The sequence below is a fragment of the Triturus cristatus genome, chromosome 11 (assembly GCF_964204655.1).
Source record: "Triturus cristatus chromosome 11, aTriCri1.1, whole genome shotgun sequence".
Lineage (NCBI taxonomy): Eukaryota > Metazoa > Chordata > Amphibia > Caudata > Salamandridae > Triturus > Triturus cristatus.
In genome coordinates, this window is record NC_140594.1 from 322,693,235 (window position 1) to 322,837,413 (window position 144,179).

Here is a 144,179-nt window from a genome sequence, read left to right on the forward strand (position 1 = left end):
TACCTTACCAATCCACATCCGCCAGGCAGGCAGTGGCACCCAAGATTGATGGACGGAGCGTCCATAGATGGATGGACCAAGAGGAATGCTGAGATGCAACTCCCCAATTTGACCATAACATAGTAACTTAGTATCATTCATCATCTTTTAATTAATTTGTTTCATTTTTTCTCTTCAATCATTATCACTGTGTGTGTTGTTGTTTATTATGTTTGCTCTTTTCTTAATTTGACCCCTACTACAATTTTTTCATTTTCTTAGCTAGCTTCAAAAGGAAGCCCGGTACAGCAGAACAAAAAAAGTATGTAATTTGCGTCTCTCTGAGGGCAGACAGGCAAGGCAATTGCATAATAATAATAATTAATAATATACTGCTGCCCTGTACTACTAGTCTAGTCCTACTTATCATTAACCATCAAGTCATCATCATGCATGCATTTCCTTTTTCTCCCTTAACAGATTTATGATGGTCGTCTGCCAAGATTGTGTGTTGTCCATGTGTAGTGTTTGTCTTTGTCAAACCTTTCCCTCAAATATCCCTTCCCAACCATTCATCAAACCCTAACCCTCTTCCCCCGGGCTGTGTGATTTATATTAAGGTGTGACTAAATTACATTTACACCAATAATTGATCACACACTTGCTGGGGTGGATGTGGTGAAAGCAACACTAACTCAAGGCAGGGTGAGGAGCTTCTTCTGCTCTAAGTATATATACATCGGCCACACTGGCAACAGATAAGATTGACCATTGCCCACCCATGCTCAGTAGTATTCGCTATTCTCTTTATTTTCGAGAGGAACATCATTATTAAACCATTATTAATCATTAACAGCGTGAGATCTATTTAGGGTATTGAAGCAAACACGCCTCCTATAAGCGCCCGCTCGTGGGATATCGAACGCGGACTGTTGCAGGGGAAGTTCTACAGTTTGCTGTGCTGTTACCTGGAAGGAGGAATCGCTGCTGCAGAAGGGAGGACCCAGTCAACACCTCGCGGAACCCGCTTCGCGGGTCCCGCATCGCCAAGGTCGCCCAGCCGAGTGTTGTTACCTGCAGGGTGTGTGCGCGAGTGACAGGGCTGCGAGCGCTGGGAACCGGGACTCACTCTCCCAGGAGCCCCGGCGATCCCGAGGCCAAGTCACCTGGCCCGCTCTCCCTGACCGCCCCGCCCCTCATGTTCCTCCTAACCAACGCCTACAAGAAGTGACGTGCCTCGCTGCGCGGGAGCGCGCGGGAGTGCCCGGGGCTAAGCCCGGGCAAAGGGCGGGCCCTCTGTGGCCCTCAGAGGCACGAGAAGGCGAGGCGAGGCCACCCCCCTAAGGTTCGCCGTCTGGGATTAGTAAGGTACAGAACTCTATTAACCCTCATTACCCCCAGGTCTTCTGCCATCTGCCTGTGGATCCTGACACATACCTTGGTCAATTGGCTCGGTCGTTTGTAAGAGGTAGGCATTATGGTAAGGAAAAAGCCCGCATCTGCTGCGACGGAGCCCCTCAACACAATGCTCTCATATGTGGTTCAAAAAGTCAATAAGATCAACAATGAGAGGAGGCAATCGCTAGGCTTGAGCCAATCGCCAGTTCTTCCGTTAGAAAGCCCGCCCGCAAGGGCATCTGCTCCAGAGTTACTGACCACACCGCCAGATCTTCCCCAGTCGAATAGCCTAGTTCATATCCCACAAGACTTGGCCAGCGATGCAGAAGATCCTCATGTTTTGGTTAACTCGTCGGCCAATAACGGCAATACCTCAGAGCATAATCACCAGTCATTTTCCATTGAGGAAGTACCGTCACCGGGGCAGCCCGTTCCACGGCCAGTGAGAACCTGTAGAAAATCTCACTCAAAGAGAGGGGGGAAACAACAAGGCAGGAGAAAGGCAGCTACACCACCCCCAAGACGTGAAGGGCAACAAATTGACTTTGATGCCGATGCAGAATCCAGACGTATTGTTGATGATGAACTCTTTAATCGGATCCAAGATATGATTGATATAAAAATTAGGACAATCATCAAGCCCTTGATTGGTAAACTGGATAAATTAACTTCGGAGGTTAAGAAGGCGGGGGGTGCACAAAGCAATCTGGTGGTAGAGGTGGCCAATCTATCTGCTCTTGTCACAAAATTGGCATCGGGAGCCGTAGAGGCTCTACCAATTGAGAGTGTCCCACAGCCTACACTGCCAGAGGGGCCCTTAGCAGTAGCTTCAACTCTATTAACGGCTCCCAGTCAGGACCTAGCAGGCGGAGCCGCGCCGACATCATCATCAGGGGACATAATTGGGACAATACATGAGGATATATCAGCCCAATTTATTTTGGAAGCCTCCCCAGTTGTGCTAGTACTATCAAATGTCCCAGTCTTAGCACAAAACAAAATAGAATCGAAACAGGACTTGAAGGATAAAGCTCTTCATTGGCTTACTACAAACATGACCATGGCCCCCCAAGGGATGGATAGTTTAGCAAGGGATATTGTTATGACCAGGAGGGTACCTTGGATTGGGTCCAATCCCAAAAAATTTAAGGGGGACTGTGTGATTATAAACTTTGCCAACACAGAAGTCCTCCCAAAAAGTTTGAATAACATCTTCCCACCCCAAAGGCGAAGCGGCTCTATAGTCCCGCTCACCCTAAAATTCTTCTATAGTGAGGCTCAGCTCCCTACCTTTTCTAACCCTACTAGAGTTAGGAGAGCGAATAATGCCCCAAACTGGGAAGGTGGTTTTAGACATAGATTCCCCAACGAGCGCCCTGGGCCTATATTTAACTTTGAGCACGGAAGATCTAACCACGCGCAAGAGTCAAATTTGTGGCCTCCCATGCCACCAGACCCTGCCGTCAATGGTTGGGGCCCGGGTTGGATGGGCTAAGATCCCATTGGGCGAATCAATAGGTTCGTACCATGGGCGAGAAACGATTACTTTCCGATACGCCCAAATACCCCTTTACCTATGTGGAACATCGCAGCTATGGGTCAAGGTCAGGCAGCTACCCCTTTTGATTGGGGGGGCGGATTGGGGAATAGGTATGCTCCCTTAGCGGATCTAAACAACTGCGATTGACTTAAACCTTGCAATGTCCGAGCAAGTGAGTCCATAACTAGACCCGAAATAAACCTTAGCCAGTGTTACACCAATGACGGTCCCCGCCTGCTTACATTTTATGAAACACTTGAGAGTTATGTCCCGTTGGACAACCCTGGGCTATCATACCAGGGGGAGGGTTGCATAGCGTCAACCCTGAACATCGTTCCAACACAGAACGCACCTGAGGTAGCTCAGAACAAGGCGGTCAGATCCTTAAGCTTAGCTGAGGGGTGTTTGTTGGGGGAAAAAGAGCTGAAGTTACCTACCAACGCCTGTAAAATTATAACATGGAACATAGCTGGCTCATCTGCAAAACGACAGGACAAAGCATGTGTGAGCTTTATTTCTAAGCAACATATAATTGCCCTGCAAGAAACGTGGGACATATCGGCTAATTTCTGGTGGGATGGATTCACCTGCTTCTCTATCCCTGCAGTCCCTAGCCACATGGGCAGAGCTAAAGGAGGTTTGGCCATTATGTTTTCTCTAGATCTGAAGGGCACCTATAGGCAGATAAATACAGATTCCGTAAACATCCTAATGGTTGAAAGGACGACTAGTAACAATTGCAGGACGATATATATTAATTTTTACAACTCTAGGAACAGCGAACACAGTGGGAGTAATGTCGCTAACCTAGATAATATCTTAAATAAAGTGTTTCAGAATATCTATTTAGTTTATGAGTTTATCCTATTAGGAGATTTTAATATTCATCTATGTAATCTGGGTTGTATGGGAAGAGGTGACAATGTAACTGAGGGGGGCGAGGAGGCCCCTCGGGGCCCCCACTTTGAACACTCTACAGAGGGGCTTGAGTTAGAAGAATTATTAGCAAACCATGACCTTTATGAACCCGATAAGGGCGTTAGGGCGCCAACCTACATTGGCAGTCACCATGGCTCAGTGATAGACTACATCTTTGTTTCACAAGGTATTTTAAACCGGTCTATGGTCTATTGTACAGTCATAATACCCTACAGTGACCACAACCCTGTACTACTTGAAGTGGCCTGGGGTGGCCAGATGGGAGCACCGCCAAAAGCACTTAAACCAGCACACCCCCTGAAACCCTGCGACCAAGACAGACGACTGAAATGGGCCAAAGTGATCCCGGATAATTTCTATGAAATAAATTTTCCAAAAATAAAGGACAAAGTGGCCATCTGTCAAAAATCGGGGGCGCAAGGTAAAGAAATTATAGAGGCTTTTGAGGAAATTTGTGGCCAGGTGGCTAAGGATCTTTTAGTCAAACCAAAAAAAGGATTTTCTGGAACAAAACGTTGGTTTGATTCTGCTTGTTCAAAAGCGCACAGAGCATTGTTGACAGCGTTAAAAACCTCTCCCAGGGCTGGGGAGGATATTGTTAGATTAAGGAAACGCTACAAGGTTGCCATTAAGAACCGCAAAGAATCCCTTAAACGCGAAGCATGGGAAAATCTACTCTCAGCTGCAGTACTGAAGGACAGTAAAAGATTCTGGGAGATCATTAGACAACCGTTATTTTCTGAAGACAATAATGCTCTTATGGACTGTGTGATCACCGACGACAAATGGCTAAACCACTTCAAAAATGTATATGAGGGTGGGTCCAAAGGAACTGCAGATGTTTCAGTACCTGCTATAGTGGCAGACCCGTTGGTCTTCAACCCCGAAGAAGTAGAAAAAGCCCTGATGGCCACAACAAGACATAAAGCTCCCGGCCCTGACGGTGTTCCCGCTGATTTTTTCATGTACTCTCCCAAATTGTGGTCGGCGGTATTGTCGAAAGTGTTTAACGCAGCCAACAACCATGTACCCAGTTCTTGGGCCACATCCACCATAGTCCCTATCTATAAAAATAAAGGCCAGAGAGATGATCCCGCCTCCTATAGGCCCATATCTCTTTTGGACTCAACGGTAAAAATATTAGGCAGAGTTCTTCTAGCCAGACTTAATGACAACGTTGAGAGCCGTGGAGGGTTGTCTGAATTACAATATGGATTCAGAGAAAAAAAGGGGACGATCGAACAATGTATAAACTTACATCTATTAATTTCTAAATATACAGTGGCAAAGGAGGGCTCCATGTTCCTTGCATTTATGGACCTCTCCTCTGCCTTTGATCTGGTGAATAGGTCGAAATTGTGGCAGTTATTGTTGGAGATGGGCATTGATGAGTCTTTGGTTGTGTTTATGGCTAAACTGCACCAGGAGCTTTTTGCAGCTGTCCGAGTCACAAATGATGGCAGACGTACCCCCCTGTTTAAATCCCTTAAGGGGGTGCGGCAAGGCTGTATTCTAGCCCCTGTATTATTCACCATCTACATCAACAGGCTGGGCAGTCACCTGCAGGGACAGGCAGCCGACGTTCCGCATGCAGGAGATGTCAAAATTCCAGCGCTCCTGTATGCGGACGATGCAGTGCTGATAGCCCGCACTGGGGTAGGCCTACAGCATCTCCTGGACGCTTTTGGTAGCTTCATGGAGACGCTGGACCTTAAGGTCAATGCCTCTAAATCACACACGATGGTCATGGGGCGTGAATGCAACAAAAAAAGACACAAAACATTTTTTTGCAGGGGAGTCCCTGTCACCAACGTGTCCACATTTCCATATTTGGGGGTAATATTTGACCAGAAAGGAACTTGGGGCCCTCAGATAAGAGCAAAAAGATTGGCGGTAGTGCTACTGTGCCACTATAATTTTTATGTGTGTAATTTTGTGTTACTCTTTTGCTAAGAGTGTTGGTTACAATTGTCTTTTTGTTCTTTCTTGATAAAGCAACTCCTTCCCAACTCACCAAGCAGGAGTTAGCAGCCAGGGCACAGCAAAGAAAGCTGGAGGCCATCTGGAATGAATATTGCTGGCTGGTTGTCCTGGTGGAAGAGGCGGAGGAGGCAGCAGCTGCAGCTTCCTCCAATGTCCCGGGCCCCAGCCAGGCCCCCCACGTGCCTCCGGTGGTATGGTGCCATGCTCTGGCAGCCGCCTGCCGCCCATCAACATCTACTGCTGCTCCCCACCCCTGTTAGTCCTGTAGGAACATTCGGTGCCGCATGCTCCTCAGGATGGCACGCCTGGAGGCCAAGCTGGAGGAGGTCCTAGAATGAAATAGCCGCCACCAGCACCCCCGCCACTAGACGTCATCTCAGTCTTTGACCCTTGCCCCTTTTTAAATCTTTTTTTGGGTGGGTGGGATGTTGGGATTTGGGGAAACAAAACTTGGGGTTTACTTTTTTTTCTTCAACTTCAACGTGTATGGACATCTATTTAATTTACTGGACATTGGTTGGGGTGAGGGGTGGGTCAGGTGTTTGCAATGCATATGATGCAAATCTTTTCTGGGGGGGTTACTCTTTTATGTCACCTTGTTTGTTTCCTCCTTTTGCTGCAGGGCCGCAGCCAGTTTTTGAAATCTGCCAATACTTTAACGCACCAACAGATAGATGCAGTACCCTCACTTGTCCTATTATTTTCAGTCCCTCCTCCTAGTCTATGCATTCTGCGACTGAAACCCCTTTGTAGTATGTACTCAGAAGGATGTGGGTGTGTGAAAGAATTAATTAATTTCCATAGTATATATATTATTGACTCCCCCACACTTCTTCTGGCTGCATGGTGATGGTTTGGTTTCCTATCATAAGGTGCCATGGTGGGTGGCGATAGCAGTAGCAGACAGTTGCATTTGCAAAAAAAGGTTTTGAGACATTCAGTCACCTGAGAGAGACTAGAGAAAGAGTACTTAGTAGAAGTACAGTAAGTAGTAAGTACACAAGAAGAAGACTTCCAAACAAGAAGAAGGTGATGATGAATGATATTAATAAGAAATGGTAAAGTAAAATAAAACAGGGATAGCCTAGTACAAGTTACAACAAACTGAAGTTGGCTCGACCTATGAAGTGGACAAGCCTAACCTTTAGCGCTGGAAGGATGATAAATCGATGCCGGCAGGGAGGTTCTTGAAGTGTTGAAACCCGCAGTAAGGGCACATAACCTCCTGGTTTGTACACCCTCACTCGCCCCCTACTTGAACTTTGTCACATTCCCATATCACAGGTTTTTATTATCAAAGTTCCGATTTAATTTGATACATTTTTATCTAGGTTCATTTAAGACCTGGCAGAAGCCTGAGCAGGCCCCACCGTGCTGCTGCGACAATTTTTCGGTGCAGGATACTCTGCACTTTGTTATGTTTTGTAGTATATACCATGAGCAGAGAAAGAAATATTTGTTGCCTATTCTGAAAAAAGCTGGTTGTGTCCAAGTAAGACCAGCCCTGCTCTTTCTACAACTACTACCTAACATACATGTTACTTTTTGTATGGCAAACTTTCTGGTAGCCGCAATGCGGGCGAAACCTGTTAGCCATAGCTTACTTTAAAACTTCTCTTGTTGTTTGAGCATGTTTACGTATAGAAATATTTTATCCATGTCTAAAATTTTTCTTCTGTTTGTTTATTAGGTTTTTTTGTGTGGGAAATGTAAATAGATGTATAGTAGGCATTGCATTGCAAAGTAATTAATTTTTCTTTTGTTTTATTTATTTATTTATTTTTTTTGTTCTTTGTATGACTTGTAATAAGTCGAATAAAGATATTCTGACTGACTGACTGACATTATTAATCATTAATTGCCGGCATCGATTTATCATCCTTCCAGCGCTAAAGGTTAGGCTTGTCCACTTCATAGGTCGAGCCAACTTCAGTTTGTTGTAACTTGTACTAGGCTATCCCTGTTTTATTTTACTTTACCATTTCTTATTAATATCATTCATCATCACCTTCTTCTTGTTTGGAAGTCTTCTTCTTGTGTACTTACTACTTACTGTACTTCTACTAAGTACTCTTTCTCTAGTCTCTCTCAGGTGACTGAATGTCTCAAAACCTTTTTTTGCAAATGCAACTGTCTGCTACTGCTATCGCCACCCACCATGGCACCTTATGATAGGAAACCAAACCATCACCATGCAGCCATTGCTTCGCCTAAACATCAGTCACAGGTAAGAGAAGAAGTGTGGGGGAGTCAATAATATATATACTATGGAAATTAATTAATTCTTTCACACACCCACATCCTTCTGAGTACATACTACAAAGGGGTTTCAGTCGCAGAATGCATAGACTAGGAGGAGGGACTGAAAATAATAGGACAAGTGAGGGTACTGCATCTATCTGTTGGTGCGTTAAAGTATTGGCAGATTTCAAAAACTGGCTGCGGCCCTGCAGCAAAAGGAGGAAACAAACAAGGTGACATAAAAGAGTAACCCCCCCAGAAAAGATTTGCATCATATGCATTGCAAACACCTGACCCACCCCTCACCCCAACCAATGTCCAGTAAATTAAATAGATGTCCATACACGTTGAAGTTGAAGAAAAAAAAGTAAACCCCAAGTTTTGTTTCCCCAAATCCCAACATCCCACCCACCCAAAAAAAGATTTAAAAAGGGGCAAGGGTCAAAGACTGAGATGACGTCTAGTGGCGGGGGTGCTGGTGGCGGCTATTTCATTCTAGGACCTCCTCCAGCTTGGCCTCCAGGCGTGCCATCCTGAGGAGCATGCGGCACCGAATGTTCCTACAGGACTAACAGGGGTGGGGAGCAGCAGTAGATGTTGATGGGCGGCAGGCGGCTGCCAGAGCATGGCACCATACCACCGGAGGCACGTGGGGGGCCTGGCTGGGGCCCGGGACATTGGAGGAAGCTGCAGCTGCTGCCTCCTCCGCCTCTTCCACCAGGACAACCAGCCAGCAATATTCATTCCAGATGGCCTCCAGCTTTCTTTGCTGTGCCCTGGCTGCTAACTCCTGCTTGGTGAGTTGGGAAGGAGTTGCTTTATCAAGAAAGAACAAAAAGACAATTGTAACCAACACTCTTAGCAAAAGAGTAACACAAAATTACACACATAAAAATTATAGTGGCACAGTAGCACTAGCAGTTGTGGTACTATTATCCTCCTCACTTCCTCTGCCTCTAAGATTTGGATGTGATGATTAGACTTTCAGGCACTATGGAGTAGAGTAGAAGTATTCTTCTTCTCTCTTTCTTGTTTAGCACAATTAATCTTGTAGGCTTGCCAGCTCAGTCAGCTTGTGCGCTAGACAGACATACGTGTGTCGCAGATTGATGTTACTTTACTACTGTCTGCATGTGGGGCAGCTGTACTACACAATTATATATTTTTCCATTATGGCCATACTCTGTTAAATCAATGGCAAATACTCAGACAATTTCACTTTCACCCTGACTACTGCAATAAGGCACATGATGATGGTTAATGATGACATGCTTAAGAATGATGATATACGGCGGTAAGACATCATGTCACTCACGTGATGATGATGATGATGATGACATACTGAGTGATTTGTAAGTATTAGTTACCATGCAGCCAACAGGCCACCCATGGCTGACACACTCAAAAATGACATGGGTTGGGACTGGAGCGGAAGTGGGCCTCGGAGTCCGAGAGGGAGGAGATTAATGATGGATGGGTAGGGTATAAACAATAGTCATGCACAATGTATATGTTGTGCTTGCAAACTATTGTGAGTCAAGGGAGTATTCCATTTTGATATACAAGTACAACCTCAAGCCTTTGAGTCAAAAACCTTGCAAAAAAATAGTCCTTGTTCTTCCCAGGTCTTTTTTAATTTATCAGTGCATTGCTCTTATAGCATTATTATTATTTTAATCTTAATCTTCACCCTTGGCTTTGGTACTCTGGCACAGTTTCATTTTTTTTCACAGTCTCTTCATCCAGTCTGTTTTCACCTACTATCTATGATACCATTCAGGCATCCATCCATCCAAACATGGTTATCATAAACCGGCTTTCACCGACAACATACATTTGTCATAGATATAACCAACCACCACCCATGGGTCCTTGCTTTCCTTTGAGTTTGACCCCTCATACCTCCCAGACGATTCCACCGCCTATATGCATTCCAGGGCCCCTTCCTTCATCCACGCATCCTTCTCTGCCAGTTATACATGTCGTTGACTCGTCTGACTCTTTGTCTTCATCATACAACTGTCTCTGCTGAGTTGAAGATAGAATAGAATAGGCCATTAGTTACTCAACCCCGCCGCTAATTCTTATGTTAAGAAAAGAGTGTCTTCTTCAACTGTTCATTGTTCACAACAACTTAGTCTCAGCAGAAGTACAGTGGTGCTAGTACTGAGTGTACACCCTTGCAGCGAGTGTATTCATCATTCTCAATAAGCAAGGAATATAACTTACCACCGCCTGCCACTGCTGCTGGCTCACCCCCTGCAGCTACCGTATCCTTCGCTCCCTCCAGAGTGGCATGGCCCTCACTGCTGGCCCCGGCACTGGTGGTCAGTATGCCTGGAAAAAACAGTTCACCTTTTTTTAGATTCCATATACGCCTCCCCTATTTATGTTTTTCATTAGCAAGATTGAAAATACATAATTAATAATACATACACCACACACATCACTATCTACAATTCAGATACTAGAGTGGAGTAGACAGTATGTCCTATCAAATAACAATATCCGTGTTGGGCATTTTGATGGTGACAATTTTTGTAAAAGCCTCTCAAGAAGAGGGCAACCCAAGGGAATGGACTCAGTGACTAGAGCTATTGGTGCATCTCATTTTTTGAAAAGAAGAAAGAGTGGCCAACTGGGTGGACATGAGGACTCTCTTAGTTGGAAAATAAAGGTGCAGTCCTCCTACTCCTCATTCTTTTTTCCAGCCATTCTGCATGGTAATCAGTTGTTCAGTGTTCACCATCAACAGCTGCTGCTATTTAAAAAAAAAGTACTAGGCCTGGATTTGAAAAAGTAAAATATACCACTTTGGGATGTCCTGTCCAACGTGAGAGACCACCATTACCAATTGAGCATGATGAGACAGTAAAAGAAACTAAAGCTTTCTCATCTCACAAACCTGCGGAGAATACCTTACTTGGCCATGCAATCTGCACAGCAGATTAGTGCTACTAGTACTAGTAGTGGTAAGGAATCCTTACTAGTACGAGTAGTAGCCTAGGACCAATGGGTTCTCTGAATCTTACAGTATCACTACTAGGCAATCCACATATAAGGGGAGAGGGAAAGCTGAGTGAAACCCAGAAGAAAGCAAGCTACAGGCAGACTAATACAGAGTCAGACCAGAGGTTAGTCATATGCAGTTTGATTTGATGTAAAATAAAAAACAGACACTAGAAACAATATTAGTACTAGTACTTAGTAGTAGATAATGGAACAAAAAAACAAGAATTTAGAAACAGATAGATTGAAGAAGATTTTGGAAAAAAATTAAATTAGGAAATGGAAATAATAGAGCGGTAAAAGTTAGGGAAATATTAATATATAACAACACCAGGAGGAGGACTTACTGGGGCCAGCAGCAGAGCCATCTGTGCCTGAGGCCGCTTCCTGCTGCTCCTGGGAGACCCCTCGAGCTCCCGCACCAGCTGCTCTGCCAGCTGACCAAGTCTTCTTCTTGCCCCTGGATGCTGATCATGTAAGACATAATTAAAGAGACAAAAAATGATTTGTGTTAAATAAATAAATATAATTGCTCTAAAAATATTTTTAGAGCGAAAACGGCAATTGCAATAACATTGACCTATCCTAAAGATCAACTTATGCGACTAGTAGTAGTCGACTAGTATGTATCGTAGTCGAGTACCATCCGATCATTATTATTCCACAGTTCAATTCCGATTCCTGAATCCTAAACATACCTAGCCCGCCTATTCCAGACTTTGGAATGAATTACAAAAAAATTATATTTGCTTCTACTAAGTTCCGATCTCATTCCCAATCATCTCTGTCTCCAAATCAAATGCCCTTTGACGGGCCAATTACTAATTCTGCATTTTTATTCTTGTTAATGCATAGCTGGACCCATTAATATTGCATGCACCATTGGTTGGTTGTTGTTCTATTCACTCACTATATAATGAACTACAAAAGGTACTACTAGGACTGAAGTCATATGACAGGAAATGTCAAACAGGCCACTAAATTACCAAATAATACTAACTACTACCACTATCTTAGTGAATGAAGACAGGACCGCCTAACAGGACAAAGTAAAGGACTGGAGTCTTTCCTATATGCATTACCTAACTTAAATTCTCTAACCTTTCTTACATAACCAGCCCAAGAGGGCGCAAAGTTACAAACAAGTACGATTAGTTATTAGCGCCGAGCATGAGCACCTATCTGGAAGTAACAATCACATAATAATAAGATTTTTAAACATAAGTTACCTGCATGTAAGCAGCAGCAGCATATTAGCTATTTGCAAAAAAAAAATATTCGCAATAACACAGACCAGAAGAACACAATATAATATAATAAGCTACTCACCAAGCCCCGGTACCTCCACACCTAGCAGGTCCAGCAGGTCCTGGTCCAGGATGTCAGACCACCGGTTTGTCAATTGGTAACGGGTGCGCCGCACCCAAGAGCAGTGAAACACTGCCCGGCACACCCTCTCCCACCGCTGGTGACGCTCCCGGAGCCCGTACCCAGACCCAGTGATGAATACAAGCCCCAGCTAGGCCCGCAAGAGACAAGGGTTCGCTCTTCTGTAACGAAATCTATAAGGAAGTTGGCACGGAAACTGCAAAGTACAAAAACAACGTTTATTAACCCTTAAGGGTGGTCCTACAATCCACACAACACTCTTCAGTATTGCAAGGAGTAGCACAAAGAACTTACATACACAGTCCCCTTATATACACAACAGAGGGGCTCATGAGGGGGTGGATAGCGCATGAAGTCGAAGAACATTACCATTTAGGGTCATTCTCGATTCTAAATCAATACATGGGCGGAGCTAACACACTCCTTGAGCCCGCGAAAACACATGGTCAAGCAAAACTAATTATAACAGACGTGGTCAAGTCTGGACATGCGCCAGATGGACAAGAGGACTATTTATAAACTGTTGCTAGGCAGATTATAAGAGCAACTAACACAGAGGTCGGACTCTCCTTGTGGTGATCACGTGGCAGCATGTCAATACAAAATGGAGTCCGGACTTCGGCCAACGTACTGAAGAAAACACGATAAAAGGGAAACATTAATGTTTTCAGTAAATGCTTAATCACATTCTGCTTTAATTTACAACAGACGACCCTTTCAGCATTTACTGAAGACATCCGGTTTCCAAGAATAATCATCGTATATGTCAATTACCATCATTCCTTTAACCTCTTTAGCTAGACCCTTCTGGCGGGCAACTTCGGCAATAGCTTTTTTATCTGGAATGCAGAATGAAATGCATACAGAACAGCATAATGGTCCACATTGGATACACATACAGAGAAAAAACAGAATTGCTATGATAATACAAAGACCAGTTAGGACCTTCCAACCCCAGGCAGTAACCAACGCCCAAAACCATCCAGAAAAGGACCATGTGCCGTTTTCCGTGTGGATTTCGGCGGCTATTTTGTGCAGCTTATTAATAGCGTTATAAACAGATGGCGTATGATCAGGGATAAACACGCAGCAGCTACTTCCAATAATTTTACAAGCTCCTCCTCGATCAGCTAACATCACATCTAATACCATACGATTCTGCAATGCAACAATTCTGGTAATTTGGAGTTCTTCCGTAAGATTCCCAAGAGCAGCAGCGGTCTGATTAGTCACAGCTTCTACCACTCTCGTTAATCTTCGGATTTTCCTACTATTCAAAGCAGCTCCAACAAAGAAGAACAGTCCCAAGTTGAAATCAATATACTGTTGCAAGCTAGTGTCCGTCTGATCAACCTCATTAATTGATAAAGTACGTTTATATCTATTTACAGTCACATTATTCAGCAATTTCAGGTCCTTATGATACGATGCAGGTGCTAGGAATACAGGGGGTAATAGGAATGATACATAGCATACCCCGGACCACCCAGCTGGCAGACGGTAATAACCTTTATTCCCGCACACAAAGTAGGTATTATGGGATGCTAGGAAGGTGCTGTTATTTAGTCCATCGATATTTAGAACAGTTAAACAATCGCTGACGCCGACAGGGATAAAACCCACACTCTGGACACACAGGTCCGCTTGGGCTTGTGCCACTTGGATTACGAACTTATCCTTCCCCACAGTGTCTCTAGTGTTTGTGAAGATGTAGGGAATGGATTCATTGTCCGGTCGGTACTCTTCCCATTCCCAAATTGTTCCATTTGCTTGTGGATATCCATTTCTGTCCTGATGACATTCTTTATTAAGTCTGAACAGCAATCGTCCCACTGTCGGTTTCCGAGTAGCAAATAACAAAGTGTACCATGCTCTACAAGAGCCATTGTGAGAGAAAGGAAGTGGTATGAATGGCGTACCTCCTTTCTTCTGATGAGCTGGCATCATCCCACATATCCAACAGTTCGTAGCGTTCGTAGCAACGTGGGTATGATGCAGCATCTGGATGAAAGTGTTATTCAAATAGGACTGCCGATGCTTCAATTCTTGATACGGCAATGTATAAAAGTAGTGCTCCGGAGGCACCGGAGTCGTCAACACAAGTGTGTTCCGAGCAGGTGTGACCTCCTCCACAAACCATGTTGTTATGCCAACAATAGCTATTGTTAGCATGAACCCCAACGCACAAAAGATTTTCTTCTTCTCCATGTCAAAGGAAACAATACCCTGATATCTTCCTGAAACTAAAAAGTCTGTCAGAACTCTTCCCCTTGGGCAGCGGTTGATTTCTTCACCAACGGGCCAAGACGGGTGTCACTACACTAATGCAGGGCTGATCCCCCCCCCTTGCCTCAGCGGCTCTCCGTTTCACTAACCCAAGGGCCGTTCTGACAGTATGTCCCGGTACTGAAGATCTCACTTCCTCGGTCGCAGATGATATCGCCTTCCTCCAGGAGTCGTGTGGTCCGAAAAGAGCTCCTCAGTGTCGTTTGGCTTTGCAGCACGGCCTGTCTCTGCTGCTAGAACTTCTCGTTGATCGGTCAGCACGGCAGACTCCACCAATCCGGGCGGCACCTTCCGACAGTGCAAGGAATGGATCCAGTTCTTCCTGTTCGAGACTCGCACTGCCGTCCTCGTCGCAAGAAGAACTTGCTCAGGTCCGGTCCATCTGGGCTCCAGACTGTTCGACCTGTCGAAGACCTTTATCATCACATGATCTCCGGGCCGTAGACCATGTCCTTCGCCAGTAGACCGATCAGGGAGCGCCTCTCGGACCTGTTGATGAATAGAAACCAAGTTATCCGTTAACTGTGCCAGATAATCACTCATCATCACACAAGGTACATCATACACAGCCTTAGGTCTCGGTGGACCCCAAATATTCATTGGGCGCCCAAATACAATCTCATAGGGCGTAAGGCCGGTTCGAGAGTGTGGCACCGACCTAATGGACAATAACGCCAGTGGCAAGGCGTCTGGCCAAGTCAAAGATGTCGAAGCTTGGATTTTGGCAATTTTAAGCTTCAGTGTACCATTGTACTTCTCGACTAGTCCTGCAGACTGGGGGTGGAACACGGCGTGGAACTTCTGGGTGATGCCTAGGCCCTTCAAGACATACTTTATAACATCCGCTACAAAGTGAGGGCCATTATCACTCCACAGAAGTCTACAGACGCCGTATCGCGGGAAAAACTCTTTCAGCAATAGCTTCGCTGTAGTCATCGCAGTATTGTCTTTCGCAGGGTACGCCTCAACCCACTTACTAAAGGCGCAAACCACTACTAGAACATACTTCAAATTATTACAGCGCTCAAGCTGGATGTAATCCATCTGCAGAACCTCAAAGGGTGCAGTGGGCGTCGCAAATCCTCCTGCTGGAGTTCGTGTGCCTTTCCCTGGGTTATACTTCAGGCAGATCATACAGGTCTGCACCACCCTCTTTGCTGTGCTAGCAATCTCTGGATGCTCCCAGACTTGGGTAAGCAATTTCACAATTGCGGAAGCTCCAACATGTGCTAGCCCATGTGCCATTTGAACCATAGGTTGTACGAAAGCCGTGGGTAACTTCCATCTATTCATCTGTTTATTTCTCCAACAACCCTCGTCATCCAACTCTCCCTCGCTAGCCCATTGCTCCCGCTCCTTATCAGAAGCGGTTCTTTGTATCTCTCGCACTTCTTCCTTTGCATCACGCCATCTCTCCACCTGTGATTTCACTACATACATGGCAGTAGCACCGGGCTGCATCGCAGTCTCCCGTGCCACTCGGTCTGCTAACGCATTCCCTTCTCCAACTTTATCAACTACTTTCCTATGGGCGCTACACTTAACAATAGCAATTTTCTTTGGGTACGTCAATGCAGTTAAAAGATTGTGAACTAACTCTCCATGCATTATCTGTACCCCATGTGACGTTAGAAACCCTCTCTCCTTCCAGAGTAGACCGAAATCATGTGCTACTCCGAAGGCATAGCGGCTGTCTGTGTACACATTCACACACAATCCTGTACTGAGCTCACACGCTCGTGTTAACGCTATCAGTTCCGCTGCTTGAGCTGACTTCTGCGGTATGCGTGCTGTCTCCACTATCGTTTGTAACGTGGTAATTGCATATGCTGCTGAAGTCGTACCATCTGGCAGCTTCAGGCAGGATCCGTCTACCCACAGTTCTCCATCTACCTCTGAAAAGGGCGTATCCTGGAGATCAATACGACCCTTTGTCTGTTCCTCAGTCACAAGAATACAATCATGCGCCTTCTGCGCCTCAGGCTGGGTCTCGGGGTATGGCAACAATGTGGCCGGGTTTAATGTCACGCACCTTTTCAACGTAATATGAGGAGCCAAAAGCGTCAACTCATATCCCGTTAAACGGGCACTGGTCAAATGCTGCGTCTTTGTTTGATTAAGCAGGGCATCAACAGCATGGGGGACTAACACCAACAGTTTATGGGACAACACAATTCCTTCACTTTGGCGTATTGACACAGCTGTCGCCGCAACCGAGCGAAAACACCCTGGCAATGCGCGGGCGACAGGATCAAGTACAGCCGAAAAGTATGCACAAGGGCGTTGCTTATCACCATGCATCTGTACTAAAACTGATAATGCACATCCATCTTTCTCATGCACATACAACGAAAAGGGTTTTGCATAATCAGGGGTCCCTAACACTGGTGCTGAACAAAGGGCCTGTCGTAGTTGCTGAAAAGCAGCATCACACTCATCTGACCAAGGGATTGGGATAGGCGTGTCCTTTGTCAAGAGAGCTAACAATGGCTTAGCTATGTGTGAAAACCCCAATATCCACTGTCTACAAAAAGAAACAAGACCCAAAAATGCACGCACATCCTTCTGCGTGGATGGTCTCGGTGTGTCCAAGATTACTTGGATACGGTCTGGTGTGAGTGCACGCCCCTCCTTAGACAAAAGGTGACCTAGATAAGTCACCTTTGGTCTACAGAATTGCAATTTCTTCCTAGATACCTTGTGATTGTGGGATGCTAAGAAGGAAAGTAAGGATAGTGTGCTTTTCTCGCACAACTCCAGGGTGTCAGCCGCCAGCAAGATGTCATCGACATATTGAATGAGGGCGACACCCTCGAGTAAAGCAAAGGAATCCAACTGTCGTTTCAAAGCCTGACTGTAAATACTAGGGCTTTCTGTGTAGCCCTGGGGAATTCTACAAAAACGATAAGATCTATTGTTTAATGTGAACCCAAAAAGAAATCGGCTATCAGGGTGAATGGGAATAGAAAAGAAGGCATTTTTCAAATCAATCACTGAGAACACGGTCGCCGTAGGCGGGACCAGGGTGAGCAACGTCGTGATATCGGAAACCACCGGGTACTGAGGTATCACGATCTTGTTCACTTCCCTCAAATCAATTATGAACCGATAGACCTTTGCATCCGTGTCCTTTTTTAGAATAGGGAGAATCGGACTGTTACAGATATTATAAGGAACTTCTTCCACTACTCCTGCTGCGATTAAATCTTGCACAATCTGTATGAGAGCTTCCTCGCCCTCCTGCGAAATACGATACTGCGGGAGGCGTGGTAGCACCGCCCCCTCCTGGACACTAATGTGGACCGGAGGAATCACCATTTGTCCCACATCCGTGTTCGAAGTCGCCCATAAAGCGCGGGGGAGGGTAGCCAACAAAGCCTCCTCTGAGATCGTACACATCCGCTCAGATCGGGGGTAGTTGTCATTTAGAATTACTCTCACACCCTCGGGGGAACAGCGAATCGTAGCCCTAAAGTGTTTTAACATGTCAAGGCCCATAATGTTATCCGGTGTATACGGGGCAAGCAGAAACGAACAGGGCGCAGAAAAACAATCAACCTTAAACGCAAGGGGCTGTGAAAGAGGGCTTCGAGAGAGTGTACCGTCAAACCCTACCGATGTAACCATTGAGCCGGATGGGGGAGCCCCTGGAGCCAAGTACCTAGACAATGCACTACGTGTCGCTCCTGTATCCACTAGGAACTGATCAGTAGAACCTAAAACCTCAGCCGATACATAAGGACCCGTCTGATCGACCGGCACCTCAACTGCTTCAGACCCCCATCCAACGCATTCCTATGCATGCTGAGAATCATGATATCCCGAGTGATCGACGTCTGATACATGATACTGGTGCTGACGATCGAAAACGTTTGAGCTATCCCGGTGCTGCCCCGCAGTGTCGAAGCGGACATTATCATTAGAATTCCCTCTAAAGTTCGAGAAGCCCCCTCTGCCTCTCTGGCCACCCGGGGTGTGCCCCTGCCGTGAAGCATGCAACGCTGGGCACTCCCTGGCCCAATGGCCCAACTGCTTACAGTACGCACATTGGTTTTTATTCAAATCAGATCGGCCCGAAGGGGGACCATATGATCCGCCCCTTCCCCTATTATTATTATTACCCCGGCGGGGCGGGCCATATACTTGTGCTAACATTACTTTTGTTTTGAGATCTTTCGATTTCTTCTCCTCCTGGCCCTTCGCCTCTTGCTCCTGACGCTCATAATACTGAGCGATGGTCAGAAGGGCCGTCGGTGTCGCGGAGGACCAAGAACTCTCACTCGCTTTTAACCGGGCCGCAACTGCCGGCAGCAGATTAGCCACATATTTGTCCGCGAAAAGGTGGCGGCCTGTGTCGTCGGTAAGCGACTGGCCACTAAAATCATGGAACGTTTCTTCAAAGCGCGTGAAGAAATCCGCCACTGACTCATCAACTTTCTGCTTACATGCCGCCAACATATTCCAATCAATCTTTTTGGGGGGGATTATTGTTTTTAATTTAGCGACAATAGCAGCAGGAAGATCTAGAATATTCCGGGGTGGTTTCTGTGCGGGCTTCCGCTCCCTATCCTCGTCCTCAAGGTCAGACCACCGGGCCTTAAAAGCAACTATATCATCCACCTTTCGGACAGATCGCCACGTGTCCGGTGGTAGGATAAGGCCAAAGAACAGATCTATATCCGCTAAGGTCATAATGCAAGAATTCAAGGCCCCCTCAACTTCTTCATAGAAGGCCGCTGGATTCTTGCGGGGGTCAGGCAATGCATTCTTTAATGCCATAACATCGGCCCTATGCCAAGGGGTATAAACCCAGTTATACACGAAATATCCCTTAGCATCGGCGGAGTTGATATCGGAACTAGTCCCCGCTCCTTTAGGAGGAACGTACAAAGGCGCCGCTTCTCGCATTGGTTTAACATGCACTACAACATCCTTATCTGACTGGGAGGTGGATGAGTGGCCCCCTGCTGCAACCGAATCCTGCTGCTCCTCCTCAGCTTGTTGACGTGCTTTCTCTCTAAGCGCCAGCACCTCGTCCCGTAAGGCGAACAGTCGTCGAGCCGCCTCTGGAGCCTTAGGGGGAGAAAAAACACCATCATGTAATGCTCTAACCTCCGATGTCACCTCGTCAGGCTCAAAAACACCGGAATATTTTCGGAAAGCAGCAATTACTTCCTCAGCAAAATGAGACAAAAAATACACCCTCTCTCTATCTTGCCATGACCCCCAAGTTTGAAATAAGTCCTCTATGGACATCCTGCCCTTAAGTGCACGAAAGGAAAGTTTCCGAAGGTCAGCCATGTTCTCGGCCGATAACATAGACCGTGTGTCTACCTTACCCGAAGCCGGGCCAGAATCTTGCGGCCGTGGAGCAGATGCGCCAACATAAGGGGGCGGAGAGCGATCTAGTAAATAAAAATCATCATCAGGATTATTAAGGACAGGATAAAGCGGCTGGCGAACGACATATTGACCCGAAACTTGGAGCCTACGCTCTTTCTCTTGTCTCTCCGTCTGCTCTTTGTCCTCCCGACTCTTCGCTTCTTGTGCTCGCACATGATCATTCTTTCGTTGCTCTTTATCAAACAGCGCTTTCTCACGTTTCTCTCGCTCACGCACTTCCTTCACCCATAACCGCACACACTCAAACATATCCTGACGAGCACGTCGCTTACACAGACACTGTTCCACATACTCAATCTTACGCATATCAAACGATCCATACAACGGCCATCGCAACTCAGGATCCTTCCTAGTATATTTCCTCCACAATGTGCTGTACATTATGGAAGAAAGACCATGCTTCACATACATATCCCTATTAGGAGTCCCCTCTGGGGGAGCTGGAGCAGATTCCTCGAGGTTCAACCGGTTTCCAAAGCAGCAACACCACTTACGGAGTGCGCTAAAAGCAGGCATGCTAAGAATAATGCAAAATATGCAGTATTATCAAAAAAATGGCACTTAATCGTTGCGCCGTTCCAAGTTTACACAGCTCCGGAGAAATTTCTCCACATTACCTGCCTATATGTGTTGCAACGCATATATTTCACAAAGACAAATTCAAAATATGACTAGTCACCATCAATCAAACTCAAATAGCCAACCCAGGCTTCAAAACTCGGAGCAAGTACCGTACAACGGTTCTTACCAATCAAGAGTCCAGGTTCCAACTGCCAAGCTCCACAATCGCCCAAACGGCTCTCACGGCAGGACCGACAGAAGAGGTCTCAGTCGATGACCGGCGCCACCCAGACGGTCAGCTCGGAAGGGAAGGAAGAAAAACCTCGGGATGCCAGGGCTAAGACGCCACTGGCAGTGATCACGTCCCCGGCAAAACTCCTCACCTTCGTCGCGACCAGTCCTTCGAGCATCCGAGTCGCCGATGAGCCCCACGTGACGGGCGCCAATTGATGAATACAAGCCCCAGCTAGGCCCGCAAGAGACAAGGGTTCGCTCTTCTGTAACGAAATCTATAAGGAAGTTGGCACGGAAACTGCAAAGTACAAAAACAACGTTTATTAACCCTTAAGGGTGGTCCTACAATCCACACAACACTCTTCAGTATTGCAAGGAGTAGCACAAAGAACTTACATACACAGTCCCCTTATATACACAACAGAGGGGCTCATGAGGGGGTGGATAGCGCATGAAGTCGAAGAACATTACCATTTAGGGTCATTCTCGATTCTAAATCAATACATGGGCGGAGCTAACACACTCCTTGAGCCAGCGAAAACACATGGTCAAGCAAAACTAATTATAACAGACGTGGTCAAGTCTGGACATGCGCCAGATGGACAAGAGGACTATTTATAAACTGTTGCTAGGCAGATTATAAGAGCAACTAACACAGAGGTCGGACTCTCCTTGTGGTGATCACGTGGCAGCATGTCAATACAAAATGGAGTCCGGACTTCGGCCAACGTACTGAAGAAAACACGATAAAAGGGAAACATTAATGTTTTCAGTAAATGCTTAATCACATTCTGCTTTAATTTACAACACCAGGCCTGCTGCCTGCTGCCAGGGTTAAGGGGAAGTGGCCTTGGACAAAAAAAACAGTGCAGCCACCTCCGCCTCACTGAATAAGGCCTCTGGCTGCACCCATTGTGGGCGACGCCTTCTGCAAGGAAAGCGGTAGCGGCTCTCACTCCTCTTTCCCTGGCCCTTGGTGTTCTTAAGGCTGTTTGCCATGGTTCTGGATGGGCGGGGGTGGAAAAGAAATGGTAGGAAGCAAGACAGTAAGTAAAAGAAATGAACAAAGTAAGTAATGGAAAAAGATTGAAAAACGCACTAAACAAGACACACAAAAGGTAGGAAAAAATGCAAAATATACAATCAGCAATAGAGAGGGATAGATAATAAATAAAAAATATTTTAAAAACGTTTCTAGAAACAAAGGATTTAAAAAGATATAGAGAGGATAGAAAAACAGGCCCAGAACCATAGAAAAAAGTAAAAATACAAGATGGCCATGCCCATTGGCGACTGCGTGGTGAAGTTTGCGCATAATTTATCCCTGAGCACGCAAAAAGCGTCCCCGAAAATGCAATACGCATTCCCGAACAGGAAACAAGCAACTCCGCATGCTTACGGAACTCCATGTAGCTCGCAGAGTTTATTTGCGACTTCACGGTATTCCGCGGAGCGCGACTACACGAACTCCGTCCAGGGTTAATTTTCAACTAAAGAAAAATTGTATTATATGTTGTCCTGTACTTTTGGAAGGAGAAGTCTTCAAAATTAACACAACTGCATTATGTATAAATCCTATGGGATACCCAGGCAAATCCTCAAACCTTGGGTAGACTGTCAACTTCATTTCTTTTTATTTGACAAAGTGCTAAACAGGCAAGCACTGGTGGACAGGGATGGGTGCTTGCCTCGCCCCCAGTTATGCCAACATGTTGGTGGGCTAGTGGGAGGAGTAGGTGCTCTGGGTTGGTGATATGTCTTGATGGACCAACCAGATAGTTGTGTGGCTTTGGTACATTGACAATGTTTTCTGTGTCTGGAATGGCCAGGAAGAAAACCTTTTCAGATTTGTAGAGGCCTTGAACTCTAATATTGTAAATCTTCACTTTGCCCAGACCTACAGTAGCTATACAGTAGACTTTTTGGATATGCTATTTACAGCAATAGGGAATTCCTTACATTCCAAATTGTTTTGGAAGGTCACTGCAGGCAATTCAATTCTCAATGCCCATAGCAGTCATGCTCACATAGGTAATTTCTCCAAGCAAAGTGTAACTGCAGCTCTGAGGAAGATTATGTTGAAACCTGCACACAAATGAAGAGGAGATTTAAAGCTAGAAGCTATTCAGACAATCATTTGAACTTAGCTAGCAAGAGAGTGGACAACATCAGTATGAACCTCCCAAGCCAGTTGACGACAGTCATTACCCTATTCGCTTCATCACAAAATATTCACAAGTGTCTGAGAGAGTGGGAAGTATCTTGAGAAACAGATGGGACATTCTCACCCAAGGCCCCATTCTATCTAACAGAATTGTCTCCCACCCAGTAATTATATACCATCAAACCTCATACCTCATCAAAAAGGAATGTTAGTGCATAGATTTTTTCAACCTAAGGAGGGTAAACAGTTGGAACAACCTGGGCCATGCGTGTTCCAACTTCGCACATGCTACCGTGCTTGCCTTAACCATGCATATGCCAAGACAGTTCATATGTATGGCTAAGGCAGTGCGCAGTCTAGTTGCTGGCTGGCGGAAGTAGGAAAGATCAGGAGTTTTCAGGGCTGGGGGTAGTTTTCAGGGCTGGGGGTAGTTTTCAGAGCTGGGGAGGAGGTTGTTTTTCAGAGTGAAAGGGTAGTTGTGGATATCAGGGCGGAGGCCATCTTAGGGCTCAGGGTGGGGGGCAGGGATCGTAATTCTTTTTAGGGCTTGGGGACAGGGTTTTTTTTGGGCTCAGGGGTGTCGGGCAGTTTTTAGAGCTTATGGGAGCGACATGTAGTTTATAGGAATCAGGGGGGTCAGGCTAGTTTGTAGAGCTTAGGGAAGGGCAAGGTCAATTTTAGGACTGGGGGCAGGGATGTTTTGAGCCCTGGGGGACAGGGTTGGTTTTCAGGAGGGAGGGGTTAGTTTTGGGCTCAGGGTAGGGGAAGGGGGTTGAGACTTACCTGTCTAGTTTTAACCGCAAATATGTATTTACCGTTCATGCCTTAACAATGCATAATTCATTGCAAAGGTATGAATGGTAAAGGCATATTCGTGGATAAGACTAGCGTTGTTGAAACTGCTTGAAACCAGCATGCACGGTAAATGCATACGTGGTTACATCACACAACCACTAAGGAGGGCACGTGGCTTCCATGACCGAAGGGCTTTAAAACCTGCAAATGGTATAAGGCTTCTAAATATAGCAATAATGTGGAGTAACTGATTTGAACTGGGATGCAAAAATCCTGGAAAATAGCCAAATGTATCACTTGTAACACTCACTTTATAGGGTATGTATGTCATTGTCTGACTTGTGGAAAGTGGTACATTGGGTTAGCCATCTTTTCGGTAAAGAAATGTATTCTTGAGCATTGACGGGCTATAACAAAGAATGATACAACATACAGCACAGGAAAACATTTTAAGGAACAACATGCGGGAGACTGGAGATTTGGCAAATTCATTGGCTTAGACACTGTACTTGAACATCCAAGGGGGTAATAGATTGACTATTCTGCAGAGGCTAGAATCCCATTTCACCTTAGAAGCAGGCAGTATGTTTCTTGTAGGGATGAACATGGATGAAGTGTTATCAGCACATTTATGAGGAAATATCAAAGTATACATTTTGCTTCCCTCCCTGAGCAGGGTTTTAAGAGTATTTGCAGCTGAATTTTAACATGCACTGAATAATTGCATAATTGGGTTTTGCTTTGTTGATTTTGGATAGATTTTGATTTTGTGTTTTGTTAATATTCTTTCTTTTCTATAGATGAATTGTATTTTCAAACACATAAGGAAATCAACCAACTGACTATTAGTTGTATCATTTGAAGGACAACCAAGCAAAAAGTCATAAATTGAGAATATGAATTGAATGTCTCTATCAGGATACTAAGGACATGTATAGCAACCAGCACAAGATTTGTATCGGACTGCTAGTATGTTTCTTAAGTTTATATACATTTTAGTTGTTTTAATTTTGATAATTAGGCCGGCTAGTCATTTGACAAATTCTAGCTACTATAGCTGATATTTTTATAGCTGTGATTGTTCCTCAAAGACCTGGGTCAGAATGACTTGGAGTTATTAAAGAAATTTGTTAGGCTGCTATAGCCTTAAAAACAAACATGACAGTCTACCCAAGGTTTGAGGATTTGCATGAGTATCCCATAGGATTTATACATAATAAAATTATGTAAATGTTGAAGACTTCTCCTTCCAAAAGTACATAACAATATGCAATATAATTTTCCTTTTGTTAAAAAGAATATTTAAAGTATGTTGGATGGATTTTGAATTGCATTATGATTTGTACATATAGCTTGTCGGGGTGAAGCAAAGTCTGTTTTCTATGTTAATGATGGCAGTAGTCATTTAAAACTTCAGCTCTAACAACTAGATTTCACATGATCAAGACCATGACTGATTAAAACTGCTGCTATGAGAAGTGGCTCTGCTGGCTCATTTTTCCCAAGTTAAATGAAGACATTGGTGCACTGAGCAATATTTTTGGGCAGTTACGCCTGCAGCACAAGCTTCATTCCGGCGGCTGGGCATGTTTCCAGCATCTTTCGTCTTGTGAATGAGTGTATGCATTTCACAGAATGATCAAGCACTATCCGAACATAGTATGCATTTTAAATATATCCAGACCTCTTTATGACACTGATGCAAGTATCAGTGAAAACTACAAGCAGCACTGAGGAACCTTTCGGTGCTAACTTAAAAGGGTGGCTGTGCCATATGATTGTAATTGAGAAGCCAGGATGTTGTGGGCAAATTGTGCAACATAATACATGAAGTATGGTTTAATTTCCTGAAATTGTTATGTCTATGCTGGCACCATTGACTAATGTGGTTTCAATATGTGTCCAGAAAATTGTGGCAATGAATAACTAAAATGAGATAAGGCATTGTAACCAAAGTTTAGGTGATTGCGATCATTACCATATTTGAAAAAGTCATTTTGGGTAAATTATGTTGTATTGGCAAGTGTGCGCCTACAGAATTAATTTGGATGAGAGTCTTGTCTCCTTTTCTATGATTTAGTAATTGTAAAAGTAGTGTCAATCTACATACATGTCATGTGACCAATGTCGCTGTGGTCGGCCTAAATGCATAGTGGTGGAAGAACAATACAACACATTTTTAACTGGGGTAAGTGTCTGCTTCGATCTTTTGGAGGAGAAAGATTGTGTGAACCTCTCTCTCTCTCTCTCTCTCTCTCTCTCTCTCTCTCTCTATATATATATATATATATATATATATATATATATATATATATATATATATATATATATATATATATATATATATATATATATATATAGTTACAAAAACAACAAAGGTTACAGGGATGTTATAGTTAGGGTTAGATTTTACTCATACAAAACCAGAGAAATTAAGCTGTTTTAGTTACCTGAGTTAACGATAACTCGCACCCCCACAATGCACTGCTTATGACCTCACATATTACATCGCTCATGACATGGTCGGTGACATCACTGATGTCATCTCAAATGACATCACTGATGTCATCTTAAATTACATCACTGATGACATCAGTGATGACATCATCCACAGCATCTCTGAGGCACCCACTCGCACCCCTTTAGGAACCTTTTATACACCCACTGCCACTCCCACACAACCATTCACAAACCCATTCAAAGAGCCATCCACCATCTGCGGGGGGCCACGTAACCCCCCACATTTCAGTCAATTAGCCTCCACTTTTCTGACCTCGTTTTTGCTGGCTTGAGGAGTCTGTGCAGTTTACCACAGCTCTACCAAGTGCTAAAGTGCTTGTGCACTCTACCCTAAACATGGTAATATTGGTTCATTGCCAATTGAAATATTTAATTTAAAGTCCCTAGTAAAGTGCACTACATATGCCAAGGGCCTGTAAATTAAATGCTACTAGTGAGCTGGCTGAAGAGGGTTGAAACGCCGAAACTGGTCCTAGGATGCTTGTTTCCAATCCAGGGAGGTCCTGGCTTGACAGTTCGGGCTGGACTGTTCCCACAAGGCACAGGGTCAAGACTGATTTGCATAGGCTGGGTGCAAACTGGAATGGCATGGTGAGCAAAAAAACGATGGATTTAGGCCCAGATCTCTGTACTGGGGTGAATGTATGACATTGTTCTGCATTCTGTCCATCAACTGTTGTCTTTGCACTAGTGAGCCTACAGCACTTATTGTGTCAGTCACTTAAGTAGCCCTCTATTCATAGTTCAAGCCTGCCATTGCAGAGTCTAAGTGTGCAGCTTACACTGCCATTTCAGACTGGCAAGGTACACCTCTTGCCAGGCCCAAACCTTCCCTTTTTATACATATAAGTCACTTCTAAGGTAGGCCCTGGATAACACTGAGGGCAAGGTGCGATGTAAGGTAGGACATGTACTTTTAGGTTGTAATGTCCTGGTAGTGAAAAACTTTCAAATTATTTTTTCACTACTGCAAAGCCTATCTCTCCCTTTGGAGAACATTGGGATTATCTTGTTGCACTTTTAAGTGTAACTCATAGTTGTAAAAAGATAGATTATCTAAATTTGGTGTCTCTGGAGTCACAATTTAGAATCACAAATTATGGAGAAGTCATATTTTAAATTGCAATTTGAAAAGTGAAATATTTAGAAAGTGGGCACTTACTTACTTTAGCCATTTAGTGCCCACTGCCTGTCTCTGATACATGTCTGGGGAGGGTAACAGCTGGGCTTTGTGTATTCCCCCCAGACAGCCACGCACAATAGGAGCTTAGGTGTGACTTGATGGGTCATCCTGGGGGGATGGGAGGGAGGAGGAGGGCACAGGCTGGCACTTATACCTGAATAGGCTGTGTCCTGTCCCCACACAAAGGGATGCATATTCACCTATAGTGAGTCCAGAGGCAGGGCAGGAAGGGAGGACCTCTGTGCACTTCAAAGTCTCCTCCACTTCAAAGGTACAACTGGTAGTATGTACTGGAACTCTGACACCATCACGTCATTACATTTCTAGGCCTGTGCAGACTCTGCCAGGAAGGAGGACTGCTTTGTAGTTGAAGGACTGCCACTCTGCTGAACTGCTGTTTTGCTGGACTCCTGGCTTGCTGTGCTGCCCTTCTGATTGCTGTTTCCCTGCCTGGGTGGGAAGGACTGGACCTGTATTACTTGCACCTAGAGTCACTCCAAGGGCTTGCTGGCTTGCCTCCTGATCTGAAATCCCAGGGACATAAAGGACTTCCAACTCTTCTACTGCTGTACCTAGACTCTGCCTTCTGTGAGTCTGCACTGCCAAATGGTGCTACCTCAGTCCTGGACCTTTGGAAGTGAGGCCTAAGGTGCTTGCTCCAGTGGAACCAATGCATCTGCTCTTGAACCAGTGCATTGGTGCTGCTGTGTGGATTGGAACTGGTGCATCGCCTCTGATTGCGTGATCACAACTGAAACTTCGGATCCAGCAATGTGCAATGCTCTTGTCTTGGCATCTTCATTGAAGGCAGCCTCGATGATGACACGAGAACTCTGCATCGCAGCCCCTGTGCCCTTTGAAGACAATGCATCGTTGCTGTTAGGCTGGTCATGACAGTGCTTCGCTGCCTTTGTGAGGATTGACATTGACTGCATCCCGCATCTTGATCTATGTCGATGCATCCCGGATTAAGGTACTTTTGTTCAATGGGTCTCATGGAATCTCTGTATTTGGCCCACACTCGATCACAGTCTACCTGACCTTTTTGACTTTGTCCCAGTCTAGCACAACCAGATAACCCAAGTAAGCGCTTATTCCCCCAAAGGACTATTTTACAGTTTATTTTTTCCAAAATTCATATCTCATGTTCTACTTATTTGATTTTTATCATTTTGATCTTGTTTTATTTATTAAATTAAGCTTTATTTTTCTAACTTGGTGTGGAATCTTTTTGTGTGAAGTTTTCACTGTTTTACCCTTTGAAGTGTTGCAAAAATGATTTACACAGTGCCTCTAAAGTTAAACCTGACTGCTCTGTGCCAAGCTAACAGAGGGTGAGCACAGGTTAATTTAAGGTTTGCCTGCCTGTTACCAAGACTAGGATTGTAGTTGCTGCTTGCCTAGGTCTCATACCTCAATGAGCCAACAACCCAATTTCTAACAATAAGCAATTGATTATGCACACTTTACCCATGATAAAATACTAGGGATTATTTAATTTGCCTCTCTAATATATTTTTAAGAATGTTCTTGTGCACATATCACTGTAAAATTACATAGTCTCCTTATGGCATAGTGAGCAGAATGGGAGAGTATGTAGATAGACACTAAAGAGGTACTCCCGAACCCTGAATAAGACCGAGCGGTTAAATCTTGTTGGCTGGCATTTGGATAACCATTACTTTCACAAATAAAGAGAAGAAACTGCTAACAGAATCATTGAAGTGCCGCTAGTTTGTTTGAAATTTATCAGGAGGTCTGACCTTCCAGCGAGCACCAGGACACACAAAGTGCACGCTACACTACAGGCTGATTTGAAAGGATGTATATATATGTATTTATTACCTAGTGGCAGTGACCAGTAGGTAGTTAAAGTTAGGTTTGCTTTTCCAGAGACGGATAATTTTTTGGTATGCTAATAACTTTTACAAATATTCACGAAACTTTACCCAAAAAAATGTAATCCACCTCAGATCCTTCCTGGAATGTTTCGGGTGATCCGTCAACTGGAGGATGAGAAAAAAGGGTGCTCCCAAAACACAAAATATCCATGGTTTTCCATAGACTTCTTTAGGAGAGGCTATACAAAAACTGCTGAACAAAATTACACTAAATTCAGCAGGGAGGTAGATCTTGGTCTGCAGTTTGTGCTTTTTGTGATTTGGTATAAATCCGTTCAGTAGATTTCAAGATATTAAGGGTAAAAAATAATTGTATACTTCGGCAGTTGGGCTCGCAAGAGTCTCAGAGACTCTTGCTAAAGCGTACATTTAAAAATAGTGTTTCCTTCTGGCCATCTTGCCCCATCAGGAGTCAGACTCCCGCGAGAGTCAGTGCTTTGATTGGCTGCCAGCTACATGAGAAAAATGTTTCTGGCAGCCATTAAAGGACTTGAGTCTTAGTACCCTGTCCGGTATTTGTACAAAATATCTATACATGGGGGCAGGGTAGAGATACGCTGACATCCTAGACCCCATTTTAGGGGACCTAAAGAGACCCCCCACGTGACAAAAAAAGGCAGCAAAAATTCAGCGATAAAAAAGTAACCAAAATGGCAGCCGGGCCGCATTTAATTATATTTTGCCCTGGGTAGCCTACTCCCGGGGCCAAAAGCAATTTTTATGATGAGGGGAGATGCACGGCCCCCCTCCCTGGCCCTTTTAGGCAATGGGGAGCCCACGTCCAGGGCTGATCTTATTATTATTTATGTGAGGGAGGCCACTTTCCCCCTTCCCCAAGACTTGAGAGTCCCCTGGGAACACATACCTGGGGCCAACATAGATTTTTATGGGCCTGGTGGCTGCGCCACACCCCTACCCAAGACTGAAAATGGCTTGAGGTGCAAACCCTAGGGGCCGAATGTTCAGAAAAGGGGTAGGGGGCCATGCACCCACCCTCTCTGAGCTCAAGAGGCCCTAGGGAGCCCACACACAGGACAGACCCCCCTTCCCAAGCCCGGAAAGGGCCCAGGGATCCCACTCCCAGGCTGAATATTCAGAAATTGGGGAGGGCCCTTCCCCCAGGGCCAATTCTTTTAAGGTAGTGGGGTGGCACCCCCCTGTCAGACCAATTATTGGCCCTGGGGACCCCTTCCACTAGGGCCGGCTCAGCTGCTCACCTGCCCTCAGGACATTGCACTTTCCCTGCCCCCAGCAGTGTGTACAGGGAAACCTGCATTTGCTCTCACTTGGTGGGAGCATTAAATGCAGACAGAAAAAATTGCTGGCTCCCACTGGATGCGAGGAGCCTGCTGGGACTGTGGGAACCTTGGAGCCCCCCCCCTGCGACACCCAACGAGTATATGGTGGGTGCCCTTGGTGGGCACTGGGGCACTCACCTTTAAGATGCAGGGCTCTGGGGGATGGGGTCCCTGAAACCGAAATTGGTCTGAGGAGGGAGGCTGGGTGCCTAATCCCCTTTTATGATGCTGTAGGACCCTAGGTGATGGGGTCCCCATGGCCATAATCAGCCTAGGGAGGAGGCTTCATTCACTTCTCCTTCAAGTTGATGCTGGGCTCCAGGGGATAAGGTTCAGGGGGCTGAAATCAGCCCAGGAGATGGGGCCACACCCCCCCTCCCCTAATATTAATTCTGAGTCTGGGGCAGGTGGGGTCCTCTTGGCCAAAATCAGCCTGAGGAGGGGTCCATTCGTACCCTCCCTAAAATTCTGCCAGGTCCCGGGGCCAAAATCAGCCCAGGGAGGGAGGCTGCATGACCCCTCCCTCTGAAAGGTATGCTGGGGCCCAAGGTTGGGATTACTGGGGTCAAAATTGGCCCTAGGAGGGGGCACATACCTCCTGTCCATAAAGGTTAGGTCAGGCCCTGAGGAATTGGGTACCTGGGGCCAAAATCTTGCCGAAGAAGGGAGCTATGCGCGTCCCTCCCTTTAATTAAATGAGAGGCCCTGGGGATGGAGCCCCAAGTGCCTAACAAGGCTTGGGGAGGAAGGCTACACAGGCCCCTCGTCTTTATTTAAATAAGTGGCTTTGGGGAATGCCTTCCCTGAGGGTCGATAACAGCTTGGGGAGGGGGATGACGCTGCCCGCACACTTTAATGAAAAAAATGGCTCTGGGGATGGGGTCCCCAGGGCTAGCGCTTCTGGCCAACACCGTACTGTGCACAGCCAAAGTGTGGGGTAGGCTGTATGGTGGGTGTTGTCCTGTAGCCAATGGCAGTGTCTGGCGGGAGTTGCATTCATGCATGTTAATTAATTATTACTTTACCTTAAAAGAGCACTAGAAATTAACTGAAAAAACAAAGGTTAAAGTAACATTATAATTAGGTGTAATAAAAATATGAGTTTTTGATTGAACAAAACCTTAGAAATTGACTGAAAAAAACAAAGTTTAAAGTAATGTTACAGTTAGGTGAATTTCTCAGTGACAACGTTAATGTTAGTACTGATAATCGGAACAGATAGCCTATGCTAAGTGGAGAACGAAGAAATTAAAATGGGTTATCTTGTTCCGCATGAAATAATAAGCCACAAATTAATGCAATTACTTGCAAAAGGTAGTTGAATATTCTTGGTGGCTTACAGTGTATCAGGAGTCTACTTTGCAAACCTATAATGGGGTAATGCACGAGCAATGCAAAGTGAGCTGGGAGGAGGGTGAGATGATAAGGGCTGGTTCTCAAAACCAGCCCTGCAAAACAAATACCAAAAACTCAACCATCATAAAAGAACCTTCACGCAAAATCTCCTCAAACAGTTGTGTAAAAGTACATACAAAATTTGTTATTCAACTTCCTAAACAGAAGAAAAAGGTTAAAAACCATAAAAAATGTAAAGATTGACTTTGCACATTATTCTTTTCACAAGTGACATGACACCCACAATTTAGTTCCTGAAAAATTCAAGGGCCAATCAACACATAGCACTGAGAGTGGCTGAAGCACCCTTTGATGGTGATGTCTAGAGTGGTCACTTGGATGCAAGAGTGTTCTCACAGTGCAATAAGGCTGTCACATGATACTTTGAAGAGATGCTTTGAGCTCAGGAATGGAAATGCTGTTGGATGAGGTTCAACAGGGCTTTTGCAGGGAATACTCTTGAAATTTGATTGGAAGGATTATCATAGCATAACCAGCAGGCAAGAAGAAGTAGTTGTTGATGATTTATAAATGGCCAAATCAAATTAAGAGGGAAGGACTGCGGTGACATGAGGAAGCATTTCTTAGTAGTAGACAATTCCTTAGGATGTGGGTTGAAAGAATTTGGAACAAACTGACTGATAAAATACTGCAGAGACCAGAAGACCATTTGACACATTTTCTTAATCACGCTGCATGGATAAGGGAGATAGGTAAAAAGTGAGAGAAAAAATGTTTTATTACACATCATTCGGACACACGTTGACCGCTGAACATATCCAAATGTATCTAAGGAAAGTAAAGTGCAGCTGATATGATGTCAATGGGTATCCATAGCGATGTTGTTTATTAAGTGATTTTTCACCTTGGTTTTACTATCTTGAGGGCTTTGGGATCACTGTATGAAGAAGGGAGTATCTCCCATCGTCTTTTCATTTCTTTCTTTGCTCTCGCCTGATAAAGATGAAAAATACCCCTCTGCAGGATGCTGTTTTCTCCTTTCAACTGCACCTGCTAATTCTTCCATCATGAGGTGAAAAGTATGAGTATCCCAGGGCAGCTGGAGTCAGCAGGTAGGAGGACTCTGAGGCAGGGGAATCGAGGAATACAGAGTATCTCTAAAGCAAGGTGATCTCTGGGCTTCAAGCTGGGTAGGTTCTTGGTAGCAGAAGCAGACAATCCAATGAAACTAATAAGACTCTGACCCTCGCTTGCCACACCACAGGCAGAAGACAGGAGGGAGACAAATATCCAGACCTGGGGGCGGAGTCCACCAGTAACTGATTTTTATAGCAAAGGCCCCTTAGCATGAGCCTGGAACTCCTATCCTAGGGCTCCAGGGCTCTATTATTACCTCACTGGACAGAAGAACTGGAGGCTAATCTGTGATGAAGTATGAAAACCTTCTTCATATGAATTCTAGCACCCTCTGTCACTTTCCTGCTGTGATTGGGAGGTGCGATTATGTCACTTCACATAGCCGTCCAGTGGAGACCTACCACCCAGTCCTTTTTCTATAACAATGACACCAGCCCAATGTAATAAATGATGCCAACTCTAGCATTTGTTGACCCTGAGTAAGATAATCCTCAAAGGAGCTTTCACTTGAGGGATGTAGAAGGCCGGTTATTGCAAGTGACCAGTAGTGCAACAGAGGTAAGACAAAATCTCACCATGTGGTAGTAGTCTACACCCTCCAAGCCACCCATAACTGAGGGGGCATTACCCTATGTCCCTGACCCCATGTCTGGAGTTAGGGTAGACCTTCGCTGGTGGGTTTACTCTCTTGCTCTTTTCACCTGCTGCAATAAGGAGACAACAAGTATATGCACAATACCTTATCTCTGGCTGGAGAGTGGAAGTACACTCGTTCCAAAGGCCTTCATTAAACCAACGACCAGGACGCAGCTCAGCTGCCCCAGCCCAATCTGCTTTGTCACAGCCTCTCCCTTTCCCTGAACTTAATAATGTGCCCAATTAACAGAGAGTTGTGCAAATGGATCCGAGGAGAATAGTACAGATAGTCACTCCAGCCTCAGGGAGTTCAAAGGGTTCTTCACCTGATGAATTAGATAATTGGATAAGGGGATGTAAAAATGAAAACCTCAACCACAGAGTAAACTGAGAGTGGATTTGGAAGAAATTATTATAGGTACAATAAGTCCAGACAGATTGAGTACTTACCGAGATGAAGAGTTATTATTCTTGTGCAAAAACATTACTTGGAGAGCAAGAAATCTTCATAAAAAATTGCAGAGGCTGCTTGTGAATATGGAGTAGACATAGAGAAGTCAAGGGTGCTACAGAAAATGTATATATTGGATTTTACTGAAAAGGATTTGGAGAGTTTGAATGCATCTGGCAAAAGATTGCAAATAAAAGAATTGATGAGCATCTTTAAGAAATGGGGAGATGTAGAACGGTGGAAAGGTAGATGGGTGAAAAAGAAAGAAGAAATGATTGCTAACAACAATGCATCTTTATTTCCATTCAGAGAGTCAGGACAGGCAGAAATGGTGTGTCCGATGAGAGAAGTTCCAGGTGGTGGATATGTTCACGTTCCTTTGGCAAGACAGGTTATACTATCCTTTACTAATGATATTCCTAGATTGAGGGAAAAGCCAGTTGAGTGGTACAAACTACAAACAAGTAGAGAGGTTTGTGAAGGTTTCAAAGGTTTTGTTAAAAGATCTAGATGGATTGTTTGAGATTGTTGTTCCAGCTGATTTGTGGACTGAGTGTAAGATTGTTATTGATTGGGCAAAAGAAGAATATCCTAGAGATGCGAAAACAGGTGCACCTTCAGATGAGGTGATGAAGAAACACAATCAGGTAATAACTTACCTGAAGGTTAATTTATGGAGAGATTTGCTTTGTAAATGAACTGTACCATCTGTTGTACACCTGACGGTATCGCTTTCCAGACACCAGTTAAGGATGTTGCGTTTAAAATTATGTTAGCAAAACAAGGGACAGAAGTGGATGAGTTGTTTTCACTTCTAACTGAAGAAAATTTGCCTGCAGAGTTGAGAAATACAGTAGGTCTGATGTATGGGATTTTACAGGGAAAGAAATTGGTCTGGTGAAAGGTGTGGATCCTATTCAGGTTACGGTGAAACCGGGTGCAAATTATCCAAACACACCTGGCACAGTACAAGATGAGTCATGAAATAACTAGGCCTGGGCGAAGCACTACGCTACGCTCGCGTAGTTTGCGAAGTTCGCGCTACTTCGCACTACGCGAACTGCACGTAGCACAGTGCGAACACGCGTAGCGTAGTGTTGCGTAGTGCTGCGGTAATTTTTTGCTTGCTCGCGGTCCTCAACGTCAAGTTGGCGACTGCGAGCAAGCAAAATGACATCCCGGCGAGACTTTTTCCTTGTTCGCGATCGCGAGCATGGAAAATAAACCTCCCGGCGAGATTCCCAACGCGAGGAGGTCAGGTTTCTCATTGCGAGGGGTCGCGTATGCTCGCGACCGCTCGCGATGAGAAACTACCAGTTCGCGTTGAGAAAGCTGCCGCTCGAGTAAAAATCTACTCGAGCAGCAGAAAACTACAGCTCGCACTGTGCAAGATGCCATTTTCAATGATTGCACAGTGCCGGTTGCTTGTCCGCACTGTGCAATCATTGAAAACAACATCTTGCACAGTGCGAACATGTTACTACGCAGTTCGCGAAGTGCTACGCGTAGCTCGCGTAGTGCGAACTTCACTTTGCGTAGCTTCGCGAAGCGCTACTTCGCGAACTACGCCCACCCTTAGAAATAACAGCAGGAGTTATTCCTGTGATTGACCAAATGATTGAGCAGGGTATTCTAAGAGAAATACTAAGCAGTCCTTGTAATTCGCTTATTATGGGAATTAAAAAGCCAAGTGGAAAATATAGATTGTACAAGATTTACGGAAAATCAATAAGATTGTGGTACCCTGTTGTCCAGTAGTACCAAATCCAGCAGTGATCCTTTATCAATTTTCCTCTGATGCAGAATGGTACACAGTGATTGATCTGTGTCAAGAATTTTTCTCGATTCCTTTTCATCCGGATAGCCAGTATTTATTTGCTTTCCAGTTCGGAGATCGTGTTTTGGCATGGTGCCGATTTCCTCAAGGGTACACAGAGCATCCTTTAATTTTTAATCAGATTTTGAAAAAGTGTTTGGAGACCTTGGTCATGCCAGAGAAATCAGTTTTGGTTCAGTTCATTGATGACCTACTGGTGGCATCAAAAACACGAGAGGCATTTGTGACAGATACAATTGCTTTACTGAACCATCTGGCAGAATTTGGGCACAAACTGTCACCAGCAATATTACAGTTTTGTAAACAGGAGGTCCAATATTTGGGACACAAAATAGGGGAGGGAGTTAGGAAGGTGACAACAGAACGGATCAGTGTGATTCAGCAAATGAGTCCTCCTAAAACTCAAAAAGAAGTGCAAATGTTTTTGGGAATGATTGGATACTGCAGACAGTGGATCAGAGGCTTTTCACTGATTGCAAAACCTCTACAGAGGCTGACATACAGAGAAGTGACTGATCCGATTGAGTTGGACGATGAAAGCATGAAAGCTTTTATTGAGTTACGAGAGTGTTTGTCACGCACCTGCATTAGGAATGCCAGATTATACAAAGGATTTTGCGTTGTACTGCTGCGAGAAAGATGGGTGTGCACTTTCAGTTTTAACTTAAGGACATGGAATGGCAGGACGTCCAGTGGCATATTTTTCTGCTACTTTGGATTCAGTGGCTGCAGTGTTACCAGGCTGTTTAAATGCATTTGCTGCTACTTGTGTGAGTTTGGAGCAGACTGAATCAATTGTGATGGGTCATCCAGCCAAAGTATATGTGCCACACTCTGTCAAGATTCTATTAACAAGAACTAGAACACAGTACCAGACCTGTAGTCTGCTGACTAGGTATGAAAGAGTAATCTTGGGTGCTGCGGATGTGACTGTGGTGAGATGCACGACAATAAATCCTGCAACACTGTTACCTAGCCCATTTTGTGAAGTAGTGAAAGATGAAGCAGATCATGATTGTTTGGATGTTACAGAACTGTGCACAAAACCGAGGCCAGATATCAAGGACACACCACTAGAGGAATCAGATAGTGTGATGTTTGTTGATGGATCATGTCTGAGAAATGAAAGAGGCGCATTGAGTTCTGTCTATGCAGTGTGCACAGTGTCGGCAGTTCTAGGAGTATCCTGTCTAGAAGGTGTAAACTCTGCGCACATTGCTGAACTAATAGCTCTGATTAGAGCATGCAAAATTGGCAACAATCTGAGAGTAACCATATTTACTGACAGTCAATATTGTTTTGGGGTTGTTCACGACTTCGGTCAGTTATGGATGCAAAGGGGATTTTTGACTTTGTCAGGTTCTCCGATCAGGAACAGTAAAAATGTGAAAGATTTATAGGATGCTTTGCAATTGCCCAAAAGGATTGCAGTGGTCAAATACTGTGCACATAAGTCAGGAAATGTTTATGTGACAAACTGTAACAGATACGCTGATCAAGTAGCCCGTTTCTGTGCACAAAATTCAATTGCAATAAACAGAGGTGGAGAAGAAAAAAAACAATTGCCACTTGATGTTTTCCTCTTTGGAAACATGGGATTAAATTAGGCAGTTGCAGGAAGAGTTAGGTGAAAGAAAAAAAGAACTTTGGATAAAATCAGGCTGTAAAAACAGAGCAGACGTTGAAATATGGGTGTACAGAGATGAGAGACCAGTCATGCCAGACTGTTTACTTACTCAGATGGCAAGGATATACCATGGAATTGCGCATGTTGGAAGAGATGCAATGATTAGGCTCTTCAAGCAAGTCATGGTATAATCCTAAATTCAGAGTCATTGTATAGAGTCTATGCCAAAGGTGTGCTACTATAAGTCAGCAGAAAAATCCAGGCAGAAAGACAGTTGTTAGTTGGGGACGAATTGGAAAAGCAGCAGGACCCACTCATGAAATTAAGAGAGGCATGGGAAACCGACGTTGGTTTACTTGAAGATAATGACTGGGTGGAAGCTGTGCAAAGCCCTAGGGAGGTGGCAATCAGGGCGCGATTTAGGGTGGTCCAGTTGAGAATATCACACAGGTCTTACTCCACTAGCACACTCATGTTCAGGTTGGGACGCACTCACACAGAGGATTGCCAGAGGGGCTGTCAGCAGAAGGGCACCTTCTTCCATATATTTTGGGACTGTCCGATTATACAGCAGTTTTGGAGCAGGGTGACGTGAGCAATGTCAGAAGTCCTAGGGCTTACAATACCTATGGAGGCACTGTGGCATGTTTTATGTCTATTGTAGTGAAGACAGGGTTTTGCCTGCACACATTGCTATGTTAGCAAAAGCGTTTTAGGTGTTAACGCCATCTTGCCACTTTGCTGATTTTGCACACGACACTACTGGTAGCTGTTATTGTACGTAAAACTGCTTGCTTGCTTTTTCTTCACATGAGAACAGGCTGTCTTTCACATCCCTATACGTGCACCGCGACCTTAGTCTGAACACTGTGTACAGAAACCGTCAAGGACAAATAACAATGTATTCTGTTGAATTCAGGTTGATCGGCCCACGCTCTAGACACAACAAGCACACAGCTGCAAATATCTGAAACTCGGGTGCCTTTAATATTGCATTGCATGCATGATGCTGGCACTCTTGGAGAAAACCTTTCCAGACACAATGCTGATCCTGTGATGTGATTCACCTAAGCTGATCTTGGAGGTATGGGGTTCCCCATTCAAACCTAGAGACCTTCTATTATTATTATAAAACTAGCTTATTAGACAGGGGAGGGTGGTACACAAGGTATTATAGGACCTTTTTCCACTGTCATTATAATATGATTTCTCCCTTTGTTTTCTATGGAATTGTAACAATGCTGATGGTATTATTTTTAATCATTTGTTTGCTTATGTTAGCCAAAATACTGCATCTTAGAGCACATAGTTAAAATAAACATTTTAAACTTTTCCGTGTCTCTGATTACTCACGTTGTGGACTGATGCGAGAATGACAACGAAAAGGTGTTCTTGATTCCCACCATTCCTGAGAGTATTCTAAGTCGCTTGTTCTGGGTTGTCTAATCATTGATAGCTGCGCTACAGTACGGAGAACGAATGAAACACTGATGCTAGTCAGATAGGGGTTCTAGGTACTGAGGTGAGTTTTTTGGTACACCACAATTCACTGAGGTCCTGGTTTCTTGCGCATAGTTCTGTGCATGAGCAGAATCCCCACAACACTATCTGGGGAACAAACGTGGCCTAAATATAAAAAAATCTGGTTACTTGTGGCCGCACTGGTGGGCAAGAGAAATATTGCTGTGGCCTGGGGGGCCAGCCAACCACCGACAGTGGCGTGTTGGAAAATGGACATGGGTTGGTACTGTGCAGCAGAGAAAACAATATATGAGAGTCAAGGCTGCTCAAAGAAATGGGAAAAAGTATGGAGCCCATGGGAGGTATGTGGGAATATGTAAGGGAAGCTGCGATACATAGCTAGGAGGGGGTGGGGATTAGGATTACTTTGGGTACAGTTATCATGGGACACAGTTCAGTCGGAAAAGAAAATATTTTACAGAAGTGTCCCATGTGCTGATATATATGTAATGTCAAATGTGTACTGTGGTAAAGTTGTTTTCTAACACTGATGATTATTTAATAAAAAAGAAGTTAAAAAAAAAAAAGCACACGTGCACACCCTAAAGTTCATGATTTATTTTGTGCTATGTGCTTTACAAATACATTAACAAGTCAAGTCAAGTCTATTACACGGGCCAGTTCATCTTCAAGACATATCTGCAAAGCAGGGTCAGCTAGAGAGCAAAACGTAAGGAAATGGTGAGCATTGTTGGAAAACCACAGAATTAGCCTCTTACTCTGAAAATAAATTTAAAAAATACACTTCATCGGTTATTTCAGAATATCTGAATTTGTGATGCAAAATAAAATGGCAGATTGTTTCCCATGAATGCTCATAATTCTGCTGCTCGAAAGGATGTCAGTAAAGGATTTTCAGGGTGATCATGAAGAAAGATAGTAGTTTAAGGCAAAGGGATTTTCATGGAGAAACTATCTTCCCTTTGAAGTAAAAAGAAAACATTTCAGTTGAAAATGCACTTTTGTGTTCGTTTTTCAGATCAAAAATGTAACCTTGTAACATTTGTACGTACAGAAATAGTGATTTATTTGATCACCCAAAAGGTCATACATTCATACAAAATGTAGGAGTAAGCATAGAGGATTAAAATTCCAACTTTTGTTAATGAGTATTTGTGAATTGCAACACTAGTAAATCAATTGTCTGTTGATAATTACCATCGTATTGCTAAATGCGCTCTCTCCCCTCCTGGGAGCCGATTCGGATCCGGGTCAGAAAGCACTCTGACCGAGTCGCATCGGGAGTGTTTTCTGACCGAGCCGGACCCCTACAGTTCGACCGAGCGAGTACGATGCGCACGTATGCTGTCGGACTCGGTTCGGTCGGACTCCCATAGAAGTCAATTGGAGCCAGTTGTACGACGCGTACATGCGCTCCCATTGACTGAATGGGTACGTCTCGAACAAGTGCAACTCCGGGAGCTTTTGCGAGCCGGACACTCCGGCTCGCACAGGCTGCGTGCATCGTACTGGCTCGGAGTGGTTTGGACCCGAAAACGACTTGGTCGGTGAATTTCATGTAGCTCGCATCGTACTGGCTCGCTCGTACAGCTGTAAGAGTTGGCCGGAAAACACTCGTACGGCTCGTAGTTTTTCCGGCCAGATCGCGTTCAGTGCTCTTCCGACCCGGATCGGAATCGGCCCCCTGGTGTCAAAAGACCTGTGGAGCAGTCAACAGGCAGCATAGCCACTATACAGAGGCAATAAACTCAAAATAGAAGAAGTGTATTAATATTTGTAAATCAATCAGTCTGCTGATCGAGACCTATGTGTAACACAGGCTGGAAACTCACCTGTAATCTAACAGAAAGGAGGATCATGGTTGGTCTCTTATGGACCTAGCCCTCTGCAGGCAGTCAACAAGGGGAAATAGAAGGAGAAAACTAGGACTTGATATAGAGTGGGGTGGTAATGCACAAGGTTGGATAGTGGAGGAAATCCCACTTGTGAGTTTTCTGGATGTACACTTCCTCCAGGAATCCAAGGATGTTTTTGGGGGTTTTATTTTACAGTTTTAGCTAGAGCTAGCTCGACCCAAAGGTTTTGGGGTGCTTTACATGAGCACCAGTTAAGTTACACAAGAACACATTCATTTTTGGTAGGCACAGGACATTAATTGATTTGCCCAGAATCACAGGATGTTGGGCCGATGCTGTGACTCAAACCTGGTCCCCCACCTTCAAAGTCTCAAAACCGGAGCCTAGGTTTGAAATGTCCTTAATAATAGTATCACCATTGGCAGCCTTCCCCACCCCTCCAACGTAACATGCATGCTAATAAATAAACACACAACACATTTCTTGTTTGGGTAAAGTTGCTGCAGGTTTATTACATACACCGTTATGTAATATGGTGGGTTATCTTACGGGCGATCCAAGGGCAGGCAACCAACTGGGCTGCCTGCCCGCCTGATGAGCCAAGCAGCACTGGGGCAAACCCCATCTGTGCTGCCCCTTCTGGTGATCCTCTTCCCGGATCACGTGACACATGGTCCCTTATTACTCATGCCCCTTTCAGAGCGGAGCGTAGCATAGCAAACCCCCGGTTGTTCAGGCCCACAACCGCCCGAAGGACTAACGGGGAGCCGACATGGTTTTCCAAGAACCTCCCATGAGGCTCCTAGGATTTGGCTCTGGCACCACCTATGGTGCCGCGCAGAGGTACCCTTCAGTACCCGTCTGCTTCCATATCCCCCGTAACTCCGCCTGCAACGAAAAAAGACATTACAACATTCTCTGCCTCCTGCCTGCCTCGAACCATGCCGGGTAAGCGGTAGGGTGGGAGACGGCGTGACGGTGCATGAAAGAGGGCGCCAAGATGGGGGGGATGCCTATATACTAGTGATGCTCCCTAGCGTGCCGCAATGAGGCTGGGGGGACTCCTCCCTGAGGGGGGGTGTGGCGTGCCCTGATGATACTAGAGGGCTGCCCTCTGCGGGGGCCTCGGTTAGCCGCAGAGTCACTTGATAGATGCAGTCTTTAAGCAAACCGGTAATCAGACCATGAAGCTGGGTATAGAAGAGCAAACAAATAAGCAAGATGGAATTAAAATATGTGTTCTGAGCTAGCAGTCGCGGGTGAGTAAGTCACGGCCGTTGCTCATGGTGGGTTTTTTGTACTATACATGTGTAACTTGTGAATAACCTCTGGAGCATAGATAGCATCAAGCCCCCAGCCATGATTCCTGCCCCAAGCCCCCCTCGTCACCCTCCCTTACCCCTTCCTTCACTCAGACTCCTCTCTGCACCTGTTTGCAGGTGAGGCTGAGTGAGGCTGCCATCTCATGGCTCTGGAGGGGGTTCAGGTACTGCTGGACCTGGAACCGCTGGTTCAGGGTGATCAGCTGCTCCTCCTTGAGGCACGCCCTTGCCTTCACTCTCTTCTTAGGACTATTCACGTTGTCCAAAGCCCACGAAGCAGGGAACTCCATCTCGGGGCTCGTAGCCGAGTCCGGTGGAGAGTACAGACCGCTCTCGGGGATTGAAGAAGTGTAAGGCTGGACTGGGAGAAAATGGAGAAACTGAGTAAGTTCAAAAGGGAGATTCTCTCTCTCTCTCTCTCTCTCTCTGTGGCGTGTGTAATGGCCTGCTTATTGCATTCATTTATTTCTTTAAATGCCATTGCCCTGGCGAAGAAGGTGCTTTTCAGTACCATTATTTTGTGTAATAGAAACGCCTATTATTTAACGCTCTCAGAAATGGAAGGCATGCGCCATGAAGCACCATGTAAACAAGCGACTTCAACACTGCAGAAATGGTCAGAGAAACAGAAAGTAAAGCATGTGTTCATAAAGCAATCACAGGCAGGCCCAGAGGAAGTGGCACAGCCCAGGAAGGGTTGGAGGGCTGGGCCAGTGGCAAGGACAGCAAACTGAGCACAGCAGTCAAGATCGGTGCACAGAAGGCAATGTGGAAATAAGGGAAACAACAAGAGGAAGGCACGCGAGCAGCGTGCACACTGCTGCTAGCTCCCACGGCAATACTCCATGGGGGTTAACTCTTAAAAAAAGGTGGGCCATTCACCAACCTTTAGCTATTTAGAGACTACAATTTTTGAATGACACAGACAAAAGCCAATCCAAAGCATGGGAGAAAGCAGACTCCACAAAGAACAAACAACAGAGCATCCTGCAGCGCAAGCGCTGTAGGCTCAACCTAAAAAACAGCAGTGAAATGTTCATTGACCTAGCACAGAAACTGCAATAGCAATGATTGACCACTAGATGACAGAGTATGAAAGTAAATTCTGTGATCTCAACACTGAAGACGTTTTTCCTCATGAAATTCACTGTTTGTTGACATTACAGATACCATGCTGCGCAAGAAGAGAAATGGAAAACGAGTGGTTAAGGTAACATTTCAAATGACACTATAGCGCTGGCTCAGACGGAACGCAAGGTTTATAACTCTCACCAAATGTATACAAAAGTAAGTTCCTTTTAACGTACACAGGTTTCCCTTTGTGAGTAGTGAGATGGTAAGATGCAATGCTCTCCTTTGGTTCAGCACAATGCAGTAAATATGGTCCAGAGGCAACAGGGACATCGAGAAGGCACACCTATGACATTGTGCCCCACAGAGACAAAGGGGAGAGGGGGCTGTCCCTGTGCTTGGGCCTCCTTGATACACTGATTTTGGGAATGTGTGAAATGGAGACACTGTTCCGCATATACACCCAGGGGCTAGATTTACCAACCGTTCACACAACACAGTACAGCAAGGCAACTTGCTGCGCTGCGTTGCATGAAAGGGAGAGAGTAGAAATGTGCCATATCTACTAAGATATTGCTCACTCTAGCTTTCCTCTAGCGCTGGAGCACTTTAGGCAGGCTAGCACCAACGCAAGGAGAATTATTTTGGTGCAGGAAAGGATACCTCCCTTCACAAAAACAATCCCTTGAGGCATTTTCCTCTTTCTATGTATGCTGCAGAGAAGTAGCGATTTGATGAAACCCCAGCTTTACAAGCCTCTGTAAATCTCAGACTGCGTGAAATCCATGGGTGGATGCACTGGAACGCCTGTATTTTGCATCACGGGTATGCCTCAAAAGTGCTGAAACCACAATGCAAAGTGTTAGTAAATCTGCCCTTTTCAACAAATTCCGACATATAAACCAGACCTTTCGCCTAACATGCTTTGTGCATTCTAAATTTGGTCAGTGGCTCTACTAAGCGCAGTTGCCTCTAATTCAGATCCAGGAAGTTTGCTTACTTCTGATTGATAAATACTGTCAGTGTACAATCCGTTTTATAACGTGTTCAGTAATGAAAGCTGTTGCCATTTTGCGAGAAACATTATTCCTGGCGCGTTTACTTTTCCTCTTGAAATGCCAATATTCTTTTTCACAAGCCGCGGTCAATAATGTCACTGTGCACTTCTTATGGATTACTTTGCCAACCTATAAATGCTTTTTTCTCTTTCATCCATTTTTATATTTCACTTTTGATTGAAATTCACCGTCTTTTAAAAGGATTTGTTTATGGCATTACTGATGCAAAAACAAATTTAACTGTGGCTTTCAACAGCACAATGTCATAGTAGATAAGTTGTTTTAGCCGAAAACAATGTTTTGGTGGGGTATGTTTAAGAAACCATAAAATTGCTATGTAATTTTGACTTTAAAATGTGTTTATATTATTTTTACTCCTAAAAGTGAAATAATGTGGTTGTGTTGTTACTTTTATATCTATTTCTAGAACATTTCAAGAAAGAGACGGCTAAAATCGCCAATGTATGGGTTTTTACAATGTAGCTAAAAATTATATTGCATTTCAGTCCAGAAATGATCAAACTTTAGCAACTTTAAACATTAGAGACGTGTTATGGGTATATTTGGCACTCTTTGCTGCATTCTAGTAAAACACTGTTAAACTTGATTCTAGGTCCATTTGCCAGCAACTTTAAATTATGCGAGCATATTTTGTGTAATTTTAGGAATTTTTCGTTATGCTTATTACACAAAATTGCTGAAATCTTGCCACTTCGCATAATGACGTCACAGTTTGCAGTAAAAGTACATCACAAGACAATGGGAAGAAAGAGGAAACAACACAAACAACCAAAGTGTAAGTGAGTCTTTTCTTGGCAGTTGTGTTTTGCTCACTTATTAAGCTCGAAATGTGTCCTTGCATAAAATATTGAAACAACGCATTTTGCTCTAAAATATAGAGGTAAGTAAAAATGTGGCATTTACATAATAATCTATAATTTTGCATAATTTTTCCAAAAGTTCACTTAATCACCAAAAGCATATTATGCACATTTCAAATGCCCTTACGATTCAAAGACATCTTAAAAGAGACTGATTTGTTTTTATTTTTGTTAGGCATTTTTGTTGTTGTCGATATCTAATATAGTATAGGTACCCAAGAATGGTTAGCAACGTTTCATGATTATTAATACAGACGGGGAAAAAGCGTTGTACTGTCTCCTGGAAGGAGTTGTGCATAAATTGATATAATAAACATGTGAAACCACTCTGTCTGCTCCAGAGAGTCCAGGTGAGTTCTCCAGGAGAGGGCGGCGTGACATCACATTTCCTTGTCAAGTGGCTCACACACTATGCCTTTGTTTCCATAATAGGGGCTAAATCTGGCTGCCGTGAAGGTATCAAGCAGTGCTCCTTTGGGTTTTTTTTATAGATGTCTAACCAAGCCAAAACTTTTACAAAAATAATAACTGCTTGTTTTTTAGGAAAGACATCTGAAGCTGTATGGTGACGAAGTAATGTAGCCTACAGAACTCCCTGGACCTCAGGAAGGTAACTGTGCTTCATGGAGGCCCATTGAATTTGCACTGGCGCTGCTTGTCACTGTAGCATGAGTAACTGCTGTTGGCACACTGCACTGGGATACTGGTGGAACCCTTTGCCAGCCCTGAATCTGGTTCTATCATTACGAATAGCTTTTGGAGCCAATGTCTGACTAGGATCTACTCTGTGCAAGGATACCTGGGTGATAAATGATTGAGACTTGGATGTGGAACAACATCTGGATGGAAAAATAATGTTTTATACATCAAAGGGGTAAGACATCTGGGGCCGTATTACAGAAGGTGCCCCGGGAGCGCAACAGGCATTTGTGCCTGCTTTGCATGCCCCAGGGCGCTTTGCTATTACAGAAGGGGCCGCAGAAACTTGTGTGACCCCTTCTGTAATACCAATAGTGCTGCAATTAAAGCATCAGAGCTACCTTCAGAGGGTGTTCCCTCATTTGTATGGGGGCACGCCCCATGCAAACGAGGTTATCCCTGTGCCTCTGTGCCCGTGCCATATTACAGACGCAGAGGTAAAGACACTCTCAGGAGGCGCATTAACAGTGCCCCCCCTAAAAAGTGGCGCACTGTCTGTGTGCCCCTGAGAGCAGCCCTCTGGAGGTGGAAAAGGGGTCCAATGGACCCCCAGACACCCCCTTGCAGGTGGGAATCTCCAATCCCCCTTAAAAGTGCAGGCGGGTGCCACCTGTACTGTGAAAACCTGGAGCAGCTGCTTCAAAGCTGCTCTGTTTTAACAGGAACGAGCTGCCCACAGGGCAGTGAGAGTTTGCAGGTGCCCTGGGGGCAGCTCATTCTATGTATTAGGTCACACTTTCTCTGTTTATGCTCAGCGCACCTGTTTTAAGGTGTGCCCGTCGCAAACAGGAAAAGTGCACCTTAATACTTAATATGGCCACTGGGGCCGTATTACAGTTAGTGCTCCTGGGGCACAACGGGCGTTTGTGCTACTTTGCGCACCCCTGGGGCACTTTGGTATGATAGAGGGGGTGCAGACGCCTGTGCGTCCGCTTCAGTAACAACGATAGTGCTAGCTCACTTAAAGCGCCAGCGCTACCTTCAGGGGGTGTTCCCTCATTTGTTCCCTCATTTGCATAGGGGCGTGCCCTATGGAAATAAAGGAACTCCTTTGCCTCTGCGCCCTTGCCATATTACAGACACTGGGGCAGAGGCAAAGAAGCTCTCAGGGGAGGCACTCACGCACTGTGAGTCCATCCCGTGAAAGCGGCCCTCTGGCTGGGGTAAAGGGTGTCCTATGAACCCCCCAGACATCCCCTTGCAGGCGGGTGCAGTCAGTGACTGCACCCACCTAAAAGGGGATATCCAATCCCCTTCAAAAGTGCAGGCAGATTGCCGCCTGCACTGTGAAAACATGGAGGGGCTGCTGTTTTCACATAAATGCGCTGCCCTGGGGGGGCGCATTCATCGTCATAGGGCTCATTTTCATTGCTGAGCACGCGCACCGTTTAAAAGGTGAACCGGTGCAAGCAATGAAAATAGGTCATACAGCCCTGGCATTGAACACTTTCAGCTTTTGATTTAAATAGGACAATGCATCTTTGAAATGGAGGCACGTTATTACAAATGACTACTTAATTTTAGTAAATAGTCAGAATCTAAGCAGCAACCTATCTAAGCATGAAACACTGAAGTCTACCAAAGATGAAATATGGAATGTTTGAATTAATCTCAGCCACGTCACAGTCCACCATTGTATACTTCACGTAGGAAACAGCGGTACAGAACCTCATTAGCCCACTTCTTAATTAATTATTGTATCTTTTGGAATCTTACTGTGTATACCTATGAATCTGTTAAGTAAAATATGAGTGTGGTGCCTCTCAGCTATAGTTAGTAGTCCACCGCAAATATACAATACCCAAAATATTTCCAAGAAACCAGTGGCAGCCGGCACAGGTAAGAGCGGTGAGGCGGGGCAGGGTGGGGGTTAGGGAAGTCGACATATGAAGGAATGGGTTAAATGAAATAAAAAAAATAAAAAACACTTACCTTGCGCCCGCTGCATCGCCGAGTCAGTGCTACAGTACCATGCACCTTAGGATGGAAAGTAGCTCTTTATGTACGGGAACTAAAGGTGTCACAACTAACCTAAAATGTCGTGCATAATTTTATCAGAAAATGGCTTTCCAGCCTTAATAGGGAGGAGCACAAAGCACAAAAATGCAGATGCATTTGGCAAAGCCAATAGGCCTGATATACCAAGCCTGTTTTTTTTTTAATTACGTTTTTATAAGCATAGATAAATGTACATTAAAAGTGTAGAAGTATTAAAAAGTAAAAAAGCTGCTGACTAAAGGTGGATTGCATATGTTTACAAAAATAAGTAAATATTGACACTTCACCAAAATAAATTAAACTAAAGCAGAAATAAAATACAGATTAGCCTTACATGGATATGCACTGTGGACAAGGACAAGAGAAAAATATATCAATCACAGAGTGAAGAGAGGTAATAGCTGAAGTGGGCCTTCCCACTGCCTCATATTGTAGGCGGTGGTGAAAGAAAGAAACGTGGATGACATTTGAAGAGGCAAGGGAACAAAGCGTGCTGACTGAAAACTCTTCTAAGTATATATGTATAGATATGTATTTTTATAACGACATTAAACAAAAAAACATTAAGCTAGTGATAGAGCTAGAGCTTTCCTTAGGCCAGGGCTAATAACCTGTGGCATAGCAAGAGTAGCAAGGGCCATGGTGCAACAAAGGACATTTCTCCTACCTGCCCCACTGGCGCTTATTTAGGCAGTAAAATATAGCAATGGAGTTTAGTGTACCATTCAGTCATCTTAGCCCTGGTATCACTGCACCTGTTGCACCATTAATAGGTACGCTACTGTCCCAAAGAAATTCTATAGGTTGTCTAAAGTGAAGTAGCACACAATGACCTCATATAGATTGTAAACCTGCATATCATCCAATTTAAAATGACTGCCCAATCAGAGGCATAGCTACCATTGGTGCAGCAGGTGCAGTGGCACCAGGGCAGAGCACTGAAGGGCTAATTGGGACCCTGATCATTTCTTAATTTGCTACCCAAACAGCACTCAAAGGGGTAATTATCCTTTGGCTTCCCTTGCCCATGACATCCTTGCTACGCAAGAGTACCCAATTTCAAATAGCACGGCCGTTACCAGTGCATGGCGCCATTACTGTGATCCTAGAACCAACAAGAGCGCCCAAACATTGCAGCTGCATATCTGACCGCTCTACTTCTCTTACTTTCAGGGCATCTTTAATCCTGATGTCATTCTGTTGCACCGTCCTTATTTGGCATGGTCTTAGATAAAATGGATACTCTTGTCATCTGGTCTTAATGAAGAGATTTACAACCAGGTCCTGTGCGACTGAAAATGACAGTCAAGAAATCTGTGTGCGGGATTAGCACAGCTTGTTTCTTCACAGTCCATCTAGCGTCATCAAGCAGATAAGGTTTCCTGTATCAGAGCATCTCTCTGTTTACAGTATTCGTCATCAGGGTAATATTATCACCCAGTGTCTGGCAACTAATGAAAACAACACCCTTGTGAATTCCACAGTTGTGTCAACAACTCACCTCCAGCTGAGGGACAAAGGGCATCTCAGGGCGATACGCTGACTGTGAAGTCACGGGCTTTAAAAAGCAGCATTTCATTCTATTGTTTAATTAATAGCATATTCGAAAACTCGACCTGATCATTCAGTGACTAAAGAATTCTGCATGGGTATGCTTCTCCTAACCAAAAGAGGCGCCCTGCTACAATTAGAGCCAGACTGACCAGCACAACTATCCCAGGCAAAAACTGCCAAGCCAGTCTTGTAATGCACTGTGCCCATGAGCGAAGCAAGCACACTTATCCATCCTCAGTATGTCGTAGGCAAGTTTTACAAAAATTAGATCGACATGGTGTCTACTACAGAACACATTTTAAAATACGATGACTAAAAAAGCAACAGGATTTACAACCTGTTCTGAAGGGGAACTAGTGAAGTATTGAATCAAGGTCTGAAAGTTCCCAGAACTTCACTCCAAAATTCATATCTGAAAGAAATTATATTACAAATACAAAAAGCAACTTTGCTGACAAATATTAGTGCCACAGCAGCTGCCGTGCCTATCTGAGACAGTGTGCTCTTGTGAGTATATGGTCATACAGAATCTGATGCCTAGAGGAATAATATGAATTTTAAATTCGGTGCCGGGCTTTAACTTAAATTCTTGTTCATGTGCCGGTAAACACTGTGCGAATGGTCTTTTGGGGGTGCTGAGGAGAGTGCTGGAACAATGTAGAGTAATTATTATAAAGGCTCAGATCTCCGCATTACTGGGATACAGGAAGTTACTGTTATTGCCATAATGCCATTGTTCACACTACACCAACATTATAAAATCTTGCCATGTCTCTTTTTCCATTCACCATGTGTATAAAACAACACTATCATGCCAGAAACAACACTGTGGAGGTATGTAAGGCACCACTGCCAAAATCCATTTTACCCATATGTAATACACTGATTACGCTGAATTGCACCCCTATCTTCCTCTTCGCAATTAGCGCCCAGGATCTTTTATTTACCCACTAAACAGAGATGGAGGGGAAAAACTTTTCATAACACGAATGACAATAACATACCTGAAAGTACCACAGACTCTGACTTTAGGTTTGTCAATTCATTATACGGCCAAGAATAATAAGATGTACACACAGCGTAAAACCATCATATAGAGGTAGAGGAAAATCAATACAGAGCCGATCCTACGAATATAAGTGATTCGGCACAATAGGAATAAAATGGTGAACTCCAAGAGTAAGATACAGCTTAAAATAGAAACGGAGTCCAACTCTCTTTTCATGAGAAAATTAATCAAATCTGTCCCTACACTATGCTAAAGGATTCCCATCTCGTGTCAGCACGTGTTGACTTCCTAAGAAGTACCCACGTCAAATGGGTTAGGATGCTTAAGGCTAGGAGCGAGGTCTAAGATGCTCCTTTCTCTCCGAAAGCTAGCAGAAGTCTGGGGTCTCTGTCCCTGCGCATCATATATTAAATAATTTGATTCTTAGTTCATCCTGGTAAAAAATTTCCATTGCAACTTTTTCTAAGTGGGAAGGTTCACACTTTCTAATTAAGACGGCTTTGTACGGTGCAGTGGCCTTGAGTTCCAGAACAGCCAGACACGAAAGATATCCTCCCTTCCCGCTTCCTTCTGTCTTCAAAGCATTCCTTGTATCTTCTCCCATCTGAAAAGAATGACTTGGCATTCCGATACCTGCAGTAGGGTGAGAACACTGCTATTTCTTGAAAACAACATGCATTTCATTATTTATTTCTCGAGAAGCCAAGGAGGTGCAAAACAAATACAGTCTTGGGATTAGGAAATCAGGCAAGTTAAACAAAATCGATTACATTATATGTTTATAAATTGTGCTGCTTTCTGTATACGCAGGTATGATGATACATACATGATCATATTATAACATGGCACGTCGGTGAATATAGGCATAAATCTACTGAGTACATTTTCAGTGATTATAAAACACTGCACACTATATGTTGTACCTAGGTGCATGACAACTATGACTATAATGCACCCATACAAAATAGAGTGCTGAAAGCGCTCTATCACACTATTGTCAACTAAGAATCCACAATGCACCAGAATTTAAAGCACCATGACCATGCCAGAATCCATATTTTTCTTTTATGTATATATCCAATGCAATACAAGTATGCACATTGACCCAGTTTGTCCACAAGTGACAGTCGCTCAACTTGTCCCTGCTAAGGAAGATGGCAGCAGCACTTGCTTCATCCTCGGCTGTGATTCTTTTTTTTGTTCCTGCTTAGAGAACGAGTGAGTAGCATGCTTAATGTGTTTTCTTGGTTCACTCACAGATTAATCCCTTTATGCATGGGCATGCAATGGTGTTGCACCATAATTTAAAGGCTGCCTCTCCTGCCTTGGAAAACAAGGTTATTGTATTGAGTGTCTTCTGTCAGAAGACCAGATGTGGTGCTTTTGTCAACGAGTATGCCTAGAATGGGAAAATTAGCACTTTCAGAACTGGATCATGGAAGCACCCCAGTACCTAAAAGACACCCTGTAGCTTGTAACTCATCAGGAAATGACCCAAGACAATGACACATGAGTAGCTCACACAGTCCAGCCTTGTTAATGGGGCACCATTATGGCAAAAGGATCTTCAAGCACAAAGCAATCTAAGTCACTTCAAAAGCCTAGAGTCCATCGCTCTAGTCAATATAGAAAACATGCACTTGATAAAACATCTGCAAATTGATATTACTTCATCTAATTCAATGTGGGTTCCTCCCTACTGGCATCATTGAATATAAACAACACACTGCCCTCTTCTTCCATATTGGAAAACGTATCTGATCATATCAGCATACACACTTACAGTTAAAATTGTACTTGACCGGGGCGTGGCCACACCAGCAATGGAGTAGGACATGTAGACCAGAGCTTTAATGACGTTGGTCTGCTGGTGTGAGCATCCTGGAGAATCCACCCCAACCCTGTGCCCCTATTAAGTTGAGCACAGACCTGGGGACATCAGGGGTCTGCTGTGAGGTGCTACGATTCCCAGGATGGACCAGGAAGCAGAGTTAGAGCAGCCACCTGCCAGGCCCAGATTACCGAAAAATTGCAGCTTTCTAAGTGAATTAAGTGAGTGGCAGTTCAGCCTAACGCCCACCGGGGCAGTTGTCAGCTGGCAGCCCGAGGGGGCACCAGAGGGTGTGGAGGAGCAAAAAGAGCATAGCAGGGGCCAAAGAGCCTGGCAGGAGCCATAACAGCCCCAGCCAGTGGCGCTGAGTGTGGGGAAGGCATTGCGGTACAACAAACACAGCTCCTCCCCCGGGGGTCGGGTGACTTCAAGGTGAGCAAGGAAGCAGCGAGAAGGGCCCCTCGAGCGATTACTCATGTAAGGGAGGCCTAAATGGAGGACAGAAGTCAAGGGTGCTGCTGGGGCTGGGCGGGGCCTGTGCCATATAATACTCCCTCCCTCAGGTGTGGCGGGTCTAAGGAGCGGGCCCTTGAGAGAATACTGAGAACCTGATCCATGGTGGAGTCGTTGTGAGCCCAGCAGGTCGGCCTTCTGTGGGGCTGGAGGAGGTCTGGCAATGGTGCTCCTCATCTGACCCATGGTGTAGGACCCTCCTAGGGTAACGTCTTAGGGCCGTATGGACACTATACCACTGGATGAGGGTTTAGCGGATGATAGCAGCCTGAAATTGCTGGGTGGGTACCATGACCGCTAAAGTCCATAGTCATTCACAGGTGGGCTCCGAAATGGACTTGGTGACCCACAACTAAACATTACCTGTAGCAATCCCAGATACCAAGGACACATGGAGTCAACTATGGTCCAGCTTTAACCGACTGTGGCGGACCATGAGGACAGGCTCACCAGGCAACAGCGGGAGATGTAAGTTTTATCAGCCAGCCCAATCGACGCAGAGGGGCACTTCTGTTTCAACAAATGATTGGTCCCAGAGAGGGCATAGGGACCCTTAACAGAATTCTTTGTGGAGCAGTGACTGTCCTTGGAGGTGCTGGAGGGTAAGGTGACTGCACTGTTTTCCTTGGAAAGGGCATACAGAGTCCCTGGTAGGCCCCCAGCACCTGGAGGATCACCAAGACCAATAGTGGTCTGGTTGCTAAACTTTAGAATCCGAGACAAAATACTACAACTGGCACATGCTCACAGGCCTTGGCAGATCGAGGACAGCCAGCGGACTATCCACCTGGACTACACTACTTTGGTCCAATGCAAACGTGAGACCTGATTGGCTGTCAAGAAACATTTGCAGCACCTCAATCTCAAATATGCCCTGCTGTTTCCAACTCGCCGACGGGTTATAGTGGGCACTGCAGCAATATTTGTTTAATGAGGCAAAGGAGGTTTGGGAATAGCTGGAGAGGCAGGGCCATCCAATGCCATAGCATCGATCTGGGGAGCACTCCTCTGAATGCGAAAACTGGCAACCATGGCAACATCGTCGTTGGAGGTCGAGGGTGGCCCTCTCCAAGGCTGAAGCATGGTCAGAAAGAGCCAAAGTGGCCATAGATCTATAACAAGGTCTCCTGCAGCCCTTAGTGTACCAGTAGAAAACCCTGGACAGAGACCTCGGTCTGTCGGATGATTGATCAAATGGCTCCAATGAAGATGCTAAGGAACTGGGCCTCCAGAAGGTCTCCCCCATGACGGCGGATTAGGTCACCTGACATGACCCCTGATAGGGGGCCTTCTAGAGGGTCTCCTGGGGGACTCAGGGATGGAGTGCGGTGTATGAGCGGGGTTATTGTGCTCCGGATGGAGCCTGATGCAGCTGGACTGGCCACACTGGACACCTATTAGAAGAATTGGACACAATGGTAAGCACTACACAAAGTTGGGGAGCAAGAGGCACCTTGAGTTTTGGGGGACTGGGTCATTGAATACTCGCAGAATGAGGTGGCGGGGCGGGTTTGGGAAACAGTTGAAGGGAGCTATGGCAGCTGCATCTAGAATAGCGATAAAGTGGCAGACAGGGAAGAAAAGGAACACTCAGATCACGTGCAGACACTGGTGCAGTTGGTTTCTCAACCACTAGAAAAATGCATATGACTATTTCAATGCATACTTTTTCAACACGGAGTTTACATTGCAACTACAATTACAGTGCATGTTTTTACAATGCCACGCATGTTCATAGGGATACATAGAAAGTGCCATTGACACGCATACCATTTCTACCTATACCAATACAACTCATACCATTTCAATGCATATTATTTCTACTATGTTAAACAAAGACTAATGTTACTGGAAAAAAACCTACAGACAATATCTATTTAATCCAAAATTAATATATATTAAAATTAAAAAATATATACATATTTATTTATACATATATATTTTCCAAGATATACATCACATTTAACAAATAAACACTCTACACTTAGTAGCAAAAGCAGCATCCACATACAAAGCATAAGAAACAAGTGTCCTTCCACTATTTCCATTACAACAGTCAAGCCATCATCCAAGCAAAATGGCTGCCATTCTAAAACGGAACGTAAAAACCAACATTTCACACACAACATAATAAATATACATTATGTCAGGTTCACAATCACGAGGAAAAATCGATTGCAAAACATATTTTCTTCAAAGTTTTCGGTAACTCCTAACAAACGTATAAATTAAGCCGATCACCATTTTGTGCTCAGTGGTACAATGACCTCCCTGATAACCACACACATCTAGTGAAAGAGGAGAAAAGTGCCAGCTTGGACTTCAAACACTGCCATCTATTAACTGAAGTAAGTGTAAGTTGAAAACGAAACACATTTAGATGGAAAACAATTAATTGTCAAATCGAAAAATAATCAACATTTTTATTATTGTCACAGATTTTGGAAACAGATCCAGCAATAAAATACTCCTTTGCTAATGAAAGTAAGTGAATGTTTAAAATAAATCTGATTTCATTTTAAGCGGAAAAAAAAAAAAAAAAAATTAAATGTTATTCTTCTGATACATTCACAGGCTTTGAACATAAACATACAACAATCAAATTTGAAACACATTTCTGAAGAAAATCTTCTGTAAGTTTACTGTAGTCATTTTTATTTCAAAATAATTTATATTTAGATTTTTAATTAAATAAATTATTTTGTGGAAGTTGCTGGTCAGTAGTTTGAGCCAAAATTACTATTCTAACTCCGTCGGGTGCTTGCCTCAGGAAAGATGTTGGTCAGTGGTGGGGGGCAAATTTACTATGCTAACTCTGCTGGGTGCTTGCCTCGGGGAAGGTGCTGGTCAGTGGTGGGGGGCAAAATTGTTATTCTAACTCTACAGGGTGCTTGCCTCAGGGAAGGTGCTGGTCAGTCATGGGGGGCAACATTACTATTCTAACTCTGCCATGTAGTTGCCTCAGGGAAGGTGTTGGGAAATTCTTGTTTTATTAAATGTAAACAATAAATAGTAAAACAAACAGTCATTATACCTTTTCTTTTCCACAGCTTGAATAAACTACATCTAAAAACCAAAACATTCAAAACCATCAAGTGGGCTGCAAAACATCATCTCAAGCAGTTGTTCAACAACCAAAAGGCCTTTCACAGGTACAATAGTTGGAAAACCTGATGTCGTAACCAAAACTAACAAAAACATTTATTTTTACAAAGCAAAAAACTAAGCAGACATCAATCAGTAGAAATCCACGTTTCCTTTTAGACCTACCCAACATAACCCAGAAGGGACAACATTAAATCAGCAGAAACAGGTGAAGAAACACAACTATATCAGCAAAAGGACAAACAAGCAAACAAAGGAACCTTACTAAGGTGAGGCACAGTACTTTAACTATATGAAATGCCTCAACTTCAAACCATATTAGAAAATCACAGTAACATCTCTGTGTTCAAAGCAGTAAACCACTTACCTATCTACATAATTTAAAATGTAATGTGCATGTTATTTGATGTGCTTTGCATTAACCCACTATGCTAGTCAAAACTGAGGCTAGACAAAACACAGATCTTTCCGCAAGTGCATTAACCTCCAGAGTTATTTTACAATTATTATTCACTCACATTTACTGGGAACACACAGATATCTGCAGCAGGTGCCTTAACCCTATAATATATTTTAAAATACTTCTTTGCAACCAATTAACCAGAACAGATTTACTGTCAGTTTTCTTCTTGTTGCCACTTTCTTTGTGGCAGAGGTTAAAGAAAAACATATATGTTGAGGCCCAAATTTTGTGTCAGGGTTAAGTCACTTTTCTGGCACAACCATGATGCAAAACCAATTTTGGGATTTACAGTACCACACATTGCCCTGCCTTGCATTACCTTATGTCAGGTAGGCATTACATGGGTGGTGCTAGGGTGTTCCTATGCACCCATCGATGTACTTTGATGCAAAACCATATTTACAAAGAATTTTATATATAGGTTTTTACCAAACTGGTGAGTCTAACTGAGGCTGGTGTAACAAGAAGAAATATATCAATTTCTCCTTATTATTTCTCTTTTCACATATGCAGCATTCTGAAGCACACATACAATGAGGAAATAGCCTCATATAATAGTTGTTGCGTGGCTTTGGGATAAAAGATAATTCCGCAAGGCAGCCCATTACGCTGCCGTGCGGTACCGTGCATCAGGTAGGTTTTAAATGAGTGGTGCATTGGCACTCCCGTACATCCACCCTTGTACTTTGTGTGCAAATAATATATGAAGTCTTCTAAAGGCAGGCACACTAGCTTTCCTTTAATCAGCTTTCAAGTTCAACTTCCCTGTAAAAGGATCAAGGTTATTCCCTATTTATGTGAAGCAGCATTTGAGCTATGGCCCAATAGTGAGTTTAGTTCTTGGAAGTTCCATGATGGCTTTGAGAAAGTCAAAGTGCCTCCATGCTGTAGCGTGTCAGTCAGAGCAAGCCCAGTATTGGCGTTACAGTATTCAGTCTTACCCGCTTTCGCTGGAGTCGAGGGTTGGAGTGGCCGGTCTCGCGTCTGCGGCAAGGTGGTGAGCAGAAGACTCGATACTATGGTAGAGGCAGCAGGCATCCACACGCTAATCGGCCTATGTAGTAAGCCTCCCTGTATCCAGCTGCAAGTTTTGAGTCCTCTTGAATTGTTGGCTAGTTGAATCGTTGCTCTTCCTCTGCGAGTAATGGCTTGCTTCTCCTTCAAAGCTGCACTCTGCTCCAGGGCAGTCCTCTCACTTCACCACACCCCCCTCTTGGCATACAGGGTTTGTGGCAGCGTAGACTAGAAGACTCGATAGAGCATTGCACCAGGACGAGAGCCCTCAATCATCACCGCAGCCCCCACCTGGCATACAGAGGTCATGGACAGCACACAGGTTTTCTGGATTCGCTTTGTGCAATTCAGCCACTAAATGGATATCTCTTTATTTCTCCTATTTCACATCAAAGGTCAATGTTTTGTCTTCAATTCTTGGTGCATGAGGTTATAGTGTGGCTGGCAGGCAGAAGCCGCATGAAATCCAAGTGTGAAATGTATTATTTATGTGGCTTAGATTCTTATTACTATATTCCAAGAAGGAGTGACTGAAAAGTGATACAGGATTTGCTCACCTTCTCAAACACTTAACCATAGAAAAACAACAGCAACAAACCGCTACCAAACTTAAAGCCTATCTCTCCATACCAGCCCAAGTGGATCACCGTATGGTATTAAAAGGGCTGTCACCCACTGGAATTCCAAATGGCATGCTTCATCATAGAGTCCTCATCCAGATAGCTAGTGTATCTGGGTGGGCTCAACCTTGATAGCCAAGGAAGCTCTTTGGGTATTGGTTGGGATCCTCGGTTTAAAAATAATCTAGGGTGTCATGAGGATTAATTTTATTTTCAAAGGGTACCCTGACGGAGTGAAAAATAGGTGTGGATGCACTAAGGAAATTAGCATCCACTGTAACCCTGGGTCAACATGTTTCAGCTATCACACCAAAGCCTATCTCGGCTAGTTGGCTTTCATCAGGACCTCACAAGGATCCCACTAACATCCTATTTGTTTGCATTCAATTGTGAAACCTCCATTTACCATATTCATACATGCCATACATACTGACCCATTTATTATCTATGTTTGCATTTCTTTAATAGAGTTCTACTTAGAGCTCCATGAGGGTAAGGAGGCAGGTGGACCTTGTAGTCAAACTTTCATCACAGGTCTCTTCCCAGCCGTGAACCTATTTGGTCCCTCCTTTCCCAACATCCTAGATTCTTATTATACACAGTACAACATTACAGCCTCTGAACTCAAACACAAGAGAGGGGTTTGGCTAGGATCACAGAATTTGTTCAAGCTGAGAAGCTGGGATTATTCCCAGGTTTTTTGCTTTCACACTGTTCATTTCAGCCATTGTATGGACATATCTTAATTTTTCCTATTTCTCCTGTTTAATATCAAATGTTAATGCTTTGTCTTTAATTCTTGGTAAATTAGTTTGAAGCGTGGGTGGCAGGCAGATGCTGCAACTGTGCACTTTTCACTCCAAATAAGCACCGCCTTGCATAATCCTGCTTGCTCCTCCATGACCCATATATTTCAGTTTTGTGTAGAATCTAAATTTGTCACACCACAACTAAAATGATTTCCAAACTTTTTGAAACTGTGTGCTTTATTTACCAGTTCCAATCACTAAATGTTGAAGAGCTGTTTTCCTTGAAAGGAAGACAAGCTACATTTTTGTAACTCTGGAAATCCGAGAGCGTTGGATATGGCTGTGTTAAATGTTGCCAAGTTGTTACCCTGCCAAGGTATGGGTGGTTTTGTGCCCTCTCACACCTACCTACTGCAGCGATGTTGCAAAGTTTGCAATGCACTGTATTAAAACACAATAACACAGGTTAGCTTTGATGTAACGGTGCTCTTAGATTTGGAAGACTGATGTAATTCAGAGTTATGCTATCTATGAAATGAAAGATATTGTGTACTTAACTAGGACTGGCTCCTTCAGGATGAGGTTAGAGTGAATAGATGAGCCTACAGGTCAGTCTTACTGTAAACAAGTTGTCCATCTTTGGTGCAATATTTTGGCAGTGTAACATGTCTACAATATGCAGAGATCTTATTAGCAAGTATAGTCTAGTGAAGACTTTGATTAATAATAATTGTTTGTGGTTTCTCTTGCTGTTACTACATCTCCCCACATGGGTAGCTGTTCTATGCAAACTAGTAATATTTCCTTCGGAACGCCAATATTTTCTTGAAAGTGCTAGTTGGGACTGGAATTGCATGTGCCTTTTTCTTGTGAGTTACCTTTGTCACCATTTCCTCCTCATCTTTGGATACTGGGTGGCTTGCACTTATTTTCATGTGGAACTGATACCTCCTATGGTGAAATTTCTGGTGCCTTCTTTGTGTGTGCATTCTGGTGGTACGGATTTCAGGGTGAGCTGTCAGGTTGCACTGGTAAATGTGAGAGTTGTTTAGATATAGTTATGCCAACAATAAGAACATGAGAGAAGTCTGCTGCTAAATGTGTAGGTGACATTTTGAGGGGCAGTATGTAATTTGTAAAAACATAAATGCAGAGCCCCAAACTTTTTCTTAGGGTCCCATTGCTGAATGCCAAGCTTGCAACAACCTTTTTCTTTCACTACCCTAAAATTGCTTATTCTTGCAGGGTTGCTTTCATTCCTTTTTCTGCATTCATCATTGTTTTCTTATCTATCTCCTTTCTTCCCTTCCTGTCTTTCTCTCTTGCCTTGGGTTATGGTCTGTTGGTGAAAAATGACGCCCAATCTCCAAAAATGAGTGCAGGTGGGTAAGGCTGAGTAACAATACTTTGCACAGGAGAGTGGTCTCACCTCTGGAGAGCACGGGTAGCTACAGTTACCACATCTACATGGAAATGTGCTGCATTGGAATATTATGCCTGGTTGAGTAGGCTGATGGTAGAGTTAGTTTGTTCAATCCATGGGTAAAGGAAGCTTAACTCTGTCAAAAGGCAACATTGTTTTATGTGTAGCTTCCAAAAGTGGGAATCTCCTGCCTAAATCAGGAGGGTTTACATGCATACCCGAATTGTGCTTAAATGCACTTATGAAAGGCCTGCTAAACATATATGTGAGGGCTTAAGATCTGATGTCACTTCTTGTGATGCCACTTCCTGTAAAGTTGTGGCTTGTGATGCCACTGCCTTTGATGTCAATTCCTGTGATGCCACGTGTGATGTGCTGTGATGTCACGGACCGTGATGTCACACGCCGTGATGTCACTTGCATACTGCCTAACTTGGTTAGTCCCCCCACTTCTTTTTTTTGGACTTGTGCCCTGGCTGTTAAATGCTCTCTTTGTTTGGCTGTCCTTGCTCATCAGACAGCGCCTCGCGGTAGCAGTTTCCAGTGTTCGTAGATGTCGTGGGGAAATGTGGTCTGGAGAGAGGAGCTCCGTCTGTTTCTCCGGGTCCCAGAGGTCTCTTAAATACGCAGGTCTGGCTCCCTTTTCTGCAAACACAAGCTGCAACTGGAGCACTATGTGCATTTAGGCATCACTTCATCGAAAGCTGTGTCGAGTTACACCTCATTAATACTCCTGTTCCCGTATTTAATAAGGTCTGCGCTGCTGTTCATACCAAATCGGATTATTTTGACTGAAATGAAAGCTTAGCCTCCTAGACTCTTTCTTTCTTGAAAAAAAGTTGATCCTTTTTGACCACTCTTATTTTTAGTGTGCGAAGAATTAGTGTGCAAAGAACACAAACGGGGCCCCATGGAGGTTCACTTCACCAAAAACAAACTGGTGCAGCTGAACAGGAGAAGGTATGTAATGACATTTGATGAGAAATCATTGTGACACGTTTAGAGCTCAGTAAGATATTGTGTTAACAATAATAATGTTATCATATGGCCAGGGGCACAGTCAATACAGAAGGAGCCGGAGGAGGGGTCGGGATAAACTATGTGCAGTCAATCCTAATGTGATCTCTGTTAACATTGGGCCCAGCGCATTAGATCAGTTAAATGGTAAAAAACCTATTGGACTTAAATATTACTTTGATGTCATTTAGCAGCCCATCCTAAAACGTATTTGGAAATGTATTATGAAAGGGTGTTTGTAGCATATTTGACCATTAGCTTTATTCGACACTATAATTTAAGAGTACTTAAAAGGGAGGTACAAGCGGAATCGCCTGTTGCTGCAACTGGTAAAACGTGTAGTGAGTGGGTTATTCGATAACAGGTCCAAGGCTCCTGGTTCTAATTTTCTAGACACTGTCTTAAATTAGGAAAGAAAGGAAAAAAAGAGAGAAAGAGAGAGAGAGAGAGAGAGAGGGAGAGAGAGATAGAGAGGAGAGAAAGACAGAGAGAGAGAGAGAGAGAGAGAGAGAGAGAGAGAGAGAGAGAGATGTTCTTTAATTGAAACCAGACTAAGGACACCAGAACGTGAGGTACTTGGGACAATACAGTGTAGCACATACAGAGATAGCATTTGCAGTCCAAATCTTTATAAATTTCTTGGTTTAGATTACATAATTACGCATATTAACTTTACATTTTTATCTACATATCACAAAAAAGGTGTTCATGTTCTGGAAAAAAATCATTATTTTGACCCGAAATACCAGCTTTTCATTTTTAATGAACACATTTTTAGTAAATTTAATTTGTGTATTATAGTACGTGTTCGCGAATATTGCTGCCACAATATATTTTGCCTTACATGAGTGGTATTAGTACCTTATGCAACAGATGCCTACAATATTCAATGAATTACCACTAATATGCCAGGGCAAGCAATATTCCAAGGATGGGCGTCATCATGCCATGGGTGGACACGCTAACAAAAAACACACACTGACATGGCAGCCAGTGAGACTGTTATTCTGACCAAGATTTTGTTAGTCCTTCTTTGCTGGCCATGCTTCTGTGTTTCCCCAATAAGATTACTTTTGATGGCATTTAAACGTGCGTTATGTTTGGGGCTGAGTTGATGAGCACTGAGGAAGGCAGAATGCCGAAATGCATTTGCTCAATAAAAATCGAATTGAAGGTGTCCCGTGAGTTCTCCAAAATTTTGCAGCTTTGAAAGGGGTCTCACATATTTCCTGATTGATGCCATTCCACCCAAAAAGAGAGGAGGAAACAGGTAAAAAGCCCTAAGATATTTAGAGACCCGGTATATCTTGGACCTCGACACGAAAGCCCCAGGGGGCCTGAATGCCACAGAGGAGCTTTACACCTGCCTTTAACGAGTTGAACACACTAAATGCTGCTATCCAATATGTCTGTCACATCACGTCAACAACAGTCAAATGAGATTATTAAAATCAGAGATGAAAACCGCTGGAGCTCTTAGAGAACCCACTCACTAACACATTTATGCACGGTTTTAGATAGGGTGTTTTTAAGATAATAGCATATTTGCACTTTACACTTCAATGAATTTAAGTTTTTTTTGCACTAGCACTATATGCAATTGGTAGTTTTTTTAGGAGTAAATAATTTTAATATGACATGATTTAGTACTGTAATAGAATAGCTACACTGTAGTAAATCCATGAACTAACATATTGAAGGTGGTAAATTCAGGTATTTGAACCTGAACACCAGTTAAACCCTAAGGGGGAGGGGTACACCTACACCAAAATTAAGGAAGGACGTTACACGCAGATATTGGTGTATATCAGCAACTAAAGTAAGAGACACATAAGAACAAATAAGTAGCAGGGATCATAGTGATAGACTCGAGGCTGACATAGAGATTGAGCTCAGGATGTCCATAAACAAGGTTCCTTGCCAATTAATTAATAATATGTTTTAGTTGACTTAACACTATTGTTGGGTCCCAGTAAGCTGATATGGAATGTTTTTACAATAATGGTTTTAAACACCTAAATTGTTTTAACCATGGTTTGTAATTTATTGTATACATTTATGTATTTATACAGATATACGCTGCTTATTGTCTGATGTTTACAAAGAACTTGCAGTTTAGTAAATGTCAATAATCTTTTTATCATCTCAACTACAAAACAAAAAAACATCTATTGCACTGTCACTTTAAGAAAAAAACAGAAAAAAATTATTTAAACCTACCTGTTACCTGAGAACGCGTCATGTGATCAAGACCTTTCGGGGTCGAAACGCATCATGATGGCTGGTGTTGGAGGAGTTGAACAAAAACTTCTATTGATGCACTATAACGTGGTCCGTGTTTCATTACAGACATCGGTAGCAAGGAAATATGAGCGGAGTCTTCTCGATATATATATAAAAGTGCTTACCACAGCCAAACAATGGTTTGGAACACCACTGGGTGTTTGAAGACGCCAATCACTGTATCTGCATTTTGCAGTGGAGGACATGGAAACTCCGACATGGACCGTCACGGGATTGTGTGAGGCAGAAACCGAGGAGGTTGGGCCAGTGCGATGCTCCAATCAGCGAGGAGCTATTAGGACTGCACTTAAAGAACCTCCAGGTGTAACATCAGTAAAGTGAAGCGGGCACTGAAGAAAGCCGCAAGGCTGAAACGCATCTGCCCATGTGTTTCGCTATTCCAGCATTATGGGAGCCCCCATTGCAATAAAGTTACCTTTGGCCACCAAGCATGTGTAGGACCAGTTCCTGTGGAGTGGGATTGGTTTCTATGTGTGATGGTATGCAAACGCCATATTTCCGACACGCCTTTCAGTTTGGAGTGACACGCAAGGTTTGCAAAGTGTGGTGTGGTGTTTGGAAGACACAGCGCGTCACCCCCGATGGTTTAACAGACTCACCTGAGCTTGTGACTATTGGGGGAGAAAGCAGACAGCTTACAGTAGTGGTCTGCTGCTTGGAAGTGGCCAGAGTTGAAAGTGACATCTTTGTCTCCTGAACGGACCGCCGGAACAAAAGTGCTTTCCACAGCCAAACAATGGTTTGGAACACCACTGGGTGTTTGAAGACGCCGATCACTGTATCTGTATTTCGCAGTGGAAGACACAGAAACTCCTACATGGACCGTCACGGGATTGTGTAAGGCAGAAAACGAGAAGGTTGGGCCAGTGCGATGCTCCAATCAGTGAGGAGCTATTAAGACCACATTTAAAGAACCTCCAGGTGTAACATCAGTAAAGTGAAGCGGGCACTGAAGAAAGCCGCAAGGCTTAAACGCGTCTGCCGTTGCGTTTCACTATTCCAGCATTATGGGAGCCCACATTGCAATAAGGTTACCTTTGGCGACCGAGCATGTGTCGGACCCATTCCTGTGGAGTGGGATTGGTTTCTATGTGTGACAGTGTGCAAACGCCATATTTCCGACACGCCTTTCGGTTTGGAGTGGCGCGCAAGGTTTGCGAAGTGTGGTGTGGTGTTTGGAAGACACAGCGCATCACGCCCCCTGATGGTTTAATGGACTCACCTGAACATTTGACTATTGGGGGAGAGAGCAGGCAGCTTCCAGTAGTGGTCTGCTGCTTGGAAGTGGCCAGAGTTGAAACTGACATCTTTGCCTCCTGAACGGACCGCCGGAATAAAAGTGATTTCCACAGCCAAACAATGGTTTGGAACACCACTGGGTGTTTGAAGACGCTGATCACTGTATCTGCATTTCGCAGTGGAGGACACGGAAACTCCTACATGGACCGTCACGGGATTGTGTGAGGCAGAAACCAAGGCGGTTGGGCCAGTGCGATGCTCAAATCAGTGAGGAGCTGTTAAGGCCGCATTTAAAGAACCTCCAGGTGTAACATCAGTAAAGTGAAGCGGGCACTGAAGAAAGCCACAAGGTTGAAATGCGTCTGTCCATGCGTTTCACTATTCCAGCATTATGGGAGCCCCCATTGCAATAAAGTTACCTTTGGCCACCGAGCATGTGTCGGACCCGTTCCTGTGGAGTGGGATTGGTTTCTATGTGTGACGGTATGCAAACACCCTATTTCCGACACGCCTTTCGGTTTGGAGTGACGCGCAAGGTTTGCAAAGTGTGGTGTGGTGTTTGGAAGACACAGCGCGTCACCCCTCCTGATGGTTTAATGGACTCACCTGAGCTTGTGACTATTGGGGGAGTGAGCAGGCAGCTTACAGTAGTGGTCTGCTGCTTGGAAGTGGCCAGAGTTGAAACTGACATCTTTGCCTCCTGAAAGGACCGCCGGAACAAAAGTGCTTTCCACTGCCAAACAATGGTTTGGAACAGCACTGGGTGTTTGAAGACGCCGATCACTATATCTGCATTTCACAGTGGAGGACACGGAAACTCCGACGTGGACCGTCACGGTATTGTGTGAGACAGAAACCGAGGAGGTTGGGCCAGTGCGATGCTCCAATTAGTGAGGAGCTATTAGGATCGCATTTAAAGAACCTCCAGGTGTAACATCAGTAAAGTGAAGTGGGCACTGAAAAAAGAAGGCTGAAACACGTCTGCCCATGCGTTTCGCTATTCCAGCATTATGGGAGCCCCCATTGCAATAAAGTTACCTTTGGCCACCGAGCATGTGTCTGACCCGTTCCTGTGGAGTGGGATTGGTTTCTATGTGTGACGGTATGCAAACGACGTATTTCCGACATGCCTTTCGGTTTGGAGTGATGCGCAAGGTTTGCGAAGTGTGGTGTGGTGTGGTGTTTGGAAGACACAGCGCGTCAGCCCCCCTGATGGTTTAATGGACTCACCTGAGCTTGTGACTATTGGTGGAGAGAGCAGTCAGCTTACAGTAGCTGTCTGCTGCTTGGAAGTGGCCAGAGTTGAAACTGAGATCTTTTCCTCCTGAACGGACCACCAGAACAAAAGTGCTTTCCACAGCCAAACAATGGCTTGGAACGCCACTGGGTGTTTGAAGACGCCGATCACTGTATCTGCATTTCGCAGTGGAGGACACAGAAACTCCGACATGGACCGTCACGGGAGGTGGGGCCAGTGCGATGCTTCAATCAGTGAGGAGCTATTAAGACCGCATTTAAAGAACCTCCAGGTGTAACATCAGTAAAGTGAACCGGGCACTGAAGAAAGCCGCAAGGCTGAAACGCGCATGCCCATGTGTTTCGCTATTCCAGCATTATGGGAGCCTCCATTGCAATAAAGCTACCTTTGGCTACCGAGCATGTGTCGGACCCGTTCCTGTGGAGTGGGATTGGTTTATATATATAAATATGTATATATTAAAGCTCTAAGGTGCCCACAGGCAAGGTTGCACTCATCCAGCAGCACTTCAATTTCAAGCGGGTAAAGGACATCACCGCATGCCGGTCTGCAGCTCTCATGTCTCGATTAAAAGCCTGACGCGTTTCTGAGCCTTCGCTCGTCTTCAGAGGCTCGACTTGAGTTTCTGGCGCTTTGACACTCCCACTATTTAAACAATTAGTCGCCCTCAGATGGGCAGACTCATATGAGCTTAAACGCACTGCTTTGTGGGACTGATAGTCCGTGTCATCTCCCTGTATGGGTGCGTCTCATTCTGCCATTTTCACAGCCCTGGATGGGCCCTGGGATGCAGGTGTCCAATAATCCCTCGGCTGCTGCCTCACTTCAGAGGCTCGGCGAATTCCGGCCCCTGTGACCCCCATTTTTCTCGGGGGGTGCAAACCTTCGCGGCTGGGCTGCCGCGTGTAAATTAAAGTTCCAAGGTGCCCACAGGCAAGGTTGCACTTATCCAGCAGCACTTCAATTTCAAGCGGGTAAAGGACATCCCCGCATGCCGGTCTGCAGCTCTCATGTCTCGATTAAAAGCCTGACGCGTTTCTGAGCCTTCGCTCGTCTTCAGAGGCTCGACTTGAGTTTCTGGCGCTTTGACACTCCCACTATTTAAACAAAGTGATGTCATATGAGATGTCATCTGTGATGTCATGAGTGATGTCACTGACCATGTCATGAGTGATGTAATATGTGACGTCATCAGCAGTGCATTGCGGGCGCGCGAGTTATAGTTAGATGAACTAACTATAACGGGGGAATTTCAATGGTTTTGTACAAGTGAAAAGTCCAGCTAACTATAACACCCCTGAAACCTATGTTTTTTTCAGTGAATTTCTGAGGTTTTTTAAATGCTAATTTCTAACTATGCCTACAGAGATAGGACTTGTGAAGAAAGAAGAAAAAATGCACAGAAAGAAAAAAAAGAAGTGCAGAAAGAAGCAACAGAAGTCCTCAAAGACGAAGAAAAGTGCTGGAAGAAGGATAACGTGCAGAAATAACAAAAAGAAGAGCAGAAAGAAGCCTTGTTGCAAAATCATCCTGCACCCTCAACTTTTTCAGACGGATACTGGTGGTAACTGAGTCTAACTAACCAGTCCTAGAGCCAGTGCTATGTTAAAAGACACTTAGAATACAGTGAAAACACCTACATACACTAGGGAACATTATGCGTTGGGGTCCCCCTGTGATTAGCATGACCTCCTCTGTAAGCCCCTAGTATATAATAGGGCAGGGGGATTAAAACTACCTCTTAAAACAGGCCACAGGGCGTTTTTGCACACGTTAACTCAGGCCCCGTCCCCTCCCTTCACCACTGTGTAAACACGCCCTGTGTCCATTTTTAGTTGGGAGATTAAGTTCATTTGAATCCTGAGGGTCCCTAGGGTCCAACTAGCCCACTAGGTACCTCCAGTAAGTGCCACAGAGCTGCGTTGCAGAGAGGTGTAAAAAGTGGCACGGCCTGGACCACCTCTCTGCAATGCAGCTCACTGGCGCTTACTGGAAGCACTTGGTGGGCTAGTTAGCCCCCAGGGGCCCTCAGTATTGAAGGGAAATTATATCCCCAATTTAAAACGTGCCATAGTGCGTGTTTGCACACGTCACCTCAGGCCCCGTCCCCTCCCTTCACCACTGTGTAAACTCGCCCTGTGGCTGTTCTAAGTTGAGAGATTAAGTCCCCTTGAATACTAAGGGTCCCTAGGGTCAAACTAGACCACTAGGTACCTCCAGTAAGCGCCACAGAGCTGCGTTGCAGAGAGGTGTAAAAAGGGGCTTGGCCTCAGAACACCTGTCTGCAGCGCAGCTCCCTGGCGCATACTGGAGATGCCTGTTGGGCTAGTTGGCCCTCAGGGACCCTCAGTATTGAAGAGGAATTAATTCCCCAACTTACAACTCGCCAGGGGGCACGTTTGCAGAGTGCTGCAAGGAGGGGGCGTGGCCTCCGGCATGATGCCAGTCTTTTATTTATTTTAATTTTTTAAGAAGGAGGGCTGTGTGGTTCCCCTTCTTCTTCTAATTTATTGGCCCTGATGACCCCATCCCCCAGGGCCTGTCTCCTAATTATATTTTTTTGACCCCAATCCCCAGGGCCGGCCACTGTTTTTTATTATTTTTAAAAAATATATATTTATAGACACACCTAGGACTTGCTGGACAAACCGTACGTACCTATCACCATGACGATTTGCGTGATATTCATTAAAAGGTGGTTATGCATACAATGAATCCACGTGGAATGTATTTACACCACTAGTGAAGCTCTGACATGTCTGATGCCCTACCGTGCCTAATTCCGGTAGACACCCTTGTCGTTTATTTATACAAACATGGGTAGCTATTGATGGGCACATTTAATACACATGCACACCAAGCCATTCAAAGGGGATTCGACAAAAATTAGACCAAAACTATGCAAGAAACCCCCCTCACGGTTAATAAAACACACATCCACTGCCGGATGTGTAATACTTTTTATTTTACTCTCTGGAAAGGGGACGAACATCACTTGAGAGTCACAGCGCGCTCCTGGCAGAGCCCAATGCTGTGTTACACCCACCATTGCCTGCTGAGTGCCACACACCTCTGTGTTGTATTCCACTAGCTAGTGCATATGCTATGACAATCTCTAGCCCATGTGCACTGTAACACCACCCCGTGAATATGTCATGCCACACTTGTCTTCGCACGGGTTATATTGCCCCATCTAACGTGCCTTCCTCGATGCCTATGTTATAACGCACAGTGCTATGCCATACATATTACAATCTGGGATCCATATCTTTGTCACAGTGCATATGCAATGTTACACTCCCCAGCACATATTTTATATTACAACTTTAGAGACTAGTTAGGTTACACAACACTGCCCTGTGCATATTACACTCCAAGGCGCGTATCGCATAGCACGCGCTAGTGCCTTTGCTATCTCGCGCTCTCCAATGAATCTGTCATTGCGCACAATGTATTGCATATTATATTTCACGCCCGGTTCATCTTATATCACCATACACTATATCTAGTTTTCATTTTCAATCGTGCTCTCAGGACTATGTTCTATATAACACTGTGTTCACCTACCCTTTTCACGGGCATTACATTTTGCGATAGGGGGTGGAGGGTCAGGGGGTGTTTCTGCGAAGTGAGCCCGGAGTCACAGTCACAAATGTCTTCTTCCTGAATAAAAGTGAGATTATGCTGCATACTTGTTCTTATTTTAAGTAGTTCGCACAGACACACATTTTAAAAACAATAAAGTTCCCAATACCCGCCTTCTCTGAACAGTTAGCTTGCTGCCCCATCCCCCTCCTCCCTATCCTCTGTTGTGTGAATCCATGGACTAGCCTCCTCCCTCCTGCCATGCATGGTCTGATGTGCTGCCACTGCCCTCAATTTAGTATGATTTACCAGTCCACTCCTCCTGCCCTCCATTGCCCAATTCTATGCCCCATCATTGACCTCCTGCTTAAACTCTGTGCTTAGCTTGCTGCCCCTATTCTCCTTCCCCCTGCCCTCCAATGTCTTTGTGCATGCCCCTGCTCCATCCTTTTTGCCCACCATGTTCCATGGAGCTGCCACTCCTATCTACTCTGAGTGTTCTGTTGAGCTGCCACTCCCCTCCCACCTGCCTAGCATTGTCAGATGCCTGTAACCTGTCCCTGCCACCTCCACCCTGCCTGTCCACATGCCATTCCCCTATCCTCTTCCTCCTGTCCTACATGGTCCATTGTACTGCCACACCCTTCTGCCCTCCCTGGTCTGTTGTGCTGCAACTGCTCCTCCTGCCTGCCCCGTGCGGTCTGTTGTGAGGCCCCCTCCTCTGAACTTTCTTGTCTGTGCACAGGTCCTGACCCTCCCTTCTATCATCCATCGTCCTTTGTAGATGCCCCTGCACCCTCCTTCTTGCCCATCATAGCCATTGTGCTGCCACTAACCCTCCCACTTGCCATGCATGGTCTTCTGTGCTGCCATGGCCCCTCCCACCTTCCCTGTGTGGTCAGTTAGCTGCCCCTGACCCCCTCCCACCTTCCCTCCATGGTCTGTGTGTATGCCATCACAGTCTCACTGTTGCTCTTCATGGTCTGTCTTGCTTCTAGTGCCCATCCTGCCTGACCTCCATGGCTATCATGCTGCTCCTGCCCTGCCCCCTTGCCCCCAGCCCTCTGTTTACATGTGCAGACCCCTACTCCCTCCCTCCTGGCTTGTCTGTTCCATTGTAATGCCCCTGATCCGTCCCTCCTCCCCTTTATGGTCTGTTATGCTGCAGCTTTCTCTCCTGTCTGTCCATTATGGTCAGCTAGCTACCATTGCCTCTTTCCCCTCTGTTCTCTGTTGTCCATGTGCATGGTCCTGTCCCCTCCCTATTGCTTTCTATGGATTATTGTGCTGCACTCCCGTCCCGCATGCCCTGTGTGGTGTATTGTGCTGCTGCAAACCCTGATGCCTGCCCTGCAGGGTCAGTTTGGTGCACCTCTCCATGTCCCTCCTGTCCTCTGTTATCCAAGTCCATGTCCCCACCCCATTTCCTTCCATGATCCAATGTACCATACTTGCGAGCATTTTGAACTTGGTAAGAGGGAGATTTTGAAAAAAAACTGGGGTATTGATTTTCCCCTTTGAGTTACATTGAAAAAGAGGAGATTGTAGAGAGGAGACAGATCAAATAAAGCCCATTTGAGCTTAAAAACATTGGACGTTTCCTGGCTGAATCGGGTCTGTTGGCATGTATGGTTGTACTACCATTGCCTCTTCCTTCTGCCCACAATGGTCTATTACATTGCCACAGCCTCTCTTGCAAGTCCTGTATTGTTGGTTTGTTGCCCCTGCCCCCCTTTCCACTGCCCTCCATAGTCTGTTGTGCTGCCACGGCCCTCGCTGCCTGCTCAGTGTGGTTAAATTGTTGCCTTTGCACCCTCCTACCTGCCTTCAATTTTCAGAGTCCGTGCCCCTGGCCTCTGCCTCTCAACAGTATCCTAATGAACAACTAGATTGCTAACATTCTATATTTATTACAAAAGTGTGAAACGTCTGACGTCATCTTGATGTAATCAAAACTGTAATACCTAGAGCATTTCCTTTATAAATTACATATATGAGAGGGTCTTATTGGCATCAAAATTATGGTTAGTGCTCTAAAAGACTAAAATAAGGACATATTTTCTGAGTTTTCAAATAGCGACAAAGCACTTTTAAATTATTTGTTATCTTTATGTTTTTTTATCCAGTTGACCACTTGATTAAATGTTGCACTTAGGGGAGAGGATGTGGTGTTACTTCCAGAACTGCAGACTTTGCAACTGGGGAACCAGGTTGGAGTTTCTGCTTCAGCTCGACATTCTGTGATTCTGGTCAAATCACTTAGTCGCCCCATGTCTACAACCAAAATGAATTTGTTCTTGTGTGATGTAACCAATGCTCATGTAAAGCACTCCAATACCTGACAAGTCTGCACTATATAACACTGCAAAAACACAAAATAATAAGTGTTTTGCACACTTCTGTCATTGGGCTATATTTGGGCTACATCTGGGTGATTTTGGGCTACATTTGGGCTCTTTTGTCTCCGGTGGCCAACTTGGGAGATTTATTTGTTATGAAGTTTCCTAATTTCCTCATGTACTGCAGTCCCCTCAGTAGGAAATGCTTTCAGTTTTTTACTTTGATTCCATCATGAAGGTATTCAGATATGTCACACATTTGCCATAAATTCTGAATGTTAGCACTCTAGTTGCTCATTAGATCACTGCAGTAAAACTACTGTTCACCATGGAAGTCTGCTCCTGGTATTAAAAGTGCATGTTTCAGTCTGCATGTCAGAATGTTTTAATGAAATAGAAGAGGATTTGAGAAGTCACTCAAAATGTGCCCTCATTTTCTTTCTTCAGCATTAATCATAATTTCTATGGCAAAATAAACCCCCTCATTGTGTTCCTTTTTAAATTAAATGTTTTAAGTGTTATCAGTTTATTCCAATCAAGATGGCTTCAGGTGTGCCATATTTTTGTCATAATGAAGACAGTAAGCGCTCTAGTTGTTTTTAAGAACACTCTGGGACATTCTGTCATCGGGCTATACTTGGGCTACATCTGGGTGATATTTGGGCTACATTTGGGCTCTTTTGTCTCTGGTCGCCATCTTGGGAGACTTATTTGTTATGAAGTTTCCTAATTTCCTCATTTACTGCAGTCTCCTCAGTAGGAAATACTTTCAGTTTTTTACTTTGATTCCATCAAGAAGGCATTCAGATGTGTCACACATTTGCCATAAATTCAGAATGTTAGCACTCTTTTTGCTCATTAGATCACTGTAGTAAAGCTACTGCTCACCAGGGGAAACTGCTGCTGGTATTGAAAGTGCATGTTTCAGTCTGCATGTCAGAATTTTTTTATGAAATAGAAGAGGATTTGAGAAGTCACTCAAAATGAGCCCTAATTTTTCTTTCTGCAGCACTAATCATACTTTTTATGGAAAAATGAACCCCCTCATTTTGTTCCTTTTTGAATTAAATTTTTTAAGAGTTACCACTTTAATCCAAGCAAGATGGCTTCAGGTGTGCCATACGTTTATCATAAGTAGGACTGTTAGCGCTCTAGTTGTTCTTTGGAACACTCTGGGAAGCTGCAGTAGAACACAAAGGAATCAACTGGCAGTCTCTGCCCTTGTTGGATGTACATGTTTTACTGAGAATGTCAGACTTCATTCTCACATGACTGAGAAAGATAATGTGAATTTACAGAAAATAAGCTCTCAGTTTAGCTTATAGATCACCTTCCAAACCTCTGTGGGAAAAGCATGAGAAAATATTTTTCTCTCAATCATGATATCTGTTGGACAGGCCACACGAAGGGCTTGCTCCCTCCCCGCATGACAGGGCCCAAGCCCCGGCCCGCCAGGCGTGACCCACGAGAATCACCCGCACCCCGTCTCCCGACGGAACTCCTGCCCCCGGACCTCCATGTATCACGGGACCAAGCCACCACCGGCTCCCCCGGCCGGGTCAAGCCGCCATCTTGGGCCCTGCGCCACGAGGCCGCGTGGCCTCCACCCGACCCTAACCCTGGGCCTGGCCGGCCCCGACATCCCGGCACCACCATCCACCCAGGAGGTGAGCGGACCACTTGGCAGGTCAATGGGAAAACGAAGCGCCAAGGGCTCTCCCCCGCCAGGTGCCGATCGCCTCCAGCTCCCCCAGGCACTGGCTCCACCCCCTGCTGGGTGTCTGGACACCTTCATCCCGGACCCTCCGACCTCCAAGTGCGAGGGTCCGGACATCAAAGGGCGCCTGCCCTATAACTGGAGCAGCTCCGGAGCAGGAAGGCAGTTGTATCCTGGAGTCGAGAGACACCGAGAGAACTCAGCCTTGACGGACTACTGGCGCTGCCGTAGCCCTACCTTGTGAACTATCGTCCTGCCTGCTGACGCTGCCGCGGCCTTCTGCAACATCCATCCTCGTCGGGACCTGCTGGCGCTGCCGCGGCCCGTTGTAACGACCATCTCCACCGGGACCTGCTGGCGCTGCCGCGGACCGTGCATCGACCATCTTCACCGGGACCTGCTGGCGCTGCCGCGGACCGTGTATCGACCATCTTCACCGGGACCTGCTGGCGCTGCCGCGGCCCGTCCCAGCTAGAACACCAAGCTCGAGGATTGTGAGCTACCCACCATACCATCTCAACTACCAGACTGGTAACCAGACTGTCCCGCTACCCCCTTTTCCCATCTTGAGAGACTTGAATCGAGGGGACCCCTGAGTCCAGACCTCCTTGTACCATTTCATCGTACCTTAAGAAATTGCTTATAAAGAACGCTAAATCTTCTCCTTGTGTGGTATCTGTGTGTGGGGGGGGGGAAGTTATTTGTCTGTACGATCGCTGGAGACGGCTCTCCCCGGAGACCTCTCCCCTTGTCCTCGGCCGATCCTCCCGGTCCGTCTAACATTGGTGGCCAGCGGCGCGATCCGAATCAACGCGTAATCGTACAGAGAGTAGCTCACCCCACGACAAAACCACGATGTCAGCCAAAGATAGCGGTTCCACTGAAAAGTTCCAAATGGATAAGTTGGAAGAATATAGCCACCGCGAACTTAAACAATTCTGCATGGAACTAGGCATTGCTACCACCGGCCTGAGTACCAAAGACGATTTGAAGCGCGCCCTTGAGTCGTGGGCAGAAACTGGGATCGCCGGATCCTCCGACCAAAACAGTGTCGCACCAGAGGGGAACGCCACGGCTCCCGAGGAGCGGGGAACGGGCCTCTCGCAGGAGGAGATCCAAGAAAGAGAAAGAACCAGATTACATGAGTTGGAAATGGCACGACTCAAGATGGACGGTGAACTAAAGTTAGCCGAGCAGAAACTAAATCTAGAACATCTGCGGCTCCGAGAAGAACGAGAAGAAAAACAGAGACAGAGAGAGCTCGAGGAAAAAAGAATAACACTCGAACATGAGCGCAAACTGGCGGAAATAGAACTTCGGAAACAGAATAAAGAACCGGGGGTGCCTGAGCGACCGCACACCACGGGAGCAACCGAGAAAAAAGTCCACATCCCCAAGGATGTTGTCCGAGAGTATGTCCGAGAGGACGACATACAACAGTGGTTCAAAGCCTACGAGATCGCCATGACCTCCCACCGGATCGACCGGAGTGATTGGGGAGCCGGACTATGGGGGAGGTTCGTCAACGAAGGCCGCGATGCCCTATTGCAGCTCCCAGATCACCAAATGTCGTCCTACGACCACATGAAGGCTGCCCTCCTCACCCGCTACGGCCTCACACCCGAGATGTACCGCCAGAGGTTCAGAGATTGCACCCGGATCCCGGGTACAACTTGGGTGGAGTACGTCAACTATTTCAGCCGAGCCTTCGAGGGTTGGATCAAGGGGAGCCATGTAACGACCTACGAGCAACTCTTTAACCTTATGGTATGGGAACACCTGTCGAACAACTGTTTCGTCGAGCTCAGGCAGCACCTCCTCGACAGTAAATTGACTGACCCCCGGCAACTCGCCGCTGAAGCTGACCGATGGGAAAGCACCCGAGTGGGCCGGAGAGGACCACACGAGCAAAACCGAAGCAACCAAGGCCAGCACCGTCCTCGGGGAGGAGGAGGAGGCCAGGGGCGAGGGAGAGACACCCTCCCGGCAACACCCGTGGCCAGCACCCCGCCCCCGGCCGGCCGGGGCAACCCCCCGATGCGCCCGGGGTTCCGAGCCAACGTCACGTGCCACCGATGCCAGCGAGTCGGCCACTACGCCAATGACCCGAGCTGCCCGCAGAACCAAACGCCCAAGCCCCGCCAGGTACCTGCCGCCGCCCTGGGGGAAGAACGACTATCAGAGGAACAGGAAGAGTATGAGCCGGCCCAGCAAGAGTGGGAACCGGCCGCCATGGTTCTAGCGTGCCTAGGGGGAAAAGACATGGTCCCGCGGGCTCCCCTACCCGCCAACACCCGGAAATATGGCCAGTGGGTGACCATTAATGGGCGTCGGGCCGAGGCCTTACGTGACACAGGCGCCAGTGTGACGGCCGTCCGCTGTCACCTGGTGAAGCCCGAGCAGATCCTGCCGAACATTCTCTGCCCCGTCCGCTCAGCCGACAATTCCGAAAGTCTGTGTCAAATGGCCTGCGTCCCCTTCGAATGGGGAGGGGTCTCCGGCCTGTTGAAGGTGACGGTCCGGGATGATGCCCCCGTGGACTGCCTCCTGGGGAATGACCTTGAGAGTTCCCCGTGGGCCACCGTCGAAAGAAGAGAGCACCTGGGGATGCTGGGCCTCCCGGACTGGGCCTGCGTAACCACCCGGTCCATGGCCGCCCGTGCCGTCCCCCGATCAGAAGAACCGGAATGGCCAGCACCTCCGCCCCCGGTCGCCCCAGTAGAGGACAACGACGAGGCCAACCCCCCGGAACCAACGACTGAAGAGGACGCGCAACCCCAGGATCTTCCCGGCCTGGCTCAGTGGCGCCAAGAAGGGGGCCCCACCCAAGAACAGTTCCGCCAGGAGCAAAAGACCTGCCCCTCCCTCGAGGGACTCCGCCAGCAAGCCAGCGCCCAGAGCGCAGTGGACTCCACCGGAACTCACTGGGTCTATTGGGACAACGACCTGCTATACAGCGAACAAAGAATCGCAGAGCTAGGGGCCGGTCGAGTGCTGGTGGTACCTCTCCGCTTCAGAGACTTCCTGCTCCCTCTGGCCCACGATGTCCCCCTGGCTGGACACCTGGGCCAGGACAAAACTTACAGTCGCCTAGTGACTCACTTTTTCTGGCCGAAGATGCGGAATGACGTCCTTAACCACTGCCGGTCCTGCCCCACGTGCCAGGCCAGCGGGAAGAGCGGCCGTAAGCTGAAAGCCCCTCTGCAACCCTTCCCAGTGGTCACCACCCCGTTTGAGAGGGTAGGAATAGACATTGTGGTGCCCCTGGACCCCCGCACGGCACAAGGACATAGGTTCATCCTGGTACTGGTGGACCACGCCACCCGCTACCCCGAGGCGGTGCCCCTACGAACTGTAACGGCTCCGGTGGTTGGCCGGGCCCTAATGGGGATCTTCTCCCGGGTGGGCTTCCCCCGAGAAGTCGTCAGCGACCGAGGCACGAACTTTATCTCAAAATATATGAAGTCCCTCTGGCAACAGTGCGGGGTCACCTACCGATTCACGACCCCCTATCACCCCCAAGGGAACGGACTAGTGGAGCGATTCAACCGCACTCTCAAGGGGATGATTGGGGGATTGGAAGAGCCCCTCCGTCGCCAGTGGGATGTACTACTCCCGTGCCTCCTCTTCGCCTACCGAGAAGTTCCCCAGAAGTCCCTCGGTTTTAGCCCTTTCGAACTCCTGTACGGGCACCCTGTGCGAGGGCCCCTCAGCCTAGTCAAAGAAGGTTGGGAGATGGCCCCCCTAAAGACCCCTCCAGACGTCTTCAAGTACCTCCTGGCCCTACGCAATCAGACCCGGCGCTTCAGGGAGATGGCCAAGGCGAACCTCGAGGCCAGTCAGGAGGACATGAAAAGATGGTATGATCACAATGCCTCCTCCGTCGAGTTCGAACCTGGTCAACAAGTGTGGGTGATGTCCCCCACCGAACCATGTGCCTTGCAAGATAAGTGGACGGGGCCCTTCAAAGTGGTCGAGCGCAAAAGCCCCGTCACTTACCTCATCGACATGGGGACCCCCGGAACCCCCTTCGGGTCCTCCACACCAACAGACTCAAACCACACTTTGTGCGCTCAGAACTCAGCCTCCTGATGGCTACGGACAGTGGGGCGGAGGAGGACTCCGAACCCCTCCCGGATCTCCTGAAGACTCAGGAGAACGACGGTTCCGTGGACGGGGTCCGGCTCTCCGATGCCCTCACCCCAGAGCAACGCCAGGGCTGCCGGGACCTCCTGCTGCGGTTCGCTACACTGTTCTCCCTCACCCCTGGGGTCACCCCTTGGTGCTTGCACGACGTGGACACCGGGGACAGTCCCCCTATCCGACACCGGGCCTACCGCGTGCCAGATCGGGTACGGGCCTGCATCCAAGAGGAAGTGGCCAAAATGCTCACGATCGGGGTCATCGAGCCCTCGGACAGCCCCTGGGCCAGCCCGGTTGTTCTGGTCCCCAAAGCCGCTGCCCCCGGCACCACACCTGAACTGAGATTCTGCGTCGACTACCGGGGCTTGAACGCTGTCACCCGGACCGACGCTCATCCTATCCCCCGAGCGGATGAATTGATCGACCGGCTGGGGGCCGCCCGCTACCTCAGCATCTTCGACCTAACAGCGGGCTACTGGCAGATCGGTCTCACACCCCGGGCTCAGGAACGGTCCGCCTTCTCTACCCCCGATGGCCACTACCACTTCAAGGTCATGCCCTTCAGCATGAAGAATGCCCCCGCTACTTTTCAACGTCTCGTGAACCAGGTCTTGGCGGGGCTCGAAGAGTTCAGCGCCGCCTACCTGGACGATATCGCTGTATACAGCCGCCACTGGTCCGACCACCTCCTCCACCTCCAAGAGGTCCTACAGGCCCTCCAGCGGGCCGGCCTCACGATTAAGGCCGGCAAATGCCAAATTGGTCAAGGGTCCGTGACCTACCTCGGGCACCAGGTGGGAAGCGGGCTGGTGGCCCCGCTGCAACTTAAAATTGCTGCCATCCAGTCCTGGCAGCCCCCCGCCACCCAGACCGAGGTCCGAGCCTTCTTGGGGCTCACCGGCTACTACAGGCGGTTCGTGAGGGACTACGGCAGCATTGTGGGGCCCCTCACGGGTCTCACGTCCAAAAACCAGCCGAAGCGGATTAACTGGACCCCCGACTGTCAAGCGGCCTTCGAAAAGCTGAAGGCCGCCCTGTGCACCGCCCCTGTGCTCCAGGCCCCCGATTACAGTCGGGAATTCGTTGTACAGACAGACGCCTCTGACCACGGCATCGGAGCAGTTCTTTCCCAACTGAACCCCGAGGGTCATGACCAGCCGGTGGCCTTCATCAGCCGACGTCTCCTGGCCCGAGAACAGCGCTGGAGCACAATCGAGAGGGAGGCCTTCGCAGTGGTGTGGGCCCTCAAAAAGCTCCGGCCCTATCTCTTCGGTACCCACTTCCGGGTACAAACCGACCATCGACCCCTGCAGTGGCTGATGCAGATGCGGGGGGAGAACCCAAAACTATTGCGCTGGTCCATCTCCCTGCAGGGAATGGACTTCACCGTGGAGCACCGACCGGGCCAAGACCACGCCAACGCAGATGGCCTGTCACGCTTTTTCCGCCTCGACGAGGAGAGTCCCCAAGAAGATGGGTGACTCTCCCCGCCTTCAGCTGGGGGGGACGCATGTTGGACAGGCCACACGAAGGGCTTGCTCCCTCCCCGCATGACAGGGCCCAAGCCCCGGCCCGCCAGGCGGGACCCACGAGAATCACCCGCACCCCGTCTCCCGACGGAACTCCTGCCCCCGGACCTCCATGTATCACGAGACCAAGCCACCACCGGCTCCCCCGGCCGGGTCAAGCCGCCATCTTGGGCCCTGCGCCACGAGGCCGCGTGGCCTCCACCCGACCCTAACCCTGGGCCTGGCCGGCCCCGACATCCCGGCACCACCATCCACCCAGGAGGTGAGCGGACCACTTGGCAGGTCAATGGGAGAACGAAGCACCAAGGGCTCTCCCCCGCCAGGTGCCGATCGCCTCCAGCTCCCCCAGGCACTGGCTCCACCCCCTGCTGGGTGTCTGGACACCTTCATCCCGGACCCTCCGACCTCCAAGTGCGAGGGTCCGGACATCAAAGGGCGCCTGCCCTATAACTGGAGCAGCTCCGGAGCAGGAAGGCAGTTGTATCCTGGAGTCGAGAGACACCGAGAGAACTCAGCCTTGACGGACTACTGGCGCTGCCGTAGCCCTACCTTGTGAACTATCGTCCTGCCTGCTGGCGCTGCCGTGGCCTTCTGCAACATCCATCCTCGTCGGGACCTGCTGGCGCTGCCGCGGCCCGTTGTAACGACCATCTCCACCGGGACCTGCTGGCGCTGCCGCGGACCGTGCATCGACCATCTTCACCGGGACCTGCTGGCGCTGCGTCGGACCGTGTATCGACCATCTTCACCGGGACCTGCTGGCGCTGCCGCGGCCCGTCCCAGCTAGAACACCAAGCTCGAGGATTGTGAGCTACCCACCACACCATCTCAACTACCAGACTGGTAACCAGACTGTCCCGCTACCCCCTTTTCCCATCTTGAGAGACTTGAATCGAGGGGACCACTGAGTCCAGACCTCCTTGTACCATTTCATCGTACCTTAAGAAATTGCTTATAAAGAACGCTAAATCTTCTCCTTGTGTGGTATCTGTCTGTGGGGGGGGGGGAAGTTATTTGTCTGTACGATCGCTGGAGACGGCTCTCCCCGGAGACCTCTCCCCTTGTCCTCGGCCGATCCTCCCGGTCCGTCTAACAATATCCCAGCAGAAGGCTTTTTCACATGGTGAAATCACCTTAGAACATACCACAATTCCTAAAATGAGTATGGTACCATCAACAAATGATTTATAATGTAACTAAAGTCTTAAAACCTTCTATTAACTGCAATGCTTTTTAATGAGGTGCTATCATGTATATTGGTCCCAAGATGGCTGCCAACACTTCTTGGATGAAGTGCTGACAGCCAATCAGATCTCAGGATGAGATGTGTGGTTAGGCTCCGCCCACATATATATATGAATTTACTTTTGATTTTCTCAGGAACTACTAAACAGATTGACACCAGACCTGCAAAAGGCACATCCCTGACCTGAGGACTACCTCTCTGCCAAATTTCAAGTAATTATGTTCAGCCGTTCGGGCTGTACCTTGGACTAAAGGTCCCTATGGAAAATTGCATGGGAAAAACGCATTTTGGGACCCCCTTTTTTCTCGGCCCCCGCTTGACGAATCACCCCGAGACTTTCAGGGTAGGAGCGGAGCGGAGCGGAGCGCCCCACCTATTTTGAAAATTTTGCGAGGATTCGTCAACCGGCGCCAAAGTTATTCCAAATAGAATGTTGCGGATTTCCTATGGAAACACGGTCCTAACTATAACTATCTACTGAGGTGTAGTTTGCCAACGGACTTTCCCTGATTTGACCGGCTTGATGCGAGTGCGTCCCGCAATGTGGTAAACCCCTTTCTTTCATATAATACGGCCCTACCTGGTCGTGGGACGACACCACCGCTTACCAGAGCGGGTCCGCTGCTGTGTTTCGGTAACGGTGGCATTTGGAGCAGCGAGTGACTGTGCTTATGGGGGGAAAATTTCAGGAGGTGAAACCATGAAATTTCAGAACTTTGTCAGTGCGAGAGACCGGCAGCCCACCTGGGCGTTATGCTAAAAGACTTCCATTCCCAGAATGCTTTGCTATCTTACTCACTTGATTGATATGCAAATAAAAGGAGGTGGAAATTAATGGGAGCCTTGTATGCTGGTCATTTGCGCTGCAGTTTGCCTATGAGTAAGGGCGTCAGGCCCGAAACACGTCAGGACATCACTGAGGTGTGGTTTGCCAACGGACTTTCCCTGATTTGACCAGCTTGCTGCGAGTGCGTCCCGCAATGTGGTAAACCCCTTTCTTTCATATAATACGGCCCTACCTGGTCGTGGGACGACACCACCGCTTACCAGAGCGGGTCCGCTGCTGTTTTTCGGTAACGGTGGCATTTGGAGCAGCGAGTGACTGTGCTTACGGGGGGAAAAGTTCAGGAGGTGAAACCATGAAATTTCAGAACTTTGTCAGTGCGAGAGACCGGCAGCCTACCTGGGCGTTATGCTAAAAGACTTCCATTCCCAGAATGCTTTGCTATCTTACTCACTTGATTGATATGCAAATAAAGTAGGTGGAAATGAATGGGAGCCTTGTATGCTGGTCATTTGCGCTGCAGTTTGCCTATGAGTAAGGGCGTCAGGCCCGAAACGCGTCAGGACATCACTGAGGTGTGGTTTGCCAACGGACTTTCCCTGATTTGACCGGCTTGCTGCGAATGCGTCCCGCAAAGTGTAAAATGTTAGCCACACCGTGATAAAGCTGCAAAGCGAAACGCGTTGGTGAGGCGCTACCTTGCCCATTAAATCTTGCAACATACACTCCTGCGTGTCCTGGATTTCTTTTGGATAAGCAAAAGTTGGTGATGAATATTGGGTTAATGGAGCCCGTCCAGGACCGCCGCCTTTGAAGCACCGGACTCCCGTAACTTATGTCTGTGGATTATTTTGCATGACCGGAGCTACCCGCTTATTCCCGATGCGATCGTCTGATGGCAGAACTGGCTGTGTTTAAAATCAAAACGAACATTGAAGCATTGTGGAAAACCGCATGAACAGTAATTTTCTAAAACTTTATTTCGATCAGCGATCACGAACAAACGTAACGCAACCGGTAGGTGGAGTCACGGAGATGTACTCGTCCGAGCGGAAGCATTGTGCGTTCTTAATGATCTTGTTCGGGTGGGATGAACGGGGCAGAGCCTAGCAGACTGTAAGCTGAAAAGCTAGCCAGCTGGCACAGGAGTGTCTGAAATAAGACGTTTTGGGTTTCGTGAGCACCCTTTGAGAATGGCATCTTCAATAGAAGCGAAACGAAAAGAAACCTCCAACAAGTTATTTTTTACACAAATGACGGAAGGACAACCCAATGTAGGTCTACAAAGCCAAGAGCATATCTATATTAATCAGGAGGTGCAGATTCAAGCACTCTATGACAAATTGGAGAATCTCCACAAAAAAGAACTCTCCAAATGGTGTGAAGCTGAATCCCTTCAGAAGTACATTGATGTTGGTCGGGTTCCAAGAGGACTTTGTATTTATACAGTCCCAACCCATGAAAACCCGGACCCGGAAATGTTGGAGGAGTGGGCTGGGAATTCTAAAGAATGTTCCACAGTCATGATGCGGATTCTCATAAAGTATGCCCTCAAAGATCGGGCAAGAAATCTTCAAAGACATTGATAAAATCAGTGAAGAACTATTGAAATTAATTTCTAAAGAAGTTTTTGAAGAGTTCATGGCTAAAATTCAATCTAAACTCAGTAAACTGGAAGATGAAATTACAAGCAAAACAAAGGAAATTAATCAGAGACTTTAAAGACTATCAGTCTGGCAGAACTCTGACGTTCCATAAGAAATACGATCACTTATTCAACGAGTCAACAACTTTGAAATCCATTGAGATTCCTCAGAAACCGGTGAGAGAAGAACTGACAGAAGAGAGTGACATATCGGACAGTACTGGTTCTGAGACCTCAGGAGCGACACTAGCACGCAATGTACAAGACAGCAATGCAGGCAAGAATAATTTCTTAAAACAGTTCCAGATGATGACTAGAGCCAAAATGAATCCAGCACAAAAGGACCAGGATTTTAGACGGGGCCGAGGACGTGGCACACAAGGAAGAACCAGAGGGCGCGGAGGAACCGCAGGAACCAAGAAGCCACGTCAAGGAGAAGAAAAAGGAGAGCCAATCAAAACAGTAGCATTTTCAACACGTGCGAAGAGGGGTGCCAAATGAATGTGGTCAACCTGTCGGATCGTAAGTTATCAACATCAGATATTAATGTACTTTCCTTAGGATTGTCTTTTTGTCCAACTAGACATTTGGATTATGTACAGACCCGTATTGACATTTTCTGTTTTTTGAGGAAACTCAAGTTAAATAAATGGTTTCATACTCATGCTGCCTCAAAGCGTAAAAATATCCCCAATGTGGACCCTGAGATATTGTGTATTTCTGATATCAAAACTCTACATACCTTGGCACAGCTCAATGAAGATATAGTGCACCATGAAGATCTTGTGAGTAATTTGAATATACTAGACTTAGCAGTTGGTTCGACTGAGTCAAGCGGATTCAAATCTAAATCAACATTTACGCCAACTGTGCACTGTGAGGCAATTGAGGTGTTTGAGAAAAGTGTTACCAAAGAACTCAAGAAAATGAGGTTTAATTCTAATGGCATTTCTAGTTGTAATCTGGACCAAAAATAATTTAAAGCAATTGAAAATCTATGTAATGATAGCTCGATTGTCATCAGATGTTCTGATAAGGGGGGCAATGTGGTGGTATGGAGCAAGACGGAATATTTGAAGGAAGGCTTAAGACAACTTAGCGATGCCACATGTTACATATCCAGTAACCTATCAGAAGTGTTAGCTTCGTACTCCCAATATAATGAAATGCTGGTGAACTGGAAAGATCAAGGCTTACTAGAATGGGACGAGTTTTGTAGCTTGTATTGTAAACATCCTAGACTACCAATCCTGTATCTGCTCCCTAAATAACACAAACATGGTCAAAAATCCCCGGGTAGACCTATTGTGTCTTCTATGGGTTCTCAACTTGAAGTTACATCCAAATTTATTGATCATTATTTACGTCCTTTTGCTAGTGCTCTACCTGCATATCTCAAGGACACCACTCATTTTCTAACAATTATTGATGGTGTAGTATGGGAGAAAGATTTTTTGCTGGTTACCTTAGACGTAACCAGCCTTTATACCAGCATACCACATGACCTGGGGATCCAGGCCATAAGGCACTTCTTGAGAGCTAGATCGATGTCATTACTGGCACATACTGAAATGTTGTTAGAGATGATAAGGTATTGCTTGACAAACAACTATTTTTTGTTCAATCAAAACACATACAAACAAACACAAGGAACAGCGATGGGCACCTGCTTCGCCCCCAACTATGCAAATTTATACATGGGCTGGTGGGAGGAGCAGGTGTCCCATTGCTGGTAAGCCCAGGGGGACAATATTGTCACATGGGCTAGATTTATAGACAACATATTCCTGATCTGGAGAGGGGATAAAATGTCGGCTAAATCATTCATTGATTCCCTCAATAACAATGACAGAAATTTACATTTTACTTCCCAGATCAGTCATTGCAATATTGTGTTTTTGGATGTGGAAATATCAGTATTGAACAATATACTAGTTACCAAACTACACAGAAAGCAAACTGCTGGCAATAGTCTTTCAAATGCCCAAAGTGCTCACCCGTCCAGCTTGATCCAAAGCATTCCTTATGGGGAGTTAATCAGAGCCAAACGCAACTGCAGCACAGCAGAAGAGTATGAAGAGGAAAAAAGAATTATGAGTGCTAGATTTAAACAACGGGGGTATAGCAAAAAAAACATTAAACAAGCTATATCCAAGGCAGATGCACTGATCAGATCAGATCTATTATGCCAGAAACCAATGTTACCTGAATCTACTGACTCAGTTAGGTTTATAACCACCTTTTCAAAAAGTGCGTTTAAGATCAGACAACTATTTGAAAAAAACTGGCAAATTTAAAAAATTGATCTAGTTCTCAGCGGATATCTAAATGATACTCCGCAGATTACTTTTCGGAGAAGTAGATCCTTGAAAGATGATTTATGCAAGAATGCCATAACTGCCAAAGAATCAAGTCAGTCCAAATGTTATACAGGCTTTAAGACTTGTAAACGCTGTAAGGCTTGTGCTCATAGTGTAGACTGCAAGACACTAAGTTTACCCAGGACGAAAAGGGATTTCGTCATCAGAGGGAATTTTAATTGTAAAACAGACTATTGTGTGTACTGTTTAATCTGCCCATGTGGCCAGTTTTATATAGGCAGTACAGTGCATCAAGCAAAGAAAAGAGTTCTGGAGCATCTACGTGCAATCAAAAAACATGATATTCAATACCCTGTAGCTCGCCATTTTTTTAATGTACATAAGCAAAATGAAAAACTATTATCTTATGTTATTTTAGATGCAATTGTGCGACAGGAAAGAGGCGGTGACAGAGAGCGCCAACTAAGATGTTTGGAATCAAGGTACATTATTGATTTTGACACCATGATGCCTGAAGGACTCAATTCCAGTGAAGAGATGGCTGCACATCTGAAAATTTGACAATTGAGAGGTTTTCTGTAAAAAGATGATGTTTTTGGTTTGTATGAAAGTACATGAAGTAGCATTCTATTGAGGATAGAATTAGTTGTTGCATTACAACATCAAAGGTCGAGATGTATATAAAAATGTGTGTTTCTTTTTCTCTTTTCAAAGATAGTTATTTTGAGCTGATACGAGTTAGACAATTACGCGCCAGATTTCAACATAATGTTTTTTTTGGATACAATGGATTTATTTTGTTGGATTATATATTCTTCATTTAATGAAATTCAGGCCCACTGGGGCGAGATCCTTTTCTGCACCTATATTGTGATGCTTAATGAAATGGCATTCGAATTGCAGCCCACTGGGGCTTGCGTGATTTCAACCTATTTTGGTTATTATCAATCCACGAATTGTTCATGTGCGCATATAGCAGAACCATGTGTTGACAGTTAATGTTTCAGTTTAAAACACAATGAAGTCCCGTGTGTTTGCTAGCATCAGTGTTCATATATCAAATTTTGCGAGTACACTGTTATAGCAATTTATTGATTTATATGATGTTCATTAATCACTGTCTGTTTTCGTAGTTGATAATATTCGGCTAGTGTAACAACGATATATTGTATTTTACAACATGCTAAGATGGCGCTGATGTGTGTACCAGCAAGCGTAGTCTACCTTTGAAGTCCTTCTTCAATGTCATTGAATGAGGGAGGATGTAAATACAGGAAGTGTAAAATGTTAGCCACACCGTGATAAAGCTGCAAAGGGAAACGCGTTGGTGAGGCGTTACCTTGCCCATAAATCTTGCAACATACACTCCTGCGTGTCCTGGATTTCTTTTGGATAAGCAAAAGTTGGTGATGAATATATATATATATATATATATTCACTGAAAAAACCATAGGTTTCACACATGTTATAGTTAGCTGGACATTTCACTCGTAAAAAAATATTGAAATTCCCCCGTTATAGTTAGTGCAGACAACTATAACTCACGCGACCGCAATCCTCTGCTGATGCTAATACTGTATTTAGACACTTATTTGCCCATGTCTTCTTCCATTAAATTTTAGCTATACATATATTGCAAATATTTTTTTTTCATAAAGACACATATGTCATCAGCAGAGGATTGCGGTCGCGTGAGTTATAGTTGCCTGCACTAACTATAACGGGGGAATTTCAATGGTTTTTTACGAGTGAAATGTCCAGCTAACTATAACATGTGTGAAACCTATGGTTTTTTCAGTGAATTTGCAAGGTTTTTTAAATCCCAATTCCTAACTATAACGTGTGTGAAACCTATGGTTTTTTCAGTGAATTTGTACGGTTTTTTAAATGCTAAGTTACTTTACGCCGTTGGTGGCGTGCGCGCCCACTTCACGCAGTTCGTTCTGTGCACGCACAGTGAGCACGAGGTGCGCTTCGCGCAATGCGCGCCCACTTTACGCAGTTAGTGCCGTGGGCCATGTACGCACGATGCGCCTCGTGCATCGTCCACACACGGAGGACATATTATGCGCTTCGTTGTGAAATGTTATCTATTACATGATCAATGTATGTATTTGCCATGTACAACAGATGCCCTTCGGGCACCTTTTGCACACGGGGTGTGGAAAATGTGGATTATTTTATTTTTTTTTTATTTTTTTTTAACCGTACGGTAAGCGCAATCGGCGTTTTAAAAAAAAAAAAAATGAATTTTTGGCCTTGGGGGGTCTTTTGGGACACCCTAACCATGGATAGGTGGTTAGGAGCTGTCTAGCCTGCCCCTTTTCATGTTATCCAACTTTGTTTTTCCTCCCCCCCTCAGAGTGCGAGAAAGAAAATGGTGGCCGACACTTCCTGGTTTCGACCGATTCGAATGTTTACTAGGATCTAACAGCCAATCAGAATCGCGCTCGCGCACGGCACCGTACGCGTACGGTAAGCTTACGGTAAGCGCACGGTAAGCTGCCACAGATATATATATTGATTTAAATGCTATTTTCTCAGGAACTACTGAACAGATTTACACCAGACCTACAAAAGGCACTTCCTTGACCTGTAGACTACCTCTCTGCCAAATTTCAAGTAACTCTGTTCAGCCGTTCGGGCTGTAGCTGTGTCTAAAGGTCCTATGGAAAAATGCATGGGGAAAACGCGTTTTGGGACCCCCCTTTTTTCTCAGCCCCCGCTTGACGAATCCCCCCGAGACTTTCAGGGTAGGAGCGGAGCGTAGCGCCCCATTAGTTTTAAAAATTTCGCAAGGATTCGTCGACCGGCGCCAAAGTTATTCAAAATAAAATGTTGCGGTTTTCCTATGGAAACAGGGTCCTAACTATAACTATCTACTGGCGACCTCCCCTAGATAATATATATATAAATATATATATATATATATATATATATATATATATATATATATATATATATATATATATATATATATATATATTCACTGAAAAAAACATAGGTTTCATACACGTTATAGTTAGGAAATAGCTTTTAAAAAACCTTGCCAATTCAGTGAAAAAAACATAGGTTTCACACATGTTATAGTTAGCTGGACATTTCACTCGTAAAAAACCAATGAAATTTTCCCATTATAGTTAGTTAAGCTAACTATAACTCGCGCGCCCGCAATGCACTGCTGATGACGTCACATATTACATCACTCATGACATGGTCAGTGACATCACTCATGACATCACTGATGACATCTCAAATGACATCACTGATGACATCATCCAGTGAATGTGTGTTTTTCTGAAAATTACATATGTTTTATATATGTATATCTCAAGGTCGATGGAAGAATAAATGGGTATATAAGTGTCTAAATGGATGATTTGTTTTTGAAAAATTGATTGTGTAACTGACTGATTAAGTGTATCATAGTGAATACATGGCTTAGTGAGTAATGTTTAAATATGTAAATATCTGTATCAGTCTCTCACTTTGTGTATAAGTGTCTGCATGGGTTGGTGATTAGCTACATGGGTGTTTATATTGGATTTTAGGTTGTTTTTTGAGTATCAGTCTGAGTGACTGCATGGTTCGGTGGGGGGTATTATGTAGTGCATAAGTGCATGAACGAGTGACTCACTGTTTTTATGTGTTGAAGACAGCATGTGTGCAGGACTGTATAAGTGTATGAGTGTGTGTATGGGTGTGTTAGTGAGTGAATGACTGTCTCAATAGTGTCTTCATGAGTAACTACATATGTTTTAAACTAGTATATGTGACTATTGGTGTATATAAGTGAGTATATGTGAGAGTGAGAGATTGGAAGAGTTCCTATATGAATAAGTATGTGTTTCCATAAGTGATTGTTTAAAAGACTAAGTATGTGTAAGTTTCCGTAGAAGTAAGTGTGGTGGTGTGTGTATAACTGTATATGCAAGTAAATGGATGTTTGAATCTTTATTAGCATGAGTGACTATGTGTGTGATTAACTCTATGGATGAGTGGTGTTGTGTAACAGGATGTATAGGTGTATGAGTACATATGATGTGTGAGTACACGAATGAGTGACTGTACAGGACTGTTGGTGAATGAGTGGATGTGTATGTGGTTCTTAGAATTATTGAAGAGGTTGTTGTAATTGGTATTGGTATGTCCATTTTTTTGAAAATTTCAGTCTCCATTTTTGAATGTGTGTATCAAAGGTTATATTAGGGTGAGAGGAGGTCTGCCACTCTATCACAAGGATGATGTCATCAGTGATGTCATCAGTGATGTCATTTGAGATGTCATCAGTGATGTCATGAGTGATGTCACTGACCATGTCATGAGTGATGTAATATGTGACGTCATCAGCAGTGCATTGCGGGCGCGCGAGTTATAGTTAGCTTAACTAACTATAATGGGAAAATTTCATTGGTTTTTTACGAGTGAAATGTCCAGCTAACTATAACATGTGTGAAACCTATCGTTTTTTCACTGAATTGGCAAGGTTTTTTAAAAGCTATTTCCTAACTATAACGTGTGTGAAACCTATGGTTTTTTCAGTGAATTTGCAAGGTTTTTTTAATGCTAATCCCTAACTATAACATGTGTGAAACCTATGGTTTTTTCAGTGAATTTGCAAGGTTTTTTAAATGCTAATTTCTAACTATAACATATGTGATTCCCATGGTTTTTTCAGTGAATTTGTATAGTTTTTTAAATGCTAATTCTTACCTATAACATATGTGATTCCCATATTTTTCTTTATTGATTTTGTATGATTTTTTTATTATAAATTCTTATCTTAAATGTGTTTTTTTTAAAAAAAACAAGTTTTTTAAACTTTTTATTCTCTTAAAACACTATGTTTTTTTAAAAAAAAAAATGCAATATGTCAAGTTTTTTCTTCTTTTTTTTTACCAAACAGGTAAGATATATTAGTATTTCAATCACAAGAAAACTCCACACAGTGTGTGGAGGGGGGAACTAGAGGCGTGGGGTTCTAGGAGCAGCAGCCTCCAATATTAAATGATCATCACAAAAGAGCTGCTCCCAGTGTGATAACCCAAAGCGAGCTACAAGAACGTCGTGAGTGTGGGCATCTCACAAAAAGATATGGACTGGTCTCACACACCACCTGGTGTCATGCTTCATCATTGACCAGTCCTCGCCCTCCAAAACCTTCGTTTGATGGAGGACGGGCATACACTTGACGACAAGGATGCACTTCTAAGTGATGGAGTGGGGGCCCGTGACTATGTGAGTGAAATTAAAATTAAAAATCATTATAGTTATCAGTAGCAATTCTTTAATGTGAAGTGAAAACTATATGATATTAAAATAAGAGTGACGGAAATTGGGATATTTATTGGTCCCAACCGTCTAATGAGTGATCTTGTGGATGGTCGACATGTTTCTGCCTGGGTGGCCCCGAAGGGTCCGCGGCATTCATCAGGACCTAAAAGTAGAGAAATAATGGGCTCCGTTCTTACCACATTTGGTAATGTGTCACCACTGCGGGAGTGTGGTATGGGTCACACTTCACCATCTAAGGGATGCTTCCAATAGTGAAGCCTGAAACAAAATTTTAATAAAAGGCATTGTAACTCGCTGGATCAGTTGTACCTGTAAAAAGGAAAAAAGACAAAACAATGCATGCATTGAGTGTCGTGCGTGACACAAGTGTGTGCGTGACTCAGTGGCACTCTATTTGTGGACACTAGTGCGAAAAATTATGGTGGTAGACAATGCTGCCACCAGGCTTACCCTAATGATATGGACAAGTAGCCTCATGGGAGAAGAGGCGGAGAAGAGAACCACAACTGTGTTTCAGCTGTAACAGAAAACATTTCAGACAAAAACGTTATGTAAAAAGGCTGTAAATTCTCATGTTTAGCCAGCCTCGAAAAACGAGTGAAGTCATTTCCACATATCACATACTCATGCTATCTTACTCGCGCTACCACCACACACTTCAGGCATACTCTTACTGTTACTCGCGATAATCGCGTCCTGCCACCTATACGTCCGCTCGTCTGTCTCCCCGATGTGCAAATGCCAGGGTGAGGGCGGGGTTTATATCGGCTGTCAACCCCGTGTCTAATTGAAGTAGATGGCCTAAATCGATTTCACGTGGGTGTTTCCCGGTGTCCCCGGCTGCCGCTGCCTGGAACGAGAATGGCAGAAGTGGGGCGTATTAGGTCCTCAGTAGACGCTCGAGAGACGAGGAGAGGGATGGGTCCTGCCGGCCAATGGTGAGGATCCTAATGATCGGGGAGACAGACGAGCGGACGTATAGGTGGCAGGACGCGATTATCGCGAGTAACAGTAAGAGTATGCCTGAAGTGTGTGGTGGTAGCGCGAGTAAGATAGCATGAGTATGTGATATGTGGAAATGACTTCACTCGTTTTTCGAGGCTGGCTAAACATGAGAATTTACAGCCTTTTTACATAACGTTTTTGTCTGAAATGTTTTCTGTTACAGCTGAAACACAGTTGTGGTTCTCTTCTCCGCCTCTTCTCCCATGAGGCTACTTGTCCATATCATTAGGGTAAGCCTGGTGGCAGCATTGTCTACCACCATAATTTTTCGCACTAGTGTCCACAAATAGAGTGCCACTGAGTCACGCACGACACTCAATGCATGCATTGTTTTGTCTTTTTTCCTTTTTACAGGTACAACTGATCCAGCGAGTTACAATGCCTTTTATTAAAATTTTGTTTCAGGCTTCACTATTGGAAGCATCCCTTAGATGGTGAAGTGTGACCCATACCACACTCCCGCAGTGGTGACACATTACCAAATGTGGTAAGAACGGAGCCCATTATTTCTCTACTTTTAGGTCCTGATGAATGCCGCGGACCCTTCGGGGCCACCCAGGCAGAAACATGTCGACCATCCACAAGATCACTCATTAGACGGTTGGGACCAATAAATATCCCAATTTCCGTCACTCTTATTTTAATATCATATAGTTTTCACTTCACATTAAAGAATTGCTACTGATAACTATAATGATTTTTAATTTTAATTTCACTCACATAGTCACGGGCCCCCACTCCATCACTTAGAAGTGCATCCTTGTCGTCAAGTGTATGCCCGTCCTCCATCAAACGAAGGTTTTGGAGGGCGAGGACTGGTCAATGATGAAGCATGACACCAGGTGGTGTGTGAGACCAGTCCATATCTTTTTGTGAGATGCCCACACTCACGACGTTCTTGTAGCTCGCTTTGGGTTATCACACTGGGAGCAGCTCTTTTGTGATGATCATTTAATATTGGAGGCTGCTGCTCCTAGAACCCCACGCCTCTAGTTCCCCCCTCCACACACTGTGTGGAGTTTTCTTGTGATTGAATTATGTACAGCTGATGGCTGTGGGAACGAACCAAGGGGTACTTGCCCTATAATAAGGGATCTGTCCTACCATACAGCATTCTGTAAATAGGATTTCTACAACAGACCAATTGTGCGTCTGAACTTGGGTACCAAGGCCCAAGTTTAAGATCCGACCAAAGGTCGCATCTACAACCACCCTAATCTCAAGATGGACACCGAACTCTCATTTGGGGACGAGGTCCTAGCGGAGATTTTGAACACACCATCTCTACTAGCAGAAACTATTGTTACACACACAGTACAGAATTCAGACGAATGGGAAGCGTTATCCACAAAAAAGAAAGAGCAAATACGAACAGCTCTCCATGGGGCATTCATGACAGAATACCTCAGAAAAAACACCGCCCCGAGAGGATTGATTGTCACCAATGAGCCTAGACTTTTCCTTAACAACAAAGAATTCAGAATCAACTGGTCCAGCATCGCCTGGAAATGTACAAAAGATTGGCTGATCCTGATTATAAACACTGCGAGACAACTGGCCGATGCTCTCCTGGTTGAAATTCAGCAGAGCGAAAGCAGGCTAAAAACCACAGTACAGCTTTCAACCTTCAAGAAAAAGTTGGATGAAATTAATAAAGACCATTCGGAGTACAAGGAATATCTGACCCAATCAAAATTGACAAAATTGAAGAAAGACGTACTGAAATTCAGCAAGGAAACAATCTATCCATACACAACGGATGAACATTACGATAAACCGAACCCCCAACAAACAGGGAGAAAACAACGTTTCAGACCTACCCCACAGAACTGGACATTCAGTTCAGGCGATGAAAGAAGCGATTCAAGCGGTGACGAAGGCTCAGGACCACCCTTGGGAAGACAACCTCACTATCAACCACTGATGCAAATCCCACAACCACAACATCCGCCCTTCGGCTACTGGCAACAACCGTATTTTCCACCTGGGTTTGGCTACCCCCCCGGCCCCCCTTCTTTTTTATTCCAGGGCAGGGGCAGAGGGAGAGGCCGACAAAAAAGAAGAAACGCAAGGGTCCAATGGGAAGACCAGCAACATCAACCGCAGGGGATGACAACCAGGAGCAGAGGGAGAACGGAGATGCCCTCAACCAGCAGGGATTAACTAATATTGTCAATATTAGTACATACACACTCTCAACCGAAGAAAAATCCGTCCTCGAGAAGGGTCTGGGTTTTGTTCCCACACCAAGAAACGACCCCTTTGGTCTTAATATGGAACTGGCCCAATTCTTCCGAAAAATCAAACTCCGCGATTTCTTCGGTGAAACAACAGAAACCAGCAAAGATGATGGGCAATCAACAGGGCTACGAAATAATCAACTTTCCAACCTCCAATGCAGAGTATCTCGTGTGAAGTACTGGCATTTGAACATGCCGTGCTCAGAGACATTGAGAAAATAGATTTCCAGAACACCAAAGGGTTTGACAACCTAACGAGGAGAGAACGTGTGGCCCTAAAAAACCTAAAAGATAACCATAACATTGTTATAAAACCGGCTGATAAAGGGGGCGCCACCGTCATTCTGGACCACTCGATGTACCATGAGGAGTGTCTAAGACTGCTAGCAGATACCAACAGCTACGCTACACACCAAAGAGATCCCACTAAACCCATCATGAACAGAATAAAGAACATTGTGGAAGAGGGACTCAGTAACGATTGGGTTACGAGGCAAGAAGCTGATTTCCTGATCAACACAGAACCCAGGATGCCCAGATTCTACGTCCTCCCAAAGATCCACAAGAATCGGATGCCCCCTCCGGGGAGACCTATCGTATCAGGGATTGGATCCGTGCTGGAACCCCTATCACAATTTTGTGATTGGTTCCTGCGGCCAATTGTGAAGGAGGCCGCATCCTACCTAAGGGACACTAAGGATGTCCTCTGCCTCCTAAGAGATTTGGAGATAGACCCCGTCAGTGATTGGCTCATAACTATGGACATTGAAGCCCTATACACAAGCATACCCCAACAGAGAACACTGGAAGTGGTAGAAAACATTATTCTACACAGACAATGGGATTTCATCACCCCCCAACACTTTGTTATGGAATGTGCCGAACTGGCCCTCACAGAAAACTTTTTCCAATATGATCAAACCATCTACCATCAAATAACAGGAACTTCGATGGGGAGCACCTTTGCCCCTAGTATGGCCTGTCTGTACGTCCAACAATTCGAGGATGACTTTGTCAACAATCCAGCAAACCCGTTTCTAAATCATCTCAAGGTTTGGAAACGGTATATAGACGACGTTCTGATTGTGTGGAGAGGAACAGAAGAAAATGCAACTGCTTTTGTCCAATGGATAAACTCTCAAGATCGACATCTAAAGTTTACCCATTCCATCCACAAAAATCACGCTACCTTCCTGGACCTAGATATCACAATCACTGGTGAAGGGTTTTCAACAAAAGTCCACAATAAACCTACAGACAGAAATAGTTTACTTCTATACGAAAGTTACCACCCAAGAGCCCTCAGACAGAATCTTCCAGTCGGCCAGTTTCTACGGATAAGAAGGAACTGTTCTGAAAAAGTAATCTATACAGAACAAGCGAAACAACTGGAGAAAAAACTCATAGCACGGAACTATCCCAGAAAACTGGTTAAAAGGGCCAACAAAAGAGCAAGCAATAACCCCAGAGAAGCATTATTGGAGAACACCGAGAAAGTACAAACGGACAGACAAGTGTGTGTCACTACATTTACACCAGCATCAAACTCCATACAGAAAATCATCAGAAAAAGGTGGCACATACTGAATAGCGCTGGGAAACAATGGGAAACGCCCTTATTTGCGTACAAACGCAACAGAAACCTAAGGGATGAACTGGTACACGCCCAGATCACCACATTGGATGAGACTGAACAACCCCGACTCTGGGACCAACCACGTGTAGTGGGTCACTTTGCCTGTGGCATGTGCAACTCCTGTGACCTCACTAAAAATACCAAAGAGGTTGACATAGGTACGGGCAGGCCCTGGAGACTCAACACATTCAGCAATTGTAACACGGAGAACGTTGTCTATCTCCTAACCTGTCCTTGCATGCTTCGGTATGTAGGTATGACTACTAGGAAGATAAAAACCCGTATTAACGAACACCGAAGCACTATAAGGTGCAAAAAGACCAATACAAAACTGACTCGCCATTTCTCCGAAGCTAACCATAAAGAAACAGACCTCAGCTGGACTGTACTTGAAGTCATGAGAAAAGGGAAATCCGACCTTACAACAAACCTCCTTTTTAGAGAACAACGATGGGTTTTCCGCCTCCGCACCCATGAGAGGGGTCTCAATGACGATATCCCATGGTTACAACTGACACGATAAAAAAGATGAATATACCTAGTATATATTATCATTCTCCAATGATGCACACGTATCTCCAAAACTCAGGCCACAACTAAGATCTGACCCTCACACAAAACCTTAGCACCCCGCCCATACACAACACTCAGAATGAGCATTAGTGTGTGTGGGATGTGCAATTTCTGGCTTAGCCTTTTTGAGGAGCGAGATACCATCGTTAATATTTGGCTCATAACAACACGATATGATTTCTGTATATATGGGAATGAAAAAATATATATAATTGATAAAACCATGGAAGTTCACTGGACGCAAGGTCGCTTCTGAGTACGACCGCTTCTCTGCATGATCACTTCTATAGACTCACAGTCATAATTGCCATGTTTGCCACTTCTGACCTTGCATGAAGTACAGTAACCTCTCTAACACGTGGTTCCCATCTGCTACGTACTTGCCCAGCATGAGACCCTCACAATGACCAGCATACCCATTGCACAAAGCCACCTCCACTACGAACCTATCTTCAGGAGGATCGCGCTACCACCTTTTGAGCATACGTCCCCATGACAACTAATTCTGTGGCTACAGCGCGTCTTCAGATTCAGTCACGCCCCCATGCCTGAGCCCCTCCAATCGGAGCGGGCCTTCGAATTCCCGGCCTTAGCTCCTCCAATCAGAGCGGGCCTTTGAATTCCCTTCACGGCTCAACCAATCGTAGCACCGCACCAACGGCGCGTCATCGCCTGCACGATCATTAGGATCCCCACCATTGGCCGGCAGGACCCAACCCTCTCCTCGGCTTAACCAACCGGAGCACCGCACCAACGGCGCGTCATCGCCTGCACGATCATTAGGATCCTCACCATTGGCCGGCAGGACCCATCCCTCTCCTCGTCTCTCGAGCGTCTACTGAGGACCTAATACGCCCCACTTCTGCCATTCTCGTTCCAGGCAGCGGCAGCCGGGGACACCGGGAAACACCCACGTGAAATCGATTTAGGCCATCTACTTCAATTAGACACGGGGTTGACAGCCGATATAAACCCCGCCCTCACCCTGGCATTTGCACATCGGGGAGACAGACGAGCGGACGTATAGGTGGCAGGACGCGATTATCGCGAGTAACAGTAAGAGTATGCCTGAAGTGTGTGGTGGTAGCGCGAGTAAGATAGCATGAGTATGTGATATGTGGAAATGACTTCACTCGTTTTTCGAGGCTGGCTAAACATGAGAATTTACAGCCTTTTTACATAACGTTTTTGTCTGAAATGTTTTCTGTTACAGCTGAAACACAGTTGTGGTTCTCTTCTCCGCCTCTTCTCCCATGAGGCTACTTGTCCATATCATTAGGGTAAGCCTGGTGGCAGCATTGTCTACCACCATAATTTTTCGCACTAGTGTCCACAAATAGAGTGCCACTGAGTCACGCACACACTTGTGTCACGCACGACACTCAATGCATGCATTGTTTTGTCTTTTTTCCTTTTTACAGGTACAACTGATCCAGCGAGTTACAATGCCTTTTATTAAAATTTTGTTTCAGGCTTCACTATTGGAAGCATCCCTTAGATGGTGAAGTGTGACCCATACCACACTCCCGCAGTGGTGACACATTACCAAATGTGGTAAGAACGGAGCCCATTATTTCTCTACTTTTAGGTCCTGATGAATGCCGCGGACCCTTCGGGGCCACCCAGGCAGAAACATGTCGACCATCCACAAGATCACTCATTAGACGGTTGGGACCAATAAATATCCCAATTTCCGTCACTCTTATTTTAATATCATATAGTTTTCACTTCACATTAAAGAATTGCTACTGATAACTATAATGATTTTTAATTTTAATTTCACTCACATAGTCACGGGCCCCCACTCCATCACTTAGAAGTGCATCCTTGTCGTCAAGTGTATGCCCGTCCTCCATCAAACGAAGGTTTTGGAGGGCGAGGACTGGTCAATGATGAAGCATGACACCAGGTGGTGTGTGAGACCAGTCCATATCTTTTTGTGAGATGCCCACACTCACGACGTTCTTGTAGCTCGCTTTGGGTTATCACACTGGGAGCAGCTCTTTTGTGATGATCAAGATATATTAGTATAACATAGAAAATATATATATTTTTTTTTTATTACGCATACGGTAAGCGTACGGTAAGCGTACGGTTTACGCAATGTTTGCAATTTATCTACTCTGTTTGCGTATAGTTACGCAATTTGCGTAGCCGCGCGTGGGGTGCGTAGGCATGTACGCTACACGCGCACGTTACGCGGAAGTGTTGTAGAGTGACTGTTTTGCGCATGCGCGCGAGCGCGTGTCTTTTTTACGCGCATGCGCACTTTTACCGTAAGCGCACCGTAAGCGTAACGTAAGCGTAACGTACGCGCACGGTGGGTCATGTGATCATGAAACACAACTTTGGATTGGTTGAAACTACTTTCAGTTCTAGAACTCTCCTACACCACACCCATTCCCCTCATTTCTGCTTGTGATCCCTTAGGAGAAGGAGCTGACTTTTCGTTGTGATACGATGGCAGAACAGCACTCTTCTGCTGAGAGTGAGGCTAGCAGCACCACCATCAGGCAGAGAAGGAGGAAACAGAAGGGCTCTTTCATATGGGAGTATTTTAATTTTCCTGAGGGTGAGAAAAAAGTCAATGCTGCCTTGGTGACTTGCAAGCTGTGCAAGCGTGTACTTTCACGAGGTAATCCCAACAAGAAGTATTCCTTCGGGAATCACACTATGTTGAGACACCTTGAGGATGTGCATCCTAGGACACATGCTAGACATACTAGGGGCAACCCTTCAGTAAGTCAACCAAGCACATCCACAGCAGCTCAGCCGAGTCCTTGTTCGGAAGCTCAGCAGAGCCCTTCATCTGTGGGGGCACATTCACCTTTTTCTGAACCTCTGGAAATGAACCCTCGGTTTGGTAGGGTTACTATGCGGTGTTCATTTTGCCATGATCTAATTGTTCACAGGGAGACCAGTGTTTCCCTCATTAACAACAGAATAGATCAGCACAAATGTCCAACCAGCTAATGTTCCCATACTTCCTTTCCTCTGTCCCTGCATGAACACAATGGCTCTTTTAAGAGCCAACCTTACCTCTCAACTTTTTTAAATTTTTTCTTTAAAACTTTTGTATTTTTTTTTTTACCGTACGCGTACGGTAAGCGTATTTTATTTATTTTATTTTTTTAAAAACACTAAAAATCAATTACCACATCTCAAGATCCTTGAGGAATTAATAACTAAATACTAAAAATCTTTTTGAGATAAAGAGGAAGAAAAGGACCATCTAATTTCTCACTTACCTGACCCACCCAACAATTAAATTTTTAATTAAAATGTAATTGAAATTACTTTAAAAATTGGTTGTTTTTTTTTTTAAATTTTCTTTCACAATCTGAAAAAAAAAGAAAAAAGTATTAATATTTAATAAATCAATATATTACACAGTACACGTATTTACATGTTTTTACCAAAAAATGTTTTGCCTTTTTTTTTGCTGTTTTCAGAATATATTGCATTTCACTATAAATTGTGAAAGCAATTGCATTCATCATTTAACAGCGGGCAAAAAAAAAATAACAATCTCAAAGATTGTATAAAAAAAGCCCAGAATCTCTTTTAACTTAAACATAACATTATAGAAATGCATAATATTCTAAAAAAAATATCAACTAATATCAAAACTTATTTCTTTAAAATACCGTCTGACATTTTTGTTTCAGAAGTATAATCACAAAAATATATCTCAAATAACTCCACAATACATCTGGTTCCATTTCCTTTAGGCCAAATAGTAATTTTAAAATTCTTTTTTGATTAAATTTCCAATGGTAATCCAATAAAATTCTAAAGTTTAAATTGTACAGATCTCACCGATTCTCTGTAACATTTTGTTTTCCGAAAGATTAATTAATAATTAAATAAGTCCACAATACAATTGGTTACCTTTCCTCATGGCCAAATAGTAATTTTAAAAATCTTTTTTGAATAAATTTCCAATGGCAATCCAATAACATTCCAAAATTTAAATTGTGCAGATGTTACCGATTTTGTCTACATTTTTGGTTTTCCAAAGTTTTATTAAAAATTTAAAAAGTCCACATTACAATTGGTTATCTTTCCATTAGGCCAAATGATAATTTGAAAAATCATTTTTTTTGAAAATTCCAATGGTAATCCAATAAAATGGTAAAATTGTTTTGTACACATCTTGCCAAGTCTCTCTAAAATTTAGGTTTCAGGAAGATTAGATAGGAATTTGCTAAATCAAAAGGCAAACGTTGCTTGAAAATCAATTGGGAATCATTACACAGTGTCCAGCCTTTTTCACATTTAAGATAAACTGTGTAATGTCCAGAAGTAACAGTAGGTCCTTCATGGAATATTATTGCAACTGTTACAAACGTTTTTCCTGAAATTGATAATTGCTGTCCTGTAAACTTCTTTATTAAAGTATCTAATTTTGAACCATCAGCTTTACATCGTTGCATCATTAAAATTACATATTGTCCGTATTCCTTTAAAAGTAACGTTGAAAACATTTCAGATTGACACTCACTGCATTCCATGTTATGATTAGCATCTTTAACTAATTTAGCAAAAGTGACTGTTTTACTTTCTGGCAATGTTAAATAAATAAACCTTTCAGAATCAACATAAGAGCCACATGTATTACAACAGTTTTCACAACTATGTTCCCATTTATAAGAGAGACCAAATAAATGTTCAATGGGAACCCCTTCTTCTTCCAGTACCTGAAGAAAAAACATCAAGAATTCCTGTGCATCTTGCTGTACATTTTGAGAAAACTGTGTTCGTCCTGAACATACATCTAAAAGTTTTCTAATTTCAGTAGCACTTTCTATTTGAGTCTTATCATTACTCAGCTTTTCAAAAAGGAGACTCAACTCAGAACAGAATCTTTTTCTCTGATTTACTATTATCTGCTCTTGCACACTTTCCAGATAAACTGCAACATTCAGCACTACATTAGCAGTTGACACCAGAGCTATTTTCAAAATGACATCCTACAACCTCTTCTTCATTTTCCTTTTTCTTTTTGCTTGCAATTACATCACTCCTCTTTTTTTTCCTCCTCTCTACATCTTCATTACAGATATTCTCATTTCTCCTTTTACGAGAAACTACACGTTTCTCCTTTACACAATTTGTATCAGCACCAACTTTTGAGTCATCAAAGTCTATCATGAATAAACCAGATAATGTTTTCACTCGTGACAAAGCTACATAAGCCATACCTTCTTTGAACACAGTTGAACCAATGTTCACAAAAGCACAATCTACAGTCAATCCTTGAGACTTGTGAATAGTTACAGCATATGCTAGCGAAAAAGGAAACTGCTTCCTACGTACATATAAGTCTTTCACAAGCATGAAACGAACTGAACAACGACAAATATCTTTAACTTCTTCTATCTGATCAAATTTTATTTTTAAACATTCAATTCCATCTTTTTTCTGATAATTAATAAAACCCACAACTCTTCCCATAGCTCCATTAACTAAACCTTTTTCAACATCCAAATTTCTCCTTAAAAATACTCTACAGTTCATGCAAACATACAGATTTTTTTCTAATCCAGCTGTTTTGGAAATGTTCTTCTCTAGTGAATCCAATTTATTTTTCAGTGTGCCTGTTAATGTGATAGTAATTCTTCCATCCTCAATTTTGTCCACTGCTTCCAATATCCTGATATCTTCCTTTTCCAATTTTAAAAGCTCCTCATTGAATATTGAGCATTCACGTAGAGTTGGCATTAAGCAAATGACACTTTTCTTTTCTGCAATGTTCTTGTATATCTTCTCTGCAACTATTTCTTCCTTTGGAAATAAATTATGTAGCAGCCGACTCTGTAATGCTTTTTTGCCAACTTCTGTGAGTAATCCAATCCTGATATCTTTCAGAATACTTCCATATTCTTCATCGTTTGCTTGCCTCATATTAGTAGTAAGTTCCTTGTACTCAAAGAAGGACCAAATATTTGCATTACCGATGCTTCCCAATGACTTCTTCGTGTCTTCATGTGTCACAGTATTAAACACTGGTTGTCCTTTAACTGGAGTAAGCTGTAGAAGATCCCCAAAAACTATGACATGCTTTCCACCAAATAACATGTCATAGTCTGTCCTTAGAATTTGCTGCATTCTTAAATGCACAAAGGCAAGCATTAAGTTTGATACCATGCTCACCTCATCAATAATGAGAACTTGCATCTTCTTCAATACTATTGAAACTTCCAAGCATGCTTCTCCAGTTAGCTTGTTGTATTGTATTTTGTTCTCATGCTCCACTGGTAACATTAGCAAACGATGTAAAGTGATTCCTTTTATGTTATATGCTGCTAACCCAGTTGGAGCAGTAACCACAGAAGACAAAGTAGAATCCATTTTTTGCTGTAGGTAGCTTCTGATGACTTTTATAAGGAAACTTTTTCCAGTTCCAGCTTGTCCGCTTACATACATCCTGATTGGATGAAATGATGTGCATGAACACTCATTTTTTTCATGTAGAAATCCGTGATCAATTTTGTTTCTGATCTCTTCATAAATTTGTTGCTGCTCTTCGTTCAGTTGTCTTTCCAAATTTTGTAAGTCTATAAATTCTTCTTGAGCTTGATTCATAGCCGTTTCCACTTCATTCATGGCTATTGATGCTTCATTTTCAACGATTGGTTGTCCTAGGGGATCTTGACTGAGTGTTCCTGAACTTTGGCTGTCCTGAGAACTGTCTCTAGCTACTTCTGCTGCAATTGTAGTTTCCTGTTCAATTTCTTCATTTAACATTTGCAGATAAGTTGTGAATGTATTGCATTGTATGCTGTCTTTGCAAGCATTAAATGAATCTTCATAGCTTTGAAATTCTCCCAGTAGTTCATCCTCTGTACGCCAGGGTTTAAATAGCTGTAAAAGAGCCAAGTAGTAAAATTCCTTTTTGTCAGTAGTGTCGCAGCTCAGCTTCCTGTGATTTATCAAACTTCCTTTTGTTTGCTTCACCAAACATCCTTCCTCACCAATGACTTTATATTTTCCATTGTTGATGTCTTCTGCGGCTTTCCGTGAATAAATGTAGTTCTGCAGCACTTCATAGAGACACATGTTCTCCAGATGTTGACTTCTCTTGGGATAATATGTGTCCAACATGTTTGATTTCAAAATATCTGTACTTTCTGGGTCATTCTCGGCCAAATATTCAATTTCTCCAACAGATTTCAGTACCCGATTTCTCATTGCTGCAAGGCCTAAACTTGCCCAAATTATTCTTCTTGATTTCGAGTAGAGACTTGCAGAAGATAACCTATCTGAACATTCGTAGGATCCAATTTCTCGATGCGATAACATCTTTAAACTGAAACTGTACAGCTTCTTACTGACAGTCTTCTCGTAAGAAATCTCTTCCCACATTTCTTTCAATTCAGTTTTTTCAGATTTAGTAATGTAAGACGTTACATATCGAGCAACAGCAATGGAATTGTCAGCTACATACTGTATATCCATGTTAGCATTCCACATGGATAAAATGACTGGGTTGTAGTCATTTATATTTTTTGATTCTTCTTTTCTTTTTAGGTTGTAGGTATTCTTAGGTGATTTTCTTGTGATAGTATGTCTCACAGCTGACATAAAACTGTTTACTCTTCCTTTTGAAAGAACAGGTCTAGGAAATCCAAATCGACATTTAGTGTAATATTTTTCTTTGCTCTTGTATTTCCGTCGACAGTATTTTTCACACCGATGACTTTGGAAACGTAAAACTTTCTCCTTTAAGTTTTTCTCTTCTGTGCTTTTTGGTATAGCACATGTTGCATATTCTTCAATGTAAGATAACACTGCTTCATCAGCATCTGATCCAAACTTTGGGGCATCCTTTATCCACAACAGCATATGAATATGAGGAGCACCTCTTGCCTGGTACTCTTTTCTCCAAAAGAAATTCACTACTTCTCCTAGAGGTGGATTTTTTTTATTGCAGATGAAGGACATCATAGCCTCAAATCTATGATTGAAATATCTGCAAACATTAACCGGATCCAATGAGCACAGTTCTCCTGCTGTCTTGTATTCGATGTTTTTAATGTTTGAATTTGCCTCTCGTAGAAAATCCAGTAAATCATCCCAAGCGTACTCAGCACAGCTTAGGGTAAGGAACCATGTTGGTGTTCCTAAATTCCGTAACATGCATTTTAATTCACCATGGCGTCGGTACCAATATTCATTTGTCCCACGCTGACAAGCCATCAGATTGATCAGTTGTGTTTCCAAATGATCATCTCGGTGCTGCACTTTCTCCATAAAATCCTTAGCAGACACATTTTGTAAATGTACTCCACTTTTTAAAATGTGATTTACTGCATAAGACAGTGCAGACAAGTCGCTTTCAAATAAAAGATGGAACAAATAAGGAATACTTTGTCGAAATCTGGGATCTTCAGCATATAGTCTTGTAGTCCGATACTCAGAAGCTGGAATCTGTTCTGGACGTTCATCGTATCGTCCTCCTTTTCCTTTAGGAAACAGCTGGGGAAAACATTGAGCTTCCAAGCTCTCCTCCCATACACTCACGGGAGTTCCTTTTGCTTTCTTCATCTGAAACAGATCAATATTGTCTCCCATAACTTCTTTTGAATGAAGAGGATGTATGCTAAAATGTTCATAAATTTCTTCTTCCTTTGACTTGTCCACTTTTTCAATTTGTCCAGTTGGTGTTTCTGTGTCTTCTTGTAAATCTTCTTCTTCTTCATCTATATAAATTGATTCATACCATTTGTTATTCCTTTTCAAATACAAATTTGCTCTTTGTACTTTCCGTACATCTACCAGCTCCTGCCAAATCTTCTTATTCTTTGTAGGTACACCATTAACCAGAATAATTAATGGTTCAGTTTCCAAAGTATCCGCATCAATAGTTTCCATATTTTTTTTCAAATCCAAGGGCAAATACACCACTCTACCTTTTAAACCTCTCAGTAAATCTGAAGGAGGTAATTTACCAGTTTTGGGCTCCATACGTACTATGGTCTGGAACGGATGAACACATTGAATAAGTATAGACTCATATGTATTTAATTCAGAAAGTTCAGCAGGAATAGCATCCAATTCTAAATTATTATGTACAGCTCTGGTCGGCATTCTATTTTCCTCTAACTTGTTGTAACAGTATTTTCAAATACGCTGATCTTCACCCAATTCAAAACAATTTTCTAGAAATATATATGTGGCAAAATCCTTCCACTTATAATTAGCTTCATTTTCACTCTTTCTGTAGAGATCAAGATTCCTAGTCAACAAATACAAGTAATATTTGGTCTTTCATTAGAGATTATTGCAAATTTTGTTATGTGATCATTAAATGTCTTACTTACAGAGGGTTCTACATTCTCTTCCACTTCTTCCTCATTTACTGTGTCCTTTTCTGCACTGTTTTGTTCAGGACCAAAGTAACAAAACTGAATTTCATCAACAACCTTCTCTACATCTGATACCGATCCACGGAACAGAGCCCTATTCAATTCATCTAACTTTATTGCTGGACTTTTAGCAAAATACAACCGTCTCACAAACTTTCTCATTTCAGTATGATGAACAGCCAGCATCCTAAAATGATGGAAAACACTATTGCACACTTTTCTAGATAGACAAGCCAGAGAATGACCCTGCAAACCAGTATTCTCTCTCACTCTGCGAGGATCTAGACTTTGAAGCACCTTAATCTTCTGTTTTACACTTTTTTTACTATATTCTCTTAGAAACTCACGAAATTTATCAATAGATTCCTGACGCACAGTGCAAATACTACTACAATTCCAAGTGTACACTGGGGCTTTAGGACGTCTCCCCATAGCCTCATCCGCCATCACTTGTTCCTCATCTCTTGGAACCATTACCTCCTTCTCCATTATGCAACCATTTTTCACTTCATAAGCACGACCTCTGGTGTCAACTGCATGCAGCAAACTATTACTTTGAAAATAGCTCTCTTCATTAAAAAAAGGTTCACTACTTGAACTATGCATCCATTTTCCTAAAAACACTTTACAAAAGTTTGTTCTGTTCACTACTCTTTTCCTTTTGCTTTGTGATTTCAGTACATTAACCATTTTATCTAATGTACGCATCCTATTCAAAATTAAAATGAATAGTTTCCTTTTTAATTCTAATGCCTTTGCTGCAATGGCTTCAATTTCTTTTTTTCTCTTGAAAAATTTTGCCTTTTGCTTATATTTCTTCACATCCTTTATCAAATTGGACATAACTCTTCTCTGAAACATTTTTCTACGTATCTCTTTAAACGCTGTTTTTCTGTTTAAGTTAATCTTTATAGTTGCAGAAGGTATATTTGCATTAACTGAATTCTCAATTTTTTCCTGTCCTTTTCTATTGAAAACATTCTATCCAGTACAGACATTTTGTACATTTTTCCTTTTTCTGAATATGTTCTTTAAAAAATCTTTTGTCTGCTTACCAGAAGATTTTTTCTTTTTCCCAACATGAGCATCTCCAACTAACTTAGGTCCTCCAGTTGTCTTCAAATATAGGTTTTTTTTTTGGTCTTTCTTTAGTCTGGATTTTGTAGGCATCTTAAATTTTGTTCACTGCTCTTCAGCAATACCTGAAAAAAACTAAAAAAAATTCCTTTATTTTATTTAAATATATTACTACATTTTTTATGATCTTTTGAAATCTTAAAATACTAAGTACCACTTTCCTAGAAGTGAAAATCACAATAACACCTTCACAAATTAAATATCTAAAAATAATTCCTGTGTGCACACAAAGTCATGCTTTGAAATTAGGCAGAAAATGAAATTTCTTTACCAATTGCAAAGCATACTTTCTACTACTTTTTAGGCAAGTGATAAGTACTTTTACAGACTGACACATTTTGAATCCACTTTTCAGATTCTTAAAAAAGCACATGTCCAAACTGCTTTTTCAGACCAGCACCATGTGTAACCTGGGTGACTGACTACACTCCACCAAGGGCAACCAGCCTTCGTGATGCTGAATGTATTTGCATTACTGACTGAAACCTCAAACCCCACTCGGTTGTGAATACTGTGCATGATTCCACAGGATAAGCAGCTGTGTGTGTGCTAAGAGTCTGCTTCTGCACAAAAAAATGGCTCCCCCTTTCCATCTAATGCAAATGTGAAATCTCCAGAGCAATACGCAATAAATCTCTGCCTGTAATTCCTATTTGCACTCATAGTCATGTTTTCACATTAGTCACATAACGAAATTTCTTTGCCAATTTGAAAGCACACTTACTACTCTTTTTTTTTGGCAAGTGATAAGTACTTTTACAGACTGACACATTATGAATCCACTTTTCAGATTCTGATAAAAGCACATGTCCAAACTGCTTTTTCAGACCAGCACCATGTGTAACCTGGGTGACTGACTACACTCCACCAAGGGCAACCAGCCTTAGTGATGCTGAATGTATTTCCATTACTGACTGAAACCTCAAACCCCACTCGGTTGTGAATACTGTGCATGATTCCACAGGATAAGCAGCTGCGTGTGTGCTAAGAGTCTACTTCTGCACAAAAAAATGGCTCCCCCTTTCCATCTAATGCAAATGTGAAATCTCCAGAGCAATACGCAATAAATCTCTGCCTGTAATTCCTATTTGCACACAGAGTCATGTTTCCACATTAGTCACATAACGAAATTTCTTTGCCAATTGGAAAGCACACTTTCTACTGCTTTGTTGGCAAGTGATAAGTACTTTTACAGTCTGACACATTTTGAATCCACTTTTCAGATTCTTAAAAAAGCACATGTCCAAACTGCTTTTTCAGACCAGCACCATGTGTAACCTGGGTGACTGACTACACTCCAGCAAGGGCAACCAGCCTTAGTGATGCTGAATGTATTTGCATTACTGACTGAAACCTCAAACCCCACTCGGTTGTGAATACTGTGCATGATTCCACATGATAAACAGCTGGGTGTGTGGTAAGAGTCTGCTTCTGCACAAAAAAATGGCTCCCCCTTTCCATCTAATGCAACTGTGAAATCACCAGAGCAATACGCAATAAATCTCTGCCTGTAATTCCTATTTGCACACAGAGTCATGTTTTCATATTAGTCACAAAATGAAATTTCTTTGCCAATTTGAAAGCACACTTACTACTCTTTTTTTTGGCAAGTGATAAGTACTTTTACAGACTGACACATTTTGAATTCACTTTTCAGATTCTTAAAAAAGCACATGTCCAAACTGCTTTTTCAGACCAGCACCATGTGTAACCTGGGTGACTGACTACACTCCACCAAGAGCAACCAGCCTTAGTGATGCTGAATGTATTTGCATTACTGACTGAAACCTCAAACTCCACTCGGTTGTGAATACTGTGCATGATTCCACATTATAAGCAGCTGGCTGTGTGCTAAGAGTCTGCTTCTGCATATAAAAAAATGGCTCCCCCTTTCCATCTAATGCAAATGTAAAATCACCAGAACAATACGCAATACATCTCTGCCTGTCTTTCCTATTTACACACAGAGTCATGTTTCCACATTAGTCACAAAACGAAATTTCTTTGCCAATTTGAAAGCACACTTACTACTCTTTTTTTTTGGCAAGTGATAAACACTTTTACAGACTGACACATTATGAATCCACTTTTCAGATTCTGATAAAAGCACATGTCCAAACTGCTTTCTCAGACCAGCACCATGTGTAACCTGGGTGACTGACTACACTCCACCAAGGGCAACCAGCCTTAGTAATGCTGAATGTATTTGCATTACTGACTGAAACCTCAAACCCCACTTGGTTGTGAATACTGTGCATGATTCCACAGGATAACCAGCTGGCTGTGTGCTAAGAGTCTGCTTCTGCATACAAAAAAATGGCTCCCCCTTTCCATCTAATGCAAATGTAAAATCACCAGAACAATACGCAATAAATCTCTGCCTGTAATTCCTATTTACACACAGAGTCATGTTTCCACATTAGTCACAAAACGAAATTTCTTTGCCAATTTGAAAGCACACTTACTACTCTTTTTTTTGGCAAGTGATAAACACTTTTACAGACTGACACATTATGAATCCACTTTTCAGATTCTGATAAAAGCACATGTCCAAACTGCTTTTTCAGACCAGCACCATGTGTAACCTGGGTGACTGACTACACTCCAACAAGGGCAACCAGCCTTAGTGATGCTGAATGTATTTGCATTACTGACTGAAACCTCAAACCCCACTCGGTTATAAATACTATGCATGATTCCACAGGATAACCAGCTGGCTGTGTGCTAAGAGTCTGCTACTGCATACAAAAAAATGGCTCCCCCTTTCCATCCAATGCAAATGTAAAATCACCAGAGCAATACGCAATAAATCTCTGCCTGTAATTCCTATTTACACAAAGAGTCATGTTTCCACATTAGTCACAAAACGAATTTTTTTTGCCAATTTGAAAGCACACTTACTACTCTTTTTTTTGGCAAGTGATAAACACTTTTACAGACTGACACATTATGAATCCACTTTTCAGATTCTGATAAAAGCACATGTCCAAACTGCTTTTTCAGACCAGCACCATGTGTAACCTGGGTGACTGACTACACTCCACCAAGGGCAACCAGCCTTAGTAATGCTGAATGTATTTGCATTACTGACTGAAACCTCAAACCCCACTCGGTTGTGAATACTGTGCATGATTCCACAGGATAACCAGCTGGCTGTGTGCTAAAAGTCTGCTTCTGCATACAAAAAAATAGCTCCCCCTTTCCATCCAATGCAAATGTAAAATCACCAGAGCAATACGCAATAAATCTCTGCCTGTATTTCCTATTTACACACAGAGTCATGTTTCCACATTAGTCACAAAACGAAATTTCTTTGCCAATTTGAAAGCACACTTACTACTCTTTTTTTTGGCAAGTGATAAACACTTTTACAGACTGACACATTATGAATCCACTTTTCAGATTCTGATAAAAGCACATGTCCAAACTGCTTTTTCAGACCAGCACCATGTGTAACCTCGGTGACTGACTACACTCCACCAAGGGCAACCAGCCTTAGTGATGCTGAATGTATTTGCATTACTGACTGAACCCTCAAACCCCACTCGGTTGTGAATACTGTGCATGATTCCACAGGATAACCAGCTGGCTGTGTGCTAAGAGTCTGCTTCTGCATACAAAAAAATGGCTCCCCCTTTCCATCTAATGCAAATGTAAAATCACCAGAGCAATACCAAACAGCTTTCTTAGACCAGCAACATGTGTAACCTGGGTGACTCACTACACTCCAGCAAGGGCAACCAGCCTCACTGATGCTGAATGTATTTGCATTACTGAGTGCAACCTCAAACCCTTAAAGTATTCCTTATTTTTACCAGTACACCTTAAATTTTCGTGAAAACATAGTCCATATTATTTTACATGTTCCTCACATTTAAATTTCTCCCAAAACAGAAAATAATAAACACAACTTCAACAAAAGGAATTCCAATTCTATTATTCATTTCTTAATTTACATCCCCTCTCAAACTCTAAACTCACCTTTAAAATTAGTTAGTTGTGAAAGAAATGTGGCACTCAAACAGCAGATTATCAGAGCCAGGATCTCTGTTCTCTACACCTCTCTCCTCTCAGCAGAACCAGATAATGGCAAAGTGTCCCTCTATTTTTTCACACATATACATGTAAGTTTCAAATCTCAGTGCTTCCCCCTTTTTTCAAATGTAATCACACATTTCTATTGGTTGAAAACCAACCCTTTTCCAAAAGTACCCTTCCCCCAACTTGACTTCTGCCTAGTACCCTTCCCCCAACTTGACTTCTGCCTGCTACCATAGCAACAGCTCATGGAACACTGCTGTGTAGAGTCAGGTCAGAAGGTTACCAAACAATGTTTCATTTCCAAAGAGCAGGAGTGCTTGACTTTTCAAACCGAACAGCAAATCCATAGTACTGTTCTTTGGTAACACATTTTTCTGTACCAATACAAAACATGCTTCTATAAATGTACACATACAGCCTAGTTTTTATTCTAGAATGGTATGAAACAGCCAATCAGATTTGATTTTTTTTTTAACATATGTTTGCCTCCATTTCCAAACTGTCTTTCATTTCTTTTTACCATTCTACTGAATTACACCTCCTGAGTGCATCCAGTTCTCCTTTGAAGATGTTCACAGTGTGGATTGTAGGGCACAGCTATGTCTTCTGGAGTGAAAAGTATGCAGAGAAAACAGGTATGGTGAGAGACCTTGCTTTGCCAAATGTAGACATTAAATGGATTGGTCAGAGAGGGTTTAAGTGGCACCAATTGATGCCATTGGTGAAATCCTTCATGCTAAACCAACACCCTGACCTCATAATAGTGCACTGTGGTGGCAATGACCTAGGCACTTTGACTGGGGTAGGTCTGGAAATGCTTATGAAGGACACCTTTGCACAACTGTTTTCACTTTTCCCTAAAACTGCCTTTGTGTTTTCTAACATATGCCAAAGGCAAAAATGGAACTGGTCCAATCATTTCTGTCCACAGATTGACAAAGCAAGAAAACACGTCAACAAATCTGTTTCTGCTTTCCTCCGAGACTATGGTATGGGATCCATTTACCACAACAACTTGCGTTACGACATGCAAGACATTTATAGAGGTGATGGTGTGCACTTCAATGATGAAGGGAACAGAGTCTTCCTCTTGAACATTAGACTCTGCATCGGTACTTACTTCTAGGTACCACTAAAAAATCACTTCATAAACACAACGGCTCTTTTTAGAGCCCCCTAACATCTAAACACTTAAATCTGCATTTCATTTTTTTTTTTTTTTTTTTTCCGTACGCGTACGGTGAGCTTACCGTACGCGTACCCCGCGATTTTTTTTTAAAATCAATAAATGTTTTCTTTGTACTTTTCTGTCCTTCTTTGACCCCCTTTCAAATGTTAGGGGGTCTGTAACTCTCCTCCTTGCCCCCTTTTCAAATTATCACCCTTTTTTTTCTGTGTGAAACACACAAAATGGCGGCCGCCGCTTCCTGGTTTCGACCGATTCGAATGTTTACTAAGATCAAACAGCCAATCAGAATCGCGCTCGCGCACGCCACCGTACGCGTACGGTAAGCGCACCGTAAGCGCACCGTAAGCTGTCACAGATATATATATTGATTTAAAGGCTATTTTCTCAGAATCTACTGAACAGATTTACACCAAACCTACAAAAGGCACTTCCTTGACCTGAGGACTACCTCTCTGCCAAATTTCTAGTAATTCTGTTCAGCCGTTCGGGCTGTAGCTGTGTCTAAAGGTCCTATGGAAAAATGCATGGGAAAAACGTGTTTTAGGACCCCCCTTTTATCTCAGCCTCCGCTTGACGAATCCCCCCGAGACTTTCAGGGTAGGAGCGGAGCATAGCGCCCCACCTATTTTGAAAAATTCGCGAGGATTCGTCGACCGGCGCCAAAGTTATTCAAAATAGAATGTTGCGGATTTCCTATGGAAACGTGGTCCTAACTATAACTACCTACTGGCGACCGCCAGTAGGTAATATATATTTCTCCTGCTGTCTGCAAGTTTGCCTTTTGGGCTACCTGACCGCCGGTGGTGCTTAGCAAGCAGCGCTTCGCCGTGTGCTGCAAATTCAATAACTTCAGTGCCTCCCTCTCATGCAGAAAAACCTTGGCACTCCAAAGTAGTTGCTCAAATGTATTTATTCTGCATAATAAACCACACCAACGTGTTTCGGTGCTCCTGGCACCTTTGTCATGACACAATGCTTCTTCCGCCCCACTCAGCCCATGGTAGTAGGAGTGTGTGCTGGCCACAGTCCCCTAGCCCACCAGATACCTCCAGTAAGCCCCACACAGTAGGATTGCTGAGAGGTGGTCTGAGGCCATGCCCCTTTTTACACCACTCTGCAAACGCACCTCTTGGCGCATTGCTGGTGGGGCGAAAAGGTCCTCTTGAGTACTGAGGACCTCAGGAGTAAAGTGGACTTCATCCCCCGAGCAGCAGTGCGCCAGGAGGCTTGTGTGCAGAGTGGTGTAAAAAGGGGGCATGGCCTCAGACCACTCTCAGCAATCCAGCTGAATGGGGCTTACTGGAGGTACCTGGTGGGCTAGTTGGCCCACAGGGACCCTCAGTATTCAAGGGGACCTAATCCCCCAACCCAAAACGAGCCAGGAGGCGTGTTTGCAGAGTGATGGAGAAAAAGGGCATAGTCTGTGTCCACCTCTCAGCAATCCCATTATCTGGGGCATACTGGAGGTAACAGGTAGGCTCCTTGGCCTCTAAGGACCCCCAGCAGTGAAGGGGACTTTAATCCCCATCCAAGAGCTCACCAGGGAGCACATTTGCAGAGTGGTGGGGAAAGGGGGCATGGCCTGCTATGAGAACTTAGCACTCCCGCTGTGTGTGGCACATATAGTCACATATATACTCCAACACTCACATATACTGCCTTTCACATATGGAGTTACTCACACATGTACCACTGAGACATCCATTCACTCACCAACACAGCCATACACACACTCACCCACCCATACAGCCCCTCACAGATACACTCATGAACCTGTGAGTGCACTCACACATCCATGCAGGGAGTCACACCCCCACACACACTCACACAGAGACTCAGGCACCCATACAGGTACTCAAACAACCAATCATTAGCCCATATAGACAGTAATGTAGCTACTCACCAACCCATGCAGCCACTTACACACCAAACTGAAAGACTGATACAGACATTCCCACAGATTAGTCACTAACTCATGCATTCACTAAGACACATTTAATCACTCACTTATGCAGTCAGTTACACACCTACTAAATCATCCATTCAGACACTCATACACGCACTCATTTTTCAATACACCTTTGCGTATATATAAAACATACTTAACCCCTTCGGCGCGGATTCCCGCGCCACGCTGAAGGTTCGTTGCGCGGGCGGGCTCATGACGGAACGGTTCCGTCATGAGCACAGCCCAACCGACGCTCATGACGGAACCGTTCCGTCATGAGCGTCGAAGGGGTTAAACTTTTCAGAAACACACAGACACTGGATGATGTCATCAGTGATGTACATCTGAACTTACCAAAGGAAGAGTGTTTTTCTCACACTAAAGCCTCTATGTCCCATCATGCAGTTGAATTGAGTACTTTGCATCTGCCCACTGGGGGCTGTCAGACTGCTGAATAAATTGTTGGAAATGAAACCGTTGAGAGTTTCAGATGTCATTTTTTGACTTGCCCAGGAAGAAGGGGTTGAGAATCCTTGACACGCATTGGCATCAGAAATGTAATGTGGCACATGAAGGCAGACTGCATATTCAGGCCCGTAGGCAGAGCAAAGCTGAGTGCGTTCCTAAAGCACAGGGTGCTTTGGTGAACATAAATTGCATGTTGGTCCGACCGTGGGGAGCTGCACCATTGTTGGCTGGGAAAAAAATTGTAACCAGCTGTACAAGTCTGCCGATTTGTACTGAACATTACTGGATCAGCACCTGGCTCTATATGCTAAATAAGCCTGCCAGAATGAGCTTCAACTGCTATAGGTAATAATAGAAATGAAAATATAAAAATGTACATCTGAACTTACCAAAGGAAGAGTGTTTTTCTCGCACTAAAGACTCTATGTCTCATCATGAAATTGAATTGAGTACTTTGCATCCACTCACCGGGGACCCTCAGACTGCTGAATATGAAACAGCTGCAAGTTTCAGATGTCGTTTTTTGGTCTCGCCTTGCAGCGCGCATGCGCTGCATAGGATAAGACCTTTAGCCATCGCTTCAGCTTTGCTGCCAAAAACGTGCACGCATTCCATTGCTTTGAATGGGAACGCTTGCACGTTTGGTGATTTCCTTTCGGGAGCGTGCTTTGAAACCATCTTTTAGTAATTAACAGCTGCTTTCTGCTCGCTCATGTAGGAGAAACAGGAGCAGGCTCCCTCCTCTCTCCCCTCCCCCTGCTGCCAGCTCCAGGCGCGCGGAGCAGACCTTGATCTGCATAAGATCACACTGTTGCTTGTTGTTTGAAGTCAGCACCAGCGAGGCTTCAAGGGAGGGCCCTGTCATGTATTTGTGGCCGTTATCCGTCAGATCTTTGCACGCCAGAGTGCCCGGGTCCTGTTCAGAGTAAGACGTAAGTAACATTACATCGAACCAAAAACAGAGCCGGCAGGGCTAATGGGGCTGCAGGCTTTATGGGGTCTTTAAAAACATCAGTAATAGTTTCGTTTCCTGTCAGAAGGCTTCTCGAAAGATGGGGGATGTTGTTGCTTGTTATTATTTCATACACTCAGAAAGCGCGCGCTAGCTGCAGTAATGGTACACTGTAGGAAAAAAGGTAACAACAAACATGAGTAAATCACTGAATGTAGAAACTAAACTTAAAATGAAATAAAAAGTAAAAACATACAAATCATTAATAGGCGATTCAGTATGAAAACATGTTAGTAGAAGTCTGCAAATCCAGGTGGGTGAGCCACTGAAAGCTCAGGCGAGAATCACGCTTGAATCCCAGCTCAGATCGAGGTTGTGTTGGAACATAGGTCTTTCTCTCTCTTTGGAACGTTCGAGTCTCGGCAACGGCACTCAGCATCCTGTGATCCTGAGCAAATCACTTAATCTCCCTGCGCCTACAAACAATGCATGTGATCTTGTCTAATGCAGCCGGTGCTCATGTAAAGCGCTGTAAAACCTCCAGGTCGAGTTTGTGCTATATGAAAACTGCAGAAAAATACACAGCGGTAAAAACAAAGCATTGGTATAAAAAACAGAGATACGCGTCCATTTAGTGCCTGATCTGTACAAAGTGAAACCAGAAGATCTGAATAAATTGCGGCTTCCCCACTTGCATTGGATGATCTTGGGCCAAGATATTTATTTTACCCAAAACTCTTACTCTTTGTTTCTTCTTATTCGCATATGGGAGCACTTTCATATATGGGACTTCAAAATATCAGTTGTATAACAACATATTATGTTTCATAGACTATAATGTAGTTTCATAACAACCTTGACCAATTACAGGGTTCACAGGACAACTGGCTTGCCTCTCTCCTCTCTTCTAGCGCTTACCCTCCTTGTTAAGAGAGGTCCTACATTCCACCCCCACGAGACCCTCAGTTGCGATGACCCCTCAGTCGTGATGACCCTCAGAGACGCATGAAGCATTAGTAGACCAAGGCGCTCTTGAAGAGTTTCGTGGTGTGGGAGCACTGCCATGAATTGGCCGAGCCCAGAGCTTAATTTGAGCTGGTGGTTTCTGGTGCTCGGCCCCTGCAATTAATCGCCAACTCCAGCACTTATGGCTGTCTGCCACATAATGGCAGTTTTTATCTAAATTAGAGATGAACACATCATTTGTTCATTAATTCAATGTACATTAAAATGACTAATACCTACCCCCAAGCCACTCGTATAGCTGTGGATGGCATGGAATTGTCTGAATTGTCACACTTGTAAGGTGTGATGGTTCATAATTGTGTTGGTCCAGTCATTGGTGAAGCTTGCATGGGCATTGGGTTGTCCAAGCTGCGGCGGCCTCCTGACGAGAGCACTGGCACTTATAATTTACAAATTAAGCACTGGCCATGCCCCCAGCTCGTTTACATTCCGTGGACTGAGGCAATGGCCTGTTAAGTGCTTTACGCACTCTATTAACTAAGACAGCTGGTGAGAAATGCAGTAACCCAAACAACCTTCATGGGCGCCATCCATGCTGCTCATAAATCTTCCTATCTAATCCTAACTATGTTAACAGTGGCTTGTCTTATTCACTCAGAGGGCTTGCAGGGGCACCGAATGCATTTGAAATGCAAAATATCTCGCATTTGAGAGAGTTTAAGCTATTGCCATTGTAAATGACAGTGCCTTTTATTCATCTATTTTCAAAACAACACATAAATAAAAGGCATTGTCATTTACAATGCCAATAGCTCAAACTCTGGTAAAAGCGAGACCTATTGCATTGCAAATGCTTGTTTGAATTGCCCAGGAAGAAGGGGTTGAGAAACCTTGAAACGCGTTGGCAGCGGGAATGTAATGTGGCACATGAAGGTAGACTGCATCTTCAGGCCCGTAGGCAGAGCAAAGTTGAGTGCGCTCCTAAAGCACAGGGCACTTTGGTGAACATACATATTCACTGAAAATAACTAAGGTTAAAGGGATTTTATAGTTAGGGTATCAGGTAAAACATAAAGTAATAAACTAACAAAACCACAGAAACTCACCTGTTATAGTTATCTGATATAACTAAAACTTCTGCCCTAAAATAACTATTACTCGTGCACCGCCATGCACAGTGTTGCCACCAATCCGTCAATCAGGAGTTTGTAAAGCACAGCTACTCACCCATAAGGGTCTCAAGGTGCTAGGAGGGGGCATCAATGATGTAATTTCAGATGTTGCAGTGATGTTATCAGTGATGTCATAGAACAAGTCATGAGTGATGTTATTTGGGAGGTAATTAGCAGTACATGGTGAGGGTGCATGCTGGTGTGCCCCACAGAACCCACAGCACATGCTGAAGATTTGCTTCATCCAATGTGTTCCTTCTTCCTAAGCTCCACATGGGAAGATAAGTATCTTTTTAATCCCTACCAAATTAAACAATATTCAAACCATGCTCCACACTAGATTGTTTTGAACGTGCACATTTTAAAACAGCAAAAACACGATAAAATGAGGGTAGGTGTTTCCATTATCTGAAGGAGTGTCAGCCTTTTTTGTTAAATGGAGATAGGACAACAGGGGACCAGTGGGAGGAGATAGCTACTACTAATAGAAGCAATAACTCGAACAAGGAAGTGGACGAGAAAGTAATGCATTCTATGCCAGAGCTTCATTTGGTTTGCAAATGTATTTCCTTATAAGTCAGGTTTGAATCTCATCCGCTGAATGTGTCTGCAGCAGGTGTGAGGGGCTTAAAGACTAACAATACCTCATCCATTTAAGGTAGAAAAAATGAATGCATTTTAGCTATAGGGCCAATATGTGGAATGAAGCTTTATTGGAAACATGTTATTGTTAAGGCTGCGAGCACAAGGTTAAATGTATCTAGAATACTCTTCCCTCTGCCCCACAGCTAAAATGTTCTTCTATCAAGGGGGGTGATGTTTACTTTTTCATAGCATCATGCAATTTTCAGTTTTGTCTTTACTTGGTTGACTTTCAAAATGAATCATCTATCAGGGATTAAACGATGGGGTAATAACCTACTACCTAGGGCATCAAGTTGTCAAGTCCCAAGTCTTGTTAGTGTAGGTAGTCTGTTTCATAACGAAGAGTCAGACGTATAGTACACGTTTGAGCTTTATTTCAGGGCTATTTGTGAATTCCCTGAGTAACTGCTGGAGCTCAGAAATTCACACAAAGTACAGCGTTTCTTTCTTTGGCGAGAGGTGGGTTTCTCGACTTGTACATGGATGGGGTAAGGCCACAAGCTCTCCGAGGAGTGTACGTGGTGATATCCTTGCTGGACCTGATGATGCATGTTTGGGTTGCTATTTGTAACTTTCGCAGAGGCTTTGTTGAAGAACTTGTCAGGTGGCACTGGTGTCAGCGCTTAGTCAACAGGCTAGCAGGTCCTTTACAGAGTATTGAGCTGAGTCTGACGACTTTTGCCAGGCGGTAGCTGCATCAGGGCTTATTCGAGATTACGTTTAGTTGTGTCATGTGGAAGATGCACAGATATCTTGTACATCCTTACAAGAGCAGATGTCTCCTGATCAAGCAGCACAGTTAAACTAGTGGCACGAACATAGGCATAGGATGGCGAAGGGTTGTGAGCCTTCATCACTGTAAACAGCACCCACTGGGAAGGTCATATCAGGGTTGGTTGCACTCTGTGAAAATATTGTAACTTTACTTATTATAAAATAACCTATTTATGTTGTTCTCTTTGCTGGTTCCAGCTTCATTAAATGCAGTTTCTGCAACACCATGTTTTTCTCAGACGTTGTCACCCTCCAAGTAAATACCCGAGTACTTTCTATTATTTCTGCTCTGTTAAAGAAAAGTAAAATTTTGAACGTGTAAAATCACAACAGACCTCTTACCTCATCTGCATTTGTTTCTTTGCTGTAATTTTTCTTCTACATCGTTTAACGATTTATAAAGTGATTTGCAGAAATATTTACTGTAGAAATAAAAGAAATAAAGTCAAAAAATGTTATTGCATATCCATCGATCTAAAATGCATTACATGTTTCTGTTGCCTGTCTAAGTTTTAACTCCACTTAACCTTTTTATCTAGTTCATATTAAAACTGATAGTGTCGCACCGACACACTATCAGCGACCTAAGCTCTCGATCTGGAATTCAGGATGAATATGTGGCACTAGGGACAAGTGTTTATTCTCGGTTTAGACTTGTTGTGAAGGTTCTTTTTTAATCCACTGTTTTAGTAAGGTTAAAATATAAAAAGGAAAGTCATAAACAAAGAAGCCTATTGGTCCAAACTACAACTTTTTGAATTTCAACATTACAATTTTATATGAACTAAGGTCCAAGTTAAGTCAACTATAGTTCCAATATATAATGCATATATAATACATCCTTCTTGAGTAGCTAAATTTAAAATATTAATAATAATAATAATTTACTCAGTCTAGGATTAAGGTAATATGCCAATATTTTTTTTTTTAATCACAGAATTATTCAAGAACAACAATTACACTGATATGTTTAAGTGACATAGGGGCATATCAGCAAGGGTCTACGATAATTATTGCTCAGCGCTCTTAGCGCGAGGATAATTATCACAGGCAAACGCTGGATTCTATTGCATAGATAGCGTGCTATCAGCAACGCTTATCTCCCAAGCAATAGAAATCCATGCGTTAGCCACAAAACAGTGCTATTATCGCTGGAAATTCAGTGATAATCGCACTGCGACCGGCGATACCTTGCTGATAGGGCAGGGTGGATTTAGCCATGTAATCCACCTCCCATTGGATTACATGGCTAAGTCAGAATAAAAGCAGGCGTAAGGAAAGTAGCGATAACCACGGTTAGCGCTACTTTTCTTATCGCTCTGCATGTTAGCGTACACCTTGATAATTGGAGAAATGTCGGTTAGTGACATTTCTCCAGTTATTTTGGGAAGGAACGAGCACTTTGCATCTCAATAGAGATGCAAAGCTGGGCGTTCAGGAAACAGGCGCTAACGCATGAATTCACACGTTAGCGTGTCCATGCTGATAGGGCGATAAATTTATCGCCGCTTTTTCGTCCGAAAACGGACGCTAAAGCGGCGATAATTTTATTGCATCGCCTTCCTGATATGCCCCTAAATCATTTCAAAGGCATTCAAAATAGTTATATTTTACATTCAAAATGTTGCATTAGGCACGATAATTTAGCGTTGAAGTTTTTATTCACCGAGGCAGAATAATTCTAACAATTCACAACTGAGTACCAGATCACGATAGTTTGCAAAAGGGAAACCTGAGCATGGAACATGAACTCACCTTCGTTATATAGGTAGATGGATTACATTTACTTTACTCTAGGTCACGGCTTCTCATCGTTGTCAACAATAATGTTTCTGTTATATCAAGAACGTTTGATACAACCCCCCCAAACTCACTTAGATTTTCTCTCCTGATTTAACATACTTTTTCACTTTTTGGGAATTTACAGACATTTCCACTAGAGTACGAGTCACAGCTCTTTAAAATTGCCAACGAGAAATTAATATGACTTTTCCTGAGGATGGTATTCCCACACTAAAGAATTGCGTATAAGTACAAGCCCGTGGTGGGAGAAGCCAGTGACCAAGTACAATTGGCATTTTTAGGTCTCACCTACGCAGTGGGCATGCGCTACATAGAAGGGGACCTTTTGGAATCGATCAGCATTTTGGCCAAAAACGTGAACGTTTTGCATTGCTTTCTATTGCAACGCGTGCACGTTTGGCGTTTCCCTTGCGGGAGCGAGCTTTGGTGCCGTCTGTTTGTAATTATGTTGAAAACAGATGGTGCCCCTGCACGCTCCCGCAAGGGAAATGCTGTGTGTGTCTGGGATACAGGCTGTGTCAGTTGCCTTTCAATTCAATGGCACGCCGCATGCCGCACCTCTACCCCCTTCTGCCGTTTTGGTCTTTGCCCCTCCCATGCTGCGATTGGCTCTGTATACTTTTAATGTTTTATTTTGTTTTGTGCTCTTCCGCACTATTTTAACTCATAATTTCAGCTGGCTCAAAGAGATATTGCTAAATGGCAAAGGTTACACTTTCCTCCTCTGATAGCTCCCTGGAAGCAGTAATACGATATAAAATCCAAAGCATTATATTTTATAGTGCACGCTTGACTAGGACGAATGAGTATATGAGCCTGCAAACAGAAATTAATTTCAGTGTTTGAAGGGCCGATTAAGTTTCTTTTCTCAGGAAGATTCAAATGCCTTTAGAAACCAATACTTTGGATAAATATGTTAGAACTGAGAACCCGGATAATATTTGGCCTCTTTCTGCTCTCCCATGTGCCCCCTTCGAGATCCTCCTCTCCTTCCGCATTCTGCCAGCACCCTCCTACCCAATAGTCATCCATCACCACCACTACATCCACCACCACCAGGTCCACCACCAGCACCACCACCATGTCCACCATGTCCACCACCACGTCCACCACCACGTCCACCACCACCATGACCACCATGTCCACCACCACGTCCACCACCACATCCACCACCTACACCATGTCCACCACCACCACCATGTCCACCATGCCCACCACATCCACCACCACCACGTCCACCATGTCCACCACCACATCCACCACCACCACGTCCACCACCACGTCCACCACCTCCACCACCACCATGTTCACCACCACCACCACCACATCCACCATGTCCACCACCACGTCCACCACCACGTCCCCCACCACCACCATCACGTCCACCTCCAACATCACCACCATGTCCATCACCACCACGTCTACCACCACCACCACCACCATGTCCACCACCACCACCATGTCCACCACTACCACATCCACCACCACGTCCACTACTACCATGTCCACCACCACCATGTCCACCACCACGCCCACCACCACCATGTCCACCACCACCACCTCCACCATCACCACCACCACGTCCACCACATCCCCCACCAGCACCACCACCACATCCACCACCACCATGTCCACCACCACCATGTCCACCACCACCACGTCCACAACCACCACTACCACATCCACCACCATGTCCACCACCATATCCACCACCACCACGTCCGCCACCATGTCCACCACCACGTCCACCACCACGTCCACCACCATGTCCACCACCATGTCCACCACCACGTCCATCACACCAACCAACTCCACCACCACCTCCACCACCACCACGTCCACCACCACATCCACCACCACCACCACGTCCACCACCACGTCCACCACCACCTCATCCACCACTGCCGCCATGTCCACCACCACCACGTCCACCACCAACACATCCACCACCACCACGTCCACCACCAACACATCCACCACCACCAACATGTCCACCACCACCACGTCCACCACCCCCACATCCACCACCACCATGTCCACCACCACGTCTACCACCACATCCACGTCCACCACCACCACATCCACCAGTATGTCCACAACCACCACCACATCCACCACCACCACCATGTCCACCACCACCACGTCCACCACCACCACATCGACCACCACCACGTCCACCACCACCACCACGTCCACCACCACCACATCCACCACCATGTCCATAACCACCATTACATCCACCACCACGTCCACCACCACCACTGTGTCCACTACCACCACCATGTCCACCACCACATCCACCACCACCACGTCCACCACCACGTCCTCCACCACCACCATGTCCACCACCACCACATCCACCACCACCACATCCATCACCACCAGGTCCACCACCACAACCACCACATCCACCACCACGTCCACCACGACCATGTCCACCACCACCACCATGTCCACCACCACCACATCCACCACCACCACCCGTGACAGGTAGAGTGTCACTGGAGGGCTGGGGTAATAGGAGTGTCAACCCTGGCTGTACATGTGACATTTAAGGATGCATTGGGTGCAAGAAGGCGGGAATAGGGGCTAGAAGTATTACACCAGACGCAAGATACATTTTGAAGAGGCACAATGTCACAGGGGCTCTTGTAAAAGCACTTGCAGCATCTCTACCCCACAGTGGCATACCTGCATGAGCCACTCACTCAAAACAAGCATTGGCATAGCCAATAGGTCTCGCCTTTGGGACCTTATATGTGTTTAGCCATGAAACACTTGATGTTGTTGCACCAAGGATATTGTGCTGGATAACTAAACACTTACAAGGTCCAAAAGGTGAGACCTATTGGCTATGCCAACGCTTGTTTTCTTTCTCATCAACATGGGGAAACATTTTCCTCTGTCGGTGAAACCCCTTCTCCATTTCTTCCAAGTCTAGGGTGTTCCATTACTCTTCTCTCAGAGGACAGTGATTTACTACAAACCTTTGCAGCTTGAAATCATCAACCATTTCCAAGTTGTTTCAGGTTTGGACAGGAGTTTGTGAATATTAATAAACTTACAAGATTGTGATGGGTCATAAACTCACAAGGTGAACCATGCTAAGAATGCCTACTTCCAACCAATTGTGTGGGACTTACCCGTGCTTATTGTATGTAGTCATGGATATCAAGTTAGCAGGAGTAAAATAATTTACACATGTTAGTATTGTATGTTTTTGTAAATTGTTAGAAGTTGTAAATTCAATTATCGATCGTAAAGATACCTTTTTGGCTTGGATCTAACATCTCTGAGGCCATACATGCTGAATGCTGCAGTAGACCAGCTGACCCTGAAACGTTCATACTGCGCCTCATCTCACTCCCTGTCACAGGTGGTAGATGCCCACTAGAGCCACCTGTGCTCGTAGCAACTCCAAAAGCTTGTCCGGACCTCAAAAAGGATGCATTCAAATAAATTTCTTGGATTGCTTTTTATGGGAATGCCCCTTATGGAATTTTGTTGGAAAATATCCTGAGCAGCTCTTCTCTTTAAGAATTGTTTTTGGAAATGCTCCTTCTTGGGAACACACAATAACAGTCGTATATACCTGATTAAAAATTGCCATCTGTTTAACTCGAGACCCAGCTTTTTCCCTCCCTCCCTCCCTCAAGGGATTGTTTGAGAACAAGGAGAGACAGACAGCTGAACACAGAACAACGTAAATGTTACCCGATACGTCAGCAAAAGTAAGAAATTACCTCTCAGTATTTATACACTTTTACAACATTTGAGCTCTCTTCCTCGTCCTTCGTGTTTTGAGAGGTGGATTTTCATTGCTGTTTTAAATTCCTCTATTATTGGACTGGCGCTGATATTCCATGGAAGAGCGTTCCATCTTGTGGTGGGTGCGGGAAGGTGCAATGATCTAAAGATGGATGATACTCAGGGCACTCTCTGCAGAGCCAGGCGGTGCTGATTGGCTGATCTTAAGTATATCGAAATGAATTATGAAAGTAATCTGTGGTTGTCACATTGTCACAAGTTTCTAAATGGTGCCACACTATGTGAAACCTAAACTGGCTTGACTGCTGTTTGCATGGGGTTTGGAATTATGAGTATGTGTTTTTCCCCCAACATTGTCTCTACTGTCGTAATTTACAAGATGATAAAGACTCAGTAAAAACTAAAACATAGATAATTGTGTGGTGCTATTTACCAATATCCACATGTTTTGCCCAATTTTCGGGGTAAAACTCTTAACCACCTTTATTTATCGTGTAGGATAAATAAGGAACCCCAGTTTAAAGTATTTTAATTAAGAACTGGTAATTGAGGCTCTCTCTGAATCTTCCTCTCATGTTACTTTGAGATACAGGGGGGATATGTACAATGAAGTGGCGGAGCGTGTCGTTAGCCTCCTGGGCTGAACGACACACTCTGCCACTTCGGAAACGCAAGGCTGCACCATATTTACAAGAATGTGGTGCAGCCTTGCGTTTCCCCTGCAATTTAACAACTTAGCGCCAACGCAGATACCCTTGCGCCATAGTGCAAGGGTGTCTGCATGCAGGGGAGGATTGGTTATGTGTAGGAAGATGTCCCTTCCTGCACATAAACAATCCTAAAATGCCATTTGTAACTTTCATGTGTGCTGCTTCATGCAGCATACATGAAAGTTACAAAATGGCATTTTTAAAAAGGTTTGTTTATGTACAAGAAGCAAACCATGGCAAGCAAAAACGAGGAAAAATAATTCATTTCTCCTCGTCTCGCCAACTTAAGACCAGGGTTTTCCTGGACTTAATTTTGGCACTGCCTCCTATGTACATAACCCTTGTACATAGGGGGCAGTGTCAAATACAATGGGTGTTGTGGTGGAACGCCCACAGCAAAACACCCACGGCACGCCCCTTTCACACTAAACATAGCGTGAAAGGGTGCCTTATGTACAAGGCAGCCTTAAGCCAGGGTAAGTGGCTTAAGTCTGACTTGTACACAAGGCAAGGCCCGTATCGCCAGGGGAACATCACAAAAAGGGACGTACCCGTGGCGATAGGAGCTGGTACATATGCCCCACAATCTTGTTGTACATGAGATTTTGAGTTTGAAGTCCCCATTTGCTCACCGCTAGATGGCAACATTTGCACACGCCTTAACTCACTGGCTGCTGCTTAAATGTCAGTCGTTCTCTGGGTCCTTCCACCATAAAAAGTATGAATACTGCCAGGGTTCGAAGCTAGCTTGTTCTCACATCTACTCACGGATGCAGCAGTTGTCTTATTTGTTTTCTGGTGTGGTCTTAATGCTTTGTAAATATAATACTGTGCAAGTGCCGCCCTTTTTGTGGTGCCGAAACTCTGCTACCTCCCACACAATAGGCTCTGCGGTCTCTGGATGAAATTCTCAGCTGGTCTGCAGCCTCATTACTTCCTGACTGATTTCTGTGAACACTTAACAAATAACCAAAGTCATGCTTGGTAGACCCGGGGGAACTTTCCATTACTCCAGTGTATTATTGCGTAATTTCTTTCAACTTTGAAAAACACTTGTTATTGGAAATTCCAGAGCTCATGCCACGTGACGTAAACGTATAGGGCAGTAGCACACGAAAGACCAGAATGCGAGCAGCTGCTTGCTATTTGTGGCCCCTGTGTATGTATGTGCTACTTTTTAGCGCAAAACACATACATGTGTTCCAGTGACGAAAATTGATAGGGCCCCCCTGCAGGGTACGTGGAGGGGTCCCCTCCGGTCTCAAACTGGAGCTCTCCGGCCGACGTGCGGTGCTGAGGGGACCCCTGGAGCTTGGGCCCCCCGCACCGCGGGGGCCTGTGTTACGCCCCTGGTAAGTACAATAACTACCCGGCTTTGTATTTACAACTGGTTGCGCACCAGTTGACACACGTGCCATGCAAAACACAAACGCTGCCGGCTGCGGCCAACATAAAAGTGATGTAGCATTGTACCGCAGCAAAAAGGCTAATTTTGTGTGATTTTACGCAAATTACACAACGTGTACTCTTGCAATTTGCATCCATTATCAGGAACTTCGCGCTACGTCACGCAATGTCATTTAAGCCTCTGGTATGGTGCGTTTATGTGCAAAAATAGCTTATGAAAGTTGATCAGTACTATTGATTCATTGAGCTAGCACAGCACCCACTTGACTAAATCTTGGGCTAGGCGTTTTGGCTGTTCTTCATTTTTTTTTTCAAGAAACGTATTAAATTGTAGATAGCAGTAAATACATATATGTATATTTATTAAGGTACGGCACTCATACGCAGAGCTGAGTTAAACAGGATGTGCTTGTACAGTATTCCTGGGGGATATTTTCATATATTCTGCTAGAGTCATCATATTAAGCTGTGATACTTTGCATAGGCAGGTTTGTTTTTTCTTCGTGGAAGTTGATAAATGCTACTGCTTTCGTCATGCGAGCACCATGCAAAACTATAGTAAATGTGGGGCTACAAGTTTTAAGTATCCTTCATGTTTTAACTGTTTTATTGATGTGTGACAATTTCGCACATGCATCACTGTGCAAAGTATTAAATCTGAGAGGACATTGTCCTTCACAGCATCTCACATGAGTTAGGCCTCGACTGCTCAGCAACAGTTGTGGCTTTCATTTAAATTGATATAACTGTATTCCAGGAGTCTTGGAAGAGTAGGGGAGCAATGCCTTATCACCCCTCAGACTGCAAGGTGCTCCATACTACAAACAGGACATGCAGAAACAGCCGTACAGTTTGGGGATTAAGTACTGCTTTACAATGCAGGTGTAGGATAGGGATTGACTGCTTTACTATAGTGCAGGCGTATTATAGTGATTGTCTGCTGTACTGTATTGCAGGTGTAGGATAGTGATTGATTGCTGTACTATAGTGCAGCTGTAGGATATGAATTGACTGTTGTACCATAGTGCAAGTGTAGGATGGTGATAGATTGTTGCAATACAGTGCAGGTGGAGGATAGTGATTGACTGCTGTACTGCAGTGCAGGTGTAGGGTCGTGATTGACAGCTTTGTTATGGTGCTGGTGTAGGATAGGGGTTGATAGTGTTATAATACAGGTGTAGGATAGGGACTGACAGATCTACTATAGTGCAGGTGCAGGAAAGGGATTAACAGCTGTGTACAGTGTGCCAAACACAAAACATTAGTTTATGAATACAGGACTGAAAAGTGACGCAACACAGCATTTGCAATGAATATTGCACCGTCGTGTGTTACATCTACCACATTAACACTGTATCATGAATTGTCAAATCCTCAGTATTACCTTCCTGTGGGAGCTGTTCGAGGCCACCTGTAGGGATGCAGTGGGTGTCAGACGAAGGAACTCTGTCGTCTAAGCACCTGCCGCTATGCAGTGGCCCTGGGACCGATCTATAGGGCGCAAGTGACCCTACACTCCTTTCCTGCTCCTACCCTTCCACTCCCTCCCCATTGACCTCTACAACCTCACTCGGCTGAAGATAAGCAAAGTTTTGATCCATTTTGGGTTGGGCAGAGTAGACGGTTATAACTATGCTGGAAGGCATTGGGAACAGTAAATTGTGTTAAAGAGGGGCAAAAAAGAGAAAATACAGTCAAGGGTGCCCAATTTAGGTATAAACCTCATTGCCGCTAATTCTACCAGTGTGAATCCTTCGCGTGTACATTGTTCTTGTGGGGGACGTTTTGAACCCCAAGCTCTGCATACTGTGTCTGTACTCCAAACTTCTCACACTATCTGTTCATTTGCCCCAGGTCCCTTAAGTGTCTAATTACCCCATTTTCCTTAATCTGTCTGTCTCTTTACACCAAGCTTCTCACAATACTTTACAAACCAAACCTGTGCACACATATAAATAAAGTCAATTAGACATCATAACAGGAAAAGCACAATGGACCCAAATCTTCAATCTTAAATGAATGTTCTTTATTCCATTGGAAAACATGACCAGCCGACAAATGTTTCGTCAGGGAAGGTCATCCCACGACTCCTTAGGGCTGAGGCTGATAGCCACAAAGACCACAAAAAAGGTAACTTAAAGCCGGAGAAGGTTCCAACCCGGCTGGGTACGTGAATGGCCCATACAAAAGACAAGACCAATGTCGATAATCTAAGTCATCACAAGGCGATGTGGAAATAGCAAGAACGCTGTGTCGAACGAAGAGTAATGCCTCTCTGGTCAAAGGGTATCGTAGTGAAGATAGAGCAAACGCTAAAAATCACACGTTACAGAGTCATTTCTCAGAGACAAAAGTCCGGGTAAGGACTAATCAATTCTACGAATATGGAACAGCGAGCAACGTAAAGGCTCCACAGAGTCATTTCTCAGAGACAAAAGTCCGGGTAAGGACTAATCAATTCTACGAATATGGAACAGCGAGCAACGTAAAGGCTCCAGTCATGCGTTGCTCGCTGTTCCATATTCGTAGAATTTGGGTCCATTGTGCTTTTGCTGTTATGATGTCTAATTGATCTTATTTATATGTGTGCACAGGTTTGGTTTGTACTGTCTTGGAGTAGGGTTTTCCCTGCACATATTGAGGGGTTTTGAAGGATCTCCCCTTCCTGTTTTGCACCATTTTTTACTTGTTTATTTCATACTATTAACGCTACAAGCAGTGTGCCACTACTTCCTTTCTACGTAATATCCTTTTCGCAAGTTTTGTTTTTCTCATAATACTTGTTATTGTGCCACATGTCCCTCACACTCTATGTATCTCAAACTCCACACGCGGTTTGTAAATGTACCCCAAACTTCACACAGTATCTATCCATGTGCTGCAGACTGCTCACACTGTCAGTGTTCCCCCAAATTATGTATGCTCTCTGTTCACATGCCCAAGCCTGCGCCAAACCCTATCTCTGCACGTGCCCCCGGCCGCCTACACTTTCTTTGTACCTCACGCTCCTCACTCATACTGCCTGTCCTTGTACACCACGCTTCTCACACTATCTGTCCACATGCCCAAGGCCACTCGCACTGTTAATGTACCCCAAGCTCCTCTCTCTGTCTGTCGATGTGGCCCAGGCTCCCGCACTGTGTGTCCGTGTTCCCCAAGCTGTGCTGTGCCCGCGCCCCTCACTCTGCCCACGTGCTCCATACTCCTCACTGTTCATGTGTCCCACCATGCCGCTGCACTGTCAATGTACCCCAAGTTCCCCCCACTCTCTATTTGCCCCCGGGGCCCTCATATTGTACACCCCAAGCTCCTTATGCTGTCTGAGATTCCTGGGCTATTCACAAAGTATTTACATGCGCCAGTGGGTCCTCACGGTTTCTGCCCAGGTGTCTCCAGCTCAAGTGTTCCCCACACTGTCTGTCTATGTGACCCAGCACAGCAGCCTAGCTATCCATGCCCCGCACACAATCTCCACATGCTCCAGGCCCCAGGCGCCGTTTTCCATCTGCTCCAGGCTCCTCTTTGCACCTGCCTCCACCTCAGGCTTTGTCCATGTCCCCAACTCCTCACATTCTGCTCAGCACGGTATACTCCCAGGTGTGCTAAAAATGGGTGCCAGGCCCCTGCGCTCTCTGCTCACATGAGCCCTCCCCCTCCCCTCTACGTGGCGAATGACCAGTTACTCACCGGTAATATTCATTACTCCGAGTCGTAGCCCTCCCCGTCCCAGTCCTAACTACACGAGCATAGCTCCTCCCACCAGAAACTCCCAAGCAACTTAAAACCCATCCCTTCCCTCCAGGCCACACCCATACCCTGAGGCATATAACTCCGTGACCCGCCAGGCCACATCCTGTACCAACCAAGCACAAGAAGCCGAACAGGGAGGGAGGGATGGGAACCTGGACTGGGACGGGGAGGGCTACGACTCGTAGTAATAAATATTATCGGTGAGTAACCGGTCATTACCTCCTCGTCAGCCCTCCCCGTCCCAGTCCTAACTACATGAGCAGATACCAAAGCAAGAATCGGCTTCACTCAGTAGAAAAAACAGACTTTATTAAGCACAGAAAAAGTCACACCACCGGAGCGGAATGCAACACAGCGTCCCCAAACCCAGCAGAATCAGTCCCCCCTACCACCAAACGATAATGGGACATAAACGTGTGAGGAGAACTCCAGGTAGCAGCCCTGCAGATCTCGGCCATGGAAGCCCCTTGAAAACAAGCCCAGGAAGCCGCCACCCCCCGAGTCGACCTCCCCTGAACAGAACCAGAAGCCAACGCCCCACAGGCCTCATACGCAGCACCCACAGCCCACCGCAGCCAACGACTGAGGTTAGCCCCAGAAGGCTTCAGACCTTGACCAGCCAGTCCAAAGGTCACAAAAAGGGATTCCAACTTCTGAAAAGGCGCAGTACGCATAAAATAGACCTCCAGAGCCCTCCGAATGTCCAAACAGTGCAGCCGCACCTCCACCTCCGAAAGAGGACCAGGACAGAAAACAGGTAAAACTAGATCCGAAGAGCAGTGAAAAGAGGAAGGGATGTTGGGAACAAAGGAAGGATCAGGTCGCAGAACCACCCGATCAGGAAAAAACTGTAAAAAAGGGACCAAACCAAGCAAGGAGCCCAACTCCCCAATCCGCCGAGCCGAGGTAATAGCCACAAGGAACAGCACCTCGATAGTCAGAAATCTCACAGACACCTCATGCAGAGGCTCAAAGGGAGCCACCTGCAAAGCCGCCAAAACCAGAGGCAGATCCCAACTAGGAGCAAAGGACCGAATGACAGGCTTCTGAAGGAAACAACTCCGCAACAAGCGGGACACCAGGGGAATCACAGGGTCACAGACCGAACCCTGAAAGGCCCGGACAGCAGCCCACTGAGCCCTCAGGGAGGACACAGCTAGACCCAAGTCAAACCCGTCCTTCAAAAACTCCAAGACATGCACCGGATCCACCTCCAATGCAGACCACCCACGCGCCGCACACCAAGACTGAAAAGAAACCCAATGCCTGGGCATAGGACTTGAGAGTCGAAGGGCGCCTGGACCGCTGAATAAATTCCGCCACTGAAGGAGAACACCCTAAAGCCACAATGTTCATCCTCTCAACAGCCAACCCGCTAGTCGCAGGCGGACCAGACACTCCCGAGACAGAGGGGGAAATGACAAGGGACCACCAGCAACCTCCAGCAAGGCCCCACCGCCAACTTCAATAACAGAGGGAACCAAGGCCTCCTGGACCAATCCGGAGCCACCAGGATCACTGAAGCCCGATCTAGCTTGACCTTCAGGAGAACACGCGGAAGCAGAGCAATAGGGGGAAAGGCATACAACAGGCCCCCCTCCCACCAGAAGGACAGGGCATCCACCCTCCAAACCGCGGCAGACCGAACCAGAGAACAAAACCTCTCCCTCAAGGCGTTCCCCGGAGTGGCAAACAGGTCCACCACCGGGACCCCGAACAGGGCCATCAGGCAACCAAACACATCCTGCGACAGGCACATGTCCGACAGGGAGGGAAACACCCTGCTCAGGCGATCCGCCTCCGTGTTCAAAATCCCCGGGAGATGTAAAGCCTTCAGAGACAGCAAGCGAGACTCCGCCCATAGGCCGATACGTTGTGCCAACAAATTGAGGGAAGCCACCCTCGCGCTCCCCTGGTGGTTGATATAACACACCACCACCATGTTGTCTGACCGTACCATCACATCCCTCAGGAGGACCCAAGGCAGAAAATGAGTCAACGCCAACTGAACCGCCTTCAACTCCCTCCAATTCGAGGACATTCCCGCCTCCAGCACAGACCAGAGAACCTGCAACGACTCCTGACCCATGACCGCACCCCAACCCAATTCGCTGGCATCGGTCGTCAGGACCAACCTCTCCTGGGACACAAAGGGCGAGCCCTGTAAGAGGTTCCAATCCACCAGCCACTAGGACAACTCTTGGGCGATGGACACACCCCCCGGTATCAACAGCTCGTAATTCAGAGAGGCCGGATCCCAATGCCCCAGAAGATGATTCACTAGGGGGTACAAGTGTAAACGGGCCCAAGGAACAATCATTACAGTAGCTGACATTAGCCCCTGAACACGCAACCACTGGCGAGCCGTGGACGACTGAGCCCCCAACACCTTCCTCAGCTCGTGGATAAGAGTCAATCTGCGTGGCTCCGACAGGAAGACCTTTCCCAACCTGGTGTTGAACACCCCCCCAATGAACAGCAGTTCCTGAGTGGGGTGAAGATGGGACTTCTCCAAGTTCAGAATCCACCCGAACTGTTGAAGGAGACTGCAAACCTCCAGGGATTGTGCCTGAGCCTGAAGGAAAGAAGAGGAAGAAATCAACCAATCGTCCAAGTAAGGGAACACCTGTATACCCCGAGCATGCAAAAAACCCACCAAGGGAGCCAACACTTTAGTAAACACCCTCGGAGAGGCAGACAGGCCAAATGGTAATACCTGGAATTGGTAATGATCCACCCCCACACAGAAACGCAGGAACCTCTGCGAATCCGCGTGCACTGGCACATGAGAATAAGCGTCCGGAAGATCGAGAGAAGTCATGAAATCCCCCACTGACAGGAAGGGAAGAATCAACTGTAGAGTCACCATTTTGAAGGACCGATGAGGGATACATAAGTTCACCGCCTTCAGATCTAGGACAGGGCGGAAGTCCCCATTTGGCTTCTGGATCAAAAACAGGATTAAGTAAACCCCCGAACGATTTGACTCACAGGCACCTTCACCACAGCCCCCTTGGACACCAAGTCCCGAACTCCGTCCAACAGAGCACGGCCTCTCGCCGGAGACCTGGGAACAGGGGTAGTCCTGAACACATAAATTAACAACAGGAGAGAGAGGGAGTTTTTTGGAGCCACTCTTAGTCCCCCAGGGCTAGTATAGATCAACAACAGAAGAGTGCGTCCATCAGATGTGAACAAGTGCAGAGCGATTAAGAAAAGTCAATCACTATGTTTTTAAAAGAACCCTCACTCACCAACCTGGTTGGTGACATGCTTCATCATTGGGTTCCCACCGGAGAGACCGAATGTCTCCCCGGTGTGCTGCGACGCCTGAATTACAGCGGAGCTGGTTTTTTGTGTGTGGATGCAGTGCAAAGGGTGATAGTGTAAGTTAAAATATGCCACAGTTTCAACCAATAAGGAATTTTAATAGTGGTAAACTGGACACAATTAAAATTGGTGTGACGGACGTTAAAAACTGGTGATAATTAGGCCAGCTACGTCCTAAATCAGGTGCAAAGTGCTAAAAGTGGTCAACATGTTTCTGCTTCTAACGTCAGTGCACGAAGCATTCGTCAGGACCTAAAGTGAGACCACCACGGCGGTATACGCGCGCTAAGGCGTACCCTAACCTGTGGGGTCAGATACCGCTTCAGACTTACGGTTAAGATTACCCTTCAGCAATTTCTGAGAGCTTTAGTTCTGTTGAGGCAAAGTAAAAAGAAACAACACAGAACAAACAGACTTGGGCTAATCACACAAGTGTTGTGGAAGTATTTCATGCACACACATGGTGGGAAAGGGTGTAGCACTTTCTCCGGCACGATCAGTTATAGCGCTAATGAGCACCACATGATTTTCATTTTGATCACGGGTAAATACTAGTGAATTCTTTCCCGTAGGCTCAGAACAATGGACATTTCCCACCATGTGTGTGCATGAAATACTTCCACAACACTTGTGTGATTAGCCCAAGTCTGTTTTCTTGTGAAAATATATATGTATGATGTGAATCATTGTATGTTTGTTCTGTGTTGTTTCTTTTCACTTTGCCTCAACAGAACTAAAGCTCTCAGAAATTGCTGAAGGGTAATCTTAACCGTAAGTCTGAAGCAGTATCTGACCCCACAGGTTAGGGTACGCCTTAGCGCGCGTATACCGCCGTGGTGGTCTCACTTTAGGTCCTGACGAATGCTTTGTGCACTGACGTCAGAAGCAGAAACATGTTGACCACTTTTAGCACTTTGCACCTGATTTAGGACGTAGCTGGCCTAATTATCACCAGTTTTTAACGTCCGTCACACCAATTTTAATTGTGTCCAGTTTACCACTATTAAAATTCCTTATTGGTTGAAACTGTGGCATATTTTAACTTACACTATCACCCTTTGCACTGCATCCACACACAAAAAACCAGCTCCGCTGTAATTCAGGCGTCGCAGCACACCGGGGAGACATTCGGTCTCTCCGGTGGGAACCCAATGATGAAGCATGTCACCAACCAGGTTGGTGAGTGAGGGTTCTTTTAAAAACATAGTGATTGACTTTTCTTAATCGCTCTGCACTTGTTCACATCTGATGGACACACTCTTCTGTTGTTGATCTATACTAGTCCTGAACACATCCACCGGAGGAGTTCCAAATTCTATCCTGTAGCCCAGCCGGACCACCTGCAGGACCCACTGGTCCCGAACGAACTCCTCCCAGACTGGAAAAAAAGAAGCGAGGCAACCCCCAACAGGTATCCCCAAGGAACCCATCACATAGTCACGACTTGGAGGGACCTGCAGAAGAGGAAGCACCCTGTTGACCCCGGGACTTGTGGAAGGAAGGGACACCCCGGCCACGTCCCCTACCACGAAAGGGCTGGGCTGCCATTTTAGACTGAAACGCCTGCCCAAAAGCCCGCTTATAACCCGCAAACTTACCCTTCTGAGAAGAGCGGACCGGAGCCAACAATTTCTTGTCCTCCGCTGTCTTCTTTATCAAAGCCTCCAACAGCTCCCCAAACAGCTTAGAGCCCGTGAAGGGAATCTTCATTACGGCTGCCTTCTGAGCAGCCTCCGCCTTCCAAGACTTAAGCCACAACTGCCTCCTAGCAGCAACCGAGGCACCAGCTGCCACCGCTGCAGCGCTAAGGGAGTCAAAGGACAAATCCGCCAAGAAACGCAACTGTTGTTCCAACATGGACAAAGACTCTGAGGGATCCTCATCCTGCATGAGCTGCGCAGAAACACCCTGACAGTCCTTAAGAAGTGACTTAACAAGATAGCTGGTGTAAGCTGCAGACCGAACTGCAAGATTAGAGGCAGCAAAGGACCGCTTCAAGGCCCCCTCAACTTGCTTGTCCCCAGGATCAGAAGGAACCGCATCCTCAGACACCACCAGGCTCTGAGATGCCATACCAGCAAGCAGGGAATCCACCTTCACCGCGGCCAGAAATTCCTCCGTGAATCCCTGTAAGGGATACCTCCGAACCAGAAACCGGGTAAAGGCATGTTTGTCAACATCCTTCCATTCCCCCTCCAGCACCCTCCGCACAGAAGAATGAATGGGGAAGCTTTCAGGTTCTTTCTTCAGGTAATTAGCAAAGAAGTCTTCAGACTCTCCACCCGCCACGGGACCAGGGAACCCCAAATTGTCCCGAACATGCTGCAGAACACAGCGAAGGTCTGACCCCTGGATAAAACGACCCTTCACCTCCTCATCAGAGTCCATGTCTGGATCGACCTCCGCCGAGGCATCTAATTTCTGTTTATTAGGCCCCTTGGGATCACGAGCCACAAAGGCCGCCGCCACAGCCGCCTCAATCATTCTTTGAATATCCGCCAAGGAAGGAGCAGTGGAACACCCAGCGACCACCACCTCATCCACACAGCCGAGCTCACGTACGTCCGCACCTCTACCCTCCATGTTGTGAACAGGAGAACAGAGAACCAGACTCCAAGAAATACCTAGCCCAACAAGGAAAAAAAAAATCCCCAAGGGCCAACCAGGGAAAGCCCCACCGATCCCCAGCCAATCCCCAACAGGACTGAAGGCCGTCCCAAAAACTGGCCAATCAGAGACATCTACAAACCCATAAAAGGAAAAGACCGGACAGGGCTCAACTGTAAGGATACGAAGGAACCCAGAAGCCCCCGCCCCAGGAACCAGCGAACACAGAGGTAAGAAACTCCCCAAAGCCCCAGCAAATCTGCAGGTGATTAGAGCCACAAAAACCCCACACGACCCCCACAGACAGCGGAGACAGACACGAGGACAGGGAAAACTCCTCACCAGGGCTCCCACAACGCAGCTCCATCCAATCAGCAGGAGTAGAACACCCAACCCTGAAAGCCAGAGTCAAAGACCCGAGGAAACTTGAAGCGGACTGCATAGCAACTCTCCAGTATCAAACAGGAGACAAGAACCGAAATCCCCAACATCATGCCCCCACTGACGAAATGGAGAAGCCAAACCGCCACGCCCCCGGCGCGCAGAAAGGCAAGCCGCGCCTCACACACCTCCCCTCCCCCCGGGTGATCCCGCTAGAGCAGGGAACGAACCCGGAAGAGGGGAGGCAGCAGCAGGGAGTCACCACCCCACACCAGGTAGTCCGGACCACCCAACCCCATGGTCCCGCTAAAGCAGGGACTCAAAGCATATGCCTCTCAATTAAAAACCGGCACATAAGGGGTTTAAACGGGCGCTAAACATCCCGTTTCACACTTACCTGACAGGAGGCCAGTCCCAGCACCCTCTGTCACGTCGAAGTCTGCCCGGAAGTGATTCCGCAGAAAAAACAAACAGGATGTGACCTGGCGGGTCACGGAGTTATATGCCTCAGGGTATGGGTGTGGCCTGGAGGGAAGGGATGGGTTTTAAGTTGCTTGGGAGTTTCTGGTGGGAGGAGCTATGCTCATGTAGTTAGGACTGGGACGGGGAGGGCTGACGAGGAGGTAATGTCAGTTGAGATTATACCACCAGAAGAGCGGGGGTTGTCCACCCTTCCTGGTAGAACCTTGCAGTGAGGCTGTGGCCCTCTAGAGAGTGTGTGACTCGTGTGAGACCATAGCTCTGATACTTGTGACGTGGAGGGTGGGCCCCTCGCAGGCCTGTGCTGCAGCTCGCGTAGCGCTGCTGTGAAGAGTGCTCTTTACGTGCTGCTGCATGTGTCGAGAGTGGCCTGTCAGTGACTGGTGCCTTGATGTATGTTGTTGTCACACCAGCGTGTCTCCCCCAGGCCGGGCCCCTGCATAATAGAGCATACCATTCAGTGGATGCTTACTGTTTCACAGTCCAAGGCTGATGATTTTTCTATCTCGGAAGGATGAAAGTCTGAGCTGATCCACCAAGATTCAAACCTGTAAACAAATGGTTACACACTGTGGCCTGCAGGGGGCGCTTCAATCATGAGACCGCTCTTAAATTAAGGTATAGTGCGAAGTCACTAAGCAGCGTTCCCCTCGATAATATCAGGAGGCCAGCAGGGTAAAATTCCACCCTTTAGCTGTCATTGTTCTGGCATCCGGGAGCCAAATGAAATAACAGCCTTCAGACCCATCCTACACATTATCACTGCTATGGTGAGAATATATGTGGAATGGCCGTTGGTTGATTTTAGAGGCATGTTCAGTGCTACCAGCCACCCCTTCACCTATGCCCGTCACTGTGCTCTCTGAGGCAGGATCCTGCTGTGGGAGCTCAACTCCACTCAATCAAGAAAAAAACGAGCCTTCGGAAAGTCAAGTTTAATTAAAAGTCCAGGGTGATTTGAGACTCTATTTGATTGAAAATACCTCTGCAGTAACTGAGGGTATCCTTAGATTTTTAGGCCACCCATCCCCCCCACCACACACACTCACCCACCCCACCCAACTCTTTCGAAAGGCCCCTTAGTCGGGATGGGTCAGAAAATAAGCCCAGTTCCAAATTAAAAGTGTCCCCATTGATGAATTAGATAGCTAAAGAAGTGGCCCACATATGCAGATCAGGGCAGTTCTGAACTTGTAAAGAAATGAGGTATAAGTGTTTTGTAATGTATGTGAGACTGCATGGATTTGTGCTTGCTGCAGGCACTGTTTGTGGATATATCAGAGCAATCAATTGGATACCCGGCCCTCCAGACTTTAAACCAGGCCCACAAACAGAAAAAAACAGCCCCCACACTGACCTGCCAGACCACCCTCCTCCTGGCACTGCCAGATTGCATTAAAGGCCAGTCCGACCCTGCTTAGCCCCAGGTCACCGGGTGGTCTGGTCGCTAGGGATTCGGGGGGGGGGGCGTGAGCATCACCCTGTGTATGCACGCGCAGGACTCTGTTCTCTCAGGGACACGCCCTCAAAGCCATTGGCCAAACCATCGTGCAGGTCCAGAGGTGCCCAGAGTGTCCTGGTGCCCATACCAGTGCTCACTGGTATTGACGGCAGAAGATGGGAAGGGCACCTACCTGTGTGTCCTTGAATTCACCACAGAACGCCCGACTCAAGAATGTAGTTTCCTCAAAGTCTGTGCAGGGGTCATAGGCTAGAGGCGATGAAAGGGTATCCTACAGGGTGCCAGATGCAGAAATGGGGTGTCCACGAGTCTCCAACCAAGAATCCCACCGTGAGACGCTGACGGGAGGTGGTGAACCCCTACAGGGTCTGTATTGAAATCCCGTGGCCCCAGCAGCACGCTGCAATGAGTGAGGGGGCGTCCTGGGGTCGGCACAGAGTGCTGCGTGAGTGAAGGGGTCCATGGCAGCACGCTGGAGCCAGCAACAAGCATCCTGGGATCTCAGCGGGATCAGGACAAGGAGTCCTGGGTCCCGGGAGGGTACAGGAATGGCCTAAGGGGATCCTGAGCTGCCCACAGGACAGAGTGAGGGGCACCGTGTGACCCTAACAGTCCGCTGCGGCAGCTAGTAATAATAAAATTATGCCCCGCAGCCACACGGTGATGCCGGTCCTTCTCAGTACAGTAGTACTGGGTTGCCTCACAAGTCACTCCACCGCACACTTTCAATTTGTGCTGCGCAATGCGCATGACAATGTCATTGGTTACAAGCCCCACCCTGAAGACCACGGAGACAACTTCGCGCCGCCGTGCACCATTTAATTACGAAGAGCCTCGGAGGCCTGGCCGGGGCCCGGGGTCCAGGGCATGCGCATTGAGCACCAACCATTTAATTAATTAAGAGGCCGGCATGGCTTGCCGTGCGCGCACCATTTAATTTATGAGGAGGGGAGGCCCTGCGCACCATTTTATTCATGAAGACTTACAGGCTTGCCTGCTGGCTCCACTGAGTGAGGGGGCCCCTAGAGCGTGGCCCCCCCCGCACCGCGGGTGCTGCTGGGGCCTTTGTTACGCCCCTGATGTGTTCAAACAAGATAAAGGATACATTTCACGCTGAAATGCAAAGCGAAATGCCGTTTTTGGATTTCACCTCAATTTTATGGCATTTCCTGTAATTATGCAAAAGTAAATAATGCAAACTTCGTACACCGCTATTATTTAGCCCTTATGCTCATCGCCCACCCGGGTACAATGGTGCTTTAAAACTTGGACCATGAATTTTAATTGGCGTGCCTCCACAATGTTCTTTGTGAATTGTCATCCTGTTCATTCAGCCCAGAACAAGCATAAAATTAACTATATTGAAATTAAGATTGAAGATTTCGGCAGGTCTCAGAGGAAATATACAGAATGGTTGTATGATGCAACCATGCATGCCATTACCAATGTTAGACCTGTCATCCTTAAGGTGGTCTTTCCCCCAATTTTTTGCCTTTTGCCTTTCATTTTGGCTGATTCTTTTTTGTTTGCCATAGGATTCTGAGCACCTTACCACTGCTCACCAGTGCTCAAGTGCATGTGTTTTTCCTCTAAATATGATGACATTGGTGTATATATCTGATTGGTTTATTTGTTGTAATGGTAAGTCACTTGTAAAGTGGTATACCATGTACCCAGGGCATGTACTTTAAATGCTACTAGTAGGCTGCAGCACTGATTGTGCCGCCCACAGAAGTAGTCTTTCAAACCTGTCTCTGGCTTGCCACTGCACAGTGCCTGTGTGTGCAGTTTATAGCCACTTCGACTTGGCATTTAAAACTACTTGCTGAGCCTTAAACTCCCCTGTATTGCAAATAAGTCTCCCCTAAGCTAGGCCCTAAGAAACCCTCAGGGCAGGGTGCTATGTAAAGAAAAGGTACGTCATGCACCTCCATCTTTTGCATGTCCTGGTGTGCACAAACAGCCTATTTTATTTTTTCGCTGCGTAAGGAATATCACTCTAATAGTCCAGCATTCGGAATTCCTTAATACACTTTAAGCTGTAATTCCTGATCAGAGGAGTAGTTTTTTCATGCTTCATATGTTTGGGATGGTAATGCTAAATCCTCCTTACTGGTGAATTTGTAATTAACATTACTGTTTAAAAATTCCACTTATTTAGAAAGTGGACATGTGTCTGTCCTTACTGTTCTTTGTGCCTAACAGCCTATCTCCAATACATGTCTGGGTTGGATGACAGCTACACTTGTGCATTCTCTCTAGACACCCAGAAACTCAGGAAGACCGATTTGAGTCTTTTTAAATTCTCCCTTTTCTGACATATTTTAATTTTTTCAATTTATTTTTGCCCAAGTCTCATTTTATTATGCAGCATTGGTGGTTCTACCTGGCAAAATGGAATTCGAGCTGGCCAATCTGGAAGCATACACAGTGGCTCAACACAAGCTGTTCTGCCAGGAGAAAGGGGTGTTCCACAAGAGAAGTACCAAGAAGGCAGAGCTTCAGAAAGCTTTGAGAGCATAGTCAGCGGCCCACTCAGAAGGAGAAGAGGATGAGGAGGGATCTGTGTCTCAGGAAGGATCAGAGAGGACTCCGACCGTCAGTCTTGACATGCAGTCTGGGGAAACGTCCTTTAGGACGAAGTTGGAATCAGGCTGTGCCTTCACAGCTCTGGCAACAGAACAAATGCATCTTTAGCATGCAATCATTCTGCACACAAGTTGTTACAATGACTTGCTTTAGATGGGCGCAATGGTGGAGTGGTGTTGGAATTAAAGTCCAACACCTTCCCTACAGTTGCATAGACTGGAGTTGGAAAAATAAATTCATCTATTCCAATATCCAGAGTCCCCCTAAGGCAAGTCATTAAAACAACTTACGTGCAGACCAAACGCATGCTAAAGACACATTGGTTCAAATGACAGAGTTCCTAAGGCATGCGTGAAAAACACATGCAGAATTCACAGTCTGCAAAGGAGAGAGCAATTTTCTCCGCAGGATTGGTAGTCCACTCTAGTGCAGGCAGCAGTAACTTTTCAAGGAGCCCGTCCTCAGAGGAAATGACTGACAGAAGGGAGGAGAGGAAACTAAGGCTAGAGCTTGCCAAGATGGAGAAGGAGCAAACCCTTGCCTTTGCTAAGCTTGAGAAAGAGCAAGATCTAGAGGAGAAGAGGCATACCTGCAGTGCCTGCACATTAGTTCAGATTCCATATCCTAAAAGATATAGTGTCCAGTTACAATGTGGGAGATAGCATAGATAAATGGTTGGTAGCCTGTGAAGTGGCTTTACACAGGGTCCCAGAGGAGTTCTGGGGGATTAGCTTTGGAGGGACATGCCCGCTGTGGGGAGGGACACATGCCTTACATTAAAGGTGGGGGACCAGACCACCTAATAATAAGCACATTTGTAAAGCGCCTGGTTACACTCGGCCAGTGTGTCCCCGCGCTGCGGTGCAAAAAAACTGCCTCGAAACTACACCCTATCCTACCCAGGCGTGTCTATCCAGGGGGGGGGGGGGAATAAGTTTTCAGATTTTTCCGGAAGGTACCCTACGAGCCCTCCAACCGGAGGCTCATGGGGAGCTTGTTCCACTGCTGTGCTGCCAAAAAGCGGAAGGAGCGGCCGCCCATCCTAGCTCTCTTAATGGAAGGGACACACACCTGGCCTGTCCCCCATGATCTTAGTTGGCGTGTTGGGAGCAGAGAGTAAGTAAATCAAACAGGTAGGATGGGCCCGTCCCCTAAATGATACGGTGGCATATGCTCAGTGCCTTGAACAGGACTCTCTCCCTAATCGGCAGCCAGTGGAGGGAAACCAACGCCATCTTCGAGGAGACCCTCCTCAGAAGCATAAGAATCAGCCGAGCTGCTGCGTTCTGTATGACTTGAAGTCTATGCATGCATTTAGCTGTGGCACCCAGATACAGTATATTACTATAATCAAGGCGCGATGTCACCAGGGCATGCACCATGGTCTTCCTGGCTGCAGTAGGCAGCATGTCCAGAGTTTTTCGAAGGCCCCTTAAGACTCCGAAACAGGTCCCTGCTATCCGCCTGGTATGGTACTCAAAGGAGAGCTTAGTATCCAACCAAACCCCCAGGTTCTTAGCCTGAGCGCAGGGCGTGGGGGTGGGTCCCAGACTCTGGGGCCACCATGCCGATGACCACACCGACTGGGCCTTGCCCACCACAAGCACCTTGGTCTTATTGCCATACAACTTCAGGCAGTTATTAGCCATCCATGATGCAAGATCTTGCATGCATGCCACGAAGTTGGAGGCTGCCGTATCCTGTGCTTGTGTCAGGGAAACCCCGAGTTGAGTGTCATCGGAACAACCCTGATCCCAAACCCGTCTGCAATCTCCGCTAACGGCGTGACATAGAGATTGAACAGGGTCAGTCTCAGGGTCGATCCCTGCGGCATCCCTTGTTTCAGTTTGATGACTTTGGAATAATGAGAACCCTGCCTCACCTGAAAACTGCGCTCAGACAAGAAGGATTTCATCCAGCTCAATGCACTGCCAGACACCCCTCCTTTCCTCAGACACTGCAACAAGGTATGATGGGCAACAGTGTCAAAGGCGGCACTTAAATCCAGCAGGATTAAGGCTGCCGTCTGTCCCTCATCCACATATTTCCTAATGGTTTCAGTGGCGAGTAGCAGGGCTGATTCTGTCGAGTGGAGGGCCTGAAAACCCGACTGAGTGGGATGCAGGAGATTGTATTTCCCAATATGCCTAGTAAGTTGCGTGTTTACCACTTTCTCCGCAACCTTTGCGAAGTAAGGGAGTAAGGAGATTGGACGCAGATTCTCCAGTTGATCTGGGCTAATGTGCAGTTTCTAGGGTAGCGGAAGGACCACTGCTTCCTTCCATCTAGCTGGCACTATTCCTGTCCTGAAAGATAACTCCAAGAGGTGTCTAATACATGGCTCAAGAGTTGCGATGCACCCTCCCTGCACTCTAGGGAAAGCAGGGTCTCTTGGAAAGCCCGATTTGACACTAATACAGATTTTAGTTAACAGCTCTGGAGGGGGAACGGTAAATCTATAGATGCATTCTATCTCTAGAACGTTCCCTGCTTCCCCCGTGGTCTCATGGCCTACTCGAGCAGAGTCCGGGAAGGTGGAGTAAATTTTCTCCACCTTATCTGCAAAGAAATCTGCCACACGGTTGCACGACTCCTCTGAGCCAGTTGCTGGTACTGCCGTTGTTGCTAGGGAGGATATTTCTTTGTAGACCCTGAACAATTCCCTTGCCGAGTTTTCCGCCGCCCCAATTCTCTCCAGGTAGTAGGCTGCCTTAGCCCTTCTAATGAGCCCATGATAGCTCTTCAGAGTGACTTTATACTCCCTCCTAACCTGGTCCGAGAAGTCTTTCCTCCACCGCCTTTCTAGGCGTTTACAGTCTGCTTTAGCAGTTCTCAAGG